Raw genomic sequence first — 144179 nt, 5'->3', positions numbered from 1 at the left:
GACACTGTTTGGTGAAACTGAATTGCTGAAGAGTTCATCTTGAAGACAGATTTTGCCTTTTTTGTCTCATCTTTAATTAAGGAATGTAGCACTGATCCAACTGAGAGTGGTAGACTTTAATTGCCGGGGAATCAGTTTTAATGTCAATGTACTGTATCTCATGGTGCAGTTTGCATGGTATTTTTCTAGGAATGGTCACCAACATGAGCTATCAGTGAGACTGCTCAAGCCCCTGCAGCGATCAACCTGTTTAAGCAATACAACTATTTAGTTATGATTAGGAAACAAGTGTGGTTTGGTTCCAAATAGCCACTAAAGAGGGGTTACATCAGCACAGAAGTTAAGTTACATAATGTCTATCCTGCATTTCTGGACATATCTATCTGCCCCAACCGTTTAATGTATGTTGCTTACTTACAAATTGGTTTAGGGTTGATTGTATGGGTTTGTATGTGCATTTCAGTGCATACACTTTTTAAAGTATACAATCAATGTATGAGAACAGTCAATACACAGTGTATATTACACACTCAGTGGACATTGATCTGATCCGGATTGGTAAGGTCACGGTTTTTTGTCATCATAAGCAATGCAAAACGTCAATCATGGCATCAGATTGCCTTACAAATAGATTGTGTTATTGCAGTGTTCAAATAAACTTGAATGCATTATACCATCATTATTTAGTGGGAATGCTGTTAACAGCATTCCCACTATCTGTTCTTCTACGCACAAAATTCTTTATTATTACGCCTGTTATTTTGGCCCTCTACTTCTCCCACATTCCACATCGCAGAAACTCCGTTCTAACATCAAAACTTTCAGCTCGGTCAGGAATCAATTGCTGTTACTTTTCTCATTCATAACTTTCATAATTCCCGAGATATAGCCCATAATTCATCACATTTTTTATATTTTAACTTTAACATTGCACAGCTCGTTAAGGCAGAGTGCGTGATGTCAGAGTTAGAGTGGAGGACAGTTTGAAATTCGCCTTCATATATTTTTTTTAAACCTGCCATAATTCCCAAACCCTACACTTCTGACACGTCATTTTTCATGACAAACGTAGGAAAACATCTCGTAGCTTGAAAAATGAAAAATAATTAAGCAAAATGCCTCTTGAGGGCATGAAGTGACAACAACTTTCAACATGTCTCCATTAAAGCCCATTGTAATTTCAGGCTGATATTTCCTCACAGCAGCAGCCGCACACCTTTTAGTTAATCTGCCAAAAAGGCCACATTATTGACCTGAAAGTACACAAAAAGCACACTTAAGATACTCAAGGTCCTTGACATGCTTCACGTTTTGAAATTTCACAGATATCTCTTATGGTTCTTCAACAAAACGTTCACATGTAAGAGGTTTATCTTACATGTGAACCTTTGATCTCTGGACGCCTCGTTAGCTCAAATATAAACACCTGTGTCATGGAACACGATGACGTCATAACTCCAACTGACATGCTCAGAGCAGCAGACTTCAGATAAAGGTTAACGGTCCTGCCCTCAACAGCTCTACGTCAATTATGGGGTGTCATCATATGCTGTTTCCATGGAAACGCATCCCTCGCCATAAAAGACGATGTCGTCCTCCGTTAACTCCTCTGAAAATGTTCAAAAATGGGTCAAACTTCACACGTGTGCTAACAGTCCAGCCGTAAAGACATTTACGGGACACTTTTGAGATGTCTTCAAATGCCGTTGCCTTGGTAACACAATGCTTGCCATGAAACACGGTTTTCTCATAACTTCAGTGAAAATACTCCAAACGGCCCAAAACTTCACAGGTTTGGTAACGATGCAGCCATCAACGCATCTAAGCGTATTATGGGGTGTCATCAAATGACGTTGCCATGGTGACAGATCACTCGCCATGAAACACGATGTCGCTGTAAGTCCAATGGACACGGTCCTATCGTCCCCCAATCTTCACTTGTATATCACCGGTCCATGCCTCAACAGCTCTACGCCAAATCTGAGATCTCACCATATGTTGTTTCTATGGAAACACATCCCTCGCCATAAAACACGATGTCGCTATAACTCCTATGAAAATGTTCAAAAAGTGCTAACATTTCACGTGTGCCAACAGTCCAGCCGTGACAACATCTACGTGAGAGTTTTGAGATTTCTTCAAATGCTGTTGCCATGGTAACACAAGGCTCGCCATGAAACACGTTTTTTTCATAACTTCAGTGAAAATGCTCCAAACGGCCCAAAACTTAACAGGTTTGGTAACGATGCAGCCATCCACACATCTAAGCGTATTATGGGATGTCATTAAATGCCGTTGGCATGGCGACAGATCATTCGCCATCAAGTTAGTTAAAACGTTTGCAGTTCAAATATTCTGCTGCTTTTCCAAGCCTTTTTACTTTATTGTCTTCTCTCATCACACATTCAAGCCCCCAGTGTTCATGTATCATTTCAATCTAAATTATTCACTTTCTTCTTACACATTACCTTTCAGCATAGCACTTTAGCGTCAGATTTTCAGCATAAAGCATTCCCACTAGCAATTTCTTCAGGAATTGCATTCTCTAGTTCATGTTGTCACTCCACTTAGTGTGTTAGTGTTTCTTTTAAATGTACTGTTTGTCACTTCTCTTCCTACTAACCTCAGTCTGGCATGTACTTATAATTACCACTAATTATGCCACCTACTGAAGCTGACATTGCCAAACAATGATTTTGTTTTATCCTCATACAGTAGTTGGTAATTGTGGACATTTGTCTATTGTGCTGTTACAACACTAAAGCAACGTTTGCAGTCAGGCATGCAAAAATAAACCTGACATGACTATTGTTCAGCCTGTAAATAGTGTCAGAAAATGTACAACTCAAAGTCATATTACGTAAAAGTTGCTCATAGTGCAGCATCACATGTATTTAGAGTCACTCTTTAAAAAACTGTTAGGGACTCGAAAGGAAAATAAAACTTTGAGTAATTTGGTTAATAATTATCGACATTTCTTCTTTAGTTTGCCTTTATTATGCTATTGTCTAGCAACATCAGTCAAACAAGTCATACAGTGAAATGTATACGGAATTTGTATTGTGCTTTTTAGGCATAATGGAGGAAATGAGGGAAAAATAAATACAACAATCTCTAAGGAGCATATGAGTTTGTATTCTTCATTATCGTTTGAAGCCATGTAAGGCGTCACTGGAGCTGGGATTTGTTCCCCTGGACGAACTATTTACCTCTGACTGCATTTATTTGTTTTTCTTAATTCTTTGCAAATTGGTGAATGTGTTGTCTTTCTTGTTATGAATGCTTCATCAAAGACGTGTTTAATTTACAAATGGAACCATATTCACCTCCAGGAAAACATAAATAGAAATGTATCAAAAAACACAATAGCTGTATGAAATAAAGTAATTAAAATGCAAATGCACTGGACACAGTCCCATCTTGTTCTTAATTGTCTTTTTGACAGTCTGTGTCTATGTGCAAATATTTGAAATCATTTTCGACGAGGTTATGGTCCCGAAGATGTGTTTTTACGAACACGTGCTCCCAGCCCTGTTAGTTATTACAGATTGTGCAGACTGTCCCTTGACAGACAAATTAATAACATGTAAGTGACATCTTTTTTTAAGAGACGTAACACTGGGGTAAGAATGTTGACGTGAATTCAAAGCTGAAAATGGAGGACACAGTCTCTGAATATTTAATGACCGTCACCCCATACTAATCAAATGATTAGATTTGTTTTTAATTGACACTGTATTTGCATAATGCTCTTCTCTTATGCAAGTTAGGGAATCTAGCGTATACATTTACAACATTCCTCAGAGCCAAGTTTAAACAGATGCAGACACCTGTGATTTACCTCTTCCAGCTCAAAACCCCCCCCCCCCCCCTTCCACGTACTGTTTACTGACGTGGTGTATCTAGATTCTGCAATAAATAGGTCCTTTCATTCAATTGCAAGGTGACACCATGAGATAGCACTTATTTTACGAAATCCAGTTGAAGTACACTGAGGAGTCCTTGGTCTTTCTGGTTATAATCAAGTGTTTACATGCAGTATATTGTTTTAGTAATATATTGGTAAACCCATCCTGGCTCTGACAATATTTAGCATTATGATGTATGTTCATATCCCGTATTGGTAGATTCATTATTGATTGATTGATTGAACTGGATCTGTGAAAGTTGTGGAATAAATAATAATACACCAGCCTTTACTGTATATTTTAACTCTAAATAATCTCTCTCTATCAAGAAAAACGCTGTAGCGCTTTCAGGCTCAAGGAAAGATTATGTGGGTTTTTAGCAGTTTATCGGCGGCTCCCTCTGAGTAGAACTCAGGAATATAGTGATCTAATATGATGATGGATAGATTTCACATTAGCACTACTCCCTTTTGGCAGCACCCAGAGAGGTATCCATTCACTCTCGGCTATGTGGGCGTAATTGTGATTGTACGTAACTATTCAATATGTCGTGCTTGGTCATAGTACGCTGGGGAGCAATTTGCTTTAATCAGTTTTCCACCAGGTCAGTTATTCCAGAAGCAATCACAAAACTCCAGACAATTTGACATTAAAGATAGTCATGGCGCTTCAAGTTCATTTCCTCGAGAAGCGATTAATATTTGTTTTCCATGATAATTACTCAGGCTGCAGCCTTGACCTGTATTTGTTTTTCAAGTAAGTGAGTGAGGAAAATCCACTTTCGCAAAAATAGGTTGTCGCAAAGATAGGTTGTTGCAAAAGGCTCATCATAGCTTTTCCTGCCAATTGTGAAAAGTCTTTCTGGCAAGAGATCCAGAACTGGGTGAGTGATTTTGTGTCATATATGTGTCTGAACGTACTGTCCGTGGATAGTTCGATTAGCTGATCCTCCTCTGTCACTGTCAGGCGTGTACCGTCTGCTGAATGGAAACAGTATCCATGTCTTGTCCCTGCGCCAGGAGTCAGCCTCAGAAAAGTAGTGCCCAAATTGTCCCTCGAGCGCCTCCAAATGCGCAAGAATTGCGCATGTTACGGGGGGCGAGAGCACAGCAGAATCTCCCAGCTCATCCAATGATGGAAACATGGAAAATATTTCCTCCCGATGCGCTCCCTCCATCTTTTGATTTTTTTTTAGAAAGCCTCCCATTTTGTCATACAGATGAATGGCATGTGTATTGGGGCCTTGCATTGAAATGTTCAGTTTGTTCAGCAAGATAGGCAAGTTTGGTGACCAAACATTGTCACTGAAAAGTGCAGCCAGCTCTGTGTGCTTTTGGAGAAGTAAAAACTCCTGAATAGACTTGCGCAATTCCAACACACGTGACAACACTGTTCCAAGTGAAAGCCATCGAACCTCGGAATGGTTCAGGTCTCCTTCAGCAGCACAGAGATTAGAGAAGAGACGCGTTTGCAATGCGCTCTTCTTGACTAGATTGACTACTTTCACTACCGAGTCCATGACATCTGCCAATTCAGCGCTCATATCTTTGGCAACAAGTGACTCCCTGTGTAGCATGCAGTGCGTCCAAATCACTTGCGGAGACACATCCCTTACAAGCGCGATTAGTCCACTTTTTAAACCAGCCATGGCTCTTGCACCGTCAGTGCACAGCGCAATACATTTTGTCCACGGAATGTCATTTTCTCTGAAAAAAATATCAATCACTTTGAAGATTTCAGAACTAGTTGTGCGTTGAGGGAGGCACTTACAAAACAAAAATTCTTCCTGCATTTCCTTATCATCGACAAAGCGCACAAACGCCAGAAGCTGGGCGTCCTTAGACTCGTCTAATTGTAATGCAAATGCATCTGCCAACCTCAGCTTCTCTATCAGTTGCACCCTCACATCAGATGCCATCTCGTCTATACAGGGAGCTATGGTTGTGTCCGACACTGGAATGGTTTTCAGTTTGTTAATGTCAATATCATTCCCATACATTGCTTTACACATATTGGTTGCTGAAGGCAATATTAAATCCTCTGCAAGTGTGTATGGCTGTTTCTTATGGGCAATCCGAAGAGCAATTTGATAAGAGCATTTCAAAGCTAGCTCACCAACTTTGGCTGATTTTCTGATCAATATCTGTTGACCTTGGAGGGATTTGAGGCTAGCTTGGAAGTATTCAACCGGTTTGTCTTTTAAGTGGCTGTGTGTTGTCTCCAAGTGACACTGCAGCTTTGATGGCTTCATAGATTCATTTGAAAGAACAGTAGAGCAAATGGCACACATTGGAAATGCAATGCCATCTGTCTCCATAAAGGTAAAACCAAACTTCAGATAATTATCTGCATATTTTCGGGTCTTCTCTCATTTGCGCTTACCCTTATTAGCTGCTACAGCAGCAGGTTCCGCCTCACCACTTGCATGTTCACTGGTGGTTTCTGAGGTGGATGGTATCTCTCTTGTGCTTGTGGATTTTTTTGGTCGAGTTACAAAACGATCAATTTTTATATATATATATATATAAAGGTATGGTCTTCTCAATAATATCGCAGCATGCATCCTTGTGTCTGGGTCCTTAGTAAACTGTGGACTGAATAGGCTCTCGGCCAATCACGGGGAACCTGACAGAGCTAGCGTGTGTCATGCGGCCTTGTGATTGGCACAGCAGCGATAGGGGCGGGTCCTCCCTTTTGTGTACAGGAGGCCTGGTGAGACAGGTCTGGGGTAGTCTCCTGCTGTGAGTGAACCGGCGCATAGCTTGAGATAGCTACTGTGTGTAGCTGAATGCGTGCATTGCTGACTGAAAGATAACGTCTTCTGCCTCCATTTCTCAGTTCACTACAACATGTTGGATTCATGTTAATGTGCATTTAAAGACATTTCAATTTGTGGGAAAAAAAATTGGAATTATTTTTTTTTTCTTAAGAAATATAAAATATTGTCTAATCAACCAAAGATTTTGCGACCCCCCTGCAGTACCTCCGCGGACACCCTGGGGTCGCGGACCCCCTGTTGAAGACCTCTAGATGCTCTAAACCATCTAGGGAGCTTGGAAAAGGCTTGGATAAAATATGAATGGTGAAAAAACATCCACCATCTTCTTGAGAATTTTGAAAACCATGGTATTGGACATTCAAGGACTCTTAATCATCATATATTCATGTTCTTGTCATTCAGGTTGTGCTTTCAGTTCCTTATTTCGCTAATGCTTTCCAAATCCTTTATTCCTCTCACTATTTAGGAAATGGATAGAAAACAGACAGGATCATCTCAGTTATTCATTGCCAAAGGAAATGTGTCTTCATAGCACCACAAAAGATAGACTGGTCAAGCTTTAGTGCTCAAAAGCAAAAACACAAAGCAAGATGACAACTTTGAAATACTGACAATAAGTGGGAGGAAAACGGGCTGATTAAATATCGACAGCAATCATGAGAAAGTTGGGAACAGGTGAGCAGGTGGGCGGAGGAGGTCAGGTGACTGGAACTGTAGGTGCAGCAGTAAGCATCTAGGTGTGGTGGTGGGCAGGAGAAATGTCAAAGGACATCTTCTGGACAGAATTGCTAAGACGTGGCAGCACAAATGTTGCTAGACAAATAATGTATGTATAAAGACTATTATATACAGCATTCGAGGTGTTATGGCAATCCGTATTACAGCGTATTTCTGGCTTATTCATTAAGATCACATGGTAAGCCATATGATGTGGTTGGGTCACACAGGTTTAGAGAGACAATGGCCATTTTGAATTATCAATAGATGTATTAATTTTGAGTGAGCTGATGCCGAGGTCATAGGAAGTGTGAGAGGCTACTCAGAGATAATACACTTAAGTCTTTGTTAGTTAATTACTCCTAAAGACGTCATGAGATGATGACTTTTCAACATATAACAGTACAGCTTTCAGAGAGAAAAACATGTGACGGTTGTGTGGTAGGCTGCATGATAAAATGTGTGTGTTCATTGCAGTGGCTATATATGCTGTATGATTGTTGCTACTGTTGGGGGACATTTCTGTGATTGGTTGCTGAGAAGCAAGTTCAAGATTCCCTATTGTTATTTGTTGTTGCGCAACTAAATAATATTTAATCTCAACCATGTTCTGTGTTTGTGTTGTATTGATCTCTCTCTGTGTTAACATGTAAGGTTGGTAAGCCATCAATTGCACTAACAGAGGTAGGGCCCTATTTATTTCCAAAAATTGCTCAGTGTTGCATTATGCCGATCAAGTTTGTGTAAAATTACCTGGAACTTCAACATTCCTAGGCTTCATTGAGCTAGCACACAAGCATCTCCTTTAACCTAATTTCCTGATTGCTTTGTCCTCACTGTTATTCACATGAATAGACAAAAACAACTCTGGATACAGCCAATAGTGAAATGTAGGTATAACTTCGCAATCTCATGGATTAAATAAGGTTTTTCTTTTTACTGCTAGTATTTGAAAACAAAAGTTTACCCAATGTAAGTCAACAAATATGTGTGGGTCTGATGATGTCTTGGGACAGGCTTGGATGTTGTTATTCCAAACCACAACCAACATGCATTAAACCCTTGTTTTGTCCCTTGGGGCATGGGGGGGAGGTACATATATTTAGTACAGTTTGTGTGAGTTCCTACTGGACCCAACATCTGTTCATTATTGATGTAATAGCTCAGAGAACAGAAAAAGGGTAGACCCATGAGCATGAGTCACATGGAACGTGAGAGATCAATATAAGTTTAATCAACTCACCAACGTTTAGTCGTTTTCAAATTTGACCTTGTTGAACTGACATATTGTATTGTGGAACCTGTGGAGAGCTGTAAGTGCTCTCCACTGGTTCCTCAATCAAAAATGACAGCTGTCCAAACCTGAAAATGACACAAATGGATTAGGAGCTTTATCTCTGTTCTCATCTGTTCTTTTTGTCCTCCTGACAATTGCAAGTACCATCTGTTGTGTTCAACTAAAATAAAGTCAAAAATAATCCTTGCTCAAGCACTTTCCTAGCAACCTAAAACAGTTGGTACCATGAATCTAACCTACAGTTTGCCTCTGCACTGTACCAGCTGGCAACAAACACAGCTCCTACCACCCCCAGTGTGTAGAGGATATCTGTATGCCTCAAAGCTGCTTCCCTTCAGTTCATAACTCAGGCTTTCCATTATGAATGTGTAGTCCCCCCTCAAAGCCAAATGTGACATTATACAACTCTTTCCGCAAGCATTGATCTTGAAAATCGTTGGGAGTTCCCCTTTGGGCAAACATGACAACATTTGCAACTTCAGCTTCTGAATGGTGAAGGTTTTGACTGTTGTCCAACAACAAAATATAAGAAGATATAGAGCTTTGGCCTGGGGAATGTTTCGCTATTGCTTGTATTTTATTTTTACATTTTATAGATCATATTATTCAAAACAAGTGAACCTAAAAAATCGTCATTAGTTGTAGCCTACAGTAAAATATAATTATGTATGCATCCGTGAGCATCTACAGGGCTGTTTGTCACAGCTTTTCTTTGCAAATTTGAGCCGTGTGTGTGTGTGTGTGTGTGTGTGTGTGTGTGTGTGTGTGTGTGTGTGTGTGTGTGTGTGTGTGTGTGTGTGTGTGTGTGTGTGTGTGTGTGTGTGTGTGTGTGTGTGTGTGTGTGTGTGTGTGTGTGTGTGTGTGTGTGTGTGTGTGTGTGTGTGTGTGTGTGTGTGTGTGTGTGTGTGTGTGTGTGTGTGTGTGTGTGTGTGTGTGTGTGTGTGTGTGTGTGTGTGTGTGTGTGTGTGTGTGTGTGTGTGTGTGTGTGTGTGGTCCTTGTTTACATCTGTTCCAGTGTGCTGGGTTCATTGTGAGTGAGCATTTATTCGATAAAGGCTTAGAGGGATTTGAGATGAATCTTGTTTCTTTGCTGCTTCCTGTTTGGTTTTTTGTTGAAAGCTGGAAGAGCTGTGCAACATTAAAATGATGTGTTGGGAGCTTTGTGTCTCTCATTTGACCCTTCCGCTGATTTATTTATGACTGTATATGACCCTATAGCTTTTCAGATTTAGAAAAATATGTATCAACAATCACTCCAAATTCTTTTGTCCTCAGATTTCAAAATTCAATCAAGTTCTGATCCTGATGCTTTCTGACAAAATGTAGTGGTTCTATTCCAATCTGCTCATACATGCCTCATACACAATAATGTCACCTTGCAATGAAAGCTTCAGTTTCAAGAAAACCCCTGTTTTTATCCCCCACACATATTCAAAATTACCCTTGGTCTTTGAGAAAACCAGACTCAATTACATAAACAGTAAAAGCTGAAAAAGAGCCAATTATTCACTTTTTTTAAATAAAAAAAGTATTCGTCAATGGATATTTTAATAATGTTCAATTGCAATCACTCACTGATCTCACACCTGAGTCGGAATTATGTGCAAAGACAGGTATCATAAAAACCCTATATTTTCCACTAGCGTTGCATTGTGAGGCCTTGCATGGAATGTCTAATGCTTGGAAGCAGTAAATGCTTGTGGAAATTAGTCTCCGTCAAGCAAATGGGCTACAATTCAGCGGAATTTGTCATGTAAGGATATGTAGGATTCCCAGCAGAGAGATAACATGCTGTACCTGTTTTCTGCCAGATTGATAGTTATAGACATAACGTTACATGATATCCTGATACTCCAGTTTATCTGATGCCAGCTTACGAATTATGGAGAACACTGGTGTCTCTATCAATATTCACTCTGTGTCCTGAACCGCTACCAAGTTTGCTGCTCTTTTTACATAAACCCACCAGAAATTGGTGCAAGTCTTGCATGCAAAACACAATGCTGGCTCGTATAATGGGGTGTCACTCTGCATAATGTCCACATTTCTGATGGATTTGCACTCATAATGGACTCTTAATTAATGCTTGTACGTTTTGAAAGGCGCCAGTTCCTTAGCAAATGATAAGGCTTTCTAACCAGCCCGCACTCGCTTTGTTGGAATCAATGGATGTGAACGCGATGATGGCGGCACTGATGATAACAGCTCTATTTAGATTCCTGTGTGTCTGTGCAGGCACCCGTCTGCATTACATCTATCTGTGGCATGGAAATATCCTGAAATGTGGGCTGAGAGCGTCATTTGTCTTAAGTGTCAAAGGCACTTGACATTACGGGTCCTCTGGCTCACATCTCAAAAAGAGGTTGATGGGAATCTGCCAGGAGAATAGGAGACATCTGAGACAGGGCTGATCTGTCAGAAGTCTCTTTTTCATGCAGTTTAAAAGTTACCCACGAAAAATACTTTCCGGGAACTTGAGACTACATGTCTGCATAATGAGCAGATGAACAGATTATTCACTGAGCATGATAGGCTTTGGACAATTTGATCCAAAGTGGTGGGATGGACGATTGCAAGAGGCACTTGATGATGGAAATGATTCTGTGTAATACTCTCTGCATACTTTCAGCGCCACATAATTTCCCGATGTGTCAGAATGGGTTTTAAGAAAATAAAAATTGGTGCAAATTGCAGTGAAGTACAGCCTTTCCCATTCACTCCCCTCTTGGTCAAAGCAATCTAGGAGAGAAACTTGCACCGCTGCTGTTTCTCATAAATGTCTCGCCAATGATTTATTTCCGTCAGATACCCATAACGTCACCATTCTGTCAAACTCATTCACTCTGATCAAGGAGCAATTTCAGCAGATATACCAGAAGGGCTTTTTTTTTATTTCGTTTTTGACATTTTCGCCAATATGTCTGACATGCAATATATGCAAATTGAACCTCTCTAATAAGCATCTTCTTTGGTTCAATTGGTCCAGATTCTTTTCCCCTCTCATCTGACAGTCTGCACGTCTAATTTTGGTCATGAAAATAGCCTTATTACTTTCTTGATAAGGGCATGCCTATTGAGATGTCACTATTCGGCTCTCGCGGTGCGGTCACCCCATCCATTCAATTTGGATTCAAAATATCACTTGCACATTTCCCGGGAGATTGTTACCTCTCCAAAGAATGTAGATGGATGCACACACACACGCACGCACGCACGCACACACGCACACACAACATTGAGCACCTCATCATTGTCAATTGGAATAAGACTTGAATGATGGATGGTTTTGCGATGTATTCAAGGCCAAATGGGAACGCTGAGTTATCTCACCCTAGCTCCTCCAATTTCTTGCTCTGTGCTCGGCCAGGAGGAGGAGGATGAATATGTGCTGTTGATATTTTCCTCATGTGGAGAAAAAACAACGGGTGGTGTCTGTGGAAGTCACTTTTGCCACCTGTGGAGGAAGAGGATCAAAGACGTAGCCGAGTCTTCTGCCCCTCGGGAGGTGCTGATTCCCCCCCCCACCCCATGCACAGTCTCTGCCCTCCCACAATGGGTTTCTTTTCCCCGAGAGGTTGAGAAATGAACGGCGCCAAGGCAGATCTGAGGAACTGTTACTGAGCAGCTGCACTGTGAAATTGATATTAATTGAAATTGATTATTCAATCTGGGACACATGGGTCATTCATTTCTAATCTATCCCCTCAATCAATAATGTATCCCTCTCTCTAAAGCACATTTTACAGCTTTTAGCTCTTGTTTATGAATCAAAATGATTACAATGATAGCATACCTTAATTACAGATGAGGCTTTCCTGCCTCGTCATTATTTAACAAAATGTCATGCCTCTGTTAAAAGAAAGAAAAAGTAATCACCCCAAAAGAAAAGAAGGATTAGGAGTAGGAGGGAAATCCTCATTTGAACTTTCTCTTTTGCATATAAATGTTTGCACTTTCTTAGATTCATAGTGATTCATTTTTATGCAAGTGACAAATGTGTTTTCTAATCTACTCGACGTGTCTGTATTTTTTTCATAGCGGAACTGGCTTGTTTTCATCAGGGCAGAGTTGGGAGGGGAAGACACAGTCCATGAGATGATATATATATAAGCCTGTCAGGTGATTTAACAAACCCTTTGGCAGCCGAGGTTTGGGTAGCAAGCTTTATCAGATTTTCTGACCTACAGACTCACCAAAACATCGTTCAGGTTAGCTCCGCTTTCTTTGTTATTTTTAGAATCTACACACAGCCATTTCCTATTGACCTCCAAAATGACGGCAGACACAGTTTCTGTGTCCCAGTTTTATTATATTTACCAATATGATAACAAATGTAATTTTGACTCTGACTTAATCAATATGTAAAATCTAAATGTAATGAACGAGGAACAGCTTACTTCTTTTCTAAAAAAAAAGACAAACCATTCAAGCATGTAAACAGAGTTGTCATGGAGATTGAAAAGTTGTGGTCACATTACGACAACACAATGAGGAACAAAACTCAGGGTTAGTGGGAATAAACCAAATGTTTTATTATTATCACACAAAGAAAACTTGGGTACGCAAAGACAGGGCCATGTGTCATAGTGTGGACACTGTGGAGGGGAAAGATGGAGAGAGACTGAAACCTCCCTTTATGCAGGCCTTGATTAGGGATCACCTGAGGGAGAGGCTGCACCTGCAGGGAGACAATCAGGGGGAGAGACACAAACAAACTGACACGTAACAGTAGCATGCTGGCCGACAGGTGCAAACACGCTACACCGGCCGAAAACTTTTCAATTTGAAGAAACACACTGGACCTTCAAAAATGTTGCAAATATAAAAACTGTGTCGAAACACATGCACATGTAGAAACATCTTCACCAACTTGACAACACACACGCAGCATTTAGACAACATTCACCATCTTGACGAAACTATAGGTTACTTACGTAACCCCAGGGCTCAGAGTAACATGAAGTGAGATGTCTCACTATGGGATGCGCCTCATCGCGGAGCAAACAGAAGCATCAATCTCATTACGCCAATCCTGATTGGCTGGTGATCTTGACGTCAACGTCAGGGGAAATCACCCCCTATAAGTAGCCTGCGCCACGACACATGCGTCATTCAAAATAAGCACCTCTTCTCGCTTCACCATAGCAAGGAGGGCCGTCTGGTGAGACATCTCATTTCATGTTACTCTGAGGCCTGGGGTTACGTAAGTAACCTATAGTTCTCATTCATAACACTCCGTTCGATGTCTCACTATGGGAAATTGTAGCTCCCGTATTGCCAGACGAGCTTATCTCGAAAATCACCAAACCAACCAGAACTCAACAGGTAGAGTTCTGACTCAACCAGGTGCCCAGCACTGCTTGAGTCACACCGGGAGCAGAACGCCCAGCCTGCTAAGAGGCGGACAAAAGTGAGTGGCGAGGACCAGCTCGCCGCTGCACCGATGTCTTGGATGGGAGACATCCTGGACAGAGCCCAGGATGCAGCCAGACCCTGAGTCTGCGAACTCTGACTCGTATGGGCCCCAAAGCAATAGCTTCCACAAGACAGTGGGAGAGCCGTTGCTTAGTAACAGGCTTGCCCTTACAAGGGTTAGCCCAGGACACCAGGTTGGTCATTATGTCATTATGACCAGTTGGTCATTATGACAAGTACCCCTGATCTGTCCATACAGGTGCGTAGCACGAACTGGACACAGCAAATCCCGCTGCTGTTCCCCGGAGGGACCCAGCGGCGGAGGAAATGTCTCAATGTCAATTGGGTACATGAACAGACAGTGCATGAAAACATTACTGGCTCGCCTGGCGGAAGCCAGGGCCAGTAACAGCACTATGTTAGAGAGACCTGGTGTAGGAATCTCTCGCACTCTGAATAGTGTTTATCACCCTATGAGGGAGTCTCACTGTATTCAGGTTGTACCACTCACGGGCCAGGCCCATAAGGCCAAGCGCTCTGGGTGTGGGTGAAAAATATCCCCCCCCGCCTGGGACAGTATGTCCCTGCGTAGTGGGAGCTGCCATGGCTGCCCGCACAGCAGCTGATAAATCTCCGCCAGCCAGTACATAGCGGGCCAGTGCGGAGCTATCAGGATAAGTGTGTGGCGTTGTTCCCTCACTCTGGCCAGAGTTTGGGGAATCAGAGCCAGGGGTGGGAACGCGTACAGAAGGCCCGAAGGCCAAACGTGTGCGAGTGCGTCCACGCCTAACGGTGCGTTTAAGTCGCGCATCGAAAAGAACAGCTGACATTGAGCATTTTCTTTTGATGCGAACAGGTCCACCGTGGCTCTAACATAACGCACCCACAGCTGGCTCACAATCCTTGGATGTAGAGTCCAGTCTGCATATAGTGGTGCACCTCTGGACAGTAGGTCAGCCCCGAGGTTCAACACACCCGGTACGTGCGTCGCTCTCAGGGAGAGGAGACGCCTGCTGCTCCATAAGATCAGTTTGCGTGCCAGCATGTGTAACTGGAGAGAACGCAAACCCCCTTGGCGGTTTATAGACGATATTGTAGTCATATTGTCTGTCCTCACGAGGACATGGTGTCCTCTGAGAAAAGGCAGGAAGCGTTTTAGGGTGAGGAACACCGCTAAAAGCTCTAGGTAATTTATGTGTGCCCGCTGGAGGTCTCTGCTCCAGAGACCCCTCACCGGACGGCCTTCATAAATACCTCCCCAACCTGTCAGACATGCGTCCGTGGTGACCACCCTTCGTGAAAGGACAGCACCCACAGGCACGCCCCGTAATAGAAAAGTCGGGTGCAGCCAGTGGCGCAGTGCTGTTACGCATTTCACAGTAACCATTACCCTCCGCGCGCCATGACGCGCGGGGTTTAGTTTTAAGGTGGCTACCCAGCGCTGAAACTCCCTCATGTGTAAGCGTCCTAGTCGTACGACCAGGATGGCTGACGCCATGAGCCCCATTAACCGCAGGCATGTTCTGAAGAGAACATGTTTGCGCAGCTGGAATTGAGCGAGACAAGCTCTGAAAGCTTTCACTCTTTCCGCTGACAAGCGAGCTGAAAAGGGCACCGAGTTCAGGCATAACCCCAGGAAGAGTATAGTCTGCGCGGGGCACAACATGCTCTTCTCTGTGTTTATCATGAAACCCAGGTTGAGCATGTGCTTTACGAGGACATTTGTCTGCGTAACAGCCTCCTGCTCCGACTGTGCGAGAAGCAGCCAGTCGTCCAGGTAGGTCGCCAAGCGAATACCCTGTTGTCTTAACGGGGCTATCGCGGCTTCCGTACATCGTACAAACACTCTTGGACTGAGAGACAGGCCGAAGGGAAGTACTCTGTATTCGTAACAGATCCCCTGAAATGCGAACCTCAGATATTTCCTGTGTGGATAATATACTGGGATGTGGAAATACGCATCTTTCAGGTCGACTGATGTAAACCAATCATCTTGTCGCACGAGACGCAGCAGAGATGTGTGAGTGAGCATTCTGAATTTGTATCTTTTTAGATATCTCTTCAGAACCCTCAAATCCAGTATTGGCCGAATTCTGTTCCCTCCTCGTTTGGGGACGAGGAAGTACTTGGAATAAAAGCCACTCTGACTCTGCTCGGCAGGTACAACGGATATAGCCCTCTTTTCTAGAAGTGAGAGGATCTCTCTCTCTAGAATATGGGCTGACTCTCCCTGGGCTTGTGAATACAAAATGCCCGAGAAACGAGGGGGGGTGACAGCGAATTGGAGTCTGTAACCCAGTGTTACTGTCTTGAAAACCCAAGCAGATGTTGTGAGCATCTTCCACTGTGTGCTCCTTAGAGCCATGTCACATCTCTTACCCTCTGATACTCTGTTTGTTGTGTTATGGGGCCCTCTAGTGTCTGAACACGGTGGTACCCCATTTCAACAGTCCCCACCGTCACTGCGCACGCGCGTGGCGGTGGCTTCACGGACCCGTCAATAATCCGTCTTTTGAAAGATGCCGTAGCTGCTCTTGAAAGGGGAAGGATTGGCGGGCTGTCCTTTACAGCTCTTGCCGGCACTGCGCATGCGCGTGACGGTAGTGCCCTTAAAGCCCCAACCGGCACTGCGCATGCGCGTGGCGGTGGTGCCTTCACAGACCCGTTTATTATCCGCCTTTTGAGAGAGGCCGTAGCTGCTCTCAGAAGGGGATTTGTAGTTAACGGACTGTTTATTGTTTTTCTTTTCATTTTTTTGAGCTGCGCCCTTGGCCGAAGCCTGGATGCGTCAGCGGAAAATGGTTTATTCAAACAATAAGGATGTGACATGTGTTTTATGCGGACTTGAGGATGGCGTTGAGGCATCTCTCGAGGCAGCGGGAACACGTTTCGAGCCGGGGAAGGAACTTCCAGCTCTGTCACAGAGGGGAAAAGGAGGGGCTGTCATGCCGCTCGCTTCTTCCTCCTCGACTGCTGGCCGAAATTCTGGGTTGGCTGCGCCTGGGCTGCAGCCGGAACCGGAGATTTTCTAGGCCAACTCGCCCTCGTCTCCTGCCTGGGCTGGGGTCTCGGGGCGGGCTGCGACCTCTGCTGACCTGGTACTTTAAACCCAGCAGGGTTCGGAGCAGCTTGGGCGAAGGGCCGCTGTTGCGGAGGCAGCGGCTGGACCCTTCGAGGGAGACAGAGGTGGAGGGCCTCGTCTTCCTTCTTTTTCGACTCGCACCTCCTCTGCATGGAAGCGTGAGCGGAGCCGAAAATCCCCTCGGGAACGATGGGCATATCAAGCACATCTTCCTTTTCCCGGTCCGGGAGGTTGGTGAGGTTGAGCCATCTAGCTCTTTCCTGCACCACCATGATCCCCATTACCTTGCCCGTGGCCTGGACGGCGCAGCGTTGGACACGGAGACAAATGTCTGTGACCGCGGCTATCTCGTCCAGAGTGGCCGGTCCAGAATTGCTCGACAGATCCTCACAGAGCTCCGCTTGGTACGCGGTTAGCATCGAGGAAACGTTCAGAGCTCTGGCGGACAATGCTGCAGCTTTGTAGGACCGTTCAGTCATGGTCGACTGGAATCGGTCCGTCTTCGCTGGCAGTGTGGGGTTCCTGCTTGGTGACGGGCCCATCCTCGGTAGGAGGTGGGCTGCCACCAGCGGTTTCATAGGCGGTATGTAGAGCAGGCCGAGCCTCTCCATACCGTCACAGTCAAGGCACCCTGGATTGGGGCCTTGTTGCTAAAGGGCCGGTCTCTCCACGAGACCGACACCTCATCCAACATCTCCGGGAAGACCGGGAGGAGTTGCCTCTTTGTCCTCGTTGTTTGGGAAAAATGTTTTCCCTCGTAACGGGACCTGGAGGTCTCCTTGGCCACTTCGGGCCATGGGATGGGTCTAGTCTGGCCGCAGCGCGCTGACACACGGCTTGCAGGTCCATGCTGAGACGGGGCGAAGCTGGTGTGCTATCGCCCGGGAGAGCAGCCATCGCTCCCGGCTTTGCAGCCTGAGCTGGTGACACGAAGACGTCGTCTTCTTGCTCGTCCAAATCAGACAGGAGGAACTCAGAGGCATCCTCTTCGTCCTCCATGTAATCCAATTCTAGGACATCCTCCGCGGGTGAAACCATGGTGAGGTCCAGCCGGGAGCCCCAGCTTGGTATAGCGTGGGGCCCCGTTCCCGGGTCCCGGCCTGATATGGCGCGGGAATCCGGTTCCGCGGCTGCCGCAGTTGATGAGCCCCAGACCGTGAAGGTGAGGGATTCAGTCTCTGCGGCGGACGCCCCCGTGTCTTGATTGCCAGCCGGCCAATCAGTGGACATGAGGGGATCCTGTCCCGACAGGCTAGCTTGTCGTGCTAACCGTCGGCGGAGGCTCTTTATGGTGAGGCGGGCACAATGCCCGCACGAGCCGGGGTGGTCAATAGCCTCCTGGGCGTGTTCCAGCCCGAGGCAGGACGAGCAGACCTGGTGTGAGTCTGTGCCTGATATCTTCTACCCGCAGCCGCAGAGCCGAGCCTCCGAGTCCCTGACTCCTCTGGTGTGAGGGAGAGAGGCGTCCATCTCGTTCGTGGAGAGGACCCGCTCTTAAAGGTACGTTGAGAAAAAGTGTTCCCAATCTGTCTTTTATCCGGAGAAAAAAAGGCAGTGTGGGTCTTTTTTCTCAAAGAATATTACCTGGTGTGGCAATATTCTTTAAATCCTTTTCCCCTCTGGGGAAGAGAAAATAAAAAACGTCCTCGCTACCATGATGTCGGCAGTGAGGGAAAAAACCACAAGCTAGCAACTGGTGTGTTGCTAACTTGAAAGTCAAAATCTTACCTTACTTCCAGAGGAAGAACGGCGATGTTGACTATAATACTAACTGCTGTGTTAGTATCATACTCTTCTGTAAGGCAGAATAGGGTAGCCGGCTAACGCCCGTCGACCGAAAATTAGCTTTGGTTCAGTCTGTGGACTGTTAAGCTAGCCCGGCTACCATTAGAGATGTGCTCTGAAGCGAGAAGAGGTGTTTGAATGACGCATGCGTCGTGGTGCAGGCTACTTATAGGGGGTGATTTCCCCTGACGTTGACGTCAAGATCACCAGCCAATCAGGATTGGCGTAATGAGATTGATGCTTCTGTTTGCTCCGCGATGAGGCGCATCCCATAGTGAGACATCGAACGGAGTGTTATGAATGATAACATGTCATGTCCCTTTGTCTTGTGCCTCCCTGTTTATATTTTTGAAAAGTCATTCTCCCTCTCGTTTCAGGTCACTGTGCTCGCCGCCCCTTTGTGTCTCCTGCGTTTGTGATTGTTTACCCCGCCCTGATTGATTCCACCTGTGCCCCTTACCTCCTCATGTGTATATATTGTCTTAGTCTCCACCTGTCCTGTGCCAGTTTGTCTCTTCTCATGACTCGAATTACCAGCGTATCCTCAAGCCTGTGCCATGTTTGTTATTTTTCTTCCAAAGCTCCATATGGAAGTATTTTAGTTGTTCCTCGAAAGAGTGATTTGTTGTACTCTACTGGGTGTTTCACAGTAACAAAACAGAGTACTTTATGTTTGCAATCCTCTGAGTTCACCCCTTGACACAAGGTATGCTCTCACCACTAACAACTTGGCTACAGACAATTAACACAGGCTTCTTCACGCAGAGTTGCTTGCCACAATGCAGCCTGATTGGGCGTTGATTATGTTTGTTGGTTCAACCCTAATTATCCCGGCAGTTTGGTACGCATCTCCTCCCTCTGATTGCTGACGCATGTCACCACAAGGTAGCATGGTGGATGTCAACAGCGACATTTCAAGTGCCACTAAGGCAATGATCATTTTCAAGCACTACAGGATTTGATTTTGAGTGTCATTGAATGGTGAGTTTTTTTTTCAACAAACACACACTTATTGCATTTTCATGAAGTTCCCTATTCTTGAATCATCATTCTGAAGGATGTTAACACCGGTTTGCCTCTGAAGTGATTAGATAAGTTATTTTCCATTTTGCACATAGGAAGTATCGTTGAGGAAGTATGTTGATTCACAAACATGCTTTAATTGTTGCATTTCAACCTGGGTTTATATTGTATTAAATTACGTAGAGTGTAGCAATTATGACACTGAATTAATATTAAGATAGATAGATAGATAGATGGATGGACATTATTTGATTTGATATAGCTGAGGGAAAAAAACAGTCAAATCAACATAAACAGAAGCTGATATCGTTACATGAAGTTAACATTTGTGATAATAGACCACAGGAACTCGATACGATTAAATAATAATCTCATTTGATCTTGTAATATGTTATTGATTTCTAGGCTTTTTCAATTAAACTCAGCCAGGGCAGGGATAGAAACTATCTTGTATCATAAAGAGACGATCAATGTGTGCCATTAACCTTGATGAGTCATAAACAAATAAACGTATCCATATGAATCATATTAGGCAGGAAGGCTTTGGAGCAAATTTATTTAAAGCTCATATTTGAGTGTGTTTCTATCTTCTGGTGTGTTTATCTTCAATGTTTTTCTTGCGTTTGAAGATTGATTGATTGATTTCTATTTTGGGTAAGAGAAACTGACATTGAAAGACATTGATGCTAAGTCAAGTAAGCAAATTAAAGCATAATGCACGGCTCGCCCCGTGGACCTAATTTTATAAAGAGAATACATGATTATACATACACTCATCAGTAACAAGGTTATTTTGACGTTATTACTGTCAAAATGTTCGATCAGTTCCCGATTTGAGCCGTTCTGATGATCAAGCCTAAACTGGTTATATTTTGTGTAAATTGGGTGAACTACTATTTGTCATTTTGACACGGTGGTGCAAAGCAGACATCAGCAACCTGTTCTAACTGCGTCACAGAACTAACAACTACATTGCGTGTGTCATGCTAGAGTCAGGTAACATGATGAAGATCACATTTAAGCAGTGGTGAAAGTAGGGAAGTTGTAAAAATGTGATGGTTTATAGAAGGAATGTGTTTTTTTTTTACTTTTTAACACCAGCCTAAATCTTTTGATGGCTTGCTGCACATGGGTGCTAGCTTTTAGGTGATGAACAGGTGGCGTTTAAAAGAAAATGCCGGGGGGGTATTCATTGATTGCAATCTGCCATGCAACTAAACCCTGCACACTGGTCCTTGAAATAAAAGATGTGATTACTCATCCCACCAGTGCTTTAGGAAACCCATCAGACAGTAGTGGCTGTGACATCAGTAATTGCGTTAATACTGTGTTAAGAAACTATCAAGAGTTGTTACCCTTTTATAGAAGGAGTACGTTGGTCTCCCTACCTTCAAGATACATTGTGTGTTAAGCCCAATTTAAATGACTATATTTGAAAGTTAGCATTATTAGTCTTACATTTGATTAGCTTTAAAGGTCACCTATTATGCAAAATCCACTTTTTCATGTCTTTTATACATAGAGTCGTGCAGTGACGCGTCCTAAAACCCGGAAGTAAGCTGCACATGCGTACCTTCTGGTTCCCTCGACAAAAAAGCAATGCAATTTCTCCATACGATTTTGGAAAATAGCTCGAAATAAGGTCTACCCTACTTTTATCATTTTCAAATAATAAATCTATCGATCATATATCATATAGATTTATGATTCGATATAAATATATTCTGAAAGTGTCGGGAAAAAAGATTCTCTCTCTTTTTGTCCTGATCCATTTATATAAAAATGTAAATGAGCTGATAAGATTTTGGCCACATTATGATGTCATAATGTTTTTTTGGCTTGTGTAACCATTAGCCAATCACCAACCAAGGTAACCCCCCCCCCCCCCCACACCTTATCACCTGAATCTCCTCCTGGAGCACCCTTGTGTTCTTTTTAACCAAATATCTCTCAGAGGGGCGTGGGGAGGGGCTCCTTATTTTCATCTAAAGTTACAGACAGAGAATCAGCACTTTTGAAACAGGGCTGAAACAGAGGGGTTTATGGGATGCTACAATTATCTGTTTGGTGTTTGGAGCCAAACACTTCAGAAACATGTTTGTATATATCTGAGACCTATAATATATTGATTCAAAACAGTATAATAGGGGAGCTTTAAGTCATTAAGTAATACTTATTCAAGCATCGCAGTACTCCATGGCCTCACTTATCCGGAAAAATAGTGCATGTCACACTTTACTCTGATAACACACAGACGCAGACATAGACTATAGTGCTGCGTATTTGTCAAATTTGACAAAAATCCAAATAATTCATACATGACCTTGTGCAGCGCCGGTGCTTCAGTCCTCTGATGAGTACATGTCACAGCAAAGGCTTGTCTAATAAGTGATGCATTGGAAAGCCTGGCCAGAGGATCCCTAAAGCAATTATTTTGTAATTGATGTAGCAACATAAAATGGCTCTCAGTGGGCCAGGCTGATTAGGTTGTTTTTTTTGTTGCCGTCTAGCTGCAAGCCTCTCACAAACAGTCACTCACCAGGTGGAATGACACCACACAGTCACATCCAATTATCCCATTAAGCCAGACCGCATTCTCGTGTGTCTCAGTGTGTCTTTCATGTCGTCTCTAAATGTCTGTTTGCAGTCCAGAAGGGTTTTCTTATTAATATTTAAGTCTGATTATGGGCTATCACTTGCGTTGATGCACATTGGTGAAAACAAACGCAGACAGAGTTGATTTCAGAGCATTGAATGCAATCTATAATTTATTGTTGTGAAAACGCCCAGAAACTATTTTTCTCTTCCTCTGTGCCCCCTTATTTTACTTCACAGCACTCGCAGACGTGTGGACTCTCAGGAGTCAATGCAAATGTCCTGATCCACGTACTCCGCTTACATATTATAATAAAGCAAGTACAGCATCATACATTATGAATTCAACATTGTGTTAGATTTCCATGCAGCTTCCCAGCAGTACTAAACCAATGCATACCGCACTGTGTGTAGCATACGCTTTAGTAATCTGGCATTAATGATAATGCTCTGAAACGAGCACACAGTGTGCTTTTGATGACTTGTGAGCAGCATTTCAAGTCAAGTAACTGTGTTTTGTTGTGCTGTTTCACCAGTGTTTATCATGGTGCCCTGTGTGATTTTTGAAGGAATATTTCCATAATAAAAGTAAAAGTGTTGTCCAAGCCAGTCCCTCTTCCTTCATGCTGTTTCCTTCCACTCTGTATGCTTTGACTTGCAAGGCCACACTTATCTTGTGTTTTCTAGGACACATCTTCTGTGACTTTAGAAAGAGAAATACATAAATAAAACTGAGTTGACATTGATGTTTTTTTTTTAAGTTTGCCTGGAGTTAAATGAGTTATTTGCAAATCGGTGTTGCCGTGCTGATGGTGGTGCTACAATATTTTTAATATGCTCATCTTAAAGTTCAAAATAAGGTAAAATAGCTTTAAAATGACAAGATACAACTTTCAATGCTGCTTATTTGTCAATGCATGAGGGATAGTCCAATAATACAACATATACTGTGGTGAAACACTTGAGAGATTTATACTTTACTTGAGCATTTACATTTTTGCTACTTTGTACTTCTACTCCACTACAACTCATAGGTAAATTGTGTACTTTTACTCCACTACATTTATTTAATACCTTTAGTTACTGTGCAGGTTTGGATTAATGATGTAAAATAAATCAACACAATTTATAAGCTTCTCTGCAGAAGAAAAAAAGTAATTCAAACTAGCTGCACCTTTAGTTTTGATAAACTCATTTGATAAATCTGCTTATTGAGTATTGTTGGTACTTTAGGTATATTTGAATGTTCATACTTGTTTTACCTGAGTAACATTTTGAATGCACGATTTTTACTTGTAACAAAGTATTCCTACACTCTGGTACTTCTACTTTTACTTGTGTACAAGATCTGTGTATTTCTTCGACCTCTGCATATACATCGTATAGATAATGACACACACATTTAAAAAATACTATATTATCTTTTAAAACTCGTACATTGATGGTTTTTCAGAATAATCATTTATTTTTACAATAACAAGGTTACATTTCCCAGATTTGTATAGCGTGTTTGCAATATGAACATTTGACGGTATACTATAACGAAAAATATATTCATAATTATTTATGATAGACATTTTGTAACATGCCAGCCAGTATATTTTACTTCTATCTTTTTTTAACTTCATTTTACCAATTAACATGCATTTTGTGATATTCCTCCTAAAACCTAGTATTGCCATGACTGCTTTATCTAGTAATCTATTTTATAATTAAAACAAGTTCACCCCAACCACCAAAACGTTTTTCCTTCATACTATCTCCCTCTTTCATTCTCTGCACATCCAACGTCGATGCGGCCTTCTTTCTAATGAATGGCATTCATCTGCTACCCTGAGTAATGTAATTTTACAATGCATCATAGCGGCTAATAAACTCAGGATTGATTTGTGCTTATACAAAAACACATCAGGCGGAAACCATCACATCAGTAATAAATTGATGCTGATCTGGTCCTGGGGACGGAGCAGCCAAATGCCAGGAGAATTTTATTTCTTTTTTCGTCTTCTCGGAGGCTCCTCAGTGGTGCCATCGATCTCGCTGCAGTAGAGCCTTTTGTTCTCTGGAGTAATAAAGCAGCGTATTGATTTATTGGCAGGCGACAGTTACCTTTTGCCTCCTCCTCCTGTTCTCTGTTTCGTTTCACTGTCGGGTCCCTGGGGAGGAAAAGTTTGGTCGGTATGGAAGCTGCACACTTTGCTTCAGTACATTGCCCGTCTATACTGACAGTGACATTCAAGCGCTCTGCGCAAGTACATTTAATTATTGAACCAGTGTTAGAAAGAAGTGTAAATATGTCTGTTGTTTTTCTGACTCAAATTTCAAAACAGGCCTTGTGATGATCTCCACTCTTGGATTAATGATCTCCTTGGGTTGTCAAAACAAGAGTGAGCATCTGTAATTGTGCAAAATGAAAGCAGAAATTAATGAAGTGACAGATGGGAGAGCAGAAGCAACCTGACTCAGCTAGATTTCAGTCTTACTAAAATACCAGAATGCCACAACCCTTTGTTTTTCTCAGCTTTCTTTAGTCAGAGTGATGACATGTTCTCCAAATGAACTCCCCTGCCCTGTCTGGCTTCCATCATTAAATGAGAGTTTCCCTAAGCATTGATTTAAGACTTCCAAGGTCACCATCAGAGTGCATTTTCTGCCGTTGGGTAATATTTCCCTTCAGGCTGACACAAAGCCCAATGAAAAACCCAAAGTAGCAGTAATCACAAACCGAGAATTGCATCGAGCAGGATTACAGTGAATCGGGTGGGCTTTTCTTGCCTTTGATACCTGATTGACTTCTAAAGGTCAGAGCTTCTCTAATCAAAGGTTGCCTCCTCACACCCACTCACACTGTCATAAGGAAAGCTGCATTGACATACTGTTGGAATAAAACATTACCATAATGCATTAATAACATCTGCAGGACAGATTTCTCTGGTAATTGCAATATGAGCAGGATGCTTTTAAAAAATCATAATTATGGGTACGCTACCATGGGATCTTGTTTTTCTGATGGAGAAGGACCACATATTGTAGGGAGGGCAGATTTGTTTTTCTGACTTCCATTTCCACTTCTCTTTGCAAAACACCATCTCTATCCCTAATTACTCTCTCTTTGCTGATGTCTAAAAAAAAGTGTTGGTTACGATAAGTATAATGTTTTAGTATTTTACTTGTGAGAGCAAGAATGTGCAATGCAAATGTATTCATATAGCACATTTTAAACCCGAAAGAATATTACACAGTAACACAATGAACGTATACTAAAAAAAAGATTAGTTTGCTGTTTTGTGGTTTATGCCATTCCTGTGCACGGAGATTCAACAATAGTTTGCCAACTAGCTGCAGAACACTGTTTGTTGGACATTTAATGACTTCAGAGTTGGAACAAAGTCACCACACACTCTCACAAGCAATCTGTCACTCACTCTTACTGACCTGCTCTTTTCATGGTTTGGTGAAGCAAACCACGTATAATTGACATGGCTGTGTTGAGGAAAAGACATTCTGACATTTGCTAACACATTCCGGCACTCGCACGTCTCATCAAAGTCTACTCATCCATGTACAGCCTTCTTCCAACGTAACTTTTGACATGACTTGATTGGAGGAACCGACACATTTATGTGATGATTTTTAACCTTCCCAGGTGTTTAATTTACCTTTGGTCTTCACTGTCTCTAAGGCACAGATTAGGGGCTTAATTTTCGACATAGTGTACAAAGGCATCAAAGGGTTTAATCAGTGAAAGAACTAAACATCCACGTGTGTGTATCTCATTAACAAATCAACAAGTAATCTTGAGACATTATCAGCTCGTAATTAAAGTTGTCCGATCATGCAAAATGCACCTTTTGATGTCTTGTATAAATAAATGTGTCCCCGGTGTGTCAGGGAACTCACAACGTGTCAGAAAATACAACCCTCTCTCTTTTCCTCCCTACCCACATCTCCAAAAGACGGGGGTACAACGGAGCTGATCCAGATTAACACTCAGAGCCAGAGGTTGCGCTAGACTTTTTCACTGCCCGTTGACGGACAGGATCGTGAAATGTCTGTCAAAATTCAGTATTACCCGTCGGCCTTTACACTCTGCTTTCAGATTTTTCCGTCATTGTTAAAAAAAATCCGTCAGACGGAAAATATTCGGTTAACGCGACCTCTGCTCAGAGCTGACCTGTATTGGAGCGAGTATGTGTAAAAAAGCAGGAAATAAAAAAAGGAACTCACCTTGTGGTAAACCCGCAAGAGAAAAAGCATTTGAGCTCCATGTTTGGAACATGATATGGCGTTTAATAATGGCAGCATTTAGCTGCATCTGAGCAGAGTTGACGGCCTTCTCGTCACAGACCTCACTGCTTGCCTTGCCATGCTCAAAAGGGGGCGGGGCCAGCAGAGAATCAGCCATTCTCTAACAGGGCTGAAATAGAGGGATATGAGGGATGTCTAAAATGCATGATCTGTTTGGTATTTTGAGCAAAACACAACATAGACATGTTTTTTATATATTTGTATATATCTGAGACCCATAATATATGCCTAAAAATAGCATGATAGGAGATATTTTAAATAAATGAGAAGAAAGACAATGAGTATGCCCATGACTGATATAACCTACTGCCGAACCATGCTGTTTACAGTTTATGTTCAGACCCTGTGTCCAAGGTCCTTTGTAAATGGACTGCTTTTAAACCTGCTAAGCCCCGAGCCTGTTTTTCAGGCTTGAGGCTCGAAAATGACATGCCCAGAACAAATGACTATATATTCACTTCTAAAAGGGGTACATTAATAATCTTTGTTCTCAAAGCAATGATAACCTGTGAGTTCAATGTAGAAAAGTCAGAATCAATATAGACTTTTTTATTTGAAAATTGAATAGTTTCCGTCCAAAAAAAAACATTACTTATAGTGAAAACCACCCTTGAATGATGGGATAGTAGCCAAAAACCTTTAGGAATCCAAAATATAAGTATAAGTACCTTGTATCAAGATTGATGCAAAACAAGTGAAATTTGACCTTTTTAGAGAGGTTTAGAAATATAAAACCATCTCTGGGTACATTTGGGTGTATTTGCCGTGTCTCTGGAACCCATTGGCCGATTCTGATGATTGACACCAGTTTTTAACCGTTAGAGCCAATAGAATCGAGGGGGGGGGGTCCCTAAATCCCCCTAAACATTACCATTGAGGAGTTAGAGTGATGCGCACGCAGTTTGCCCAAAACCGAAAGCTATGTTACACTCTAATGAAAAATAGGTTTATTGCCATAAAAGTTATGATGGATTATCAAGTGACACAGAGACATTGGAATAACTTTCAGCAGTGTTTATATGCGTTTTAATGCCGTTGAACAGAACTTTTGATCAGAAAAGGGCAAAGGTAAGACGTATTTGCCGTTTTGACCCCTTAAAATGAAGTTGTGTGTTGTCTTTCGTGGCTTTCGCTGCCGTGAGTTCTGGTCGCACAGTGATTATACTTATACCAATGGAATCTCAGCTTTAATATGATATCTAGTGCAGATAGCATGAAGTATAACATATTGCAACCGTGAGTTATGTGCTATGTGCGTTAGCACTCTTTCGCTTAGTGCTAATTCAGTGTTACCCTTGTGTTTCGTTTAGCTAAAAATGGTTAATATCGTCAGTTAGCTGAGTTTTTTCCCGTTAAGTGGGTATGACACATTAACCCAGCGTTTCTCAAAGTGTGGGGCGCGCCCCACTGGTGGGGCGCAGAGATGTGATAGGTGGGTCGCTAAAAAAAAAAGAAAAAATTCTAATTTTTTTTTACATTTTTTTTTCACATTTATTTATTATTTATACACTGGTGGCTTATCAAAACAACGACCCGCCCGGGGTGCAAAACGTATCAATGAAAAGCGACCCTCTACCACACAAAACAACACCTGTAGATAACCCAATTTGTGTTCTTTGAAATTGAAAAGGATATTGCATTGTGTTTGTTACTTTCGTTGCAGTTGTATGTCTTAAGTGTAATTTTGCATGCTTTTATTTTGAAGGCAAGTTTACGCTGTTGACAGTTGTTGTTGCTATGGAAACAAGAAACGTTTCACAGCGGGCGGAACTTGTCATAAAGTCCGCGATAATAAAGCCCACCCATTTAGAGGGAAGATATGATTGGTCAATTGTACTGTCATTTGACATTACTCTCGTTCAGTTACTATAGCTGGCCCAGCGCCATATAGATAGAAGAGTTACGACACCGGAAGTCCAAAAACGGTTATCGTCACGTGGTTCATGTAGACGAGTATCGTTCCCCGGAAGTTCATGGCGGGCAATGTGAATGCATTGATAACAGGAGATAGAACTACGATTAATTATTAGTGAATAAAGGTTTTGATTTGCAATATTTATACAACAAATCGATATGTGTATGTATTTACATCAATATGTTTTAAAAAATAAAATCGAATTTGCTAATATTAAGTGATAATATTAGGATTAGTGTGAACTAGTTTACAAGTTACTAACAGTGCCTTGTTAAAGAGCCTGTTGCTGTTTATTTATAGCTTTGAATTCTTTCAAACCAATATTATCTTCTTAAACTTGTATGGTAGTCAGGAGCATCACTTTCTAATGTGTATTGATACATTTAGAGGGAGGGGATCTAAAGTAATGCTTTACAATTCAGATTAGATTCATTTCTACCATTTTCTTAAATTCATGGTAGTTTCAGTAATCCCCTGGTAATTGAGGACACAAGTTATCTAAATGACTAATGTCATCTTTATGGCTTTCAGAAAGGACAGGAGACCGACAGGTGACTATCAAAGGACTAGCAGCAGCAGCAGGACTAGCAGCATATGATGATAATGATGATGTTAAATGTGTTGTTTTAGGAACATCCATTGCAAATACATGGAATTCAATAAACATTGAATAGCATATCATGCAGTTTGTCGGTGCCTTTTCCTCCGTGTTGTCCTGGTTTGCTGTGCTGCCTCCGAGTAGCCACCATGGTTTGATGTGCTGCCTGGGGATGCTCAAATCGCTCAGAGAAAGGAGTACGAATGTACGGCTTCCCCACTGACACCGAGCGGAGGAAAAAATGGCTGGCTCAAGTCAGCAGGAGCAATTTCACGACCAACAGCAACACAATATGTGATGTAATTATATACAAACACTGCATTTGCACTTTTTCATAAAACGAAAACCACACCATTGGGAAAGCTTAATGTTTTCTTTAATACAAACAAATAGGGAAAGGCTTGAAAAACACAGAGTTGAGACTCAGGGTGCAGGGTGAGGGTCTCAGTGCAGGTATTCAGGCTCCATTGAATCCCCCTCTGGTTCTTGTGCTGAAAGAGGGAGTAACAGACAGGAGAAAGGGTTATACACACACAGCACACCTATTGGACGGGAGATAAGGTGTTTACTTATATAAAACAGTAGTATTAAACGTACCTTGTGTTTTCACTCTCACTTAAGTGCCTCTCCCTTTGCCATCAATCCAAAATCAGCTGAGCTGCAACATTATACAGACAGGTAATAATCAACAGAATCACAAGGACACAATATGGCTCTGCTAAAAACACTCACTCTTACACGCACCAAAGTTATATTTATCTAATATTTAACTCCCTCCACCCCCGCATCCAATCCCGTTTAGAAGCCCCTCTTCTCTAATTCAACATGTTGGACGAAATTACATTAAGAGAACGGAATTTACCATTACAAGGCTGTTCAACGTGTGTTGCTAACTTGCTTCATCTGTTATCTGTAAACGTTCCCTAAATCTACTAATTTAGGGATAATCCACTGACATCCTTTAATACACATGTTCATTTGAATCAGATGTACTGATAATATCCGCAATATAAATCTTTAAACTTCTTCTTACCTTTAAAAGTCCATCACGAACGGTGTATTATGCTGCAACTCCACAGCTCTGCCAGCCTTGGCGCTAACTTCCGGGGAACGATTGAGAGGCTCCACGATCCGCCATTGCTGTAAAAAAGTGGTCCATTGGAGTGAACGGAGATGTCGTAACTCTTCTATTAAATAGCTCTGAGCTGGCCCTCTGTGAATTCATAGCTGGACGTCCAATCAGCTCCTGTCTTCACAGACTCGCAGAGAGGAGCTTCTTTCATTTAACCCTTCACATTCAAACAGAAACTGAATAGGCAGATTCAAAGGATCTATTTCTTTGGAAATGTTATTTTAAATACAATTTAATCAAGTTATTTTTGGTAAAACTATTGACAAATATTACTAAAAACATATTTAAAAGAAATATATAAAGAAAAATATAATTTGTTTTTAAATATTATTTTGTAGAATATCTTAGGCCCTCAGAGACAGGCTCGCCACTGGTAAAAATCTCTCATACACACGTGTGAAACGCTCTCACAGACACACACAACAGCGTTGCAGTCGGGAAGAAAAGCAATGTGGAGCGAGAGAGCGAGAGAGCAAGAGAGAGAGCACACCTTTATCTATTTAATAAAGTTGTACAAAATAAAGTAAGAAATCATTCCAATGTGTACTATAGGACAGTAAAAAGTTTAAAAGGGGAGTGATTAGTCAAATATGCATAAATAAAAAGAAATAATGCTAACTAGGTAACATAAGATAAGAATAAACAAGTTTAAATGATTTGTTGTGATCATATTCTAAAGATGTTTGGATTATTGAAAAGTATACAGCTCCCTTTCATCTGAGTGTTGAGAGCTGTATCCATAAATTCATGTTGGGCTCAAAGTAGGGCTGCTCGATTATGGCAAAAATCATAATCTCGATTATTTGGGTCAATAATTGATATCACGATTATTAAAAACGATTAACCATTTACTTTGAAAAACATCAATTTATTGAAGAAAATATTTTGAAAAGTATGTTTTTAACAGTTGATTACCCTGAACTTTAAGTGTAATTCAACTGAAAAACCTATTTAAAAAATAAATAAAATCGTTTTATTTCGATTATGTTGTTTTCATAATAGTTGCAAGCCAAAATCGTAATTGCGATTAAAATACGATTTAATTGAGCAGCCCTAGCTCAAAGTGCACCAGATTGATGCATTCAACTTCAACATTTAAAAAAAATCTTCCTGGGGGTGCATGCCCCCGGACCCTCGAGGATGTGACGTCCACCACCAAATAAAGCAGGTTAAAATAATTAAATTGCATACATTTTATATTAGTAAACACTGAAAACGGGTCCCACAGACCCAAACAGCACTCAAAGGTTAAAGGTAGCATATAATAATGTCAAAATGTGCTAAATATATACACTGCAAAAAAACAAAAAAGAGGAGTAAAAGTAGCTCACGACTTGTTTTATTTTTTGAAAGTAACCCTCATCCTAAAAAAAGTTGGCGACCCCGTTATAGAACGATACATTTGACCATTTTAAGCTTGGCCTACCATTTTATTGGAGCGATGAGGAACAGGTGGGGCTTGAAAAGGCCCACCTGTTCAAAGTGGGGAATGACAGAAAAAGTTTGAGAACCACTGCATTAACCTGTTAAGCACTGAGCCTGTTTTTCAGTTCTCAGGCTCGAAAATGACATTTCCAGAACAAATAACCATATATTCCCTTCTAAAAGGGGAAAATTAATAATGTTTTTTCTCAAAGTAATGATAAACCTGTGAGTTGGATGTAGAAGAGTCAGAATCAATATAGATGTTTTTTAATTTTAAAGAAAATTCAGATTGAACAAAAAACTGTAAATTATAGTGTCCGTCCAAAGATTCTTTTTTACTTATAGTGAAAACTAACTTGGATGATGGTAAGGTAGACTAAAAGCTTTAGGAATCCAAAGTACAACATATAATAAGTACCCATCAAGAATGATGCAAAACAAGTGACATTTGACCTTTTTTAGAGAGGTTTAGCAAAAATAACTCGGGTGGTCATGGCTGTTCTTACCGTTTCTCTGGAACCCATTGGTCGATTTTGGTGATTGACATCTCTTTTTAGAGCCAAAAGAATCAAGGGGGAATTTCCACATACACACATACCTTACCATTGAGAAATGAGAGCTATGCACACACAGTTTTGCATGAGAGCAAACCTATCTCTCGCTCTGACATCTGGAAACAGAAAAGCAGGTTTATTGCTTATGGATTATCAGAAATCATTTCAAAGGGACACAGACACATTGGATTAACCTTCAGCAGCGTTTTTATCGTTTTAATGCCATTGAAGACCACTTTTGACCAGACAACGACAAAGGTAAGCCATTTTGCCGTTTTTAGCTATCTAGCGCCACATGTTTTGATGTCTGTTCTTGTTAATATCTTTGCGAGTTCTTATCATGGAGTGATGATGTATGTACAGATGTAGCGCTTCGTTTCAGACGCCTACCCGGGCGGGTCCGTGATCTGCACGGGGTGGGCCCCTGCTGAAAAGGAAAACCCCCCCGCAGGACTTTAAACGCCCCCTTGATAAATACATTTAATTATAATGAAACCAGCAGCAATGGATCATGGATCCACCAGGGGGAGCCGTGAAAAGCTTCCACACTGGAACTCATGTGAAATAAACAGCTGATCTACAGGGATCTGATATAGCGGATATTTGTTAAGATCCATATATGTCACGGATAGGATCACATTCTGTGCTTAAGTAAGAGACATGTAATCATTTACTAAACATCACCATGTTTTTATTTAACAAAATAATGTGTAATTCACGTTGGCGTAAGTACAACACCATCGCTATGTTTTTAGATCAGGAAATGCATCCAGGGTCAAACAAACGATGTTCGATCGTGATCCTCGCGATCATTTAATGTATCATATGTTCGCGAGTTGAAATTAATGCACTACATTTAATCCACGTGAGTTTACAACAACGACAATAATCGCTTTGTTTTTATATCACATCCGACGCAGCGGCTCTCTACCGATCATCCTAATCTCACGGGCAAACAATAATATGTACAGTGTTAATAGTGTACTGTATTATTAGTGTCTAATATTACTGCTATAATAATCACACATTGAGTTGTTGAAATCAGACCGTCGTTTTTTTTAAACGCTCTGAATGAAACGGCAGCTCTCAGGTGATCAGCTGTGTGTTTACACAATAACATATGCATAGTAATTTAATACCTTCCAACACACATTGTAAGAACAGTTCTGTTTCATATTAGTGTTGAGAACCGTATCCACAAATCTACTAATTTTGCCCTCAGTGCACCAGATTGATGCATTTAACTTCAATTTAAATAAAAACATCTTCTGTTGTAACAACAATAACATTATAAATAGTAACATAGCATGGTATTGCACATGTACTGTAGCTTTGAGTGTTACTGGCCTGAGATTTTTTTATTACATGAATGAAGGTGACTGAGGCTTTTTAATATAAACTTTTCAGTGTCCCACATTTTGCACAGAACTGTCCCACATTAGGAAAACAGATTGTCTGAGACAACTTGGCACTAAGAGTACTAATATGTCTACCATATCTTGTATGAGTTTACTATCTGCATGTTCTCTTTTGGTTTGATTAGGACACATCCTGGGGATTTCAGAATGTTACTGGATTTTGATTTATTGTATCGGCTTCATGTCGCAATATATTCCCGAAGTCTGAAATGCAAAAATGTTCCACATTAGGGCAATTCACCCTTCATTTTGTTTATTTCTAACGAAATAAATGTGGTTTAATCCATCATGAAATTAATGTAGGCTATTTACTTAGTACATATCTGACATTAACGATTAACACACTGTTCATACTGCTCACAGGCTGATATCTAGTGTATTCATACCCCTCACTGTTTATTCATCATTCAATTCATTATATATTTTATTCTGTAGATTGTGAACATTACTTTTCACTTTACTGCTTGTTGCACCTGGTTAGAAGCTAAACTGCATTTCGTTGTCTCAGTACCTGTAATCTGTGCAATAACAATAAAGTTGAATCTAATCTTGAGCAGGAACTAATGTAGGCTATTTACTTAGTATGCCTACATATCTGACATGAACGATTAAACACGTTTGTGCATTCTTTATGAATGCAAACCGAGTCATTTCGTTTATTTTTAACGAAATAAATGTGATTTAATCCACATAATTTACTGTGTTAATTGTTTACTTAGTATTGTTTAACTTGAATGTTCTTCACTTTTTAAATGCCTCTGTGATGTGCTGCTACCCATTTCCCCTCGGGGACTAATAAACGAATACTATGACATTAACAATTAAACACATTTGTGCATTCTTTATGAATGCAAACCGAGTCAAGCCGACTCTAATAAACGAATACTATATATTGAACGTCTATTGAATGGCCTTTGTATGTATACAGTACAGTATAGCCCAACCATTTACACCTTCCTTTTTTCCCGTCAAGAGTTTGAATTGGAGAAAGGTAATCGGTGGTGCTTTTATAGCCTATTGCATAATAACTGTGTGATTTATATTGCTTTTCAAATGCATATGGCCACCCATTTACACGGCTCTTCCCGTCAAGAATATGAATAGAACTTAGTTAGATCACTTTACATTTCTGCGAATGAATTTTTAATCACACACGTCTCCCCATCCCGAAAATAAAAAGAGGAAACAATTTTCAAGTTCAGTTTTCACCATTTTATTTAAAATAACTGACAGTAACAGACACATGCTGTAGGCCTATCTGCTGCGTAAACCAGGACGAGCGATTTCGGGATCTGTTTTTCTGGGGCTCCTCAGTCTCTCGTTTACCCGGTTCCTGATCTTATGCCACTGGTCAATGTTCAGATTTGGGAACCGATTGGAAACATAAGACTCAATCTGTTGCTTCACATTGAGGGGAAGAGGCATTTTCCCATTGGTCCCAGTCCAGTTGGTTATTTTCACCATTCTCCCATATGTTACAAATGGCGTTATGGCCATGAACATATTAGCAGCATAGATCTCAGGGCGATGCTGTCCCTTAAAAAAGCTGTCCTGGTAAAAACTTTCCTCTCGTTCTGAGGAAACAGCCCTGGTGGGTTCATCAGGAGTGACCGCCGATACTGAGACAACGAAATGCAGTTTAGCTTCTAACCAGGAGCAACAAGCAGTAAAGTGAAAAGTAATGTTCACAATCTACAGAATAAAATATATAATTAATTGAATGATGAATAAACAGTGAGGGGTATGAATACACTAGATATCAGCCTGTGAGCAGTATGAACAGTGTGTATGAATATGCTAAGATATATAAAGTATGAAAACGGTAGGACCATACCGTTCTCCAGCCCCAACCCCCCCATGTTTCATATGTATGTTGGGGACCCTTTGTTTAAAACTAATTGGCCATCGGAATGTGTGGAGTCACATTCCACAGCTCTCCCCCCTCCTGTGATCCCCCGCACACAGAGAGAGAGGGAGATCGCTCTTCTGGAGTGAAGAGAGCTGAAATATTGATATTGCAAGTTAGAAACGTAAAATGCATTTTGACAGACACTTGGGGGAAATATGCTGCATTTTGAATGTCCGATAGTCCACCATTAACACCTTAGTCCGTCTCGTCTCATCAACGAAAACTAAATATACATGACATACTTTGATTTAGTAGATTTCGCATGAGAGCAAAAGGAGAATATCCGTGTGTAAGAGTGAAAATGTATGTATGTAAAATGAGAATATATGTGTGTAAGAGTGAAAATATGCTGCATTTTGAATGTCCGATTTTCCACCGGAAATATCAAACATTTAATAAAAGTGAAAAACAATGAACAAGAGTTAACGTATTCATCATAATTAATTATATTTATTTCGTTTGGATGTAGGTGATCTTCTACTATATGAACATTTTGGACCCAAAATCACAACATATATGTAAAAACAAATTTTGAAAATGATTTTATTTTTCACAACACAAACATACACAACGAAACCATTTAAAAGCTGGAAATATATACATGGGATGTGACTATGATAATGTGAAAGTTTGATTGAGGTAGCATGGGATTTCATTCTGATAAGGCAAAAGTGTTATTATAAATATAATACAAATATATATATATATACACATTATGTACAAAAATCTGTTTTTTCTGTCTTTATCTGTGCCACGCTTCAAAGCGGTTTCTGTCAACTACGACACAGAGGGCAACATCACAGATTCCTCCTCCTCCATGTCAAAAAACAAGCTTAAAGCTTGACTCACGTTCAGAGTTCTCTTCATCATAGTTGAGTCTTCAAAACTCTAAATATATCTAACTATATCTACATTTTCAATGTTTGTTTGTCACTTTACTTCAATCGCAGTCTCCCGCAGCCTCTCTTCGTCTCCCGCAGCCTGTCTTCGTATATCTTCGTCTCTCTCCATTTCCCGCCGTCTCTCTTCGGTTCCCGCCGTCTCTCTTCGGTTCCCGCCGTCCCTCTTCGTCTCTTTTCGTCTCGTTTCGTATCACTCCATTTACCTGATTACCTCACCCCTTCCTGGTAAATACATCCTGTTGAGCAGAATCTACAGTTTCCAGTATTTTCCGTTTCATAAAATGATAAAATACGGCGAAAATATTAAAATATGTGCTTCCATTATTCATACTTCTGAAATATATCTGTATTAACTTTATATCATCGTATGTCCGTGTTTATTGGGTATTTTTGCATGAAACAAAGACTGGCATATAGTTTCGAGCCAGTACTTTCGACAGAAATACACATATACATCCTGTTGAGCAGGATCTACAGTTTCCAGTATTTTCCGTTTCGTAAAATGATCAAATATGGCGAAGATATTCAAATATGTGCTTCCATATTTCATACTTTTGAAATGTATTAACTTTATATCACCGTGTTTACTGGGTCTTTTTGCATGAATCAAAGACTGGGATATACAGTAGTTTCAAGCCAGCACTTTCGACAGAAACACACGGCAATGTTGTCCGGACTGTTGTTTTTATGCGGCACCGGCTTGAACAGGTCATGTGATCTGATCACGCCGGCGTGACGGTCGACTCCAAAGGGTTAATATTAAATACATATAAGTATTTTTACAACTTGTATTTAGAAATACTCTGTTGTAATTATTGATGCATACATGTATTCATCCATTTAATGTGGCATCTGCTATAATGGGGTTAATGTATGATATTACTTAATAATACAATACATTATAATATATGATATGATAATTACATTTTAGTTTTATTCATTTCTTATTTCATAGTTTCTCATTATTATTATTATTTTTTATCGCTCATCTTATTTTTGATTTTATTAATCTGTGTGAATCTGTGCTGTCCTGTTTTTCACTCTCACCCTGTTGCTGTTTGAACTACTGAATTTCCCCACGGGATTAATAAAGGTCCATCTTATCTTATCTTAATGTATAAGTTGATTTACTTCAATCTACTGTACAATATTACAGGAAATATACTGCATAAAGCAAACTATATACTTTATTTGATCTAAAATATTGATGTTTCTACAACACCCATTGTGTATTTTGTGAATGAAGCGCCATCTCATGGTTAAATCCTGTAATTGAACAAATGGGGAAATTGGGCAACGCCCTCTAGCAATTTGGCAACACCCCCAGCCACTGGCATCCGCTGGGCTTTTGACTGGGACACACCCTTTTGAGTCTGATCTGGAGTGCTACATCTGTACCTATCAATTATGTGTCAGCTCACAATGCTAATCAATGGGTTGGTTGTGCAGTTAAGATAAGTAATAAGGGTGTTATGAGTGAGTTTCTGTGCAGTAATGCGTTAGCATTTTTTCCGCTCGTGGCTAAGGCAGAGCGTTAGCTTTGTGGGTATTAAAAAAAAGATCAGTTAGCTGAGTTTCTTCCCGTGGCATGGATATAAAACATTCATAGTTTATTGAATATTAAGATGCCCTCAGACGCTGTTTCCTGCAGATGACGCGTGGGGGGGTGTAGAACAGGTTAATAGGTTGTTAAATATTAAGAAGCCCTGAGACACAGTTTCGTGAATATTGTTGTGTTCGCCCACGGGGCAATCGGGCTTAACAGGTTAAAGTGTTGCCTCTGCTTGAATTTGTAATCTGCTGGTTTGGTAGACCTATTTCCCATATCAATTACATAACTAATTCCTATAAATGAAAAGGAATATTTTAAAATAAATAATTTATTGATACTCAAATCCTACCAAGCCAACTCCAGACTGGCGCATGGAAACATGGATATGGGATGTGTCGAGCCCAGTCTCACAAAAAAACGTGAAATAGAGACGTTGGTCGACAGGGCAAAACGTAGTATATTCACAAATAACCCTCTCAAGACGTGACATGGATACAATATTTTTGTCCTATTCATTTCTAATGACCAGTGCCTATGTCACGTGATCGCAAACTTTCCCAGTGAGAAAACAAACATGGCGGACACCCGATTAATCTTTAGTGGCAAATCCTAAATTGTAGGATAGTTTGCCCATTAAAATGCTTTTTCATTACATTTCTAGCTTTTACATTTAAGTTTATATTGTACTTTTAAAATCCACATACAGTGGATGTGTAGGATCTATAGTTTGATAGATATTACGAAGATTATTTGAGGCCCATGTTTTTTTTTACAAAATATTGTATCCATGTCACGTCTTGAGAGGGTTATTTGTGAATATACTACGTTGTGCCCTGTCGACCAACGTAGCTATTACACGTTTTTTGTGAGACTGTGTTGGATGTGTCACACACCAATGCAATCTGCTAGCAAAGTGTAAGAAATTAAAATCAATGTTTAATGACATAATTTAGTTTAAACATAATGTGAGCTTAAAGGTGGGGTAGATAATTTTGGAGAAACCAGCTCGAGTGCTCAAGAATTTGAAAATACACAACCGGAGAAAATATGCCACTTCTCCAACACACACGAACGCGTACATGACCATTGGGCAAGAGATAAGTTTGTGCACAGATGGAAGGCTGACAGGCAGTTAGGCCATCCAGTTATTTTAGCCGGGCCGGCTAAAAGTATTGGTCGTGCTTTTTACAGTACTACGGCTTCCACAGATGACATTTTTTCATGGATTTTTTGTCAAAGCACTTAAGATATTCATTGCTATCGGGATGATAAGAGCATTCCATGGAATATAAAAGCGTATCTCGAGCCGGTTTCTCACCTTTAAAAGTGTTTTATTCTGAAAACATTTCATTTCCGGTTAGCATTGGCTTGTGGCTAACGTTGTTGAAAAGCTTTATTGAAAGGCGTCTCCGTTGTTACAATGACGTAACTTCCGGTTTCACGCTATCAATGATTACGTTCCGTTAAAATGCATTAAATCAAAAGTCATAAATGAGTGTATGACGAGAAAAGGCGTGTGGAGTTATACAATGAACACACAACGTCTAAATCCTCTGATTTACGCGATATCGTACACAGAAGAACACAAGGAGGGAGGTTCCCCTTTTACGTCAAGAGCCGCCATTGAGAAGAGGAGCCAGGCATCAGATATAGACAGAGGTGACGAGATTTGCCTGCTCTCTCGTCTTCCCCCTTCCAACATGGCGCTGTGTTGCTGAATCGCTCTGTTTGTTTCAAAACCACGTTACTTAATTAAAGCACCCATTTGAACCTTTTCGAGACATTGTCTCTTATTTAACTTCCTCCTGGACGCAAGAACAACGAGCACAAATCAACAACAGCAAACAAGTGAACAACATTCACGTTGTCCAGGAAGAGAGGGAAAGGAAAGTATAAGTGTGTGTGTCAGCGAATTGTAATTACACAAAGCAATTTTGGAACCTAGGTGAAATACCTGTTTGGGGTAACCTGCTTTTAATGCAGGCCCACTCAATATTGATGGTGTTACTTTGTAGATAATACAATTAATTTGGCAAGATACAGTAGCAATGTTGTTGGACTTCAAAAGCAGTGATCCATGTTTTGGAAAGGGGTACATTTGCAGTTCTGCTATTGGGCTGCTTTCTAGGCTTGTTTTATTGGCCATTGAGCTGGTTTTGTCATACACACCTGGCAACTCTGTTACGCACGAACCCTCACACAAACCGATGTGATATTTTCAAGATGTTTCAATCACTGGTGGAAAAAAAAGAAACATGAATGCAAATATCTTGACTTAAAACTTTCATCAACAGAGGGTTATAAAGTTAGTTTTACTTCATGTTGTTCAGTCCGCCAACGCTTTCCCAGACTGGTATGGAGATCCAATTACAAGCCATAAACCCACACTAAAAGACAGTCTGGCGCTTACATGGCTAGTATGCTCGCTATCAAACTTGTACTCAACATTTAAATCGTGAAAAGCTCTGATCAGGTTCCGTGAGTGTTGACCTTTGTATCAAACTCATATTTTTATTAAACAGCTATGTGCAAAATACATTGCAGAGAGAGATCTTGTCAAACATTACCATTTCTCTCACTGGTCTTGAAAGTTTGAACAAATGGCCTACAATCCTGTCGTCTTCTCTGTGAACGTTTTCTTCGCTGTTCTTTTGCCATTTTGAGATTTAAATTTCCAGTGGAAGCTAAACAAAGTGTTTTAGCACACCACGTGACGTATCTGAACAAATCACATTGTCAGAAATTGACACCAGCCAATGAGATTTAGTTTTTTGATTTAAGACCCATTTGTACTTTCACGATTGGTTGCAAAGGAAATGACCATATTTGGATCCAATGAGAGTGTGCAGTAGTGATGTGTCGGTCGCGAACGAGCCAGCTCAAAGAGCCGTTTTTTGTTTAAGCAATCATACACGAGAGAGTACGCCTGTACTGGAGTACCAATAATACCAATTATTAGTACCAATAATGACGTTCAAGAACGGCCTCAAGTGTATGATTGCGATTCTATTACACAAACTATCATTGTAATCAACAATATCGTAAAATAATTTCATAATGTGGACTAATTTGCTCCCAAACCTACGCTTTTTGCTTGAGTTAATCTCCGTCAGAAAGTAGTTCCCATGGTAACGATACCAGATCAATCGAACACTCCTGCTACCCCGCTTACAGTTATTGATATAATTATAGTAAATAATATATTATTGAAAACAATTTATTGAAAACAATTCTTGAATTAAGCTATTTAAATATCTGAGTAATCACTGTGTGGGATTAGCGGAACAAATCAATCAGGCTGTCTATGGTGCTGAAACATTTTGGGTTCAGAATGAAGGTGGATGTTCATGCTGCCATTAAAAGTGCAATTCTTAAAACAGCTCTCCATGAACTCCATGCCAGACTTTTTTGCAGGTGTTGCTGTGGTGTTCACGGGTAGGACTACGTTATAGGAAGAGCTTTCCTCCAGTGGCCGTTTCATGGCGTGTCCCGGACCGGCAAAAAGCGCGTTGCTCCACGTTGTCTAGAGATGGAGCCCAGTAGCTGCGAAGCGATGACTCGTTTTTATGTCCGCTAACGGACATGATTTCTCTGGCCTCCAACCCTGCCTCCGCCAGCCGCTGTATGCCATACCATCCATCAATACTGAGGCCCCCCAACAAATCAAAATTAACTTTAAAATCTGACATTTTGTAGCTACCGATTTCAAACGAGAGACAATGTATAACAGTGTAACGGCTGTGTGTCGCTAAACGTCGCTATGGAAACCACACGATGTCGGCTCATGGAAGTAGTTTCGGTAGGCTAGTGGCGTGTGTAGGCCACTGGATACTTTGTGATTAGGCACGTTCTATTTGATCGTTGTTTGATCGTGGAATCAAACACGCCTATTGACCAATCAGAGAGCTTGCTCAAACCTATGTGTTATAGAATAAGTAATACAAGACAGAATGATATGATGATCTCCGCGCTACAGCTGCTCTGTGCATGCATGCAGTGACATGTAATATCCAAGGATTAGAGACTGTTGAATGCTCCTGCTTTGAGCATTGCAATACATTTATTTTTATTATGTTTTTTTATGATTAGAGACGGTTGGATGCTGCTGTTTTGAGCATTGCAATATATTTATTTTCACTATGTTATTTATTTATGATTATCCTTAGGCTCAGCAAAGATTTGATGTCAGCTGTTGCTGTCTTTTTTTCTATAGTTAATACTTAATAGTTACTCAAATATAGCCCTCCTGTTTACAGATAATTTTAAAATGTCCATACAGTATAGCCCCTTTTTTAAATGTCTATGCTTACGTTTTTATAGGTGTTGCTATCTGCTTTGTGTAGCGTGGTTCTACAAGCAAGTCAGTGCATTCATGGGGTGGTATCAGACAGTTACAAGGGTCTGTAAATGCAATGAAAACATTTGGCCACAGCAAATCATTTATATTCAACATGTAATTTTTACTTTTGAATACTTCAGTACAAAGGATGTATTGAATAATTTAAGTGATATGTGTACACATATAAATCATTAGTCAAAACAGGGCTACATTTGATTGAATTATAAAAGGTATAATATATGGTAAACTGAAGAGCCGGCTCATCTTGGTGAGCCGAGCCAAATTATCCGGCTCACCAAGAAGAGCCGGAATTCCCATCACTATTGTGCAGGAGAGACGGAGCTTTTGAACGATACCTCTGATTACATGGTGCAAACAGCGGTCACGGTACTTTACGCTTAGTTATTTTGGGGGTCATGGGCTGAAAAGTGGGAACCCCTGTTGTAGCTGACTTCTGCCTTTACTCACTTCCAATCTGCATTGTGTAGTAGCCTAAATCACTGTATTTGAGATGTCATATGTACTATAAATGATTGTCTTGCTCTGCCCAGGTTGCATCATTTCAATTATACACTAGTTTGCCTTTGGATAACAAGTAATGTTTAACTTAAACAAGGGCTGTTTTTTCTAAAAGATGGGCAGATTTAAAAAATATATAAGTTGTCTTTGAAAGGGATATAGGAGAAATGTAGGCTTGTGTCTCAGTTGATTAATCATTACTAATGGAGTAACATGGAGGCTAATCAGTTACCCCTCCAAGATCAGTGACAGCTTTAGATTGATGTTTACAGTGTATGCAACTACTTAATGACATTTTTAGAGAAAGCTAGCTAAATGAATGATGACAAATATTCCAACAGCTGGAATTTGTTATAACATGATGTTTTAATATCAATTTATCTACAAAATATTGACTTACACCACTGTATTCTTGTCTTCATGGAAAGTGCACTGTCACTAAAGCAAAAGAACATATAAAAGTTACAAACAAACAGACTTTACCATAACATGTCCATTCATTTGGCACTGGTAGTTGCAGTAGAAATGAGCAGAGTCATATTGAAACAGGATGGTTCAACTTTTTTGAATTGGAATTTGTAATGAAGAATTATTGTGTTAAAGAGTTTGTTCTTGTGCGTTTTCTCGGTGATCCACCTCATACTCATCATATAGCACTGAAAAAGGTTGCCACAAAACAGAAACCAAAACAACCCGATAAGTACAATCTTCAGCTGTCCACAGTCGGTTCTCTCCTGATTTACCCTACAGTTTGGTAATCCATAGAAAACACCCGTAAGCATCTCCACCCCACGGGCACTTCATATGTCCAGGAGTTCTCCTTGAGGCTGTGTACAGTCCCAACATCCCTCAAGTATCTGTTAACTGCATAACTTGGTGGTCTCGTAATCCATTGTGTTGGGCAGACGTGAGCTGAAAGCCTGTAAGGTGACATGGATGCGAACCACCTCGCTTGCAGTCATTTTGAGCCGGTGGCGCAGAAGACAAGCAAACAGGTCCAACCTCTGTTGACCAGGAGGGGACAGCCGGTTCACCCGGTCTCGAATTTCCATCAGCTGAAGCATGGCAGTGTCCTGGGACCCTTGGGTGTACGGGTAGTCCAGCTGCAAGATCAAGTCACGGATCGCATCCGGATCAAAGTGCATGCTGTAGCCAAAGACCTGGATGCTGTTGATCTTCATATAACCCAGGTTCCTAGCAGGATCTGTCACTTCTAACGGCTCGTAATATAAGCTGTCATTCACTCCAGTTTGAGTCTTTATCCTGCTCCGAAGGTAGATATGAATGGTTTCAAAGAATGTCTTCCACTTGTTGCCCAGTGTCAGAGTCCAGTTATAGCACTCGAAAGGCAGGTCCAACTTGGTGGCCTGCCAGTCTGGAAAATTGTTCTCATTGACAGGAATGTACCAGCTCTCTGAGTGGCTCCCTCCGAAGGGGTTGATGTAGAGGGTGAGGACAGGCTCCAGGGTACTGTTCTTTGTAAGGCAGATCTGGAGGGATACTCCCAGCAGCATGTGGACCATGTTGGACTTGTACTTGTTGCTCTTCAGCGTCAGCAGCATTCTCTTTCTCCACGATGGGTCAAACCAGCTGTTCAGTCGCATGTCATTGCTGATGAAGATTGCATGGACCTATCAGAGACAGACATGAAGACAGGATAGACTTACTTACTAAGCAGATTACAGAAAAAAACATGTTTTATGAAACTTTCGGAAAGGGTGTAGCAGGAGCCAAGTAAGAACCCCATTTTGTTGAGTCTTTTTTGGGCTTTCATGTTATGTCTGAGTTATTTGAATGGACACGTTCCAACTTGCAAAATGAACTTTAGTTGAAACACACTGAAGGTTTCTCAATTCTCTAATTTCGACTCCTCGGTCCTCCGGTAGTGACAAGGGGCCTCATTTATAAACGGTGCGTACGCACAAAAGATGGCGTACGTCAGTTTCTACGCACTGTTTGCGAATTATAAAAAACTAACTTGACGGGAAAATGTGCGGTCCTCCACACAAACTCTGCCCCATGTGTACGCACTAAGCACAAAGAGAGACGAGAAACTGCGACACCGTTGGCAGAAGGAAGAATGGAGAGAAATATGTGGAAATAATGCCATAAATAAAATGTTACCTCTCATGTATCATATATGAAGAATTCATTTGCAAACATTGATTAAAGCCAATCTTAAAATGATTAAACAAACGCCTGTTTGAGACTCCTCAGTGCACACAAAAACATAACTTGGAGAAATAAATAAATACGGAAATGTTATTGATCACACCTCGATTATATTCTCGACACAGGAGGTATGGAAGCTAAGAACACCACATGTGGTAAATTGTACAGCTAATATAACACAACACATTAGTTGTATTTCCTTTAACTGGTGGATTATGGTTATATAGTTGCTGATCGACAGCTGGCACACAAACCATCAAATACAAACAAATAATTCAGATCCAGTCGTCATGACTCCACTCCCGAGGGATTCCCCGGTAATTTCTTACAGTTTCTCATCATGGGGTGTCTCCTGTCCCCGGTACAAACACACTGCCTGATGAAGGTTAGGTTATGTGTATTTTTTTGTCATTAACCTTTTTCGGACCACTTATTTATTTATTTTGGTGACGATTCGACAGGCCTACATTACTCTCTTTATTTGTATACTTTAGTTTAGTAGATATCTACAAACAAAGAGTCGATATCTTTCTAAAACCATTTAGTGCTTCACATAATAAAATACACAACGGCCGTATCCTGATATATTATATGCTTTAGGAGCTGTAGGTGTGTGTGTGTTGTACAGTGTGTAGGTGTGTGTGTGCGTGCGTAGACGCGGCATGGTTTGGTGTCCTATGCTTACTTTTAATACTTGTAAATACAACTTTTGGCCCGTCATTTCATTTCCCCATTGTAGCGACCAGAGAGGGGGGGGGGATATATCCAGTCTCTAATAGTGTTGCATTATTATAAAAGCGCTCTCATACTTGTTTGAATCTGAATTGTATATATATATGTGTGTGTGTGTGTGTGTATATATGTCCGCATCTGTAGCCTGTTATTGTCTCATTATACCGCACTGTGAATGAATTCAAAGTAAATATATAGGTCATCATGAACACATCTGTCCATCAGACAGAGGGCTGCTGTGCCTCCTGTCATCATTAATGGACGTCTCTTTAAAATGACCGCTCAGAGGAGAGGATTTCTCATTTCTCTAACCGCCTGCTGCTTCCCTTCCTCCCTCCTCGGCTCCCCTCCTCGACTCCTCCGCTCGCATCTCCTGTGGGCGGGACTAAGACATGAGGATAGGAGTCGAGGAGGGGAATTAGAGAAATGAGAAACCTTCATTGAGAAATCAATATGTTTTTAAAATGCTCTGAGAAATAAAATACATACATCTATATTTGTACCTCTCATATTCCAACGTTTCAACTTAAAGCTCATGAACACACCAAAGCCAAAAGAATAGGAACATCTGAGGAGCATGTACATTTTGCACACTCAGTTCTTGTTTAGCCTTTGGTCTTCAATGCCATTGTGAAAGCAACAAAAAGCAATAATCTGCCAATTCCCAAATCAAGAATTACCCTTAAAGCTAACCTATTCTAATCAATGCACTACAAGCTGCCATGGATTTTCAGAACATCTAAAATGTATTTGAAAAGGTGGAAAAGTATGGGGAAACAATGAAGTTTCTCCAGAAAGGCAAGACTTTTTTAATGCTGAGTTGCTCACATAAGTGAATATATCCTGCCCAGGATACTGGTGTGAAAGAAAGCTCAGCTCATGCTGACTTGATTTAACAAAAGGCTAAAAGAACAATACCTCTAGCCTGCGGTCAGCTCTCTGCAGTAGGTAGCCCAGCTCCAAATCCTGGAGGTCCGTCTCAAATCCCAGGTAGTTCTCCGTAGAGTCAGCCACCATGGACCTGCAGGCCCCCTGCGTCAGGGCGAAGCCGGGGTTGCAGCTCCCACAGCGTGTGTGGTTGTCTGGTGCACAGGCAGCACAGGCCGAGCCTTCCCCAACGGAGCATGGCGGGGGCAGCTGACAGAGGCTGTGTTCATATCGGCAGCTGCAGCTGTGGAGCTCCTCAGAGAAAGCACCAAGCTGGTTGTTCTCTGAGCAATACAGGAGGGACTGTATATGACTCAGCCAGTATGACTGAGACCTGCACCATAGAAAACACAGGAGGAAAGAGGGAGGAAAAAGGGGAGTGTTATTGAACAGGGCTTATAGGTTGAGCTAGTTTAATAGGTTGCTGCTTTATTGGGTCCAGGAGACCTGTCGGGTGTGCAGACAGCTTGCTCATTAAAAAATAGAAAGCATCATCAGCATTATGTAAAGCATGCAGCTTGCCCCAGAGGATTCAAGTAAGCATGGTTTAGGTAAGGTCATAAGTGGATGTTTTTTACAACACAACACAACATTTAAACGTTGAACAAATTACTCATAATTGTATTGGTTAGTTGAAAGCAATAATATTAAGTTGAAATCAAAAAGAATAGGTTCAACTTGATGCTATTGTTTCAACTAACCGAATACAATTATGTGGAACCTGTTGACATAATACATTTAATACAAAACAATTCTGTGTAAGTTACATAAACATTACCTCAACAACTTTTACAATAATTAACTACATACATGTAGTACAATATGGTTTATAAGATTATATAGGACCTCCAATACTACTGGAATGTATTGTATACTGAAATGTCTGGCCAGACATTTCTGTTGACTACCAGTTTTTTGTTGCATTAAAAAGTGAAGGTTACACAAGCGGAGTTTGAAAAGGAACAGAAAGCGCAAGAGTATAGACAGAGAAAGTTGTCCTTGATCAATTTGTAACATAAATACTAGAAGCAGCTGTAGCCGCAGAGTAAATGACTCTCAGGCATGTAATTCCCTCATGTGGGCCCGAGTTTGATTCCCGTCTGTAGCACTTTCTTGACTGTTATTCCTTTATGCCTCTTATCCTCTTTGCCCCTCTGAAGAGAGGGAACACACTGTACATACCGCTGGCTTTCCTTTCAGAAAAAAAAGAACCCTCTTTCTGTGATGAGGGTGTATTGTGGTAAACTTTGTGCTAATCTTAAAATGTGTGCTGGATTACGGGGCTTCCTTCCATTGTATCCAAATCATATTGTGTGCTTGGCAGTTGGAAGCTAGTCTGAATTCAGAGAATCACTGATTTAAATATCAAAACCCCCTAATGGAAAAAGCGGTCATGGGAAATGATCCAGAAAGGCTCTTTCTTTCCATCACGCGCTACCTGTGGACAAGGCATTTAATCTCTGACAGCTTCAGCAGAGCAAAGCTGTCACCAAAACGAGACTGTGGCTGTATTGTTAGTTCCCCGGTGTACGTAGCCTTTGCCTACACTTCCTACAAACAGCTGCTGTAAATCACAGTGTCTTTGAACTCATGACACTTTTATAAGAATCTGGGTGTGACCCTAGATAACAAACTGTCCTTCACTGCAAACATCGCTGCTACAACCCGCTGCTGCAGATACACGCTTTACAACATCAGGAGGATGCGTCCCCAGCTGACCCAGAAAGCGACGCAGGTTCTGGTCCAGGCTCTCGTCATCTCACGCCTAGACTACTTCAACTCCCTCCTGGCTGGTCTACCTGCATGTGCCATCCGACCTCTGCAGCTCATCCAGAAGGCAGCGGCTCGTCTGGTCTTCAAGCTTCCTAAATTCTCCCACACCACGCCGCTCCTCCGCTGCCTTCACTGGCTTCCGGTAACTGCTAGAATCCACTTCAAGACAATGGTACTTGCGTGCCATGCTGCGAATGGATCTGGCCCTTCCTACATCCAGGACATGGTTAAACCGGACACCCCAGCACGTGCACTCCGCTCTGCATCAACCAAACGGCTCGCTGCACCATCGCTGCGAAGGGGACCCAAGTTCCCATCAGCAAAAACACGTGGGTTTGCTATCCTGGCTCCAAAATGGTGGAATGAGCTCCCATTGACATCAGGACAGCAGATAGCTTACACACCTTCCAGCGCAGACTGAAAACTCATCTCTTTCGACTCCACTTCGAGCGATATAACTATTAACAAAGCACTTATATACTAATAAAGGGCTGGCTTATCTAAAGCCAGTTGAGTAGCACTTGAAATGTTTTTGCTCTATGAAGCCTGATGTACTTATATGATTCTGTTTTATTCAAGTTTGTTGGTCGAACGCACTTATTGTAAGTCGCTTTGGATAAAAGCGTCAGCTGAATGCAATGTAATGTAATAAGAGGAAGTGATACTGAAAATAAATCAGCCAAGTGACTGTTTTTTGAATAAAACAACTCAGCCAAAGATTCAAAGGACACTCAATTTCTGTTTCTATCGATAAAATACAATTTAATAAAGGAAAAGATAAAAGGGACCTCCCTTAGGTTGGTGGAATTTCAAATACAAAATATTTGAATTCCTTGACAGAGTGCAAGGTTTCCTTGAAGTAATGTACAATTATTGGCCAGAAGTGTCTACACCAAAATATTACACCCACATGTTATAAATAACCATGCCATTCCCAATCCATTGAGAAAAATGATTTGGCTCTAAACAGCCTGCAGTTTGCTGGTTGTTCCTGGCTTTCACTATTTTGGAACATGGCAGGAATTTGCTCCTATTCAGCAACAAGAGCATCAATGAGGTACTATTCTAATGTTGGGCTATAGAGCCTGTTTTACAGTTGGTGATCCAGTTCATCTAAAATATATCTAACAAGTTTAAGATCATTTGAGCGGTAGTCAACTCCACACTGGGCAAACAATTCTTTATGAACCTAGCTGTTCACATTGTCATGTTCGAACAGTTAGAAAGACAGCAATGTCTAAAAACCACCACAATCACCAAAAACCACCACAATCATCCACAAACCAAATGGACATATGTGTGTTTCCGCCAGACCAGGGCTGAGAGGGCGGTCCTTTTTTCCTTTTCGTCATGAACAAGCTGGGCTAAACCTTATTTGTTTTTGTAAATAATATATTTTATTGTTTCTAATAATATTCATTCCTAATAACTTATATTGATCTTCTGTTGGAGGCAAAACAGTCAGTCAATCAGAAGCTTGAATCAAGCAAGACAAATCAAAGGAAGAACATACCAGTATGATATGCAATAATTACGCCTTCTGACAATTTTTCCTCAGTGTGAAATCATGTAATTGAAACAGTGTAAAGCTGCTAAGATGAAATTGGTCGGATCTACTCAATCCCTTGACAAGTTAATTAAAAAGCTATTCAACTTTCCCTTTTTCTGGTTTTGTTGTGAAATTATAATTGCACTCTTATAGTCAAAAAAAGAATTGAGAGGACTCTTCCAGTGAAGCATTGAACAACTTGGCATACATGCACAACATTGGCACCTTTTCTTGAAGCCTACACACAAGAAAGGCATTTTCTAAGCTGATTAAACCAAAAGTAGTGAAATCACTACATGAATGACAATATTCATCGTTATGCCTAATGGCAAAAGTTTGAGCACAAAGCGAGCTGTTCAGTGTTATCATTACCCGCCTAATAAAAGCCAAGCTGACTGCTGCTTCGACTGGCTTATTCGCTCATAATTGTCAGCGCGGAGAAAAAAGTAACCCCCAGGAAGCAAAATCAATCACATATCCCTCATCTATCTCAAGTGCCTCAAACAGGATTTTGAAATAAGAGTGAGGATTTTTTCGAGAGCTTCCATTTCTCTCCAAGGCAAAACTGACGAACACCCCATTCTCAATCTCTTTCTTCTGAGTAAGGATATATCTGTGAAGAGGGAAAAGAAAGGGAAAGCTTTATAGCTGCCATGGCGGTAATAACATAGATAAACACTACCTGGGCGATGGCGCTCCCAGTTATTTTCTTGCCAAGTGTTTGGAAATATCAGCTGCGTAGATCAGAGATTAATCTGTGTTGTGACAATGTGGCGGCTGCGAGAATAACACAGATCGGGACAGAGTAAACAAAGAAGAAGCGAGTAAACAAAGAAGAAGCGAAGAAACAGAGTTTCCGCCTCCTCTTTTTGCGGCCCTCAGATTAATTTATAAACAACGTAATTATTAAAAAAAAATTAATTAATTTAATCGAGTGGCCCATGGTGGTGGTGGGGTTATAGTATGGGCAGGCGTATGTAATGGACGACGAACACAGGCCACTCGATTCACAACATTACCCTACCCCTACCCCTAACCCTACCCCTACCACCAGATACTGCCTGGTTTTCGGACCCCCCAGACCCCCCCAATAAAGCAAAACTGCACGTTTCAGAGTGGCCTTTTATTGTGGCCATTCTAAGGCACACCTGTGCATAATCATGCTGTCTAATCAGCATCTTGATATGCCACACCTGTGAGGTGGGATGGATTATCTCGGCAAAGGAGAAGTGGTCACTATCACAGATTTGTTCAGATTTGTGAACAATATTTGAGAGAAATGGTTATTTTGTGTATATAGAAAATGTTTTAGATCTTTGAGTTCATCTCATGAAAAATGGGAGCAAAAACAAAAGTGTTGCATTTATATTTGTGTTCAGTGTAGTTGCATTGCACATAAGATGAGTGTTTCATTGCTCACCGTTCTCTCGGTAGGCGGACTTGGGGCTGGCGCTGACATCTTTTACTGAGACTGAAGAGCTTGAAGATGACTCTCTGGGCTCTACTGGAGAGGACTCGCATGCTGTTCTCCAGCTGCTCATAACGCCACTGGAACAAGTTGTCCAACGCCCACAAGTGTTGTATGCCTGACACATTCAGGAAATAGTTCTGCGGAAGCCTTGAGTAGAACGCCTTGAATTCATCTGTAACAACAAAAAAGACACATTTTACAAGGGGATATCTAATTGTTTTATTGGATGTTGACTTTCTCTTATGCAATATAAGGTATTTACATTATAAATGCTGATTCACTGGTACTTTATTAAACAGTATGAGTTGTGATATTTTACTTTTACATGCGCATAATGGAAACCTGATAAAACATATACTATATCTATGTTGCCTTACTGTTTTTTTTTCTGTCCTGTGTTTATATCTTTTTTTAATTTCTGTTCTTTCATATCATTTATGTCAATGATTATCATACAATGTGGTGTGCTTAAAAACCTTTAAAAGGACCACCTCAACGCTCAATTTATCTATGGACCAGTGCTCTTTTGATTGTGTAATGCAAAGGATGCAACATTCAGTTTGAGGCAATATATGCTTTGCTTCTCAGTTGCTTTTGAAGAGCCCTTTGAAATTCATCAGACCTTTGCAGGCTTTTCTATTTGGGCTTGACACGTAGATTTCACCTTGAATTCTGGTACAGCTTCTAGCAGGTGGTGCTTTTAAATTTAACTCAAACAATTTGACTATGGTCAGTAAAAATAAAAAATAAACCAAAAGCTTCCATAATGAATGATAAAAGACAATAGTGTCCACTTTAAAGCAGAGACAATTGAAATGGGACGTTTGTTCTTGTGACACAGGGTAACATTTATGTTTAAGTGTCATGAATAGAAAGACCATTATATGTTATTTTTTTAAATGCTGAATATAACCTCACTGATTGGTTGACAGATTACTAATGACAGTACGACTGAAGCTATTTGTAATACTGCGAGTGTGGCAATCATGAACGTTGTCCTATGTATCTCCATAAGGTTAACCTCCTTAATGTACTTTTCTCCTTTTACAACTGGCCAATGTGTTTATTATGTCAGAGACTTCTTTTTTATTTAAAATGAAAATTAAATATGATGCTTTTTGTCACTGATTATCTGCACTTATTGCTCCATAAATGGCACATAAACCAAGTCAATTATATTCATTCTGAATGCAAATGCCACATATTTTAACAATGAGTTACATAAAACCCTGAAAAACACTGCCATTTTTATTTTCACCTGTTTTGTCATTTGGTTCAAGGTTAACCAAACTAGTGTGGGAGTTTATATTTGAACTCCATCTTTTTCAATGGTCCTCCACTTCCTGGTATCTCCCTCTGCTGATAAATCAGCCGGCTAGAAGCATGTGATATCCCTCGCTGAAGGACACATCTATAACACTTGCGGGTGTCTGTATTCTGGGCACACTCCTGCCCTCTCTTCCCATCCAGCTATTAAAACATAAACTTTAAAAGTAATTGCATTTTTTTCCAAAGCTAAGTAGTGGAAAAAAAGACAGATATTTTGATTTCACCCAAGTAATAATCACCAAGGCAGAGCGACCTAGCACAGCAATAATAACCAAACATTAGACTAAGAGCTTCTGCCTAAACGTTGCTTCCCCCTGTGATATAAAAAGCTGGATGGGCAATACGTGGGTTTTATGACTGATTAATCTGCTCGAGACCTATTGGAAACTACCTGAGCCAGAAGCAATTCATTTATTTTATTTGTTTTATCCGTTTCTACAGTTCACTTCCTTCTATGCAAAAAGTTTTCCAGAACTAACAATTCACTACAGGGTAGTTCACCTATAAATCACAGAATGGGGAGGAAATATATATAGGAAGCTTACTCAGATTTAACGGTACAGATAAAAGCTTTGAATTCCTCATCACTCCCTCTCAAATGTATTTTTCCAAAGGTTTTTACTCCTGCATTTAGGATGAGGCATGCAACGTGAACAGAAGTACAAATCCATGATGGTCTTGCCTTTCTTACCTGACTCCTCAAACTCTTTATAGAGTATCCCCCATGTCTCTGTGATCCTTTCCAGGCTCTTTTCCATGGCTTGGATGTCCAAATAGGGACAGTTGCATTCTGGGAACTTGGGGTCACAATAGCACCAGCAGTCATTGTCCCTGCATACAAATTCACCCTCGCCGTTACAGGCTATGTAGCTGAGAGCAGCCTTCACAAAACCTTCTCTCAAGTAGTCAGGGAGGATCACCTGCAGGCCTGGGAAACCAAGGTTTACAATTGTCAAATATGTGAAGTGACATTTTCATGACAATATAATGCTGCCTGAACTAATGTACTTAACACAATCTCTTAATCTGTATGTTATGTTGGTAATCCAAAGTACATATTTCTCAGAATCATCTTTAATTACACAGGAAAGTGGTAAAAATTAGACAAACCTTGCAACTGGACTTTATTTTCAGGACTCTGAACCAGCACAGAGCTAACAGAGTCAAGGTTGTCATAGTTACTGCATCCAAGAGGACCTGTGCGGGTCTCCGTCACCTGGGCAACAACAAACAAAAAGCTCATCTGTAAAATGTTCTGGTTAAATGATACTACATTTTTAAAATGTTGTTTCTATACATCAGATTCAAAATAAGTTTGATGGGAAGAATATGCCTTGTGTAATGGCTTTCTGTGTTAGGTTGAATCACAGTGGTTTCTGCATAATAATATGTACTTGTGAATGTCAAACAGAAAACTGGAATAAAGATTGGTTTCCTTCTCTCGTTATTCTGCGAGAATGCTACACCTTTTTTTTTTTGTCTAGTCCATGATTGAAGTTGTTTCGATTCACCTTTTTTCCACAGAGCAATTCCAGCAAAGCATCCGTTTTCACTTCATTTGCAAGAAGAGATCTTATTTCAACGCTCTCCTTTTTCTTGCTTTGACACGGCAGAGAGCATCTAACTGATTCTCATTTTTCTCTCTTTGTGGTTCTAGGACACCATATTTTGTTCAGCAATTTGTCCTGGTCAGGCTTGTCAGAGGACAGTTGGTGTAAAGTGACGGATGGATGAGGTGAGACAATGAGGGTCAGTCGATCACTAACACAATCATAAAGGGCTGAAGGGCCTGGGTACTCAAATGATGCCTGTGTTGCATGCAGGGAAAACTGAGGCTTTTTAATGAAAACCCTAATCCAGAATAAAGGGGTTTGATAGAGGAATAATACATATCTTCTGTGAATGAGAAAAGGAAATGAAGATAATTTGAGTTCAATTCTTCAGCAATAATATGACTATCACATTATAAATCCCTTGTTTCCCTCATGGGGTTTTCTAATGCTGATATGAATGTGAGGAAATGAGAAACAACCCTGGGATTCAGACCACATGAATATTGATTCCTTATAAGGAATTATTTGATATGCCATATGGCAAAACGTTGACTGATGAGCAGAGCATTCAATTTCCGCTTTGCATAGCAGCTGCTATTCACTGTGGATACATTGTGGTATATTACAAATATGTAATAGGACATTATTGGCTACCTGTATCTTGGTACATGGCTGAGAGATTGAAGCAAATACTTGAACTGTTGCTAGATTTGTGCCAGGAGTATATTACCAACTAATTACTTGAGAGCAAAATACTCACAAATGATAAAACATTAAACATCTATTTGTTTAATTATAATTATTTATCCGGTATCCAACATATTGAGCACAAAAAGATTGTTTGCCAATAAAAGGCTAGTGCCATACTGACATATTGACATGTTAAGAAGTGGTTATAGTTAAACTTCAAGGACTGAGTGTCTGTCTAGTCAGTCGTACAAAAATTGAAGATCGATGGTCTGATACATTATTTCATGTGGGAATGTGAGTTATTACTAGGGTTGGGTATCGTTTGAATTTCCACGATTCCGATTCCGATTCTACTTTTCGATTCCGGTTCTTAACGGTTCTCGATTCCGATTCTTAGAGGGGCAGGGTAAAAAAATTATACATGCTTCTTCCACCAAAAAAATTACATTTATTCGAGAAACTTTTACACAGGTTAGTTTAAAGTAATATTCACATTAATCAGTCTGTTTATATTCACTGCTATGTAACTTTAACCTGAGAACCACTGAAGCTACAACAGTGCAACAGTCCAACTTTTAAAAACAGTTCTTGTTGAGAAAAACAAGCATATCTGCCTCTCAGGCATACCGGGAAGAAATGTTTGAACATTTTGAAGTAAAATGCTTCAATCTGGTGCACTTTAAGCAGAATTACTAGAGACTAGATCTAGGGGGTACAACTCTAAACACCCATATGAAAAAGATCGGTTTACATTTTAATAATTAAATAACAAATAGCCTACATGTAATGCATTTTATTTTTGTTGTTCATTCATATCTTATTTTACTATTTTATTTATGCATATTTTTTTATCTCTCCAGTTTAAAACGATATGTCTGGTTTACTGTCCTATAGTATACATTGGAATGATTTCAAACCTGTTTTATCCCAATTATAAAAGAGTGCCTTGGAAATATGCGTTTACATAAATTGTGACCAAACCGTTTGAGACCCACTGAGATAACTTAGACTAAAGTGAACTATCTAAACACTCAGAGTCCTTTACCTCACTGAGCTGAAGTTATCAGCCTCTCAGTCTGACTGGAGAGGACTCTCCCTCCACATCATTGTAGAAACATCTTCTTCTTCCTAGAGCAGCTAGCACCAGATGCTAATAACAACAGCGCCGGTTCCAGTGCACCCTCCCTTTCTCCCTCGCTCACGCGCACTTTGGCTGTGAGCTGCGGTTGCCAGATAAGCCAACATCCCCCATTTTCATCACTTGCAGCGCCCATCGTACAGGGCAAATGAAAAGTGTAACCGGGGTGAAAAGGGTGTTACATTTACTTAATTATGAATGTTGTTACATCAAGGCCGAAAATTAGGATGAGCACCAACAGTCAAAACATTTATTTTTTTCTCCCAGAGCTGTCAGCGCAGCGCCTCCACAGATCTGGCGCCCGAGGCGAACATTTATAATGCCAGTGCGACGGGCCGGCCCTGGTTTCAGGTTACACTGTAGGAAACGTAGATACAACGCTACATTTCCCGCCCCTCTGCAGTCATGCAGTAGGCTACGGAGAGCGGCGAGAAACATTTCCTCAGGAATCGAAAAGCGGAACCGAAATTCACATTTCTAAATGATACCGTTGGAATCGAAATGTTGGAACCGGTTCCGAACCGGAACCGGTTCTCGGTACCCAACCCTAGTTATTACATTTTCTTTCAGATTTTGGGTACATAATGAAATAACTTGTTTTGATTCCAACTACAATGCTAAACACGTGAGTGCAGCTCTGATTCCTGCCTAATATATGAACCTTTATATATACAGTCTATGATATTAACTAGGACACCCCAATGTTTATATATTAAGAAACACTTAAGCACCGGTGCATCTGTAATAAGGAGTTGCTGCCCACTGCCTAAAAGAGTTTTAGCTCTTGTTTGGTTTCTACCAGCACCTCAGTGAACTATCATGGGTAACACTTTATTTTGATAATCCATATTTAACACTCTATAAGTCATCAGTTGACATTTAGTAGCATGTCAACAGCGTATTAACCAATATTCAACCTTACTATCTGTATATTGTGTCAACAACTTCAAAATTGACAATCAACTACTCAAAATCAATCTGTCAGTTGAAAGTCAACAGGGTCATGTCGACTATCTGTTGATAATCTGGTGAGTCAAGATGTCAACTAAAGATTACATTAAGCATTAGTTGATGATCAACAGATAAGCAACTTTAGAGTTTAGTTGACTATCTGTTGATCGTCAACTAATCTAGAGTTGACTATCAGTATACTTTTAGTAGGCATTCTCCACTAAGCGTTTGAAGGCATGTGTTAGGACTATCCAATTAAAGTGAAAAACAGTTGAGAACAGTAGAAAGTCTATAACCTATCAACAGAACACATACATTCATCCACTAATTATATGCAACAGACATGGGAATAAAGCGAAATGTTTTGCACAACTGATCACAAACTTTATTTATTCATTATGTATGTAATGTTTGAGTTAGAAACACCTGTTCCTGTTTTATTTGACTAATATATAAGATAAATACAGAAGCCTAATGCATTCACTTGAGAAAAAAAGGTTTTTCACAAGAACTCACAATCTACAGATAGTAAGGTTGAATATCGGTTAATAACCTGTTGCAAAAAACATGTTGACAGTCAACAGACACTTTTTGTAAAATCTATAGATCAACACTTGAGATGTACCTTATATTCTACTGGCAGTTAGTGAAATGCATGTTAATTGTCTGTTGAAACAGTGTTGTTGAATGTGAACTGATGACTTGTAGAGTGTTAACTACAGTATGGACTATCAAAATAAAGTGTTACCCTATCATGTTTAAGATCTTAACATGTAATCAAAAGCTAGCTGCAATTCAGGTAGTGTGAATTTATCACAGCTTGTTTGGTAGAAATGGGGGGTTTCTTCACCCAAAATAAATGTTATTTACAGCGATGGGTCCCAAAACCAAAACAATGAGCTTCACTGGGCTCAAAAGCTGTAGATGTTGGTGATAATCACTGCCATTTGTGTCTGAAATGTAATACTGAGGCAGTGGTACACTACTTAAATAAAAGGTGTAAATGGTGTCCCTATATTCCGTAAAAAGGTGAAACTTAAAAAGGTTTAACTGATATAAAAGATTGTCAAGTCAGCCTTCTGTCTACTCTGTGATTGAGTCAGATCAACAACACAAACATGCTTTTATCAACTGTGAATAGAACACAATGCAATACTAATGTTTCCTCATTCAAGTCTATAGTCTTTGTCATTACTGTTCAGACAGACTGACAAATATGGCCTCAGTCAGATGGGGACATTGTCATCGATTTAGTCAAATACTCAAATCGTAACAAAACTGATCCCTGACGCTCTCGAACAAATGGGCTCATTACTCATTGTACAAACAAGCCGGCTTGATCCTAGACTTAGCTCTGCCCCGTGAATCTTTCACTAAATATCTATTAATATTTTCACTGTTTGTGTTTTATTTGATTCCTCTCTGTTTTATTATTTCATGTTGTGCGTGCTAAATTGCCACAACATTTTGGAGTAGTTGGCTTAAATATATGTGTGTGCTTAATGACTCTGTATGAAGTAGGAGCAGTTTGCATGGCAGGAAACATCCTTATTCACACACACACACACACACACACACTGTAAGGAGAGGGAGCGAATATCCACAACCAATCCCCAGCACACAACAATAGTAACAGGCTTTTCCTCCAAAATGAGCTTCAATTTCCCCTTTTGCGTGGAGACAGCAGGGGGGTCTCCGCCTCGCCAGCCCTCTGTTATTCATACCTAAACTTGTTCGATTACAAATTCATGCAGAAAAGTGCTTAGTTGTATCTGTTCCGCTGTTTGGCAGGTCAACGTCCTGTGCAAAGAAAAGCACATGTGTAGAGGAATGTATCGCTCCTCTGACTCGCTTTTTACCAGCGATGGAGGTGAATCTCTCCTCTTTCCACTTCCTACCTGTCAGTTACGCCAGATGAGTGCCTTTGGAGCATGAAAGCACACTCTCTTCTTCTCTTCCTCTCTGTAGCTACAGAAAAACCCTAATTCCCAAGAAATGAAACAGACAAAAGCATCTTTCTCGGCACCTCTGATGCGCCCACCTTAGCTGCAAATGAAAAACCCGACCCTCCCTGAACACAATGTTGTGTGAGGATGGAGCTTTGATATAAGTGCAGGAAGTCTGATTCATGTTCTGCTACAGCAGAGAAAGCTACATTGTACAAGCCTACTGCAGCTGTTTTTTCGAGGAATGAAAGAGACAGAAAGGAGGGTCATCCTTCGCTCCGTAGCCCTATTAACCCCATGCGGCCTGAAGGTGCACACCGGAGGCAGAAACCTGTCACAAGCTGTGTCTCACAAGATTCATTTATCTTCCCCCTCACCATATGTGCTCATCACGGAGTTTCCTCCAGACTTTATGTGCTCACGATGGGTGAACATTATATCTCATCACAAGAAGGCTGATAAAAAGCGTCATCTCCCATTTTATTTTTATCACCATAGTCATAATCGTTTTATAACAAGGAAATAATTTCCTTCTGGTGCATTTTTCTACTGTGCAAATTACACCTGAATGCAACAGACACATTTAAACTCTGAAATTGAAATTGTTTATATTGCGTTCACTCTTCATAGAGTTAAAAGATACACAAAGAGTCTAAATGTATTTCAAGACTCGCTTTATTTATTTGGTAGAGCAGTGTTCAATTATATTGATTTTACTGATTCTTGGCCTTCTTATTTGATATGAGGTTATTGTATATTGAACATTTTTATTTACCTATGCCCAGGAAGTTCTGTTTTTTCCCCGTTTTTTTCTGTCTCCTTGTCTATTAGCAAGATTATGGAAATGTGTCTATCCTGATTGTTATGAAACTGGATGAAATGTTGGCCAAGGGAAAACAAATAAATAAGGAAGCTGATGACATAGAGTATATAGTTACCCATTGCAGGCATAGGCATTTGTGCTCAATAGTTATAATTATTATAAAGAACTGGGAACATTTCTGTAACTGCAAACATGTTCTTTAAATGCTTTGAGCGATAAAACACATTTTCTTTGTAGCCTCTATGTTGTTTTCAATTTTCCAATAATCGTTCATGCTCATGTTCATCGCACTTCAAAGTCGGAAGAATGACTTTCCAACTTGGAAAATGGGACCATCCTACATTAGGAGCATTGAACGCACCATTGGCCTTGATGGAGGACTGCGCTCTGCGAATGCCTTTTTATTTTATAGTTAATATATATGTATTACCTGCTAGGTATTGCATTGCAATGTTATCACCAAAGATAAACACAAACAATGTCGCTACAATCTTTCTTTATTGATAATATGTCCATATAATTCCATGTTGAATGTGTTAAAGCCTTGCATCTACTGTATCATGGTCTCTACAGTTCCCTAGCCATCATATATTTTATTTGTAATGTATCTTATATAGTTCAGATATCCTGTAGTTTAGGATATAACAATATGTTGTAACACTTCCAGCTATGGTAATTTTGTTCTTCTTTCTTTCAAAGAAGGATTTCATATAAAGCTCTTCTGGGCAGCTTCCAATGTAAGCAGCTCCAGTTGGCAGTGAGAGGTACATCTTAAATCCTTAAAACCAGAAATCATACACTTTGATTTTGTAGATTTTCCTGTTCAGAATCAAAGCTGGTCTGCCGCTTTTTAACAAGGATAAAAAGAGGGACATGAGCAGAAGGTCTTATGTTTTTTTTTTAATACAATCTTGTTGTGAGTGCATTCAAGAGCATTTAAAAAAGTATATATTAGTCAATTAAACTCCAATGTAATTCGAACAATATTAATGGGCTTAATTATTTCTAAATGTTACCTTTTTAAGCTACCTTGCTTATTCAAAGTCTGTAAACACTGAGATTAGATTACTTTTGAGTCGGCTATATGTCTCCTGTAGATAAAGTAAATGGTATTTTAACTAAAACAAACCAAGTTTGGCTTGGTACTAGTTACATGACATGATTTGCAAAATCTCGCAACAGAGTGTAAAGCGGCTGGGATGAGGATCAGCACCTCCAAATCTGAGGCCATGGTTCTCAGCAGGAAACCGATGGACTGTCCACTCCAAGGAGTTCAAGTATCTCGGGGTCTTGTTCTCGAGTGAGGGAACAATGGAGCGTGAGATGGGCCGGAGAATCGGAGCAGCGGTACTGCAGTCGCTTTACCGCACCGTTGTGACGAAAAGAGAGCTGAGCCAGAGGAAAAAAAGCTCTCGGTCTACCGGGCCATTTTCGTTCCTACTCTCACCTATGGTCATGAAGGATGGGTCATGACCGAAAGATCGAGATCGCGGATACAAGCGGTCGAGATGGGTTTTCTCCGCAAGGGTGGCTGGCATCTCCCTTAGGGATAAGTTGAGAAGTCCAGTCATCCGGGAGGGACTCGGAGTTGAACCGCTCCTCCTTCACGTCGAAAAGAGCCAGTTGAGGTGGTTCGGGCACCTAGTAAGGATGCCACCTGGGCGCCTCCCTAGGGAGGTGTTCCAGGCACGTCCAGCTGGGAAGAGACCAAGGGGTAGACCTAGGACCAGGGGGAGGGATTATATCTCTTCGCTGGCCTGGGAGCGCCTTGGGATCCCCCAGTCAGAGCTGGTTGATGTGGCCAGGGAAAGGAAAGTTTGGGGCTCTCTGCTGGAACTGCTACCCCCGCGACCCGACCACGGATAAGAGGGAGAAGATGAATGGATGGATTTGCAAAATGTGTATGCAAAAAAAGTTTGTACAAATATGAAAGACATGGTAACAAAAGGATGTCAAACGTAAGTCAAACAGTTATCGACCAAGACACTCAGCCTCTTGAATCTTTACCATCTCAGCTTATTGACAATAAGAGATAGAGATACAAAGGCATTACCTTGATGGCAGTTGAGGCGATCTGGATGTGGTGCAGCTTGCGCAGAGTGCTCTCCCTGTCGATGAAGTAGGAGGCAGCCAGCTGGTGCAGAGCCTCCAGAGTCACAGTGGACGAGTTTCCGGAATAATTGCTCACCTCTGCTTTCTTACTCAGTTTCCTCTTGTCCACAAATATCGTTAAGGCCTCTTCTCCTGCACAGAAAACGTATGATTTCAAAAAATTGAGATTACAATTTGTAAAGTGACATAATATAGTGTTGCTAATGCAGGCTTCTCCATGGCTTAAGTGTGTTTCTCCTCCTACATAAAAACAAAGAGTTAGTGTCTTAAAGAGGCCCTATTATGCTCATGTTCAGGTTAATATTTGTGCTTCTACTGTGACATGTTTACATGCTTTAAAGTTCAAAAAGGGCTTTATTGTTCTCATACAGCCTGTACTGCAGCACCTCTCACCCTCTGTCCGAAGCCATAGACCAGTTTGCTCTGATTGGTTAGCTGCACAGCTCTGTTGTGATTGGTCCACTACTTACAGATGTGTTGGAGATGTACCGCCCATTAGCTTACCACCTACAATGTTTTGGAGCGCTAGCCAAGTGTAATGGAGGGATGTCACTATTTTACAGAATAAAAAAGTAGTAAACAAAGGAGTCCAATCAAGGCGTTTCAGGCAGGGGGGTAGTGTTTGGGAGAGAAACTCTCTCTGGAGGGAACTTTGGGATTCAAGCCTTTGCCGACCATGTACATGCACACAACATGTATAACACACAACAGGAAAACCTCAAAGAGACATAAGGCATCTTTAAGTGTTTTAGTGATTATTGGTAGTTGTTTTTATATGTTTGCCCTAAAAGCACTCATTGCTGAGATGTTTATGTGCTACACTTCCTACAAAATACAAATATGTCAATGAAAAAGCATTTAAACTGTGTCAGACATTTAATTATCAGTGTCTAAAGTTCAAGTGTCAGCATTTTTGCAATCTTTTCATTACTGCTAATGATACCTTACCTTTTAAGTGTTGAATGTATAAAGATTAAACTACAATATCATAACATTAACAACTGGGTCCTGCTTTGCTCCAGTATAATCTTATATACACACACACACACATATATACACACACACACACACACACACACACACACACACACACACACACACACACACACACACACACACACACACACACACACACACACACACACACACACTATATTCCAGGTGGTAAGAGCCATGGAGCAGCCATACAGGAGCCCCTGAAGCACTATGGATACTTGACCACAATTAGAATAAGCCACGTGACGTGACCCATCAGTAGCCTTAGATCACAGCAATCAGTCTAGGGGCCATGGTGCAGCACACACTCTTTGCTTGAGAGTCTACAAGACACTGCACGTCATATTCCTCATCATAATGCAGCGTTAATGCTATATGGCTATTTTTTCTGCCCACTGCCTCTCTTCCTCAGCTGCTGAAGGGCACCCTCTTGATATCAGAATCTATTTATTAATTTCATTAAGTCAATATGTTTCCGAACATAGAGGCTATCCATTGAGAACCACAGAGGCATATCTCTGGCAACAATCCAAGGCAAACTCCTCATTCTCCTCTCTTCATACCACTAAGTGCTGGCTGGCTGGGAGTGTGTGTGTGTGTGTGTGTGTGTGTGTGTGTGTGTGTGTGTGTGTGTGTGTGTGTGTGTGTGTGTGTGTGTGTGTGTGTGTGTGTGTGTGTGTGTGTGTGTGTGTGTGTGTGTGTGTGTGTGTGTGTGTGTGTGTGTGTGTGTGTGTGTGTGTGTGTGTGTGTGTGTGTGTGTGTGTGTGTGTGTGTGTGTGTGTGTGTCCTAGCATTACTATACTTGTGGGGACCTAAATCTGTTTACACAGTCACGTGTGGGGACTTGCCTCCCTTATGGGGACAAATTGGAGGTCCCCATGAGGGGAATCATTCATTTTAGGGTGAAGACTTGGTTAGCTCTCCCTGAAGAGCAATATATGTGCTGCCAGTGCCACGTTATGTTTCTATGATGAGTTATTCAGCTAGTTACTATGACTGAGTTTGGACATGTCAAGGCTATGTATATGAGACGCATTGGTTAGCATACTCTAAAAGCTTCTATAAACATAAAATGCAATCTCAGGTCATTCTGAAAATTACACATTTTCCCTCATTCTGGAATACTTTCTGATTTTACCTGGGTCCTATAAACTTCAGCTCAACCTTTATTTGCATAGCGTCTATATTGACTAAGCATGATTATCATCATTACATCCTTTTTACAGGGTTCCCATATCCAATCAAATCAGTTGAAACATTTCTAAATCAGCCAAAGACAGTTTCCAACAATTATTCTTAATTATCTACCTGGCTACAGATGATAAAATCTGCCAACGACGGTAACTATTGCATCAAGAATGGTAGTTGCTCATTAATGATGATAATGACACTTATAATGATAGGGCTGCTTCAGTCTTATTCTGCCTCAAATCAAATGCCTATTGTTCCAAGTATTAGTATGGTGTTTGACTGCCTGTTATTGGTAATTGTGAGCATTCATGTGAGCTAGAATGCAAGGCTTGAAATTAAAAAGTAAGCGGTGGATGGAACAGTGAAAAAACACATTGCTGGTGGAGTCAGTTTATTCCAAGGGTTCGATAAGTTACCATGAGAATATCTACTGTAACATTGTAACAAATCTATAATCAGAACAACAGATGCTTTGTTTACCTCCCAGTGTAGCTGACAACAGGAAGTGAGTCCCATACTTCCTGATCAGGTTGTCAGTGATCATCTGGGTGGTGGGCCTGCGGCCTAAAAGTCGAATGTTCCGGATAAATTCAGGAGTCAGAGGTAACGAAGACTCCAAGAAATCTCTCCTCTCCACTGCCAAATTGTTCACCTTCCATCTCCCAAACTCCCTGGAAAAAAACAACATGTTCAATATAGAGTTCGGTTTTGAGAGCTGCAATAATATGTACATCATTAAGTCTAAAAGTAACAAAACAACAAGTAATGTATACACCAACACAGCCTCACAATTACTTGTGCCAGCTTCTTCAATGTGAACTTTATTTGTCTAAAAAAGCAATTAATTTAACATAATCTTAAACTTAACATTTTGAGGATTTTTTTAGTGTAGTTTAATAATACAAAATTTAAGTCTTATTAAGAATATTCCTTGTGGCAGGGTTAACACAGTGGAGGTGAGTCTGCATGTCAAATTAAACTTCTTATTATCTATATAAGGACATCATGTAGGTCTATTTTTTAGCTGAAGCTGCATTTGTAAGTACAATAAATGGCTGGAAGAGAGAGACAGAGAAAAAAGGACATGGAAATAGTGTGTGAGAGAGACGCAAATGTAATTAACTATGTCACTCTGTGCTTTTTTGATGTAAGGAATCCCTCGACCACGCTGACACAGCCTGAACTAAAGCAAAGGCGAATTGACAGAGAAAGGAAAAGGACTACGACAAAATAGAGAAAGCCAGAAAAAAACAATAAAAATAACCTGGCATCATTTGAAACTAGAGGATATAATTCCTGAATAACTTGCTAGTGGGAATGCTTTATGCTGAAAAGCTGACGCTAAACTGCTATGCCGAAAAGTAATGGGAAATTAGAAAGTGAAGAATTTAGATTGAAATGATACATGAACACTGGGGGCTTGAATGTGTGATGAGAGACGAAAAGAAAGTAAAAAGGCTTGGAAAAGCAGCAGAATATTTGAACTGCAAACTTTTTAACTAACTTGATGGCGAATGATCTGTCGCCATGCCAACGGCATTTGATGACATCCCATAATACGCTTATATGCGTTGATGGCTGCATCGTTACCAAACCTGTGAAGTTTTGGGCCGTTTGGAGCATTTTCACTGAAGTTATGAGAAAACCGTGTTTCATGGTGAACATTGTGTTGCCATAGCAATGGCAATTGAAGAAATCCCAAAACGGTCCCGTAGATGTCTTCACGGCTCGACTGTTAGCACACATGTGAAGTTTGAGTACTTTTTGAACATTTTCATAGGAGTTAGAGCGACATCGTCTTTTATGGCGAGGGAATGCGTTTCCATGGAAACGGCATATGGTGAGATGTCAGATTTGACGTAGAACTGTTGAGGCATGGAGAGGTGATATACAGGTGAAGATTGTGGGACGACCGGACCGTGTCCATTGGAGCTACAGCGACATCGTGTTTAATGGCGAGGGATGCGTTTCCATCGCAACAGCCTATGGTGAGATCTCAGATTTGGTGTAAAGCTGATGAGGCATGGACCGGTGATATACAAGTGAAGTTTGGGGGACGATCGGACCGTGTCCATTGGAGTTGCAGCAACATTGTGTGTTATGGTGAGGGATGTGTTTCCATGGAAACGGCATATGAAGACAGCCCATAATTGACGTAGAGCTGTTGAGAGCAGGACCATTATCTGAAGTCTGCTGCTGTTTTATGGCGAGGGGTGCGTTGCCATAGTAACACCACATTACGTAACATCATATTTGATGTAGAGCTGTGTTAACCATTATCTGAAATCTGCCGCTCTGAGCATGTCAGTTGGAATTATGACATCATTGTGTTCCATGACACAGATGTTTATATTTGAGCTAACGACGTGTCCAGAGATCATAGGTTTCCATGGTGATGTGCAGTAATCAGTGGGAGGAGAGCATTTTCATTGTTCTGAATGAGAGATGAACCTCTTACATGTGAACGTTTTGTTGAAAAACCGTAACAGATATCGGTGAAATTTCAAAGCGTGAAGCATGTCAAGGAACTTGAGCATCTGAAGTGTACTTTTTTTGCGTACTTTCAGGTCAATAATGTGGCCTTTTTGGCAGATTAACTAAAAGGTGTGCGGCTGCTGTGGTGGGGAAAGATGAGGCTGCATTTACAATGGGGTTTAATGGAGACATGTTGAAAGTTTTTGTCACTTCATGCCCTCAAGAGGCATTTTGTTTAATTATTGTTTTCCTACGTTTGTCATGAAAAATTATGTCTCAGGAATGTAGGGTTTGGGAATTATGGCAGGTTTAAAAGAAAATGTGAAGGCAAAATTAAATCTGTCCTCCACTCTAGCTGGGACATCACGCACTCTAAAATCTGAAGAAGGCCTCTTTACCAAGGTCTGAACAATGTTTAATATCTCTGAAAGTATGAATCAGATTCAAAAGTTGTGTTACACGAATAATATCAGAAAGATCTGTAACATTTTTAAGTTGGAAGGAGGTTTCTGAGTGAAAGTATGAAGGAACAGTTGAAGTCGCATGAAGATTTTTCAAATCTGAAGAGTTTCTCCATTGACTTCCATGTTAAAAATGTGATGGATTATGGGATATATCTCTTGAATTATGAAGGTTATGAATGAGAAAAGTAATCGCCATCGATTCCCCCTTGAGCTGAACGTTTTTATGTTTGAACGGAGTTTCTGCGATGTGGAATGTGGGAGCAGAAGAGGCGCAAAATAACCCGGCGGAATAATAAATAATTTCGTGTGTCGAAGAACAAGTAGTTGGAATGCTGTATCAGCATTCCCACTAAACTATGATTGTCACCTGTGACATAAATATGTTCCTGCTACACAGCTGACAGATGTTTTGCCTAATAGCCCATCATGACAGAGATATACATCGGAATGGATAAAGTACAAGGTGGTACAAGAAATGGCCCCATTGCTTAAATGGAGAATGTCTTCTGTAAGAGAGATACAAAAATGTCATAAAAATGAAAGCAGTGCGAACAAAAGACTGTCAGCCTTTTGTTGCCTTTTCATGTTCTTCTCCTTCCTTCTGACAACTGACCTCAACCGTAAGTGCTGTGCTTGTATGAATCCATAATGCTTCATTGATTATAATATATCTGGAAATGTGCATATTTGATTGCCTGCATGACATATTTGATAGCTTTAAGATGAGAACAATGCTAGCATTAGGAAATGAGCTGAATTTTAACATTTCATTGTGTACCATAGGCAATATTGTCTACGTGCCTATCTCAAGTAAATGTGATTTTCTCCCTTTATGTACAAACTTGGCACATACATTATGAAAAGAAAGGCATTGGCCGCATAGAAAGCTGAACTCTAGCTAAACTTGAGGAAGCAAAGAATATGGATGTTCAATCCTAGACCCCTACACACATTCTCTCTATTATTATGTGTACAAGAATTGCCCAGGGAAAAGCTCTTTGGACTGATGTTACATTTCGAAGTGCTTTGACTACATACAAAGTTATTCTACTTAAAAAAACGTCAAGGTATTCATTGGAAACTTTCCCTGTGAAATGACCTTCACATATACTTGCGTGTACTGCTTGACTTACAGTGCCACACTTGGTTTAACAGAGAGAGCTTGCTATGAATTAAAAACCTGAATGTGTTTTGTTTGTCTGACATTTGGCAACAGTACACATTGTAGTCTCAGGGCATTGTGTTTTGAGGAAAAAGCTTTGCAAATCAAAGAAAGTAACTTATTGTTTTTGAATATCAATTCAAAGCAGTTCAGTTTACTGGAATAAAACATGCCAATATCCTTCTTTGTTGTTTGTATTCAGAACAAGGTTTCCCAAAGACATTTAAATGGTGAACCTCTAATAGTTTATTTTCATCATGTTGCATTTACGGCAGCTGGAATTTGAACACGAAATACATCGGGGACTAACGATAGCTGAGAGTACCCCATTTTATCATTTTATTTTTGATCGAAGACACTAATGACTGGAATGTTTTGGAGAAGCCCCATGAGTGTCAAGTTAATCACCAGAGGAGCAAAAGCAGAGATAAAACTAACTCAGCAACTTGTAAATGGAGGCTGAACTGTGATTACTGAAATGCTTGTTGCGATATATAAAAGACTGCGTATTAATATCTTTCTATCCACTGGTCATTAGTTTTCCATTTTTGGTCATTCACTTAATAATGTCAGAATTTAAATGTTATGAAGGCCCAAGTGGAAAAGATGAAAGATGACCAAAATGATTACGATTCACAATAACAACTCAGTGGGATAACAATGTTAATGTTGCAAATCGCATGGCCATCCAAACCGCAGTCTTCACCGAGAATTACAAATGCTTCAAGGAAAAAGGGATCAAATCTTTGCGTTCATATGAAAAGTTAAAACTTCTAGTTTGATCTAGTGGCACTGCAGTACAAGTCAGGATCACCAAAGTCAGTATGTTTAATCCTCTAGTGACCATGTGTCTGTAAAGAAATCAACCAATAGTTGGAGGCATGTGGCGCAGTGGATAGAGCGTTGGTGTTCGGATTAAGGGAGCACAGGTTCAAACCCCACTGCAGTCAGCATGTCCCTGGGCAAGACACTTCACCCTAAAATTGCTCCTGTGGGGATTGCCCACGTAAGTCGCTTTGGATAAAAACGTCTAAGAAGTAACATGTAATGTAATATAGTTGTTGAGATGAAATGGACTGTTTTTATATAGTGCTATATCAAGTCTTTAAGTCCCCTCAGAGCACTTTATATTAACAAGTAATCATTCACCCATTCACACCCCATTCATATACTGTAGAGCAGGGGTGGCCAACCGGCGGCTCTCGAGCTGCATGCGGCTCTTTGCCCAGTTTCATGCGGCTCTTCAGTTCATATCGAATTCTATATGTGTGGGGGAGAGACACGGACTCCTGACAGTTAAACCTGATATTTAGTAGTTCTGTTAAGTATTGAATGCTGATAATTCTGACGTAATTTGGCCGGTCAAAGTTGTTTGGGCTCGGATAGAATCGCTCCGTTACTTTTGTCCCGTGTTACTTTCGTCCCGGCTCTCCCTACGTGTGTATGTGTGGTGTCAGGTGTCAGTTTGAGAGGATGACAGCGCGTCTAATTTTGATGTGGCCCAAAAGCCAATCACAATAATACCTGCGATGCAGTGAACCAATCACCTTTGAGGGGGGAAAACCTATCGTTGATTAAACACTATCTGACCATGAACTGAGTTTGATCCTAAAATGTCAGGGAAGAAATGCACAGCTAAGCGAAAATATGAAGACGAACATAGGACGTTTTTAGTAGAGTGGGAGAGTTCATGTTTTTTTATCGAACGCAATTGCAAGCCATGTTGCCGTGTATGCCAGACAGCATTAACCCATTTCAAGGCTTCAAATCTTCAGCGCCATTTCACCTCACTCCATGCTAACATCAACCAGGACTCCCCAAAAGTTATGGAACTTCACAAGCAGAAGATAAACACCTTGAAAAGTCAGGCAGAAAAGCAGACAGTTTTTTTTTTAAATAACGAAGCACTTTTATACGGAGCCCTGGAGGGTTCATTGAGAGAAAAATAAATAAAACGTGGCCACGCTTTAGTAACTCGTGCGCACGAGTTACTAAAGCGTGCGCACGAGTTAATAAAGCATGGCCTCGTTTTATTTAAATTGAGGGATTCCTGTCCGTGACTCACAGAATCTGCTGCTGCCCACAGCTGTTTTATAGAAGGAAAACATCCTTCACTTTATGAAATCTCTGTGGCACCAGTGGCCTGTACTACGAAGCAGGATTTGCTATTTACACTATTCATTCATGAAGTATGACGCTGCGCTGTCCGCATGCGTCTCCATGTTTGTGATTGGTCAAATGTTGGTAACCCCGTCCCTTTCACGTGAACGTACTCTCAGCCGGACAGAGAAACCCTGGTTGATTTGCTGAGTTAATAACCAGCTTCGTAGGACCGCTTAGCGACATCGCGTTTGTTAGGGTTAGTTAAGCCGGGTAAATCAAACATATCCAGGGTCTGTTGAACTGGCTTCGTCGTACAGGGCACTGGAGGCAGTAATGTGTAACCCAGCAGAATCTGAGAAGAGCAGCACCAGCTGCAAAGAGCGGTGCCTTTTACTGTTTACTTCACTGCGTTGCCCTTCATTAGAACCGCTGGATAGAGATCGAGGCTGCTACGTTTAACCACACACACCTCTACACACATCGAACTACCAGAGTATTCCCCCTCGTTTTATGAAGGATATGTCCTGTCACCGGGGCGTATGCTGTGTGTGTGTGGGTGTGCTCAGCTCCACTCTGTGTGTGCGTGTTCGGTGTGTTTGTGTGTGTCCGACACCCCCGGCACAGTAATTTACACAAATCTGGTTCTCCATAGTTATATGTGTATTCCCAAGTGAAAGAAATTCGTTTAATCTTAATCTCGATGTGTAGTCCTGCCGGAGTGCACCGGAACGAACGATACTATCATAAACAAATGCCCACACACACACAAAACGAGGCCACGCTTTAGTAACTCGTGCGCACGCTTTAGTAACTCGTGCGCACGAGTTACTAAAGCGTGCGCACGAGTTACTAAAGCGTGGCCACGTTTTATTTATTTTTCTCTCTGTGAACCCTCCAGGGGCCTATACTACGAACCTGGTTCAACCTAACCTGGATATGTTTGAGTTAGCCGGTTGGCCTAATCCAAAACATACGCGCTCTCGCTAAACTGTACTACGACGCTGGTTATCAAGTGGATCGCTCAAGCCAGCCGTGTCCTATCTAGTTAGGTGCGCGTTCACATGAAAGGGGTGGTATTTGGAGCATTCGACCAATCACAAACATGGAGAAGCGTACTGACAGCACAGCGTCATACTTCCTGAATGAAAAGTGAACTTTAATACTAGTCAAAAATGAAGAAGTTAAACTTTAAACATCCATGACTTAAACACTTTATCCAGGATAAAAGCCACATAGCTGCACCTGCAAGGTGAATACAGCTGGTAACAGAAAAAGTGTTTGAATGCGTACATCAACAGGTTTATGATATCACTGCCCCGTCTAAAACACGATCTGACTTCAATTACATTTGTCTCGAGTGTTTCGTCAACTTATGTGTTGCTTAAAATAATACTTCTGCATACAGTATGTGTCACTGTGAGTGTTGCACGGCCAGATACGGCTCAGGAGATATATGATACATTATGAAGTGATATGCCGCGGACTGTACTTAATGTACTCTGATCCGGTTACTTATGTTGTGGCCGATATTTAAGTAAGCTTTCTTAACGCTAATGTTATAACAGTCAGATTGCTCTGAAGATGGAGGTGATATTCTATTCATGTTCACGTTCACACAGTCGGTGATTTTTGCCGGCCGTCTTTCCTGCGACGGCAGTTTTTCTGTATTTCCTTTCTCCTGTAATATGACTTGATCGCTTTAAACTCCGCACACTGAGCTCTGATTGGTCAGCAGGCGGTGCTTTCACTGAGTTGAGCTCTTAGCCTGCAACCTAACCTGGTCCCGACCAGGTTAGCTGCTTAGCATATATTACCATGGAGATCTAGCCTGCTAAAAAGAGAACCAGCTTCGGATGACCGGAAAGCCGGAGTTTTCCCTGAATTTAGCCGGCTAAGCGAAAATCCTGCTTCGCAGTATACCCCCCAGGGCTCCGTACTTTTAAAGTAAGATAAAAAAGTAAAATAAAAAACGTTTTCAATTTTGCTTACTGAGAGTTTGTGTGCGAGTGCACACAATGTTCATTGTTATGTTAACTGGCCTCTGAATACTGGTAGGAGAGGTTTGATTCCATTTCTGTCAATATTATGGTGTATGACATTTACAATAAATCTGTCTGAGCAGAGCTATGTGTGTCAGGGTTCTTACGGTCATTAAAAACCGTGCCACGGTTCGTCACGTGATCGTGCTACACCAATTGGGTAGCTGCATATTGTCAACAGAAGTGAAAGATGGCCGCCTACATGGTTGCGCTAAACCAGACCAAATGGATCCTAACCAGTGCTGTATGCTTGTTTTATGTCATGTTTTGTCATATGTCTTAATACATCACTAAGTCCGAGGTATTTGCGTTATATACACGGTATTTGTGAGAGGTTTTACTATCTGGGAACAGAGTGGACCATCGAATCAACATTGACTAGCAGCGTTTATCAGCCAACTCCAGCTACAAACAATTTCCCCACGGGAATTAATAAAGTATATCAAACTCAAATTTATCAAACTATCATTCCTGGACTACCATGTTCGCATCGCTAGGTTCATTGGCTGAGCTCGTGGATTATTCCATTAGACTGAGGACTTTTTGTCTGTCTGTTGTTACCCTGTACACGTTAAATGCACTCTTAAAATGACTTAATTTCATACATAGCTGCGTCCAAGAAGAAGGTTAACTTGTTACGTTAAGTAATTTAGATCAATAAAAAGCAGTACTTCCAGGCTGAAGACTTTTCTTTTTGTCGCTGCTTTTAATTGAACTATTCATATCTTAGACTGCACTGTAACTTTTATCCATGTATTTTTTCTTTTAATGTTTATTTTATTAGCTTTTCTTTTTAATGACCGATTTTAAATGCCATTTTCTTAATGTCTTTGATTTTTTGTAAAGCACTTTGAATTGCCTTGTGTTGAAAAGTGCTATATAAATAAACTGTGTGAGAGAGAGGGGAGGAAGAAAGTAATGGAGCACAGAGAAAGGCTGAGAACAAAAGAGAGAAGGAGGTGGGGGTGCACGCACATCTGTGACTGTGTGTTTGATGTGGCTCTTTGCAGTAACATAGTAACATTTTTGGCTCTTAACCTCTGACTGGTTGGCCACGCCTGCTGTTGAGCAATGTTCCGCTTGCTCAAGGATGCTCACATTAACAAACATTCACTATTGGCAATGCCATCTGGGAGCAACTCTGAGTTTTGTATGTTGCCCCAGGAAACATCAAAATGTTGACTGCAGGGGCTGGGATCGAACGCACAACATTTCGATTGACAGTCAACCCCTCCTCACCCATAGTCGCCCAGTGCATGGTAAGTGTTCATTCCTATCACTAGAGCTCTGCCAAGAGCATGGCTAAAAATGCAATATTTCCAATGAAAAAAGTTCAAAAATGTGATGTACCTACAACACACTGTGAGGGAGCCACATGGGAATCATAAATTGTTGAACAGAAGTGATACAATAGTCATTCATACTGTGAAGGCCCTTGCTTTTGTTTCTTCAAATATGTCCTGCTAACAGATGCACCTAACCTTTTATTGTGAGGTCTTCCAGACAGAAAGTGCACATGTACCCAGGAAGCTGTTTTGCCTGGTCATTTAACTCAATGCCTCTCAAAGTAAAATTCAATGAACTCATTTAGATGAAAGTGCTTCCACTTGCCCCAAGGAGACAAAGTTACGGCTCATACTCTGACCACTGCTAACCTGCTGTCATAACAAGTTGGATAAAATAACCGTGGGCTGAACTCCTTGTGACTTAAGCAGAACAAGATAACAAATGCAAGGTCGAAACTGTTTTTTTAGAATAACATTTTCTCTCAGAAGTGAGCATTCAGTTTAGGACTTCTGGGTCTGTATCACTGCTTTGCGCTTAAAGGCAATACAATATGAAGATGTCATTTTAAAGGTGACACCATTTATTTATACTTATCAATTACATTTTAACAACAAATAGATCAATTCCACGACTACTGGACAGAGCTTAAGATTGTGATACAGTCTCCTTAAACCTAATTGTAAGAAAACTTGTGTCGAATAAAGTTTCCAAAGCTATTCATAATCTAATTTCCTAGGTTGCTTGCTAATGTTTCCAGGGAAAAGCACTTAGTCAAATCTGACATACATAGAGTATTTGTCACTAATCTACAATGATTGCTGCTCAATGAACACATATTGAATGTTAAAAGGATGCTAATCATGTTATATATGCAGGCAACAAAATACTTTAACCTGGAGCTACATTTCATTTCTCGGTTAGTTCACAAATTCTCTCTTGTTTTTTTTGTTATGGACTTTAATATAATACCTACTTAATTAAAGAGACGTAAATTAAAAGTCTCAGCACATAATACAAACATTGCTCTTTAAAATTCTGTGTGGCCAACTGATACAGAAGATAAATGTCATGACCTCCAAGGAGAGACACTAAAAGAGACTCCATTTCAATATTAATGATGACATTCACATTTTCTCCACAACCTTTGCTAACACATTATGCCACCTGAGTCCTGCCCATTACCTTTTCCTTTCTTATGTTCACAATGTATTGTTATCGTTGTCATATGTTATATATGCGTTTAAAAGTATGAATATTTGCAGTTGTTTTTTTATGAATACAGTCAATGGATGGATTTATCGGTAAAGCCTGCATGGCTTATCGGCAAGTTCTTCATGAAATGTTTTTTAAGCAAAGCAAGTGATCTCTTTCAACAGCTTAACCACAGTCATCAGAGTAAGAATAAAGGCAGTTTTATAATGTGTTGATAAGTATTGGTTCAAATCAGGATGCAGACGGAACATTTGCTCAACAAATAAGAAAACCCACCCACAGAGAAAAAAACCTGTTTCGCCATCTGTAACAAGGACTAATACATCTGTCTTTGCTAAATGAAAACACTGTTTGAAAACCATAACTAGCTTTGAAGACTATAACTAGCTTTGATGATCAAAACATAAGACTGTGATATTAAGCCATGGCCAAGATTGCATTTATATTTTCAAACACTTTCCCTCCATCGCAAATCTGCATAGCAATGAATGTATAAAGAGACATTTATGAAGTCGCAGGCAGATATCTCAGATGTAATTATAACTTATCAGTTGTGATTACTTTGAAATGTCTCGAAGAGGCTCAATGAACAGTGCCAATTATTTACTTCATGCCTGGCACTGCCCCCGATTTACTCACATAATCACGCATATATGAGATGAAAGAAACAGGAGGCAACAGGGAAAAAATGCTCGTTTTATATATCATTTGAAGGGCTCCATTCTTATTCGTTTTTAGAAATAACCCAAACATTTTCTTGGTAAATGTTAAAACCAACAAAGGAGCCACCTAAACATAAACATGATTGATGTCATGACTTAGGCTATGTTTTTGTCAGATTACATAATGTGACAAGAAAAGAAACATTCACAAATGCATTGTTCTATCAGTCAAATGTTGCACTTGTTCTCTCTCCAAAGTGAAACCTTGACTGCGATAATCAGAGTGGCTTGAACAACCTTCCTTGCTTATGATGGATGAAGGGAGTGTGGCCTTTTGAAAGGGTATATATCACATTAAACCAGGAGTAATGAGGAAATCTCAAACAACCAGATGTTTGAATGATACACAATGTAAATCCCTGTGCCCACAGAAGTTAGAAGAAGCTGAAGGCAAAGATTTCAACGCACATCGATTTACATTTATCTTATACGTCATCACAAACAGAGGAAACTAATTCACACAAGATTAAGCAGAAACTGTAGGCAGAGAGTGGGAAGTAAACATAATGATGTTAAATGGATATGTGGTAGCCGTTGACCTTTTTGCTGATGCTGTGGTATTCAGACAAAGCCTTTGACTGATCTCTTAGTCAGATAAATGTAGTGTAGCTATTAATCTTCACCTCATTTCATGCCATACAAATAAATGACCTCTTCAAATGGAACACTGTGCCTCACCACTATTTCAAAGCTGCAGCATGTTCTGTATAGGGAACAGGAATACACAAGGAGGGAGCGCAAAGGAGAGAGGTCGGGGGAGGTGGGGTAAGAGAACAGGTATAGGAAGAGTATTCCCAAATCCCCGCTGTCGTTCGTTTCTTCAGTTATCGCTGGCTGTGATAAGCTAGCCCCGTCTTATCTTAAACCCCCGATAGGCCAAATGGTTCGTCCTGAAGGAGAGAGGGGACAATTAAATGGGTTTCACCACGAAGTTGACTTTAGGGGCTGCAATCCTCCCTAGAACTAGCAAAGTCATTATTATTATCAATGTTGTTGCTCCCTTTCGCCGAGGTACATCAGTTTCATCAGTTTAACACTTTGGATGCTATCAGTCAAGTTGGTTTTAGTTATTGACTTTTCTCTACATTCAAAGAGAACCCATTTATGTTGGCTGTTTTCCTATGTTTGTGGAAAGTAACATAGTATATTCGAGCTCCAAAATATGCTTGTCATTCACTCAGAATGTCAACTCACTCATCAGAATAAATTCTTAGAATTTAAAACCCAAAAAGAACAAAACGTTTTGGCCAGTGGCTCCTCACAAAAATGTGTACGATATCACTGAGTTGTTAGCAAGTATTACAGACATCACAAAGTTATATTTGATTATTATATATTTTAATTTATAACTTTAACACCTGAATCTCCTCCTCGAGCACCATTTTGTTTTTTTTAACCAAGTATCTCGCGCAGGGGCTCCTTATTTTCATCTAAACTAAAAGACAGAGAATCAGCACTTTGGAAACAGGGCTGAAACAGAGGGGATTATGGGATGCTACACTTAATGATCTGTTTGTTATTTCAAGCCAAACACTTCAGAGACATGTTTTGTATATATCTGAGACCTATAATATATTTATGAAATACAGTATAATAGGGGACCTTTAATGACAACATTATAACTACAACAGTTAGTGTATGCATTAATTCATCAGCTCAAATGCCACAGTATGAGGTTAGGGTTAGCCATTATTCTACAGTAAGAAGCACTTTTACTGTTTGGTACTTCAAACATATGTAGCAGAAAATACTCAAGTATGATTTTAAAGCCTTAACTATTATTTTAGTATTGTTAGCTTGATGTACTGCTGCAGTCCTCATTCATAACACTCCGTTCGATGTCTCACTATGGGATGCACCTCATCGCGGAGCAAACAGAAGCATCAATCTCATTACGCCAATCCTGATTGGCTGGTGATCTTGACGTCAGCGTCAGGGAATTCACCCCCTATAAGTAGCTTGCGCCACAACGCATGCGTCATTCAAACACCTCTTCTCGCTTCAGAGCACATCTCTATAGTAGCCGGACAAGCTTAACGGTCCACAGACTGAACCCAAATATAACCATTTCGGTCGACGGTCGCTCGCCGGCTACTCCTTCTGCTTTGCAGGAAGATGGTAATACTAATGCCAGTTAGTATTGAAATCGACCTCGCCCTTCTCTTCCCCGGAAAGTAAGGTAGGTCTGATTTTTTCAAGCTAGCAACACACCTGTTGCTACAACCCAGTCTCACGGCATTTCGTGTTCACCAACACGATTTTTAATCTATTGATTCGTGTTTACCAACACGATTTGCCCCTTTTTTTTTCGTGTTGCACAGCACGATTTTAAAAGCAATGTATTTCTACTGCCTGCAGCACGTCTTTTTCTCCGGTCGGGTCGTGGGAGACCAGAAGCTGTGTGGTTCATAAAAACATGTTCTTACTCAATATCAAGCCACAATTATTGCTTTCATTTTAAATCGTATAATTTCGGGCTTTTGTTGCCGTCTGTTAGGAAAATAAATGGGGCTCAGACAATAAATGGGGCTCAGAGCCTCAGAATACGGAAATCTGTATTTTTAAATATTTTTTTCCTTCCAATTCGTTATTGTTTTCAAAATAACACACTGTTATTTACTCACCAATAACACACAATTATCCTTGCTTTTATTTATTGGTTTAATTCCATAATCTCGGGCTTCTTTGGCGTCCGCCAGGAACTGAATTTCAAAATAAAAATAACCGGAAATAACCATTTCAAACAGCTGTGTGAAATGGAACGAAACCACGCCAGACTATCCAAAACTGGAATTGAACGCCCCCCCAGAACTACACATGCTGGCTATTGTGTTTCGCAAAATGTTCTATGGGACGTCTCTACTGAACGTTTTCGTTTGTCCCACAATTAGAAGTTGCCAGTATTAAACACATTGGTGTTATCAAATGTAAAACATATGATTAATAAATGGGTGAAAATCGCTTGTGTCCATAATGCGCAGCATTAATATATACCCACATGACAGCTCATTGTTACTTTGTAATTCTACTCCACTACAATTCAGAGGTTAACCTGGTATTTTTACTCCACTGCATTTATTTGAGTTACTTTGCAGATTCTGATTATGTGAAATATAAACAACCCTTAAATCAGACTTTAGTTACACGTGACCTGAGTAAAATTCAGGTAAGGTGATTGTCAAGTGCCAACAATCAGGAGAGATATTTGATAGTTGGTGCTTGAGAAGACTAAACATGTATCTGCAATTGACATGAATGGAAACGAGTAATAAAGTATATTCATTACTCGTTATTCTCTACTAATAGTTAATTAAAGACTGTATATTATGGCTATTTTGTACATCCCTTTCAAGATTTTCAAAGGTTTATTGACATATCATATACACAACTACGGTGTAGTTATGCAATGAATGAAACACTTGGGTCACAGGTTCCTCAACAGTGCATTACAAGACATCTATCAATATGTGTGTACCTCCACCATTAAACATATTCATATTCTGCACATTTCTTATTCTATCTACATACATAAGAGTATCATTCATATGTATAAATCAGTTAAAATAAGTGCTTCAACATAGTTAACATTGCAGGAAAGCAATATATTAGACGTTAAGTACTTTGTCAGGCTTAATATTTATCTGTAGATAGATGCCCCCAAAGTTTTTTTCTTATTTAAAAGAAGACCTTAATCTGTTATTTAATGTTTAAATAAAGGTTAATTCGTTTTTCTGTGTTGCACCTCCTCCTATTAATATCTTTGTACATCCTGCACTAAACTGTTTTATTGTAGAGATCACTTATAGTATCTTCTTGATTTTTTATATTCCATATTTCTATCACAGACCTTCTACTTTCCCCCTATAAAAGTATGTACTCTTCATATTTTAATTCAAATATTAAAATAATATTTGATGAAAAAAATATTAAGAGTCCATCATTGTTTTTATGTGTTATATTATAACACATACAAACAATAATTCAATAACGTGCTTTAACCACTAGGCGGTGCACAAAAGGTACACACCTATAATAACTTTGTATTATTAGTGTAGGACACGTTTTATTCATGCTTTCACATAATTTTACAGCATATTGCTATACTATTTCAGAGTCAGTATTTACATTCTTACATTCAAAGAAAATCAGTAATATCTTTAAAAACTACAGTCCTTTTATATCAGCTGTGCACCGTTATGGTGTAAATATAACCTATAATTAATAATCTGTGAATTAGATCAAATGTAAAAGTCAGCCGAATTAGTGTTGATACTGCAAGGAGACGTATTGTGTGAAGAGAAATTGAAGATGTTGTTTAATTGTTGAATATATTTATGATCCACGTCAAGTATTCAGTTTCGGCGGCATTTTCTCAATTTTTCCAAAGTTCTTCTCATCAGGGCTCATCAAGAACAACGGCAGATCTGTAATATACAATGCCGAACCGTGTATTACAATGCCGTTATGTGATGACTTTCAAAGAGAAAAGCAAGAACACTCGGAATTAAGTATTATTTTATTCTTTTAAAATGTTTTCCGGATTTCATATCATATAAACACCAAATCCCAGCATGCATTGCGGCTAAAACATCCAATAAACGAGCTTAAAACCATAGCTGAGGATCTTGGGTAATCTCTCGAAATGCCTACATCTGTTTCCGGTTATTTTTATTTTGAAATTCAGTTCCTGACGGACGCCAAAAAAGCCAGAGATTATGGAATTAAACCAATAAATAAAAGCAAGGATAATTGAGTGTTATTGGTGAGTAAATAACAGTGTGTTATTTTGAAAAGAATAACAAACTAGAAGGAAAAAAAGATTTAAAAAATACAGATTTCAGTATCCTGAGGCTCTGAGCCCCATTTATTTTCCTCACAGACGGCAACAAAAGTCCGAGATTATACGATTTAAAATAAAAGCAATAACTGTGGCTTGATATTGAGTAAGAACATGCTTTTATGAACCACACAGCTTCCGGTCTTCCTCGACCCGACCGGAGAAAAAGACGTGCTGCAGGCAGTAGAAATACATTGCTTTTAAAATCGTGCTGTGCAACACGAAAAAAAGGGGCAAATCGTGTTGGTGAACACGAATCAATAGATTAAAAATCGTGTTGGTGAACACGAAATGCCGTGAGACTGGGTTGGTTGCTAGCTAGCTTCCCCTTACTACCGTCACCACGGTAGCGAGGACGCTTTTCTTTTTCTCTCTCAAGGAGGAGAAAAGGATTAGAAGTATATTGACACACCAGTCAATATTCTTTGAGAACAAAGGACCCACACCGTCCCTTTTTCTCCGGATTAAGGACGGGTTGGTAACACTTTTCTCTCAACGACGTACCTGTTACGAGCAGGTCCTCTCCACGCCATGAGGCGAACAAGATGGACGCCTCTCCCCCTCACACCAGAGGCGTCAGGGACTCGGAGCCTCGGTCATGCGGCTGCGGGTTGAAGATAGCAGGCACAGACTCACACCAGGTCTGCTCGTCCTACCTCGGGCTGGAACACGCCCAGGAAGCTATCTACAACCCCGGCTTGTGCGGGCATTGTGCCCGTTTCACCCGAAAGAGCCTCCACCGACGGCTAGCACACCAAGCTAGCTTGTTGGAACAGGACTCCCTCATGTCCACTGATTCGCCGTTTGGCAATCAAGACACGGGGGCGTCCGCCGCAGAGACTGAGCCCCTCACTGTGTCGGTCTGGGGCTCACTAACAGCGGCAGCTGCGGAACCGGGATCCCACGCCTTGTCAGGCCGGGACCCGGTGGCGGCAATAGACGTGGGAACGGAGCCCCATGCCTCACCAGGCGGGAGCTCCCGGCGAGACCTCACCATGGTCTCGCCCGCGGAGGCTCGGCCTGCTCCGCATACTGCTGATGGAACTGCTGGTGGCAGCCCACCTCCTACCGAGGATGGGCCCGTCACCAAGCAGGAACCCCACGCTGCCAGCGAAGGTGGACCGTTTCCAGTCGACCATGACTGAACGGTCCTACAGAGCAGCAGCGTTGTCCGCCAGGGCTCTGAACGTTTCCTCACTGCTAACCGCATACCAAGCGGAGCTCTGTGAGCCTTCGCAGAGGCAGCCCTTCGTCCAAGCTGCCCCGAACCCTGCTCGGTTCAAAATACCGAAAACGCAGAGGTCGCAGTCCGCCCCGAGTCCCCAGCCCAGGCAGGGGACGAGGGCGAGCTGGCCTAGAACATCTCTGGTTCCGGCTGCAGCCCAGGCGCAGCCAACCCAGAATTTCGGCCAGCCGTCGAGGAAGAAGAAGCGAGCGGCGTGACAGCCCCTCCTTCTCCCCTCTGTGACAGAGCTGGAAGTCTACGGTTCCCCAGCTCTAAATGTGTTCCCGCCGCCTCGAGAGATGCCTCAACACCATCCTCAAGTCTGCATAAACACATGTCACACACTTATTGATTTTTCTGTCATAAAACATTTTCCGCTGACGCATCCAGGCTTCGAGCCAAGGGCGCAGCTCGAAAAAATGAAAAAAAAAACAATAAACAGTCCGTCAACTGTTCCCCTTCTGAGAGCAGCTACGGCCTCTCTCAAAGGGGGGACAATTGACGGTTCTGTAAAGGCACCACCGTCACACGCATGCGCAGTGCCGGCTGGGGCCGTAAAGGCACCACGTCACGCGCATGCGCAGTGCCGGCTGGGGTCGTAAAGGCACCACCGTCACACGCATGCGCAGTGCCGGCTGGAGCTGTAAAGGCACCACCGTCACGCTCATGGGCAGTGCCGGCTGGGATCGTGAAGGCACCACCGTCACGCGCATGCGCAGTGCCGGCTGGAGCTGTAAAGGCACCACCGTCACGCGCATGCGCAGTGCCGGCTGGGGTTGTGAAGGCACCACCGCCACACGCATGCGCTGGGGATTGTCAAAATGGGGCACCACAGTGCTCAGACACTGGAGGGCCCCATAACACAACAAATAGAGACTCAGAGGGGAAGAGACGTGACATCTCAGCTGGCTCTAAGGAGCATACAGCGGGAGATAATCACGACATCTACTTGGGTTTCTCAAGACAGTTACACAGAGCTACAGACTCCAAGTCACCGTCACCCCCCCTCGCTTCTCGGGCATTCTGCATTCGCAGGCCCGAGGAGAGTCAGCCCATATTCTGGAGAGAGAGATTTTCTCACTCCTAGAAAAGAGGGCTATATCTATTGTACCCGCCGAGCAGAGTCAGGGCGGCTTCTATTCCAAGTACTTCCTCGTTCCCTAACGGGGAGGGAACGGAATTCGGCCAGTACTTGATGTGAGGGCTCTGAACAAATATCTAAAAAGATATAAGTTCAGAATGCTCACTCACACATCTCTGCTACGGCTCGTGCGACAAAACGACTGGTTTACATCAGTCGACCTGAAAGATGCGTATTTTCACATCCCAGTATATTACCCACACAAGAAATATCTGAGTTTCGCATTTCAGGGGATCTGTTATGAATACAGAGTACTCCCCTTCGGTCTGTCTCTCAGTCCAAGGGTGTTCGTACGATGTACGGAAGCCGCGATAGCCCCGTTAAGAAAACAGGGTATTCGCCTGGCGACCTACCTGGACGACTGGCTGCTTCTCGCACAGTCGGAGCAGGAGGCTGTTACGCAGACAAATGTCCTCGTAAAGCACCTGCTCAACCTGGGTTTCATAATAAATACAGAGAAGAGCATGTTGTGCCCCGCGCAGACTATTCTCTTCCTGGGTTTACGCCTGAACTCGGTGCACTTTTCAGCTCGCTTGTCAGCGGAAAGAGTGAAAGCTTTCAGAGCTTGTCTTGCTCTTTTCCAGCTGCGCAAACATGTTCTCTTCAGATCATGCCTGCGATTGCTGGGGCTCATGGCGTCAGCCATCCTGGTCGTACGACTGGGACGCTTACACATGAGGGAGTTTCAGCGCTGGGTGGCCGCCCTAAAACTAAACCCCGCGCGCCATGGCGTGCGGAGAGTGATGGTTACTGTGAAATGCGTAATGGCACTGCGCCACTGGCTGCACCCGACTTCTCTAGTACGAGGTTTGCCTATGGGCGCTGTCCTTTCACGGAAAGTGATCACCACGGACGCATGTCTGACAGGTTGGGGAGGTATTTATGAAGGTCGCCCGGTGAGGGGTCTCTGGAGCAGAGACCTCCAGCGGGCGCACATAAATTATCTGGAGCTTTTAGCGGTGTTTCTCACCCTAAGACGCTTTCTGCCTTTCCCCAGGGGACATCACGTCCTCGTGAGGACAGACAATACGACCACAATATCGTATATTAACCGCCAAGGGGGTTTGCGTTCTCTCCAGTTACACACACTGGCGCGCAAACTTATCCTATGGAGCGGTAGACGTCTCCTCTCTCTGAGAGCGACGCACGTACCGGGAGTGATGAACCTCGGGGCAGATCTACTCTCCAGAGGTACACCACTTTATGCAGACTGGACTGTACATCCAAGGATTGTGAGCCAGCTGTGGGTGCGTTACGGCAGAGCCGCGGTGGATCTGTTCGCATCGACAACGCTCAGTGTCAGCTGTTCTTTTCGATGCATGATCTAAATGCACCGTTAGGCGTGGATGCACTCGCGCACGATTGGCCCCCGGGCCTTCTGTACGCGTTCCCACCCCTGGCTCTGATACCTCCAACTCTGGCCAGAGTAAGAGAGCAACGCCACACACTTATCCTGATAGCTCCGCACTGGCCAGCTATGTACTGGCTAGCGGAGATATATCAGCTGATGTGCGGGCAGCCATGGCAGCTCCCACTACGCAGGGACATTCTGTCCCAAGCGGGGGGGGCGATCTTTCACCCACACCCAGAGCGCTTGGCTCTATGGGCCTGGCCCGTGAGTGGTACAATCTGAATACAGTGTGACATGAAGCTGACCCTGGCAGCTGCAAAGCGAGCCAGTGGCACTCATGCGCTATCTGTACAGTCTTCAGGCACTCGGTTCGCCCCAGGGCAAACAGAGTGTGGTTGAATCCCAACCCTGCCTTTATTTTAAGGCGGTTGGTTCAGGTACCATATTTGACATTGAGGCATCCTCCCCGCCACTGTATTCCTCCGGGGAACAGCGGCCGGATTTGTCGTGTCCAGCCCGTGCTTTACGCACGTACATGGACAGATCAGGGGTGCTTCGTCATAATGACCAAGCCCCTTGTGTCCTGGGCTATCCCTTATAAGAGCACACCTGTTACTAAGCAACGGCTCTCCCACTGTTTGTGGAAACAATTGCTGTGCGGCCCATACGAGTCAGAGTTCGCAGGCACCCTCGGGTCCGCAAGCTCTTTTGACTCAGGGTCTGGCTGCATCCTGGGCTCTGTCCAGGATGTCTCCCATCCAAGACATTGGTGCAAGCGGCGAGCTGGTCCTCGCCGCTCACTTTTGTCCGTCTTTTAACAGTCTGGACGTTCCACTCCCAGTTTGACTCAAGCATTGCAGGTTGAGTCGGAGCCCTACCTGTTAAAGTTCTGGTCGGTTTGGTGATTTTCGAGATAAGCTCGTCTGGCAATACGGGAGCTACAATTTCCCATAGTGAGACATCGAACGGAGTGTTATGAATGAGAACTATAGGTTACTTACGTAACCCCAGACTTCAGAGTAACATGAAGTGAGATGTCTCACCAGACGGCCCTCCTTGCTATGGTGAAGCGAGAAGAGGTGCTTATTTTGAATGACGCATGCGTTGTGGCGCAAGCTACTTATAGGGGGTGAATTCCCTGACGCTGACGTCAAGATCACCAGCCAATCAGGATTGGCGTAATGAGATTGATGCTTCTGTTTGCTCCGCGATGAGGCGCATCCCATAGTGAGACATCTCACTTCATGTTACTCTGAGTCCTGGGGTTACGTAAGTAACCTATAGTTATTTAATTAAAGGTTATAAATACTGTTATTTGACTATTCACATGTATTGGCTGGCATGTGGCCTAACCGTTAAACAGTTAAATAATATTCAATGAGTATAATGATTTTCACTTTAAAATAATATTAATATTTTGATCTTGTTCCATTAAAAACAATCCAAATGCAATATGTTCAGAACGTGGCCAGATGCACATTAACAATCCTGCCTTAACCCTGGTGAATACTGCTGCTTTCCCCTTGGCAATGTTTCCTGTGGACAGGTGGCCGAGGCGGAAGGCCCACATTGGGTTTGCACCGCAAGCAATGAGAATGTGCTGCAGTGAATCCCCAAACAAACACAGACACAAAAAAATTAACCCTCTTTTCTTTTTTTGCTTCAGAGGACTTGTTAAAAATCCTTTCAAATTCAATCAGTGAGAAAGGCGGGAAATTAAGTAGAGGGTTAACGTGGTGTGAATTCATTACCCCATCGTTGCTGAGGTAGCTCAAGAACTGTAACCCCGAAGCATCGATTCTGGTGATTCATCTTCTTCTGTCATTGAGAATTTATTAGGATTTAGCAGAGATCTTGGCTACACACGAGGAAGACCAGACCAGAAAATAACATTGTCACTTTCAATCACCTCCGCCCTCTATTCTGCACAGTGAGGTGCCTCTTAACCAACGATGGACATTCAAAAATGATTATTTACAACAAACACAAGCTTAAGATGTCCATTGTTGCTATTGTTCTATCGGAGCAATTTCTTATGACACTTATTGATGTACATTCCTCAAAAAGACAATGTATAATAGCAGCTACTCAGCGCTAAACTGCTGAGACAATGAGGTGTTAGCACGTCCACCTTTGTATCTTCGTAAGACAACTGTATTTTCGAACATAATGTGGCTCTTGTAACCATTACAGCTGTTATATACATTTGTTTTTAAATCTAAGCTGCTGTCCCCCGACACAAATCCAAGCACCTGTGTTTTTAAATAAAAAAAATCTTTATCTTAATCCTTATATCACTAATGCGATACAGTTTATGTGAATATTATAAGCACTCAGGAAGCAATTTCTCATATAATCACAAATCTTGACACTGATTCACTCACTATTAAGCAGTAACTATAGGCAGAGTGTGGGAATTGAACGTAATGATGTAAAATGGAAATATATTAGTTGCTGACTATTTTAGATCGTTGCAATAAGTCATTCGTATTAACCCTCCTGTTGTCTTTGGGTCAAATCTGACCGATTCACTACTTTCATTAATCATAACTTTTTTGTTTTACATTCGATTGCATTAAGGCTTTATGAAATCCTTCACAGTAGACATTTGAACATATCAAATTGCTGATTACCACTTTCATTGAATTTTGGATGATGTAGTCAACTCTGTAACACCAATGGTGTTCCCGGTTGCTTCGCGCTTGCTCCACTAGCACCCCCGGTCGACGTTCGCGACACAGAGGGCCTCATCACATAACTTTGCGTGGGGCCACAAGTTGGCCAGGGGCGTCCCTGCATACACTAGATGTGTTTTCCCCCCTTATGTACCCATCCTCCCATGTGAATCTCACACGGCACCAGAGGTCGCGTTAACCGGATATTTTTTTTTAACAATGACGGAAAAATCTGAAAGCCGTCCATCATTTTGATGGATTAGAACAAACTCAGAACAGCGCCACAGTTTCCTTGCAGCAGCTAGGCTCTGGTGTTATGCCGTGTTATGCATGCCCGCCCAAAAGGAAATTATACAGTTTCCAAACCTAACTTTGCCGAACAGAACTGTGAGTATTTGCTTTACGCTGTGCGCAATCCCGCGAGGTGCAATGGGCATGCATAACAAGGCGCTAACAGTCCCCCATTGACAGTTCACGAGCGTGCCCCCCCCCCCCCCGGCAGAGTTGTGTACAGGCCGACGGGTAATAATGGATTTTAACGGAAATGTTACGATCCTGCCCGCCCAGCGAAAAAGTCTAGCGCAACCTCTGCACGGCACACACACAGAACAATTTGATACATTTCCCGCTCTTATATGCCCATCCTCCCACATGGATCACACCTGGTACACGCAATACATGTTCAGTGTCTATTCTTTGTATATTTACTGCAGTTTTTCATGTATACCAGTAGTCTGATACAATATTTACAGTTTGAAAGGGTGTTAAATTAAATTTGGTGACGATTAATGTTTTTTGTGTTAATGTAATAGCAATTCTGAGACCCACAGGGCCGTTTACGATCCCAAATATCACGTTGTGTTCAAAGCGTCAGAGTGTTTCAGACAGAGACATGCCGTTCTTTTTTCCTGTTAAACTACAGAAACGGCAATAAACAACTACAGAAACGGTAATAAACGACTAAACAACGTACAAGTTTTTCATTGAGAGGCGTTTACTTATTTCGGTGAAACGAATGTGCGTAACGTTTTAAAAGATGCGGATAATCTCACCTTGTTTCTGGTGCATAGATTATCGTTTTCTGTTTATTTATAGATCTATTCTCATCCACCATCTTTGTTTGTGACATAAAGAGTGTAAGAGTCACGTTTCTGAATCGGACACTATGAATGGATGCAGTCACAGCCAATCGGAGTCTGATTCAGAGAGTTGCCTGTCAGTTCCGTTGTTATGTGTACTGAAATAAGAGCCGGTATAATTCCACGCGCGAAAACAAAATAAAAGTTGGAATATGTTCTTTTAGTGTTTTGAAAGTAAACTGAGGTATGGCAAAGAAGTGTACTACAGCTGAGACTTTGGAGCTGATTTTTCAAGGGGACAATGTTGATGAAAATGCAGACGAATCTGCTCAGCATGCCATGTGTGATTGTGGACATGATCATGTGTACTCTTCAAAATTGGCAGGACAAAAAAATGACAATTCCTCGGAAAAAAAACACCCATGGACACTGCCCAAAATAATAGGCATAACTAATGAATAGAATAAGTTAGAATCTTCTAATCAGTTCTGATACAATGATAATAAATATGTGCAATTTTCTGTTTTGAAAGTTTCTTTCAATGTTATGGTCAGCAGTTATTTTTAATGAAATAAGTAAAAAATTCAAGCTCCTCTTTTTATTTTTTATTTATGGGCAAATATCCCCTATTATAGTGTATATAAGTCTCTAATGAGTGACATATCATTAGCTGAGGTTTTGCTGATTTCCGGGATGTGTAAAACTTGATTATATACTGCAAAGAAATGACACTTTATAAGGCAAAACACAAACATATACAAAAACGGAAATGTCCTATGTGGGTCTCAGAGGGTTACAACATGACCAGTCAAATTTGACCGCAAACACCAAAGTAAGGGGGAAAAACGAACACAACAGGAGGGTTAAGGGTCTACAGCAGTGTTTCTCAAACTTTTTCATACCAAGGACCACTTAACCAATAAAAAAAGCACTCGCGGACCACCTAACTCCACAAATATCAAAAAACACATCGTTTTTCTAGAACAGATTACAAATCGCCTGAAAATGGTACAAACAAGTGTTTGATGAAGGGGTTGCGTAGGGCTATATCATGCGATCGAAAGGGAAACTATAGGTTACTTACGTAATCCCAGTTCTCGGAGTAACATGAAGTGAGATGTCTCACTATGGGATGCGCCTCATCGCGGAGCAAACAGAAGCATCAATCTCATTACGCCAATCCTGATTGGCTGTGATCTTGACGTCAGCGTCAGGGGAAATCACCCCCTATAAGTAGCTTGCGCCACAACGCATGTGTCATTCAAAATAAGCACCTCTTCTCGCTTCACCATAGCAAGGAGGGCCGTCTGGTGAGACATCTCACTTCATGTTACTCTGAGACTGGGATTACGTAAGTAACCTATAGTTCTCATTCATAACACTCCGTTCGATGTCTCACTATGGGATATTGTAGCTCCCGTATTGCCAGACGAGCTTATCTCGAAAATCACCGATCAACCAGAATTTAACAGGTAGAGTCCCGACTCAACAAGGTGCCCAGCACTGCTCGGGCCACGCTTGGAGCGGAGACGTCTAGCCTGTAAAAGCGGACAAAAGTGAGCGACGAGGACCAGCTCGCCGCTGCACAGATGTCTTGGATGGAAACACCCTTGAACAAAGCCCAGGATGTAGCCAGGCCCCGAGTCGAGTGAGCCCGCAGACCAAATTCTGACTCGTATAAGCCAAAGCAATTGCCTCCACAATCCAGTGTGAGAGCCGTTGCTTAGTAACAGGCTTGCCCTTGTGAGGGTTAGCCCAGGACACGAAGAGTTGGTCATTAAGACGAAGCTCCTTTGATCTGTCCATATATGTGTGTAAAGCCCGGACTGGACACAACAGATCCTGCTGCTGCTCCCCGGAGGAAACCAGCGGCGGAGGAAATGCCTCAATGTCAATTGGGGTACACGAACCAACCACCTTTGGTGTAAAGGCAGGATTGGGCTTCAACAACACTCTCGTTTGCCCTGGGGCGAACTGAGTGCATGAGGGATGTACAGACAGTGCATGAATATCGCTGACCCGCTTGGCGGATGCCAGGGCCAGTAACAGCACTGTCTTGAGTGACAGATGTTTCATGTCAGCTCCTTCCAGGGGTTCAAATGGGGTCATTCTGAGCCCATTTAAAACCACTGCCAGGTCCCATAAGGGAACCAGCGACCTGTAGACTGGGAGGAGCCTGCGAGCTCCCTTCATAAAACGGCAAACCAAAGGATGTTGGCTAGCCGTCTTACCCTCAAAGCCTACGTGGCATGCAGCAATAGCAGCCAGGTACACCTTGATCGTGGAGAAAGCTCTGTGTTTATCGATCAAGTCCTGTAGAAATGATAAAATCACCCCGACAAGACATTGAAAAGAGATGTGTCCTTCTTGAAGGCACCACTCCTCAAACACCCTCCACTTACAGTCGTAAAGAAACCTGGTGGAGGAAGCTCTCGCACTCTGAATAGTGTTTATCACCTTCTGAGGGAGTCCCACTGTATTCAGATTGTACCACTCACGGGTCAGGCCCATTATAGTGCCCCGCGCTCTGGGCGTGGGTGAAGGATCGCCCCCCCCCGCCTGAGACAATCTGTCCCTGCGTGGTGGGGGCTGCTATGGCTGCCCGTACAACAGCTGATATATCTCCGCCAGCCCGTACGTTGCGGGCTAGGGCGGAAACATCAGAGTAAGTGTGTGGCGTTGCTCCTTCACTCTGGCCAGAGTTGGGGGTAACAGAGCCAGGGGTGGGAACGCGGACAGAGGACCCGGAGGTTAATCGTGTACGAGTGCGTCTCTGCCTAACAGTGCGTTTAAATCGTGCATTAAAGAGAACAGCTGTCATTGAGCATTTTTACTTTATGCGAACAAATTTGACGCGGCTCCGCCGTAACGCACCCACAGCGGACTCACGATCCTTGTATGTGGAGTCCAGTCTGCATAGAGTGGTGCACCTCTGGACAGTAGTTCTGTCCCGAGGTGCATCACTCCCGGTACCTGTGTCGCTCTCAGAGAGAGGAGACGTCTGCCGCTCCAAGGGACCAGTTTGTGTGCCAGAGTGTGTGACTGGAGACAACGCAACCTCCCCTGGCGGTTCATACGATATCGTGTCTGTCCTCACGAGGACATGGTGTCCTCTGAGAGAAGGCAGGAAGCGTTTTAGGGTGGGGAACACCGCTAAAAGCTCCGGGTAGTTTACGTGTGCCCGCTGGAGGTCTCTGCTCTAGGGACCTCTCACCGGGCGACCTTCGTAAATACCTGTCAGCCTGTCTGACATGCGTCCGTGGTGACCACCTTCCATGAAAGGACAGCACCCGTAGGCGCGTCCCGCACTAGAAAAGTCGGGTGTAGTGCCACTACGCATTACATAATAACCAATACTCTTCAGTTTCAGTTCAGTTTTATTATGAGACCCATGTTGAGCGGGTGGTTTACGAGGACATTTGTCTGCGTAATCTGACTCTGCTCGGCGGGCATTATAGATAAAACCCTTCTTTCTAGGACAGAGAGAACCTCTCTCTCCAGAATATGGGTTGACTCTCTCTGGGCTTGTGAAAACAGATAAAGTGTAACTGTTTTGAGAAGCCCAGGCAGATGTCGTGAGTATCTCCTGCTGTATGCTCCGAGCCAGCTGAGATGTCACGCTTACGGCTCCAGCCGGCACTGGGCATGCGCGTGACGGTGGTGCCTTTACAGCTCCAGCCGGCACAGCGCATGCGCGTGGCGGTGGTGCCTTCACGACCCCAGCCGGCAATGCGCATGCGCGTGACGGTGGTGCCTTCACAGCCCCAGCCGGCACTGCGCATGCGTGTGACGGTGGTGCCTTTACAGCTCCAGCCGGCACAGCGCATGCGCGTGGCGGTGGTGACTTCACGACCCCAGCCGGCAATGCGCGTGACGGTGGTGCCCTTAAAGCCCCAGCCGGCACTGCGCGTGCGCATGGCGGTGGTGCCTTCACAGACCCGTCAATAATCCGCCTTTTGAGAGATGCCGTAGCTGCTCTCAAAAGGGGAAGAATTTGGCGGGCTGTTTATTGGTTTTATTGATTTTATTTTCATTTTTTTGAGCTGCGCCCTCGGCCTGAAGCCTGGATGCGTCAGCGGCAAATGTTTTATGACAGAGGAATCAATCAACATGTGACATGTGTTTGTGCGGACTTGAGGATGGTGTTTAGGCATCTCTCGAGGCGGCGGGAACACATTCATGGAGGGGAGAAGGAGGGGCTGTCACGCCGCTCGCTTCCTCTTCCTCGACTGCTGGCCGGAATTCTGGAGGCAAATGTCCGTGACCGCTGCCGTCTCGTCCAGAGTGGCTGCTCCCGGGCTACCCGACAGGTCCTCGCAGAGCTCCGCTTGGTAGGCGGTTAGCAGCGAGGACACGTTCAGGGCCCTGGCGGACAGCGCTGCAGCTTTATAGGACTTTTCAGTCATTGTGGACTGAAAGTGGTCCGCCTTTGCTGGCAGCGTGGGGTTCCTGCTCGGTGAGCAGTGGTTCCATGGGCAGTATGCGGAGCAGGCCGAGCCGGCCGAGCCTCTCCATTCCATTGCAGTCCAGGGAGGAGGCACCCTGGATTGGGACCTTGTTGCTGAAGGGCCGGTCTCTCCACGAGACCGACACTTCATCCAACATTTCTGGAAAAACCGGGAGGAGTTGCCTCCCTTTGCCCGCTGTTTGGGGAAGATGCTTCCCCTCGTAGCGGGACCTGGAGGTCTCCTTGGCCATTTCAGGCCACGGAATCCGTTCCCGCGTGTCTTGTCGTCACCGGGTCCCGGCCTGCCAGGGCGTGGGATTCCGGTTCTGAGGCCCTCGCTGATAGTGAGCCCCAGACCGACACGGAGAGGGGTTCGCTCTCTGTGGCGGACGCCCCCGTGTCTTAACTGCCGGCCGGCGGGCTAGCTTGTCTCGCTAGCCGTCGGCGGAGGCTCTTGACTGTGAAGCGGACACAATGTCCGCATGAGCCGGGGTTGTCGATAGCGCCTCGGGCGTGTTCCAGCCCGAGGCAGGACGAACAGAGCTGGTGTGTGTCTGTGCCCGAGATCTTCAACCCACAGCCGCAGAGTCGAGCCACCGAGTCCCTGACTCCTCTGGTGTGAGGGAGAGGGGCGTCCATCTTTGTCGCCTCGCGGCGTGGAGAGGGCCCGCTCTCGACAGGTGGGACGGGAAAAAAGGTATTACCACCTTGTCCTTAATACGGAGAAAAAAGGACGGTGTGGGTCTTTTATTCCCGGAGAATACTGACTGGTGTGGCAGTATGCTCCTCTTTTAAATCCTTTTCCCCCCGTGAGGAAGAGAAAAGAAAAACTTCCTCGCTACCGTGGTGTCGGTAGAGAGGGAGTGAGCTAGCAACAGGTGTGCTGCTAGCTTGAAAAAATCGGACCTACCTTACTTTCTCGTAGAGAAGGGCGAGGTCGATTTTAAGTACTAACGGCGTTAGTACTACCGTCTTCCTGCGAAGCAGAAGGAGTAGCCGGCTTGCGCCCGTCGACCGAAATGGTATTTTGGGTTCAGTCTGTGGACAGTGAAGCTTGCCCGGCTACTGTAGAGATGTGCTCTGAATCGAGAAGAGGTGTTTGAATGACGCATGCGTTGTGGCGCAAGCTACTTATAGGGGGTGATTTCCCCTGACGCTGACGTCAAGATCACCAGCCAATCAGGATTGGCGTAATGAGATTGATGCTTCTGTTTGCTCCGCGATGAGGCGCATCCCATAGTGAGACATCGAACGGAGTGTTATGAATGAGAACTTAACCTCGCTCCGTTGCAGAGATATACCCACGAGTCTTTACACTGGCTTCCTGTGTGTCAAAGAATAGATTTAAAAATACTGCTGCTGGTTTATAAAGCACTGAATGGTTTAGGCCCAAAATACATTACTGACCTCCTGCTAAACTATGAACCATCCAGATCTCTCAGGTCTTCAGGGACTGGTCAGCTTTCTGTCCCCAGAGTCAGAACTAAACATGGTAAAGCAGCGTTCAGTTATTATGCTCCAAATATCTGGAACAAACTCCCAGAAACCTGCAGGTCCGCTGCAACTCTGATTACTTTTAAATCCAGGCTGAAGACTTTTCTTTTTGTCGCTGCTTTTATTTGAACTATTCATATCTTAAACTGCACTGTAACTTTTATCCATGTACTTTTTCTTGTAATGTTTAATTGAACTATTTATATTTTAGACTGCACTGTAACTTTTATCCATGTATTTTTTACTTAATGTTTATTTGATTAGCTTTTCTTTTTTAATGCTTAATGTCTTTCATTTTTTTTTTTTTGTAAAGCACTTTGAATTGCCTTGCGTTGAAAAGTGCTCTATAAATAAACTTGCCTTGCCTTGCCTTCAAATAAGAAATGTTACCAATATACTCACGGACCACTAGGGGCGCTCACGGACCACACTTTGAGAAGCACTGGTCTACAGTCATGCTAGCAGCTCTTTAAGGGTGTTCATAAGCAAAGCCATGCTTGTACGTGCTAGCCTGCTGGTATTATCCCAATAGCAATGCTACTGTAACATGCTACTGTTTAGCATGACTTTTACCATGTTTACCATATAAGTGTAAGGGACTATCAAAGTTATTTAATCTTACAAAGGGGAAGTTTAAACAAATAAACCCTAACCACAGATCACAACCTCATTGGGGAGCTATAGAGCAGGTCATGTGATCACCAAAGTCAGTAGGAGTTATGCTTTAAAGACCCCGTGAAGTGTGTGCCTGTGCATTATCTGTTATGCTAATACATATAGTAATGACCAAAATTGTCCATTGAAACCCATATCAAAAGATGTTGTAATAGCAACTAATTTGATGAGTTTTGAATTTGCTGCCGTGAAATCCGCAGTTGACCTCCGCCTTCGTGGGCGTGGCTTGCGATCTACTGCGTGACGTCACGAGATGGTCGCCTCCGAAGTGTTTACATTCATCACAGTGTATTGTTTCTCTGTTTCAAAGTCGAATTTATCAAAGTTTTTGAGCGAGTCTTTTACTGGAAAGTGTGTCTGAGTCGACTGGAAGTGATTGCCAATCGAGAAAACCTGACAATGGAGGCGACAGTGAAGAAAAAGGGAGGAAAAACACACGGGAAGCAATGCATTGCCGCTGACTGTAGTAATGTCAAGTCTGCCGAAGTGGCGATGTTTCTGTTCCCAAAAGATGAAGGTGAGTCTGGCTGGTGTCATTGTTTCGTAGATTCGTTGATTGTTCATGACAAATAAAGGCCACTGGTCGATTCGATTCGAGAGAGAGAAAGAGAGACTGAGAGAGTTACAGGGTTGTTGTTAGCATCTAGTGCTAGCTCGGAGCTAACGGAGATTAGCTGTTTCAAGAGGGAGAGTCCTCTCCTGTTGGACTGAGAGAGATAATGTCAGCTCAGGGAGGTAAAGGACTCTGAGTGATTAGATTGTAAACTGTAGCCTAAGTTATCTCAGTTGGTTTGGTCATCTATGTAAACAAATATTTCCATCTATGTTAGTTGTATAAAATAGGTTAAGAAATCCTTCCAATGTTTTTTGATTATTGAAATATATGTTTGATATGAGTGTTGAGAGCTGTATCCATAAATCTCTTAATGTTGCCCTCAAAGTGCACCAGATTGATGCCTTTAACTTCAATTTAAAGAAAAACATCTTCCCGGGTGAGGGTGTGAGGTCATCACAAATAAAACAGGTTCACATGGATAGGATACTAGATAAGTGTGCACACTCATTATGTACATTACACATTTTTCTTGGATTTGTTAACACTATAGTCCCTAATATATTTGTAGAAAGGCAGGAAATGGAATTAAATCGAGAAAAACTGTCAAAATCAATCATTTCTCTCACACTTGTATCACTTTCCAAAGTCTCCGCCATGTTTACAATCACAACTGGGCCCATCTTGTGACGTCACCGCCGCTATCGTCTGCAACTTCCGGTAGGCTCAGACGGCCGTTATTATTAAAACATTTTTTTTCATTTTTCATAATGAATTAATCAATAATTAAAATTATTTTAGCCATGAACAGGCACAATGATATGTAAGGAATGAAACTGCCATTTCATTTTGGCGCAAAAAAATGCACTTCACTGGCACTTTAAGGACCATGCATATATACATATTTAATGGAAATGAAATTCTACTTGATATTGGTTGAGATATTTCAGTCTGAAAATGGTAGACAGACATATGGACTGACTCCGCTATCTTTCACTGCATTAGTGTGGCCAAGAACCTGAATCGAGGATAAAAAGGAAATCACGATGAGGCTTCCCTCTATTAACATTGGAGTTGTGGCCGCTTGACACACTTTCATCCTCATTATTGAATTGAGTGAGGAAAGCATAACTAGAGAGAAATAGTAAGTTGTATACGGAGTAAGAACTTAAGCAAAACCTTTTCAACTAATTGTGCTGATTCAAGGGGAAAGGTTTAATGTGTCTCTTTGGACTTTAATAATTGAATATTTAGTTTCCCTATTCTTAATAGTGGCTGAGGAAAAGTGTCCTTAGCACAAACAACTATTGTTTAATACGGTTTCCTCAAATACCACATGGAGCAAAGCAAAGTTGCCAAATCCTCTGAGGGAATTTTAGGAGAGGAGACAAAGAACATCAATGAGAGTAGCAGAGGGATGTTGAGAAGCAGCGCTGAGGGAGTCTGCTATAAAACACTCACCTCAAAGCTCTTCAGAGCACCTGCACACTCCCCTGTGGTTTAGGAAATCTGCTGTTGTTCATCTAACTTGAAGTGTCTCTTAAATCAGACAGGAAGCAGCTTTCTTTTGATCAAGTGAAACACAAAGCTAGACTTGTCCCACATGCTCAGTTTTCAGAATAAACTAATTGCAGATCATTATCCGTCGTATTTAAAAAAATCATTGTGTGTCGAGATGCTTGTTGACACTATTGTTGTTTACTTGTTTCTAACAACCCTTGGGTTATTTCCATCATTAGTTTTAATTGAGTGTTTATGATAATTTTAGAATCTGTCTAGAAAGCATTTTCAGCTACAATTATATGAGAGTTTTAACTCAATGGATTTCTTTAATTCCTTTTGTGTTTGACCTAAAGGAATATCCCACACAATGTATGGAACAACAATCGTTTTTTTAACAATGAATTTTGAATTGAAGTATCGATATCTGTCTATAATCAAAGGATACATAATCACATCATTTCGATTCATTGCATTTACAAAAGTGAACAACAGGTATTAAAGAACACTTGAAAGTAGTGATTAAAACCATACAATTGTCAGTAAAATGTTTTACTGATGTATTATTTGATTGTATAGGGGTCTATTATTTTCTTATAGACTTCTTTACAATTAGATTTATTCTTGCAATAAGTGAAGTCGCCCCCTGGTGCTTCATTGCAATGCAAGCTTAAAGCTGCCTGAGCCTGAGCCATTATCAGACCTGTAGGTTGCCACTTGTAGTGAAGAAGTTAACATTAGCAATGGCTGCTGGCATCCTAATATGACCAATGCAGTTTGTGCTTATCCTTAAAACCAAGTATCAACTGTTTGTTCATGTTACACTACTTTGCAGCTCTAATACGTTTGACACACTTTCCCTTACAGCTGCTTAAATCATTGATGCATTGAAAGGTTTGTCCTTTTCTGTGAAACCCAAGAACAAAAACATAATTCTGCTTTCATTCATATGCAGGCTGAGATGTGAGCGTCCTCTATGTGTTTGTACATGTGTTTTAGGGGCGTGATTTTGAAATGTTACGACCTCCAACACAAAGCAGGAGTATAGCTATGAAGTTTGGCCATCTTGGAAGGATATTGAAGGGGGCCAACTCTCTTTAATAAAATATCCCACACTGAATATTGTATGAGCCAGCTCCAGGTGTAGGCTCCCAAAATCATCATCACCACATTTCACTCTCCCAACACATCCACTGAAAGAGAGCTATTATGTGCCAAAGCAGAAAAAAACAAAAGCTTACCCACAGCTGTATCTCTTCTGTCTTTGTCAGATTTTTTTCTAAAAATCGAATGGGACTGAATCCAAGTGAATACAATTTAGGAAGATGTACAGGCTATTTACTTTTTAGGTTAGTTTTTCATTTTAATATCATCGCTATTAATCAATGCCGCATTGTGGTGATCTAGAGAGCCTCAAACACAGCCTTGCAGCTGACAGAAACCTCTCGGGGGATTCTGTGATAATGCAGAGTAATAAGTACTAAGAGCTCACTAATCACTTGGCCACATGATAAGACCATTAATCTTGCCGCCCATGCAGCTCAGCTCCGAAAGGATCTCTGCTTTTTTAGCCAGAGAGCGAAATATTAAAAAGCTTTAATGCGGCAACCGATCACTGAAGTCATAAAGCATGCTTGCACAGATCCATAGATGTCAGGAACCCATGTCTGTCTATTTCCAGGAGCCTGGACAACATCCTGCTAAATGACGACGGATATGATTCATGACACTATCCCTGCTAATTTGGAAGCATGCCGATACCTTGGACTGTGTTGCTGTCATGACAAATCATCATTGTTTTCCGCTGCTAATCAACATATTTCATTTGACCACCTGATCAGGTGAGTCCCTGAGGGTTTGCAAGACAGCTGAAAGTAATCTACAGCCAGCAACATTACATATCCGTCCCAGCATGTCCCAGATGATGTGAACACAGACTGTGGGAAAGATTTTCAGCATGACAGCACAGGCCAAATAATGCCGTCTGCCTACTGAATAGCCATGAATAGTGTTTTTCATATTTTCCACTGTTGTGCATCAAATATGCAGCTGTATTGCATTTTGATGTTACAGAAAAAGAAAGGAAAAGCAATGTACCGTTAATAAAAGCCTTCTGCAGCTTTGGATCTACTGTCAGTCTACAGTAGTGTTCAGTTGTTAGGATAAAATGCCCTTGGATTGACCTTGTCTTCCATTTTATAAGTTTCTAAACTGTTTTACAGCAGATGTACACACCTAAGTTAATTCAACCAAGACAAATGAAAGTTCACTCCCTTCCCTCTTCGTCTCTATAATTGTATTCAACTTCACCTGATTTAACTGCGATGCATTTCATTGCAAGCAATTTGGTTTCCACTAGACTGCTTTAATAAGGGTTAGGTAGGGACATGTTCAGGGTGGGGTTCATATTAATTATGAGGACCTCTCTTAATTTATATTTTGTCTGAACACTCACAAACAGCTGGGTGTTGATTGGATTGTGGTACTACATTCATTTATTTAAAAACATCCAGATATGTCTTTCAATGTCCTAAAAAGATACTGAATCATTGGATTTATATTTGCAAACCCTATGTACTGAATACATACTGTATACCCCCCCAAATATATATTGGAGGTACACAGCCTTTGGGCAGCTATAGTTGTTATCAGTTAACTGGGTCATGGCTGAGCTTACTGCATTTAAAGGAATAGTTTCAACTTTTGTGAAATATACCAATTGTATGCCCGATCAGACAAAGCGCATATTAGCATCCTTGGGAAGCTTAATGTTATTGTTTGTAAAGAGAGAAGTCATGCTTGCTGCTTTTGTGATGTGTTGTTGTTGCAGCAGCAATATATAGCTCAATGTTGTATGATTTAACTGGTACATTTTATCAGTTTGCGATGGAAATGTCAGTCGTTAGAAAATGTATGCAGTCCTCAAGTAGCCTATTACTTGTTCATTTTATGCTAAACATGGCTGAGCAAGCTAGCTCACACACCTAGACTAGATTTAAAGGGGGCCTATCATGCAAAATTAACTTTGTGATGTCTTTTATACATAAATATGTGTCCCCAGTGTGTCAGGGATTAAAAACAGGCGACGACAAGCGGATACAGATTTGCTGCCGATATGACGTTATATCGGCGTCGGACCCACAGAAAGTTGCTATCAGAAACAATGCCTGACATGTTTTGGACGTAATCTCGTCTTTGTTTACATTAGCAAGCCACGCTAACACTCAGAGCTAACCTGTACTGTAGAGCACATGTGTTTAAAAAGCAGGAAATAAAAAAAGGAACTCACCTTGTGATAAACCCGCAAGAGAAAAAGCATTTGAGCTCCATACTGTTTCAGAAATTATCTTTGATGTGGTTTAAAACAGGATGGCGTTTTATCACAGCAGAAATTAACTTTATCTCAGGTAGAATTCTGATCAGGCATTAGCTCCATCTCTTCTTTTTGTTTCTTTTAAACCTACATTAAGGACCCAAAATCTGCGTTTCTCTAACAGGGCTGCAAAAGCGTGCTACAGTATGAGGCATGGCTACAATGGGTGATCTGTTTGGTATTTTAAGCAAATATATATATAATAAATCAAATTAGAAGTAGGGTCATTTTGTCATACACTTCTATACAAGAAGTACAAGAATTAGAAAGAATGCAAGCTTTAAACACTACTGAATTGGCTTCCTCTTGCAAACCCGCAGGTTGCCGCTAGGAGTGAAGAATGTAATGTTAGCAGAAGCTGCTGGCATCTTAATATGAATACTGCAGTTGTTGCTAATCCGTAAAATCAACAAACAACTGGCAAGCACGAAGGTTGCACTTCCTCTTGCCATTTGTTTTACCGGCCTCATGACTCATGTTGCCGAACTCCATGTTGACTGTTACCTTTGTGCCTGTCATTAAGGACAAAGTGGGCAAGGGAGCTTGAATAATTATAGACCAATTGCTCTAGCCAGTGTGTTCCTGTAAAGAATTGTGTTGGATAGATTATGTTCTTACTTATGTACCTCAGATAACCAGTTTGGCTTCAAGGCTAAGCATGGAAGCTATGCTTTGAAGGAAATGGTAGAAACATATAGAAGACAGAATTCCACTGTTCTGATTGGTTTCATTGATGCCTCTAAGGCTTTTGACCGAGATAACCATCATGAACTGTTTTTAAAATTGAGACAAAGGGGTGTGCCCAACAGTATAATTAGGATCCTGGCTTATTGGTATGCCAACCAGAGCATGCGGATACAATGGGGGAATGCAGTCTCTGCGCCATTTGGTGTTGGTAATGGAGTCCGCCAGGGGGGCTCCTCTCACCATGCCTTTTTAATATCTATATGAATGATCTATCAGATGATTTAAGTGTCTGTAAAACAGGATGTGTGATTAGTAATGTGATTGTAAACCGATGATCTGGCTATTGTTTCTACTAGCAGTGCTGGATTTCAACAGTTGCTAAATGTATGTTCTCATTATGGAGTCAAATTTGATGTTAAATTCAATGCTAAGAAGAGCGCTGTAATGATCTGCTCAGTAAAAGGGGATAAGAACCTTGGTTTTCCAACATTCTATCTATCAAGACAGGTGCTGTCTGTTTGCTATAACACTAAGTATCTGGGACACATCATCACAGATGAAATGGCTGATGATGATGACATGTATAGACAGCGGCGTGTCTTATATACACAAGCTAACATGTTGGCTAGACAATTCTCTTGGTGTTCAGATAAGGTTAAGGTGAACCTCTTTAGAGCTTATTGCACTCCTCTCTATACTGCCCCCTTGTGGGTCAAGTATAAGAAGGCGAGCCTCCGGAAGCTCCAGGTTGCTTATAATGATTGTTTGCGTATGCTTAGAAAACCAAGGTGGTGCAGTGCAAGTGAAATGCACGAGTCAACACGTTCCATGCTCTCTTGAGAAATCGGACAAATTCATCTGTCGATTGAATGTTTCTCATAACGCTGTCATTATGCTGCTTTCAAATCCGTGTCTCTATACGATACCAGTGGAAACATTGGTATAACTGCCTTTTTTAATTTATATTTAAGTGCGTATGTCTTTTAATAATGGACCAAGAGTCTCTTCAATAAAAGCTGATGATGATTATGCATGTGGCAGTTTTTACACACAGACGATCTTTCTAAGGACAACCATGGTGACAGTTTGATGTGGCTGCTGGGAGATGTGTCATGCATATACAAGGAGCAGTGATATAATAGGAGTTTAAAGTGGCCCTTCATCCTGCTGTCACGACTCACCTGTATATCTTGTATCTGGTGGAGAAGCCTTGCCGGTTCTTTTCCACAAAGTCAATGTACTCCGGGGAGTGGTGGAAAGGCCCTTTATCAGACAGGAGCCAGTCCAGGGGGCCCCCGGGCTTGTCATTGGGGAGGCTGGCTGTCGCTCCTGCTGCTGTTACTGAAGACCGTAGACACACCCAGCAGTGAAGGCTCAGGCTGAGGACGCCCCATAGAGCCATCAGAGAGGGAGGGAGCGAAGGAGGGGTGGTGATGGTGGAGGGGAGGAGGGCCGGTGTTCAGCAGCCAAAGCCACTTGTCGTTAGTTGGCTCCTCCACTGGGATGACCGGGGGACCTGCATCACCTCTACGCCCCCCGAACACCTACACACAGAGACAAAGGTTAGGATAAGTATACAGAAAAACACCCTCTTAAAAAATAAAAAGCCACAGAGAAAGATAAAATGTACAATATTTCCAACTTTAGCAGCAGCATGATGTGCAGCTAGTTGTATGAATTGTTATTTATTTGAAAAAATATATTCCAAAGACATGTGATATCAGCCGGTCATTTCTAACATTGTTGATAAGGAATTGATCATTTTACTAGTGACTCAAGAAGAAACCTCTTCAACTGCTTAAATGCTGCTGCTTTTCTCGGTTATTACATATTTTGTATTTAATACTTTAATTATAGGCAGTTTTTATTAATGGAACCAAACGCAGTATGTGAATCCGACACTTTACAATTCACTTTTAAATATCAAATTGACATTTTCAAAAATGTCATCTTTTTTGATTGTGACCATGCAAAAAAATACAGAGCTATGTTTTCATATTAGCATGTCATGCACTTGTCTAATAATTTAGAGCAAATTGGGTCTTGATCAAAGAGCAAAGTCTTCCAAAAGCATTTGTTGCGTTTACATAACCAAGCAGTTTTTTTTGGATTCACAGCATTAACCACATTTGCTGGTATTTGTATGTTGATGTGTGCTGTCTGTAGAATTCTCAGTGTGACAGAGACTATGTAATGGTGTTGCATGCGTGTTACTGTTGTGTGTTCATGCCCAGGGACTGCAAATGGACCGGCAGAAATCACATTTATTTATTTTTATTAATGCTTGCTTTTACAGGGTCTATCTTGAAAAATAATCATAATAATGTTTATTAATGTGACTGTGTTAAGTTGCAAATGAGACTGGGGTCTTACAGTATATGTCACACAAATTGTTAAATATGCAGACATGACGCACAAAATGTCCTTTAAAGTGGCTTGCTAAAGTATTCAAACCCCTTCCCATAACTCAGGCTTATGCACAACCTCACTGTTTTTTGATCACTCAAAGTGCTTGAATTGGGGAACCTATTGTTCACAATCCAGCCACATTCACAGGCAATGACCAAACATAGCAAAAGTGGATTCCTGGAAACTGTATTGTAGAAAATGATGTTAATCTGGATGAAAGTAGGAGCAATGCAAGAGATCTGACTCAATATCATGACAAATCGATATTTCTTGATTTTCTTTTTCCTACCTTTTATTTATTTGTTTAAAAATACAAACTCATATTGTTACAAAAACTAAAACAACAACATGCCTAAGATTGAAAAAAAAATAATATATATATATAATAGGACAGAGCCTTTTCTGCATGACAACACAGACCAACTATTGCAGTGTGCCTAATATAACCATGAATAGTCTTTTCTCATTTTGTCCACTGTGTGCACTCATATCAAATATACATTTACGAATGTCTAGCATTCTCTTATATTCTCTCGATGTTACACTTTAAAAATGTCACAAGGAAAGAAAAAACCTCTTCAGCTACGAACCCCAGTGTTAACATAACCCTCATCACTGATAGATAAAACGCCCTTGCAATGACCTTGTCCTCAGGTTCAATCTGTTCATAAACCACATAATATAACAGATTTATATTTACAAGTTTTTCCAGCCTCGACAGATGAAAGTTCACTCCCTTTTTTTCCTGGTCTCTATCATTTAATCTGAATTCACCAGATTTAATGGAAATGAATTTGATTGCATGCAAGCAATATCATTTCCAATAAAGTGCTTTAATAAGGGCCACGTCGTAGCATATTTTAGGTGGGCTTAAGGTTGCTCGTTTCACGTCAATTATAAAGGCCCCCCTCTCTAAAAAACAAAGAGTGGAATTATTGTACTGTGGAACATGATGTAGAACCGAATAACACCGCCAACAATGTGAGAAATCAATGAGTTCAATGCCCCAGGGCATGCTGGGAGACTTCCCAACAGTCAAACATTGGGTTACTGCAATATCAATCAATATAAGCTAACACCATCTGCTTCACTCCTCCATTTTCGTTTTAAAACGAAACATTTAACATTTTATGAGAAAAAAGTAAAAGAAAATTATTTTTGACATTTTATAAAACTGAAGATGATTTGTAAAATAATTAAATCAAAGATTAATCCAAAATAAAATAAACTGTCCGACAAAAATAAAATTGGTTTTCTCAAGGGCTGCTGGTGAAATGAGTCATCAAATAAATCCAAGCACTTTAAATGCGCTGTGATGTGCTCTGAATCAATCTTTCTTCTTTGAGGAAAGAACACTTTAACACTTTTGCTATGATTCATCACTTCCATCCTTCCCTCCTACCACAATAACTTTATTTTGGTAAAAGGGGAATATTTGTACATACCGGTGATCAATAATGAAAAACATAGCTGTTGCAGTCATACTTTGTGATTAAATAGTTTTGCCTCTAAGTGTGAATTCATTCCGTTAAGTCTAATTGCTGTGCAGCTGTTTTGAAAATTGTACTCATCTTCCTTTAACACTTGCTTTTCTCTAACAAGCAACAAAAGTTGTACCTCAAATGCAAACATGTTTAAGTAAAGTACTCATGCACACACACACTCACCCAGTCAAACTTGTGTTGGTGATTGCTGTGTTTTATCCAACTAGCTGCTGTACAGACTGCTGTCCAGGGCTTACAATTGTCTCCATCACCATCTTGAGACCTGTCAATCATCTCCCCCTGCTGTTACACACTCCTCGTGTGTGTGTGTGTGTGTGTGTGTGTGTGTGTGTGTGTGTGTGTGTGTGTGTGTGTGTGTGTGTGTGTGTGTGTGTGTGTGTGTGTGTGTGTGTGTGTGTGTGTGTGTGTGTGTGTGTGTGTGTGTGTGTGTGTGTGTGTGTGTGTGTGTGTGTGTGTGGAGGGTTCGAGTCCCATTACAGTATTCTGATGACAATCTGTCAAGTTAACTCAGCCATATGACCATGTGTGTGGGTGTGTGTGCACATGTGCGTTTCAGAAATCATTACTCTCAGAAAACACAGCAGACAGAATGGGATGAGGGCACAACAGCCGGAGGTGGATAGAGAGAGATTTAAAATGTAACAATAAAAACAATATTACATTCCTCTTGCATGCTTGAATCATCGATAATTGCCTATTTTTGTGGACGCATATCATATTTTTAAATAACACCTGATGAGCTGTCATTTTAGAAATCAATTCCAGGCCGATATTGCTGTCATTGCTCCCAGGACTCGGCCTGCCTGACCTCGGTGTATGTGCCTGTGTGTGTGTACACATACACTATCATTGGGTTTTAGCTATTATGATAATAGGATTTCATTGGCAATAGAGCGCTGCAGGAATGAGTCCAAGATCACGGCAATTAGTTAACATTTTAACATGTCGTTTTTTTTTATTGGGTTTGAGTCGATATTTAAATATCCTGATTGACAAGTTGTAGCGTTACCACAAAGTTTGTGGAGTCACCAACAACTTCATTGTGACTGTGTTTGCATGATCTTTGTGAATCGGAATGTTTTTAGCAATGAGGCTATTGCATAGAAGAGGGCCAATGTTTGGACCAGAGTATGCATATACATTTTTTTCTACAGGTGAGTGTATTTTCGATAAGTATCGTTTCATTTAAAAATGATTTGAGTCATGAATAACAGTTAAAAAACCTTGGACTTAAATTACAACGCAACTTCATTGCAACATTTCAGTAAGATGTTCAGATATGTTATGCTCGTAGCAGATAATTTAGCCCCACACCATTAGCCTCAAGCAAAGATGAAGAGTGGGCTACACTCTGTGCATCAAACATAGAAATTGCCTCAAGTGATGTTACAGTAGTTGAATGCTAATTCATCAGACTGAAGCTTCCTGTGGAGTCACAAAAGGCTTTACTTAATTTCAACCTATTTTTGTACATATGCAGTAGTACTCTCAAACACCTGTCAACACTCTAAACACATCAGACTTTGGTTCGATTGATATTTGTGTAATAGGACAAGGAAAAGGACAGGAAAGTGGTAGTGCATAGTGATGTTACGTATTGCGCCGAGGCTTCGGAGCGTGTGTCGAGTAATCCCCGAAGCTTTTTGTGAAGCATGTATCGAGGCTTGTATCGTTTTGGGCCAGTGACGTCATCGATGACAAATGAAGCCTCGCTGCCTGTCGATACCACGTGACTGCTTCAGGAAGCGATTCAGATCGGTTGAACCACAACGCTCATATCCATGGATGTATAATAAGAAGAACCATATTACCCCTCCTGTACCTGGGCCCGGTGGAATTAAGAGAGCATAAATAAATGTAGGAATAAAAACATGAAAAAATACAGGAATAAATATGGTCCAGTGTTGTCAGGGAGCTTTAGTGTGTGTACTGTGGCTCAGCTGGAAAGCAGTTGACTCATGACGGCAGGGTCCCTGGTTCAATGACTGAACAATACGTATTTGTTGTTGTTTATAAAAGCTAGAGCTAAATTAGATAATGTAGTTAATAAATGTATTCTTTGATATGGTTTAGCCTTTCTCAGGCTACAACATGCTTAAGTTTACGAACATTATTAAGGAATACAAATCCCTCTTTGCAATGTTTACCAGCCTCCTTAGGCTTTTCAATCACAATCATTCAACTGGAATAAAAACTATATTGTTAACATGAAATGATTTAATGTTCGTTGTTTAGAGTTATTCTAAGGCTTTACTCAATGGGAACTCGGTATGAGATAGAGCACACTGTTGATATGTCCAATCTGCCTGTTTTACACACTTTGACCAACAGGGGGGTTTGTGTTCAAATGAAGCCCATGATGAAGCCTCATGAGATGAACCCTTTTGCGAACCAATTGGCTGGAAAGCTTCATAAGGCTTCATCTCACCATCACTAGTAGTGCAGCAATCACGACAGAGGCAGTGTTCAAATCCAAAAAAAGGCTTTATTGCTATTAAACTCAAAAATACCTTCCAAGAACAAAGGCTAACGTAGCCGTGCCGCTAACCGACTTACCTAAACATTTCCTTACACTGGGAGCCTCCTGCTCCCTCCATGTGCCACACACAACTTTGTCTCCCTTGAGGGAGTGATTACGACCAGGTGTGAGGGTCTCCACACCTGCTCCCAATACTGCTAATTGGGAGAGGGTGGAGCCACCTGTTGGGAATGTAGGTGCATCCCACTACCCTGCCTCTCAGCCCCTTACATTTGATTAAGTCTTAAATTAAGTCTTATGGTTTTAAATCCTAAGTAAATCAAGTGTCAGAGCCCTCAAGTCCGAATCAACCTTCAGTATGTTTTGAAACATTATTTACTGACCACACATCTCACACACATTTTGTTTCAACCAACATACACTTTGCTTGAAGTTCTACACATGTGTCAGGTTGGACAACACTTTGGATAACAAGTGTTAGAGGTAGGAGCCGCTACTCTTTATTTATCTAATATATCATATTCCAATTACTTATATAGACTCTCCTTGCACTATTTATATTCAATTGTATTTGTATTTACTTGCACTATTGTATCTGTTTTATTCTGTTGCACTGCTGGAGGAGCCTGTGACCTAATATTTGCATTGACATATCTGCACTGTCGCCATGTACAAATGACAATAAAAGCCTTGAATCTTGAACCTACAAGCTCCCTTGCTCCTGTACCAAAACAGAAATGGGCTGATGTCAAAACGTTTGTTTCTTTGGTGCAAACATAACATAATACATCATTTTGCTTAATAGTTCTCACTCTTAGCTCCAAAGGTATTTTACCATTTGCTTGGTTTTCCCCCTTGGTCTGGATTCCAGTTTTAAAGATTACATGTTTGCAAACGGGCAGCAAATTGACCAGAAGGCCAATGATCATAATTAAAGATAACTATCACACATTATATCATTTTATATCCCAACTGTCCACAAAACCGGTGCCAGGCTTTGATGGTCCAACATGTCAATGCAGCCAAAAGAATAATTGGCACAATGATTGCAATGTGTTTCCCCATCTGAATAATAAAAGTCTCCAGTTCGAAGTCTCCATAGCATGCTACTGAAAGTAAAATAAGAACGGGGATAAAGATACCCAATACTAAAACGGAGCGTATTATCACCAATTCTGTATTAACTTATTTTGTTGTTGATGCCTTTAAGCTGTGAAAGAATCCTACGGCAATGTTTTGTTCTCGTTCCAGCGGTGTTGAATAGTTTATTCGCACAGAAGAGGAGCTGTCTTTTCCGGGTTTTCTGTTATCTTCTGCCATGCTCAATGTTCCAGCATCACACTTAGCTCTCTATACCTACAGCAGCGGAGGGCCACACAGACAGCAGAATCAGACTGTGTGTGGTTTGACAACGTCTGACTTTAGGGTTGCGTCTTACTCAACAAAGGAGGTTATGCTTTTGGCTCATTTGGTCTGTTTGTCTGCGAGTAGGATTACGGAAAGACTATAGACCCAATTGTCCCGAAACTTGGTGGAAGGGTGAAGCACGGACCGTGGAATAACCTATTTCTGTAGCAGATACAACACGTTTGCTATATACGAATGAAGTGTCATTTAGGTTAACATTGTGAAATAGCGCCTTTGTGCTGCTTTTTTGTGGTTTCGGAATAATCAAAAAGCTGGGAGAGAATTCATGTGAACGCCCCCTTAATTTTGAACAACTTAAAAAACAGTGTTGTTAACGCTCTGAGCGATGAAGCACTAACCATCGTCTTTGTAGCATGCATGTTGTTTCCAATGTACGACTTTAATCTCTTGAACACACACAAACGGAATGGGGACCTTCCAAGGAGCACATGAATGCATTCTTGGCAGAGCGCCATTATAGTTATCTTCAAGCATCCTATTTGAGATTAGCTGTATGATGATGTGTAATGTGACAATGTCTACACTGCCATAAACTTGGCCTCAAAACAGCTACAAGTGCATGCTTTGTTAGGTGAGTCTGAAAATTACCCTTCGTCTTCACCGTGACTCAATATATTATAGGTGAAACACTGCCTTGACTCACAAAGTGCATGTTTTGTATGAAGTGACCTATCTCTAAGGGGTGTGCATAGTGTGTTAATAGACAAATATATCACAGAGGTCACATTCAAAGACTCTTTAATCCTATCATCCTACAGGCAGCTGTCCAAAAAGCTGATGCAGGACTCTCTGTTCCCTGTTGCTCGCGTGCTCCCTTTTCCTTCCTCTCACTCTCTTTGTGTCTTTGGTTATTTGTCTCTCCATCCCCAAACAACACACTCCATTCCTTCTCTGCATTCTCAAATACCTCTAAAACCCGATATTGACTCATATCCTCTGTTATTTTTTCACCCACTTGAAATGACATGTCTGTAAACATTGGTTGTTTTCAAGCAGGTCTGTGCCAGTCTTATAATCACATTATCACCCAAACAAAGCTCTCCACTAAGCCTTTGTAATATACTGCCTAGAAGAGATCAGATAAATGCCATTTTCACTTACAAGTGCATTATGTCACACATCCCACCTAATACAATCACCGCTTTTCATCAAACAATGTTAGAGAATGCTTCTCCTTTAGGCAGAAAAAAAAGAAACAATGTTGGGTGATTCAACAAGAAAGAATTTTCATTTCAAACAGGAGACAAGCACCCGGGCTGCAGTGTATCCACTCGAATATGATTTTGAACAACGTGGGCCACCAATAACCCGGGGCTGTTTGGAGCCTCTGTATGAAATGAAATCTCTGTTTGTTCCTGTGATGTCCTCTCAATGGAATTGTGAGGAGAGTGCAAATGATGGGGGAATAGATTTTCCCACACATGAATGTAATGAGGACTTTGGTCTCTGAACAGGCAAATGCCAGGAATAATATCTTTCAGAGGCAGGATGTGGCATCCTACAACAGCCTTTTACCAATTACCCATGTAGATTTGAGCTTTTAACTGACTGTTTTGTTTTCTAATGTTTTCATAACCTCGCCAGATATGCTCTCGCAGCACCAAGGTAATCATAACGGTAAGTTAAAATGAAAAACAGTATGAGCTGTCAGAAGCATTTTTTCTGCTTTTGGAAACATCCGTTAACAGGCCCTCAAGGTTTAGAAATGGCTCTCTGGCGAAATAAACATTCAGCTTGTGGCCTCCTTGCAAAATCGCCTCTGCCTTGTCATGTGACGCACTATTTTTCCTGCATAAAAAATGGCTGAAACATTTGCAGAGGAAATGTATAGTATACCCCTTCTTAGAATGGAAAGGAAGCAAATATTTGCAATGTATCTCTCAAATGACACCAATGTCAAGGACCTGTGTGTTTCTGCAGGAAATGAATATCTGTTTCAAAGTGTTTTATGTTCTGTCAGAACGGTCAAGAAAGGAGGGTTTTAAACAAATGGCCGTTTTGAGTGAAGCACAGCCAACACTGGATCAAACGCTACAACATTTTTAAGCCCACTGCCCCTCATAATGACGACTGTGATGACTCTGTCATCTGTAATCTCTTGTCGTTACAATGGCAGAGAAAGAGAGTTTAGTTTCCCAGTATTTTTTCTTCCTTTTGGCATTTATATTTGAAAAAAAAAATGATTGGATATGGAATGATTTTAAAATATTATTTTAATTTTAAGGTTTTGTAATTTTATGTTGTGCCTCTATATGTCTCCATGCTTTAATGTTCAAAAGGTCTCTACTTCTTCTCATACTGCCTGTGCTGCAGTACCTCTTTTCACCCTCTGTCTGAAACCAGTCTGCTCTGATTGGTTAGCTGGCCGGCTCTTTTGTGATTGATCAATCGCGTAGAGATGTACCACCCCTTAGCCTATCACGAACAATGTGTTGTAGCACCAGCCAATAGATACACGAGTGTTACATGGTGATGACACTATGTCGCGGCATTAACACGAAGGAGTCCAATCGAGGAGTTTTAGGTAGGGAAGGAGTGTGTGAGAAACTGTCTCTGGTATTAACAATGGGATTTAAGCCTTTGCAGACCATTTACATGCACTAAAACAATTGAACACACTACAGGGAGAGGAAAACCCCATAAAGCATGATAGGGCCTCTTCCACCAAGGACATGCTATTTGCTCGTTGAACTGGTATGACCCAAAAATAGAGATAACCTCAGTCAATAAATTCAATCAAGAAACCAAATTGAAAATGGAAAAAACTGGAGTACGTGTTGGAAGACAACCACTCAAGCAAAAAGGAAAACATGCTCATAACATTCTCATATATTGAAATGTACTTGCCTAAGGCATAATGTTTAGAAAAGTCAACAAAACGATGAGAGTGAGTCATTTTTCATTTTGAGCACTACTGGTGGTTACATTAAGGTACGATGTACACAGTGTGGGTCTGGCACGTCCTGCGGCTATTTGGAACCTCTGTGTGGAATCACATCTCTCTTTGTATTTCCACTTTTCCTGTACCATTACATACATTAAAAAACATCCATATTGGAGTTGACATATTGTAAATGTGCAAATGTGTCATTTTGGTGAAATACATAATTTAAAAAAAGCCATGGTGGGTGATATTATTGACGTTATTCAAGAACTGATGTGATGGAGTCGCAGACTTTGAGAGCTTAATTAAATGAAATGGCCAGTCTTGCCACTTTGAGTTAATATCTCAATTGATTTTGACAAAGAGAACAAGCTCACTTATTTGCCTTTCCCACCAATCTGTGATTTTTTAGATGAATAGATTATCTGTCTTCACAAGACTTGGGAGCACTTCTTCCAGGCAGCACTTCCTGTAACTTTGTGCGGCTGCCAGAATCCCATCTTCCCTGCAGAGTTATAGGTCTAGCTACTAAATGCAGTGTTGGATCCTGAATCTCCCCCTTTCTTTTGGAGCATACTGTCCAGTAAGCTTGATGAGATGTGGGAACCCCCGAGCGTAATCTTTTTTTCGAGCATTTCAGCAGCCGTTTTCATTGGAGAGCGGGACAAAGCAGAGCATTCATTCCCCAAACATCTGCTCTCTTTAGGGATGACGGAGCCGTATCGGTCACCTACCTGAACCTCGTGTGTGTAGATGTATGTATGTGTGTTTTTGCAATGTGTGTTCATATCCAGTACTGAAACACTCGCCAAAGCAGATCCTCTTAGTTGGCACTCCATGTATGCAAATTGAAATGAGTCTCTTTTTGTGATACCTCACACTTTGAACACATTTGAAGGGAGAAAAGAGATGGAGTGTAGGCGCATGCTTTGCAGAGGGTGGAGGGGGCTTGATTAAAACATTTCATTATAATTTTTCCATCAGTATCCGCTTTGTCATTTTTCTGCTAGCCAACCCTGAAATCATCCTCAAAGTGGGGAAACAGGAACTGATAAACTTTACATCTTCCCCTCCGTGCTGACTAATGAGGTTTTTGGCCCTAATTAACCCAGTTATCTTCTCCTCCAACGACTGTCAACAATACCTCTCAAACTGGCGCCAGCGGTAAAACACAGCCTTTGTGAAATTATAATATATGACTGCCAGTTGCACTCATCCGGCTGTCTTACAAGCAAATACAAAGGATGAGCTCCCGTCGTGTCCTCGAAAAAAAAACACATCAAAGCAAAACATGTTGCATTGTAAAGCGCAGCTACAAACAATCACGAACACACATGTACAGATCTACAAATGGGCGTATAAAAGTGTCAGACATGAAAACTCAAAGTGATAGCAGATATTGCTTTGCTTTTTTGTTTTGCTCAAACGTTTGTGAAGGAATTTTTCCGTGAACTGCTGGATTAACTGTTTAACCTCCTAGATATGTTGTAGCTCTAAATTAGGGATTGAAAAAAAAAATTAAACATGACCCACCAAAAAACCCAACATAAAGCAATAAGATTTGACACTAGAACTGTCAGAGATTTTTTTATACCTAAAACCGCCACCGGGGTCAAATTGACCCGTTATTAGAATGCATTGATTTTCAAGGCAAACATATTGCTTTAAAAATAAAAATGGTCCTGTGTTATAGGTGTTTTGACAAGCAATGTTGTTAAATTGTTTAGTTTATAACGCTACAACATAGCGTTTCGTGAGGCGGTTGTCGTTGTTGGGTGAAAAGCAAACAGCTGTTTGCTGCGGAGCGCAGCGCGAGCAGTCTCCCGTGAGCGGGAGCGCGCTCCTTCACTACAGACTGTCGCTATCAATATATCTATCTATCTCTCTCTCTCTCTCTCTCAATCTATAAGGAACCACAGTAGACAAAAGGCGTTGCTATAGCAACACGTCATGTTTGTTTACACGCAAAATCAATAGCGCGAAAAGGGGTGGGGTCAATATGACCCGCTGGGCGGAAATAGGTATAAATGGCAATTTTTTGGGCGATTTCTTCAATCTGACTTCATATTGACAATTTTTAACAACATAGGGTGCTACATAACACACTTTCAGGAAAAGTCACGGACTGGGACTCTTTAATATTTTATTGAAAAAAAGTTACATACAATAAAAAACAGCTCTGGGTCAAATTGACCCGATTGGCAGTTCTAGTGTTAAAAAAAGAAAAGAAAATGTAAACACCGTAAAGTCTGACTTAAATTATCTTGATTTGCATTTTAGCTTCACTATTATATATCTCTTATAATCCATTTTGTATGTAAATTAGTTTAGTGGTGCCACACAACCAGGGGCGGACTGGCCATCGGGAATACCGGGAGTTTTCCCGGTGGGCCGGTGCTGTGTGTGGGCCGGAGGGCCAAAAAAAAAAAATCCTACCGGCCCACATTTGTAAGTGTTCCGGCCACTCCCTTTTATTTTTTTGCTTACCTAAATCCTACCGGCCCACATTTGTAAGTGTTCCGGGCCCAGCCCAGCCCAGTGGGGTGTGGCCAGGGTTGGGTTGTAACGGAATACATGTAACGGCGTTACGTAATCAGAATACAAAAATCAAGTAACTGTATTCAGCTCGCGTTACATTTGAAAAACGAGTAATCTGATTACAGTTACTTTCGTAAACCTGAAGTGAATACATTTTGGATTACTTATTGGAATTATTGGTGCAAAGATTTCCTCACAACATGTAATATTCATTACTAAAGGTACAGCCTTGTCTGGTTTCTTGCTCAAGGGCACCACGGCAGGGCAGGAGATGAACTGGGACCTCTCCAAGTAGAAGTCCACACTCCAAATAGGTCTGGTCGGGGACTTGAACCGGCGACCCTACGGCTCACAGTCCAAGCCCCTTCTGACTGCCATAGATTTAGTCGCTAATTTTGCTCTCAAAATGGACCAGATTGATGCATTTAACTTCGACATTTAAAAAAAAAAATCTTCCCGGGGGAGCTTACCCCCGGACCCCCCTAGAGGAGGTGAGGTCCACCACCTGCCCACACCCCCTGTTAAATTGTCTCACCCACATTGAGGATGCTTCGTACGTCGCCCATGTTTTATTCCATGTGTCAAGTCAGGCAAATTGGGTCAAAATATTATTGCATCAATGATCTGTTAACATTAAAATCACTAAATATATGTCGTAACTATTTTTGCTCTAGGCAACTCAAGGGCTCAGGTAATGTGATTACTATATGAATAATTGTCCAAAATAACATTAAAGGCATAGGGTTTTTTGTTAAGTAACATACTTTCGTCGCCGGCCAGCCGATACATGCCGCGCATTAAGTGGGCCTGTCTGTCAATTAATCCTCGGGCCACTTTTTCCCCCCAGTCCGCCCCTGTACACAACAAAGAACAAATGTATTTGCTTTGGTTATTTACATGGGCTGCTGTTATAATGATGCAGAATCATTTATGGAGATTGTATATTTAGAGATATTATTAATAAGAAGAGCACACAAACTGAAACAGCCTAATTGTTTTGGGTCTGTGAACCCCAGGGCTGCATATTTAATAATTAATTATTATTGAAGAATGTATTAAATTAGTTTTTTTTTTCATCTGACATAATCTAACCCAAAGTATAACAATTTATTGTAGTGTTTTCAATATCTTTGCCACAAACTGTGCTTCCACATTTGTAAAGAGACTGTCCTCCATGAAACACAACGTTTTCAACAAGTGCCCCAAAATGACATGTCTTTACCAAAGCCTAGTCCTTAAGAACACTGTATTTTTTGTTCTAACGAAAGCTTTTTCTATGCATGTTGGCCTTTTTTCTACAACCGAGCAGAGTTTTAGGTCACTGAAAACTGATTTGTAAAACACTAGGGTCGATATTTTTGAGAAACTTCACTTTCAATCTTTTCGTGTAGACAAGGAAGGACATTTTAATGTGATAATTTGTGCTAAAAAGGACATGGCCAATATGGTGATGTTACTAACCTTGTTAATATGATGTGTTTATGTTTAAAACATAGATGTAGAGTCATTTTTCAAGTATATATTTTTTAACAAAGGCCCCAGAATGTTCTACATTTCCCCTAATACAATATCCTGACGACACAGACCTCAAACCAGTTTTAAATGTTACTTGTATGTGTGTCCTAACCTGTACACTGGCCATGACAGCAATTCAATTGTGTTTTTGCATGTTTATGGACATGATTTCTTCTTTTTTCGTGGACAAGACTTTATTTAAAGCGTAAATGGGGACAAAACTTGTTTTAAAAAATACCCCTTTAAGTGGACTATGCCTGTAACCATTTAGCAGCTGTAAATATATAGGACAGGAACAAAGGAGAGAGTAGGATAACATTGCTATACAGTGTCAAAGTCTGCGGAGTGAGGCGTTGACACTTTGGAGTTATTTTAACCCTTGATATACTACTATCTGTCCCCAAACCTAACCAAGACGTTTTTGTGTCTTAACCAAAAACCCATTGTCACATTGTAAATCAGATTTGTTTTTAGATTGATTTGTAACAGTCAAGGCAACTGATAAAAAAATATTTCATTAACAGAATACAAAATCCACCATTTCGTTATTACGGATTACATCTTGTGTTATTGGCTATTCATCAGTAGTTATATATTCCTTTTTGTTTGCAATAGAATAATAAACTCCAAAAACAAACATAACAGAAATCCAAATAGACACATTTGGGACCTGGGAGAAGCAGAAATATGCGAAAAAAATAACCGCCAACATCAATCACAGTTATGGAGCATATGAAAATCCATTGTATCTACTGTAACCTTGTTATACAGCAGGAGTCTCAAAGAACAAACAGCTTTCTGTAGCTGGCTTCTGAAACATGCCATCCATTCATGTTAATAAGCAATTCTCAAAAAATGAGTAAACGTCATGAAATATCAAGCTGTTTGAACATTGATTAAACAAGAATAAGCAAAGCTCCGAGGTTATCTGCCTGTTAGTCAGTTTGCTGGGGTTTGGTTGTTACTGCTAGACAGAAATACAAATTGTCTAAAATTGCTGTGTTCTAAATTCAATCGAAGCAGTTGATCAACATTTAAACCAGGTAGCAGTAGACCTGGCCAGCGTGTGCCACACATACACCAGTAATTTGTTATAGTGTGTCATTCTTTTCTAGGATCAGAAACTGACCTAACATCAGAAACGACTTTTGTAAGATCCCATTCGATTTTTCAACCAATATTCACAAAGACATGCATTTTAACATTGCATCTTATTACAAATGGGAAAGGCAGTCATTTTTGGGGGTTTTATTTGGCAAACAATCTATATAATGTAAGGTTTAAGAACATGTCTCAATAGAAGGAGAGGAAAATGTTGCAAATAGTTTAGAATGCTGTTAACCCTAGCTAAAGGCTCAGGATTGTGGCTAGTGTAGCTTGATGTTTATGTAGCCAGCTTGAGCCTTAAAATGACAGAATGTGAAAACAGAAGGGTCATTTTTATATAACTTAAACATTTTAACAACAGGTCTTAAAGTATATGCAAAGCTATTGTATATGCATGTACTTGTTTAGGGTGACCAACTGTTTATTTTCCACCAAAACAGGCATTTATCCTATCTGTGATCTAAACCAAATGTAACGTAAAGTGATCCCACTATGTGTTGTTGGAATCTTTTAGGAAATAGTTTGATGATTATAAGGATAGATTTGTGAATAGCAACTACATTTGACCTGAATTTGTGACATTACATTTTAATCTCGTCCCTTGACTGCAGGGACGAGAACATTTATTCCATCCATTTGTTTGCCTTTTTCAGAAAACTGCTTACTCAAGCGTCAAGGAGCATAAGGAATAAATCACATCTGAAATCCCATTTTATCCATCAACCAATATTTACAACAACAAAAAGATGGAGAAACTACCCAGAAGACATCTCCAAGGCCCAGCATGGAAACAGACCAGGCCAACAAATCCGTTCTCTCACAGATGCAGGATTGTATTTTGGCTGGAATGAAGCACTATCCTGATGAAAAACCAAAGCAAATGGACCTTTTTTTAATACGGCGACAATTAATTATGGAAGACGGCTTGCAATGAAGCCAGCCACCTCACACTCTGCAATCAACATTCCCATCATCACGCAAATAGGAAAAAAATTATGCTAAATATAATAACAAAAAGCTAACTCCCATGAATCAATTCTATACAAACCTTGATATTTGATTGTCAATATAACTAGGCAAGTACAGACAGAACGTGTGTGTGTGTGTGTGTGTGTGTGTGTGTGTGTGTGTGTGTGTGTGTGTGTGTGTGTATGTGTGTGTGTGTGTGTGTGTGTGTGTGTGTGTGTGTGTGTGTGTGTGTGTGTATCTCAGAATGTATGTGCGTGTTAATCTTTTCCTTGATAACTGTGGCAGCAATAGGAGATTAATTATTAATTATAGAGTCAATCAATGACTCAGCTGGCGGTCCATATGTGTGTACATGTGAGGCTTTTAACACGTTGAAATCAAGTGTGCAATTTCCAATCGTCAAGGGTGTTGTTGCAAATCATTTGAAGCTATTGTACATTTTCGAGCTGAAAGCAAACAGGGGAAAAGTCACCTTAATAATTGCTACCCAGACTGTAAAACTTCTGGCTTGCACGTGTTTTATATGGGCTGCATATCATCGAGTGAGCAAACAGAGACTAAGGCTTCTATACATCTCAGTAAAACATAAATAGATCTATTCGGCTGGTGGCCTTTCACACACAGGGACAAAGGTTGCAATGCATTCCTTTTGCACTTGTCTCTCTGGATTTTTTTTTAGCTTCTGTCTTCTACTGGAACATTGGCCAAATACAACATGATTCTGGTCTATTCTTACTTCACTTCCTTTAGGAGATTTAGAAAGCATGCAATCTATTAAGGCTGTTATTTTCACGTCATCTTGTCTCAAATTTGTACGTTGAAAATACACCCTTCAACATTTCCTTTGTAAGGCAGCTTTAAACTGCTCCCCCCTTTATTTGGTGTTCGGTCAGTTTTAACTGCTCCAAAAACCATTAATCATCACTAAATTGTATTTAACACCCGTTCAAGCTATACACACTGTCTTAGACTACTGGTTTACAGTTGCTGTCACTGCAGTGAATAAGCAAAAAATAGACACTGAAAATGAATCCCAAAATTAACATGGTTGTCGATTTGTTGGTGTGAACTATCTGATGGATGAATATAATCTAGGCTGGTTTACTCATTCAATTCCTATGGTTCATTTTTTTGACCAGGAAAAACACAGGTATTACAAAGATGAAGTGCTGATCAGCAATTGTATAAATATTATGTTGAAATGCCTACAGTGGAGTCATAAGTCCTTGAGGCAATCAAATCTAAAACACAATATTTGTGATTGATGACAGTAGTAAATTGGTCAGATTTGACTCAAACATGACAGGAGTGTTGAAGATTTGTTTTGTGGCGATAACATGACATAACGAGGGAGATATTTGATGTACATTTACGTACTGATTCATTTTAGTCAAGCTTTTAGTTCGTCCTTGGTTATGATAGTTGAATTGCTGATGCTAGCCTGTTTTAGTGAAAAGAAGTACTCACTTCAAACATAATGAAATTGAGTACATTACTTTTTGTGCCTCACTGCAAATGTGCAGCAAGAGAAAGGAAGTGTCTCTCTGTGCTTTTACAGCATTATGTTCACTGTCTACATTCAATTACCAGTGACGTCGGAGCGAAGTTCCGTTTAATGCAACAGTCCGACTTCATCTGACATCTTTTACTTTAACACCCTTGTCAGTCTCAAACCGCCCAATGATAAAAAGGTCGGTCCACTTTTACAGACATTCTCCCTTTTTTGCCTTTTTCTCATCTTGTCTTCTCAACCCACTCTTTTCCATCGGCTCAGATTAAAGTCAAACTGGTCTGTTTGCTCATTATCATAAAATAATGGGATGTGGAGATTGAGCAGATCCTGGCAAGACTTGACCCCAAATACCACCAAAACCTGCTTAGTCAGTAATTTCTTCTTTTCATGCCAAGTTCTTTACTTTCTACCCCTTATCTTCTTATCTCAGACTTTTTACCTGTCTTTACCTCCCACTTCCTTCCTTGCAAACATAGGTTATGATCGCATATATTTCCATGTAATTTCACGCAGAAAAGGCCCTCTTCATTATATCAAACACTGATTAGCTTTCTTACATCCCACCCACCCCTTACCGAAAGCAATAGAGAACCATTAACTCCACAGAGTATTTCCATTCCCTTGTGATGTGTTTACAGTGGCTGTGGGTGGGGGGTGGCAGATTTCCTTTTGTTTTCCCTCCTCTCCCATTCTCTCCCAGCCATCACACCTACGGATGATGCCTCATCCAGTGATATCAGGCACCCAACACTTAACAGTAAGAACAAGGAGCCCTGTCAGGCGTGTAATTCCTCCTGTTGGCATTAGTCTAGAAGCCTATAGATGGCTCTCTGCTCAGTCACAGTTGCCGTGTTAAAGTGTTTTTCAAGCACAATTTGACTCCTTTTCAAGTGTGTGCTCATCAGAGACATCTGTTTTTTATCAGCGACAAGCAAATCCACAAGCAACCTGAAAGGAAAGCACACACGAAAAAACCTCAAGCCTGAAATGGACATGCCAACAATGGGAAAATTGAGAAATGTGTTAAGTGGGTGAGTTCTTCCTTTTTTGTGGGGCAATTAGAGGAGAGAAATCTCTCTTTTCATAGGAGGAGACAGTGTGCCTTTCAGGCCTAGACACGGTCGGGTTCACCAGTCTCCCAGGATAGATGAGGACAGCACTGAACAGTGGCCCTGTTGTGGCCCTATACAAACTCTAAGAATCTGGCACTTCTGCCTAACACTGGCAAGTGGCAATGCGAATAACAACGGTGATTCACATATTTTTCCCCCCATAAAGCTTTGCTACAAGACCACCTTCTTGCAACTGGAGTGGGTTTCTCCCTGGCTCAATATAAAGTTATGTTTAAATAACACTTATGCCAGCCTACCCTTGGGCCAATATGATTGCATTTAAAATGTTATTTGTTTTTTTCAAGGGCATTTGGCAGATAATCAGAGCATCCACCGACAGTCCCACAAGGCTGCCCTGACTCATGTCCCCTATTCCAGGGTTACTGCTTGAGGCTGAAATGTATAATTATGAAATCACTGAGACTTTTTATTTTTTTTAGCAAGCGAGCTGGGTTTTGTGTACCTCCCTGGTGCTTGGCAAACGGTGCTGCGTGCACACATCAGTGTTAGAGATCTGATCCTACAGGCAAGGATGCCAATACACCCTAAGGAATATAGATTAGATATGTTTGTTGGGAAAGGCAGATAGAGGGTGGCTGTATTGGTAAGGGGTGGGGGGGGGGGGAGTGGAGAAGTGAGGCAAGGAGGGAGGAAGGGCGGAGATGAGTCTGATTGTGCTCATGTATGTACTGACAAGGCATGAAAATCAATATGGTATATGCTTTTCCTGAAAGCAGCTGGAGATGGTTTGTTTATATGCATGAGTCATGGTCGTGTGTGTGTGTGTGTGTGTGTGTGTGTGTGTGTGTGTGTGTGTGTGTGTGTGTGTGTGTGTGTGTGTGTGTGTGTGTGTGTGTGTGTGTGTGTGTGTGTACTTGTATTATGGTCAAGCCTCAGAAAGCAATACATGTACAACAGCACAGCAGATGTGTATCCAGGTCGAGCACACTGTTGTGTTATTTTCCAGAAAAGAAACAAAACACATTTGCAGAAAATATCCACAGGTAGGTGATGTATATGTATTTTATATGTTATATATTCATACATCCAAATTCGATACAATAAAATGCATGATGTCAACAACTCACCGCGGTTTGGAACAGCAGGTAAAGTTCAACTCAGTATTTCCCATTCTCTTGCTGAATCTCGGTGGATCTCAACTGCCGATATTGTAAACTCATGTCACAGTTTATGAGGATTCAACATCAACTCCGCGGAGAGAGGCAACAAACAGCACTCCAAAAAACACTAGTACACACTCAGGGATCCCGAGCAGAGGGAACAGTGATCGGTGCTGAAGGCTGCTCCAGAGCAATCCGTCGCACCGGCGAGAAACTTTGACTTTCGCTTGGGGGGTGAAAAGTCGTCTTATCCCAGTGTAATTCAGTTCCTGGAAGCAGAGGCTTTGACCTTTCTGGGGGATAATGACTTTACAAAATGAAATCATCCAGCAGGAGATGTAGTCAAGAGGAGAGACGAGGAGAGAGACGAGGAGAGAGAGGAGGAGGAGGAGGAGGAGGAGGAGGAGGAGGAGGAGGAGGAGGAGGAGGAGGAGGAGGAGGAGGAGGAGGAGGAGGAGGAGGAAGAGGAGGAAGAGGAGGAGAGAGACTCAAGGAGCGCAAAGGGGCTGTCGGTTACAGGACTAAAAAGACGCGTCTGCGCATTTGTTTCAGCCAAATACCGGCGGGGTCCAGCCTCGGACATATGCGACGGAATGCAGCTAGCAGGACGCAGAAAGACACCCCATGAAGACTGTTAAATATCCCGTTATGAATTCACCCCCAGCGGCGTTTTTCTCCCCAACTTGTCCCGCCTACTGCGCATCGCTGTGTGGAGGAGCGCAGGAGCTATGGAAGCTGGAGGTACGCGCCCCAGCAGGGTATAACAGGCATGGACGCCTGAGCTCTCTGTGTTCCCTCTCTCTCACTCAGTCACATGTTTAAGACACAAGTAACCCTCTGTACTAGCCGCCAAAGGAGTATAGACTAACGTGGGCGACGTGGGGAGAATTCTAACAAGTTAACAGTCTCTCCTTTTCACTTTAAATTAAAAGCGCGGGTGCGCACTAAGCGAAATGGCACTCTTATCATTAACTGTATGCCCCAGTATAGTTCTTGTCGCAGTTATTTATAACAGGAGCAATGGGAGTTATTGAATATCCTAATACTGCTCTGCTGGTCCGGTTAAAAAAAGCGCCCTCCTGAGAGGATAACAACATTTAAGTCCTGATCTGTGAGAGCTGTCACATTAGACAAAGAGGAGCGAAGGTGCTGAGCATAATGCTTAATCCTCTTTTGGTTTTGTCTTGTGGAGCATGTCTATGCATGAGCCATGAGTCATTAAGTGGCACTACAAATGCTGCTCTGCTAAAAGCCCCATGCAGCAGACAGGTTACTAAGTGAACGAATACGCTGACATTTTCATAATGACTATGGCAGCACACATTATAGTGCTGTTAAACTGTATGCTAATGCTACTTGGATCAATTCATATTTCATAGATCCAAACTAGTGCAAGAGAAGGGGTTGAACTCAAAACAGACACATTTCTTAGATTTTTGCTTTTAAAATGTACATTTTATTTCAGTTTATTTTATTTACTCTAATATATATATATATATATATATATATATATATATATATATATTTGTTAATCAAATGCAATCACCTTTTGGCTTTTCGGAAACACTGATCAACATTTACCAACTTTCTCTGACATTTTGTTCAACAAATTATCAATGAGAGTTAGTAATTGACAGATTAATAACCATACAAATAATTGATGTTCAATCCAATATCCTGAGATTTTATAGAACAATTGATCAGTTAATTAAGAAAATAAGACTTGAATCCCCCTTATAGCCTATACGTTTTATAATGTTTTCATATGCAGATATCACATTATCTCATGTGTGCAGGATGACCAAGTGCATTGTGATAAGTGTGTGTAGGGAACACCTGTCCAATGTACCAAATGATGAAATTCAAATGATATTTTGTTGTGATTAGTGTTTTCATGTGGACAAATGCAGGCTTGTTGTACATACTGGAACTGTTGAGACATGTATCTAATGTGAAGTATTGGGGTGCTGCATCAGTACACTGTGGGTGGTGTCCATAGCCCATTTGTTAATTCTATATTCTTCCAGGGCTACATAAAAGACACTATATCTACCCAGAAACAGCATCAATTAATCTGTGGAAGCAATCAGGTCGTGGAATTCTACAGGCACAGCAGCCTCAGTGTGGTGCTAATTAACCCAGTTCCCCGTGCATTTCAGTGTCCATTTAGTATGCTGTGCTGTCCTGAAGCTGTCCGTGCTCTGAAGTTGATTTATGACGCGTCCCAGCAGAGATTTGTGCCAGATTCGGTGTGACAAAGACTCCGTTCTATATTCCTAACTGTCAATTCTGATCAAGATGTTGGCACCAAAAACATCTTGTTGAGAAAGTGTCATTCATTTAACCGTTTCCTTAAGTGTATTCATCCATCCGCGTGCAGCTTTAGAGAAACAACAGCGCTGTTCCCATCCCATTCCATGTATCATTCTTGTTAAAGCTTTCCAGTTCTGCGATTGTTGTTGTCGGTGATAATCGTGTGGACAGGGGTGATGTCCGTGGTGCTGAATAACCATCAACAAGCTGTTTGGAACATCTGGGATCATCAAGGTTTAACTTTTTGATTAAAAACTGTTCAAATGGAGCTTTGGATGAGTGATGTTAAGTGTTTATCCATGCCTTATCAAGAGTGCTCTCCTTACATAACAGCAAACAAAACATGATAATTACCAACCACTTAATATGATTGTGTTTTGTTTGACGAAAAACTCCCCCAGTCAACACTTTAACAACGGAAATACCTTTATCTCTTCACATTTCCTTTTCTTCTTGGCCACAACCCGCTAAGAACTGTAATTCCATTAATTTAACCATTAACCATTAATGACAGCCATTAGCATATTAATGAGCGATGTTCATGAAACGGATCTCCATCATGTCTGGTGGAACTGGAGCAACCCAGTGGATTTGCCGCTGCAGCGCCTGTGATGAGCTAGGCTGTGTAACTGATTTACACCTTAAGCACAGACTCATTGGGGACTTGGGAGTGCTACAGAGAGCGTCACATTTATTTGAGCCCTGTGACTTGTCTGGATGGGTGCAGAACATGTTCCACCAATAGGAAGGCTGTTATGTGAAACATTTTGACTTTCTTCGTTTCCTTAATGCGGCAAAGATGAGTTCACGTCCATGTCAAAGATGAGTAATGTCTGATTCAGACAAATAACCTTTCAGTGGTCGAGGCAGTTTGGTTTTGCTTGTTTATTTTTACATTTCTGACAATACTTATGCACACAACGGGATTTGCATTTTCTCCCCATTCTGTTCTCCATCTTAGGGGATCTCATAACGTCGCAGGATGCCTGACAGTCAGGCTCCATCGGACTCTTAAGGCAATTCCTCCCCAGTCACACACAAGCTGAACCCCTCTATAATTTGACCTTAGCCGTCTCCAATACCCCGCCGGCTGCAATGGAGGACAGTTGATTCAGATAGCTCCATTCCGCTGGGCCTGTGAAATGCATTTAGGTCTGTTCAACTAAAGGCCCATTCATTTTGGCTCCATTTCACCGTCTATCATTTCCCCAAGAACACCATCAGACCGGCAGTTATCTATTCTATATTTAAAGCAGCCAGGATTATTTGGTGCAGGGGATGAATATACCTCATACAGATTACCTCAAGCTATCTTGTGTTACCTTCCATCTATTGCCGCACTACAGATTCAGTATTAGAATATAAGCCGGCGCCTGCGGTATCATACCCTGTTTGTTATGCTGTATGCTTATCACAGCTTACCCAGGACAAAAGGTTCACCAACAGAAGGAAGTTTTAAAAAGCTCAGAGGCAAAATGTTACTTTACATTTGTTGTCTGATCACAGAGCACATTCTGCTACAACACCTCTTGACTTTTTGAAAAGTTGAGCAGCAATCTCCATTATTCATAAAAATCTCAAGAAGAAGCCCATTGACACGGCTTCTTACTGGGCGCTGAATTAAACGTAATGGTGTTCAGAGTTAGTTTTAATCTACTGGTTCTGCTCATATCATAACCAGTTCCTAAATCACCCTGCTGTTGTTCCTAAATCACGTTGTACTCATAATACCATTAAGAATAACATCACTTTGTGTAATGGTGAATACGAGGCTTCGTGATGACCCTGATGAGAGAAGGAATTAAGTTGATACCACAGGAAGTGTTATAAAAGGTGAGATAACCTTGTTTTGGGCTGAAAGCAGCGACGGTAATACTGCGATAGTCATCAGTGATTTCATTCAAGATATGTATCATGGTATGACAGCTTCAGTGCTTAACAGTGTGTCTGCTAATTCGGTGGGATTTCAGGATTGATAAAGCAACTGTGGAGGGGGATGAGGAAGGTAAGCTGCTTTGTTTACACTTGAGTAAACACGGATCACATTTGCAATATCAGTGCTATTCTTCACATATGATGCCATATAACTCCAGGCTTAGAGGGCTTTAGTAAAGTTTTAACTGGAATGCAAATGTTCTTTCTGCGGTTGGAGAAGAAACAAAAATAAGTTGTTTGCACAAATCCCTGGACAGACTGAAAGAAAAATGATTTAACAGTTAAAGTACCCTTAGGTGATGCACTGAACTTCTAACCATCTCTGTTAAGCTGTTCATTGGCCAACAAAACAGCAATGTAATAAACATGTGACGAAGAATTCCCACTGCAAACGCTCCCTTGTTGCTGCTGCAATGTATTATTTTTCAAATGTCTAGTTGAAAACTTACAAAAATAATTGTGATCTGTAGCCCAGTGTCTATGCTTCTTTGTTGTTACACATTTCAAAACGGCAGATATTATCAGTCAGTCCTCTTCCAGGAAAATAAATGGGTTATTGAGAGGCGAGATATGGATAGACCTGTGTTCATGTATACTTTGAGTATGTGTAGGGAGGGAGGAAGCCTATCATTGAAACCCACTGAACAGATAGGTTGGAGATTTATCAGAAATGATATAGTGAATGAGAAGGCTTCTCCATTACCCATCCATCACAGATGATGTATTGCAAATAAACTACTAGGCAGCAAGAAGCTCTTGCTGAGGGGCTGACCTCCTTGATGAAAACAACAACTCCCCCATGGCCATCCCCGTATACACTGCCTCCTCTTTTCAATATAACAGCAGAGCTTGTCTTTGTACGAGGGAACTCATATCAACACTACTTGTTGGGGGGTGGTGTGTGTGCACTGACCGAAAACAAGAAAAACACACAATTTGTCTCCAGACACGGGTAGGAAAGCCCCCACTCCTCAACATCAGCGCTCAAAGGTGAAGTCAGAAGGCTATTGTCACACCGTGCAGCTGGAGTGCGTCTTCACTACCTTGCACCTGATTTATTCGACATTGATGGTGATAAATAGACTGTTGCTGAGCCTGCATTTTGTGTTTTGATGTAAATGTTTGACGACCGTGAGTCTGAGAAAATCTGTCCCAAGCTGTTTTGTATTTCAGTGTGAAGTAAACAGACATTTTCAACCTACACGATGTGACTCATCTTTCAAGAGCTGCACAAGACATGACCCTCAGCAATAACATTGCATGGTAATATCCTGACCATAACAGTCTCGTTTTAATAGCAATGTTCTACTTAAGATTTTCGCCCACAGTCCTGATTGCACTCCTTTGAATATTGGGTTGACCATCAGCAGACACTTTATATTACATTTCCTTTTATACTGTACATGCAATGCCTAATGCATGCATTAAAGTTAATGAGCCAATTTATACACTTTTTAAAACAATTTTAATGTCCATGCATTAAAGAAATATAGCCTATAGCTTAGGGTTTCCAATAAAAGGTAATATCCTGTATATTGTTTTTCAGCAGGGATCTGGAAAGGATTCAGACGGCCTTTTTTGTTTCCCATGAAGAAAATATAGAGGTACACACACTTCAGCCAAAAGCATTTTTAATCACTTCTGAAACATGTTTACATTTTAAGAAATGTTAATCTTATTACTAGCAGTGGTATTATTAATGATTGACTGTTGTACCAACTCTGTCTCTTAGAAATATAACTAATTTCTAACAGAATTTGTAGGAAACAATACTGAATACATATTTTGTTTTCCTATTAGCTGTTCCTAGCAACTTAAGCATAATTTAACACTTTTAAGTTTGTTTAATGCACTCACAGTATTTAGTTAAGGTAATGGACTGATCCTTGGCCTGGTTTTATACAGTAAAACACTTGAGTAACTTAAAAGTTTGAAACATTACATTACATTATTACATTACATTGCATTTAGCTGACGCTTTTATCCAAAGCGACTTACAATAAGTACATTCGACCAGGAAGACACAACCTTGAAGAAAACAGAATCATATAAGAACATCAGGTTTCAAAGAGCCAATCGTTTCAAGTGCTACTCAACTGGCTTTAGATAAGCCAGTCCTTTATTAGTATATAAGTGCTCTGTTAGCAGTTCTTTGTTAGTCATTCTATCGCTCGAAGTGGAGTCGAAAGAGATGAGTTTTCAGTCTGCGCCGGAAGGTGTGTAAGCTTTCTGCGGTCCTGATTTCAATGGGGAGCTCATTCCACCATTTTGGAGCCAGGATAGCAAACCCACGTGTTTTTGCTGATGGGAACTGGGGTCCCCCTCGCAGCGAGGGTGCAGCAGCGTAGTGCACGTGCTGGGGTGTACGGTTTAACCATGTCCTGGATGTAGGAAGGGCCAGATCCATTCGCAGCATGGTACGCAAGTACCAGTGTCTTGAAGTGGATTCTAGCAGTTACCGGAAGCCAGTGGAGGGAGCGGAGGAGCGGGGTGGTGTGGGAACATTTTGGAAGGTTGAAGACCAGACGAGCCGCTGCATTCTGAATGAGCTGCAGAGGTCGGATGGCACATGCAGGTAGACCAGCCAGGAGGGAGTTGCAGTAGTCTAGGCGTGAGGTGACGAGAGCCTGGACCAGAACCTGCGTCGATTTCTGGGTCAGCTGGGGGCGTATCTTCCTGATGTTGAAAAGCGTGTATCTGCAGCAGCGGGTTGTAGCAGCGATGTTTGCAGTAAACGACAGGTTGTTATCTAGGATCACACCCAGATTCCTTGCAGTCTGAGTCGGGGAAACAACAGAGGGGCCGATGTTGATAGTTAGGTCAAGAGAGGGACAATCTTTTCCCGGAAGGAAAAGCACTTTTTGTTTTGTCAAGGTTGAGCTTGAGATGATGAGCGGACATCCACTGAGAGATGTCAGCTAAACAAGCAGAGATGCGTGCGACAACCTGGGTCTCTGAGGGGGAAAGGACAGAATTAATTGGGTGTCGTCAGCGTAGCAGTGGTATGAAAAACCATGCGGGCTAATGACAGATCCGAGCGAGTTTGTGTACAGGGAGAAGAGGAGAGGACCAAGAACAGAGCCCTGAGGGACCCCTGTAGTTAATTGACAAGGGTCGGACTCAGACCCTCTCCAAGTAACCCTGTAGGTGCGGTCTTTGAGGTATGAGGTGAGGAGGGAAAGTGCAGAGCCTGAAACTCCGCAAAATAAACATGAAGTATTATTTTGATATGAACAGTTGTTGCCTAAAATCACCTGCTATGCATACACAAGTCCCTAATAATACATATTTCCTAGGTATACCCAGCCCAATCATTGGCCCTGATCAACTTCCAAGCTTGTGAACATTATCCCTTCAGCAATTTTGAAATAGTATCACCACATAATAGGGAAAACAGATTATTATTATTATTATATTGCATATCAACATTATTTCGAGAAGACAGATTTGGGGTGTGCCCATGTCACCTATGAAATATTCATTCTGAAGTCTTCAGAGAGAACTAGGAGGTTGTGGCTCAGTGGTTAGTGCGCTGATCTTCAGATCACAGGGATACATGGTTCGAAATCCTGCTGCAGTCAAACATTCCGCTGTGTCCTTGGACAAGACACTTCACCCCAAATTCTTCCTGGGGATTGCACACAGTATTGAATGTATGTAAGTCGCTTTGGATAAAAGCATCCAACAAGTGACATGTCATGTAATGTAATGTAATCCATCTATCACAATGTGGCCACGCCCTAAAGCATACTCTGTTTTTGTCAATGTATTTATAGGAAGGAAAGGAACCATTATTTACAAAATAAACAATGCTTAAACTATCCTTTGGGATGCCAACCACCTCTGGTAAATGTGGTAAAAAGGTAACATTTTTGTTGGGAGAAATCAGGCAATTTTCTCGTAGACTTCGATACATTCAAACTTCTTTGTGAGATCAGTGGAGTCACACCCTTTTGGTTTAACCCTTATGTTGTGTTCGGGTCTCCCGTGACCCATTTCAAGTTAAAATGATATAATAACTACGCTCTAGTTTTTTTTTATTGGAAGAAGGCTTCATGATATCCTCCACAACAGCTATATAAACACTACAAAACTGATTTTGACAATTGTAGCCAAGTCTGAAGGTCTCTAAAAAAAAAAGTGTATCATTTGGTGTTGCAGAATTGTTTTGGGTGACTCAAGGTCAAATGTGGCCCACAGCTTTGGAACACAACACAAGGGTTAAGGCACTCGAGCACTAGTTTTACTCCTCAGACACTGAGGTCGTCGCCTGGTGTCCATGTGCTGCTCGTTGCTTTTACTTGACATTTTTTCAATAAGACACAGAGCAAAAGGACGCTGCCCAAGGGAGATGTGGCAGATATGGTATTTTCAAAAGGTCATACAGAATAGCAGAAAAGAAAGTACACGTTCAACCATCTTGCCTGATTTCAGTTTACTTATTCACTATTATTCGGCCAATGTCAATTTAAAGAGAGGAACGACAGTGTGGTGTTGGGATCTAGTTCTGCCTGGGTGGTGAAAAAGGACAGAATAATGATATCATGTTTCTTTGTTATCAGTTCCTGAGAGATTAGATGTTGCTCCCTTTAAGAATAACTTCCGTTAGATTGTATCTGGCATCTAAAATACATCTATGGCATTTCATCCCAGCACCACTTTATAATTTAGGCTTGGGGGGTGGGTTTCTACATTTTAAAGAAATAAAAAAATATTACTGCAACTGCGCAGTGTTAGCAAATGTAATGATTTTCTTGTCATTTTCCCCTTTGTGTATTCTTCTTATCCAACTTTTTTTATTTCAGCTTGAACAGAGCAAACAGATGACACAATAATGAGTGGAAGACAGATACATTCCCAGCATGTGGTTTGCAGAGGATTGAGTGTTGAAAGAAGAGGACAAGTAAAGGCTTGTGAAGTGACCCGGTCCGCATTACCCCTGTCACTATCTGTATTTCCCAGCTTGGCCTGAAAGATCTTTGCTGACAGAGATAATACAGAGAAAGAAAGACTGTTTTGTGACAGCGTTAGGAAAAGCAGAGGAGTGGGGAAAAGGACAGAAGGGGGGAAAGTGCAAGACTCAGTGAAAGGTGTCGCACCATTAAAATTAAATTTACGACTGGTTTCAGACAAATCTGTAAGCTCTGTGGCTGTAGGCAGAGTTGCTTGGGCATTTGGAGGACATTACAAATTGGCACCCTACTTCTCAGGACTATAGTGAATCATTTATTACACCTACCTCTACTTAAGCTGTCGAAGCAGTGATGGCTTTGGCACTGTGTTGTCCACAGTTAATTTATCAGGGAGGAGCTGGCGGGTGCGCTGTCTGCCCAGTTGGGTGTTGATTCTTCCTCCGTCGAAATAAAAAAATATCTGGCTTTCTTTTTTTCAGTGAATCGAAGGCAGAAGATGCCACAGAAACTAGTTATGGAAGGCTTTTATATGGGTATTGATTCGAAAAATCCATATCATAATGTGCATAATTCTGCTGGGAGTCGTAACCATGTCAACAGTTATGCTTAAGGTAGGTTTTAATACATAAAACAGTCAGTAGCACATCACTAGGTGAAAATGAGGGAAAGAGAAAAATGAGACTGCTGGACAATAGGTGTGAGTATAGGTTGAATTACCTTTGTGCTATAACTTTATGTGATGAAGAGCATTATTCTATTTTACAAAAGGGATTTTTTAAGTAGGCTATCTAAAAAGCAGCAGGGAGATCTCAACATTTGCTCTTATGGATGTATTATGTGGACCATGAGCCCTGAATAAACACACACATTACATAAAACCTTGCTATCCGCATTGAAGTATTACTAAACCCACCACTTCCCACATTATGCAGAGAAACTGATTTCTTTTTTAGGCATTACCATAATACCCTCCCGTTTGCCCAAATTAATTACTTCAATTAGAGCGGAGCTTAGCAAAATGGATTTGCTTCTTTTGGCCATAGAGCAAAAAGAAGTTCTCCCTATTTGAATTCACTCACGGAAACCTTAAAAAAGAAAAAACACATTAGGGTGTAGCGTAGGTTTTGTCCCTGAACGAACAAATTAAACTTTTTAGACTCACAGAAACAGAGGGATAGCCCGGTGACCTAGCTACTGCATTTTACAAAGGAAAAATAATAAATCAATTCACTTTCAACAAAATGTCTGTATTTTTGTTAACTCCAAATAATAAATAAGTACATCAAACAAACATACTCATGTCACAGACCATTTACCAGATAAACTTAACTCCAATACATACAAACAAATAAGCCAAGTTAACTCACAAAACATCAATAAATCCTGGGGATTGACTATGAGTGAGTGTGGGGGAGGGGAGAAGTCTTTTGTCACTCAGTTTAGGAGTGTATTTCAGGGGATAAGGATGTGTGAAAGTAAAGTTCAGCTTTTCCAGTTGTGTGTGTGTGTGTGTGTGTGTGTGCGTGTGTGTACGTACTTATATTATGGTCAAGCCTCAGAAAGCAATACATGTACAACAGCACAGCAGATGTGTATCCAGGTCGAGCACACTGTTGTGTTATTTTCCAGAAAAGAAACAAAACACATTTGCAGAAAATATCCACAGGTAGGTGATGTATATGTATTTTATATGTTATATATTCATACATCCAAATTCGATACAATAAAATGCATGATGTCAACAACTCACCGCGGTTTGGAACAGCAGGTAAAGTTCAACTCAGTATTTCCCATTCTCTTGCTGAATCTCAACTGCCGATATTGTAAACTCATGTCACAGTTTATGAGGATTCAACATCAACTCCGCGGAGAGAGGCAAAAAACAGCACTCCAAAAAACACTAGTACACACTCAGGGATCCCGAGCAGAGGGAACAGTGATCGGTGCTGAAGGCTGCTCCAGAGCAATCCGTCGCACCGGCGAGAAACTTTGACTTTCGCTTGGGGGGTGGAAAGTCGTCTTATCCCAGTGTAATTCAGTTCCTGGAAGCAGAGGCTTTGACCTTTGTGCTAGAGGAGGATCAATTATATTGGTGTAGTGAGAACCACTTATCTGAGGGTGACAGGCCAGAATAGCTCACTGGATTGCAGGGTTAACTTGGAAGGGGAAAGTTGAATGTTTCCCCAACTGCTCCTGGGTTCAGTGGCAAAAACTCCCAAAAAATAACCTGATTCAGCTGATGAAGTCCTCAAGAATCCACTTTTCTCCTTGTTCGATTCCGACTTCCTCTTGCTTCTTTCTCCCTCTTTCGAATGACATGCTGTCCTCCTTTTAACAGCACACAGGTGCCATCATTCTCTTGATTGTTTCCTCCATCTTCTCTCAGGGGTGCTTGATTAGCCACTCCCCTTTTTATCAGGGAATCTGTAGGAGTGGGTTTACTTTCTCCCTGTCCTGTTACAAGGGTAACCGTACTTTAAAACGTATTTAAGTAATCTTATTAAATGGCAGGTATGGGCTGCAAGCTAGTAATTGTGTTTTTGTGTTAGACACAGATTATTATTAATTAGTGATTTATTCTTACTTCTCATGTCATGCAATGAATCTTTGCAAGTGCATATAATTAGATCATGTCAGGCGTCCACTCTTCACCATGTTAACAAAATCTTCAGCAGCCATTCATTGTGATGCAGTCACATTTAAAAATGGTTCTCCTTTTTCCTGCAGACAGCTGTGAACAGCCCGCCAATTCTTCCCCTTTTGAGAGCAGCTACGGCATCTCTCAAAAGGCGGATTACTGACGGGTCTGTGAAGGCACCACCGCCACGCGCAGTGCCGGTTGGGGTCGTTCAAGCGCTTAATACGACCTATAATTACGTTTTAAAATTGTCGGCCTCTAGTGCTCCCGTTCAATGCAAACGTTACAGAGGGTTGTTTATTCACAAATAACCCTCTCTGTAAAATCCTAAATTGTAGGATAGTTTGGCCATTAAAACGCTTTATGATTAGATTTCTAGCGAGAAGTATATATTTTACTTTTAGAATCCACGTCCAGTCGATATGTAGGATCTATAGTTTGATAGATATTACGAAGATGATTTGAGGTTTCGTCAGGACAACGTGTATATGCGGCAAGCTTCCATGTAAAGTTACAGGTTGAAAACAGTATTTCCGGTCTCGCCGTTTTCATAATAAAACCAATGATCAAATGATTTAACAGTGATATCTGCACTACTAATCCACTAAAAAACATCAGTTTATCCTAGTTAATTATACGACATTGATTGGTTTACATTCTGTACAATGCTTTTGTGTTTTTCCCATAGGTTTTTCTCTTTCGATTCTGAGAGACACATTTCTGTTTTCAGAGGTTTTGATAGGCTAAAATCACGCCGCAATGCACGTCGGGATATGGTGTTTATGTGATATGAAATCGGAAAACATTAAAAAAATAATAATAATACTTTATTCCGAGTGTTCTTGCTTTTCTCTTTGAAAGTCATCACATAACGGCATTGCAATACACGGTTCGGCTGCATTACATATTACATATCTGCCCTAGATATGTATTTATAGAGCCCTGATCAGAAGACCTTTTGACAAACTGGAAGAGATGCCGCCAAAACTGAATACGTGACGTGGACCATAAATATATCAACAATTAAACAACATCTTCCATTTATTTTCACACAATACGTCTCCTTGCAGTATCAACACTAATTCGGCTGACTTTTATATTTGATCCAATTGGTAGATAGTCTGTATTTACACCATAACGGTGCACAGCTGATAGAAAGGGACTTTTTTGTAGTTTTTAAAGATATTACTGATTTTCTGAACTACCTTTCCAACTCCTCATGCAGTTGACTGTTACAGGTCTATACAAGTTCATGGTACAATGCATAAGCTTCACATTGAGAGACTGAAACTGTATTTTCCTTTAACGTTCTGTTTTAATTTCACAATAAAGTTTATAGTCATATTATGTATGATATTATTATGTTTTATTAACTAGACCACTGGTCTAAACCGCACCTCCTAGTGGTTAAAGCACGTTATTGAATTTAGTTGTAGAATAAGTTATATTTGATGAAAACATTTAAATATTAAGAGTAGCCTACATACAAAATAGGGGTCAATGATAGAAATATAGAATGGAAAATATCAAGAAGATACTGTAGTGATCTCTACAATAAAACAGTTTAGTGCGGGACGTCCAAAGATATTAACAGGAGGATGTGCAAAACAGACAAACTGATAAGGCTGAATTTTACTCAGGTGTAACTAAAGTCTGATTTAAGGGTTGTTTATATTTCACATCATTAATCAGAATCTGCAAAGTAACAAAAATAAATGTAGTAGAGTACAAATACCAGGTTAACCTCTGCATTGTAGTGGAGTAGAACAAAGTAGTACATGCTGCTGTAACAAAAACATTTCCCAACTTGGGATCAATAAAGTATCTTAACTTAAGATGATCGATGGCTACTGCCATATTTGCTAAATGTGCATCTGAACCTTGACAAGTGCATGTTTCAGGCTTATCAATTAACAACAGGAGGGGTCACAGACATAAGACCAGCTGTTAAATCAAGCTCTTCTGACCTTAGCTGTCATGTGGTATTAATGCTGCCCATTATGGACACAAGCAATTTTCACCCATGTATTAATTATATGTTTTAAATTTGATAACACCAATGTGTTTCGTATCCCCTAAACCTCCAGGGATGTATACAGTTTAATACTGGCAACTTCTAATTGTGGGAAATACGAAAACGTCTTTTAAAACTACATTTCCCAGTAGAGACGTGCCATAGAACATGTTGCGAAACACACAATAGCCAGCAAGTGTAATTCTGGGGGGGAGGGCCGGGCTGGACCCGTCCAAGTCCAGTTTTGGATAGTCTAGCGTGGTTCCATTCCATTTCAAAGAGCTGTTTGACAGCGTAACCTTGTCGCACTGCCACTCCAATATCCAATCACAGAGCTTGAGGGCTAATCACGGGGTTTGTAAAGCAAGGCGGATGTTGTAGTCCCAAACGATAGCTGGGGATTCTGGGTAGTGTAGTGTCTTCGGAAACTCTGTAGTGGCTAAACTCTGAAAAAACTATTTGTTTCTCTGAATCGAAGGTTAAAAACACAAAAGCATTGTACACAATTTAAACCAATCAATATTGTGTAATTAACAAGGATAAACTGATGTTTTTAGTGGATGAGTAATGGAGATATCACAGTGTAATCTTTTGACAGTGTGGGGAATACTTCCGGTTTTATTATGAAAACTTCGAGACCGGAAATACTGTTTTCACCCACGCTAACTTTACATGGAAGTTGCCCCATATACAGTACACGTTCTCCTGGCGAGACCTCAAATCATCTTCGTATATCTATCAAACTGTAGATCCTACACATCCACTGGACGTAGATTATAAAATTACAATATACACTTCTCGCTAGAAATCTAATAAAAAAGCATTTTAATGGCCAAACTATTCCACAATTTAGGATTTTCCAGAGAGGGTTATTTGTGAATAAACGACCCTCTGGTGCGTTTGCAATCGACAGGAGCATGTTGTTTCTTACACGACCACTAGAGGTGCTACACTTTAAAACGTGCCTCTGGGTCGTATTTAGCTGCTGAACAATCGACCTATATGGTCGTTTTTTGTAGGAGGACAGGCTGGTCACACGCATGCGCAGTGCCGGCTGGAGCTGTGAAGGCACCACCGTCACACGCATGCGCAGTGCCGGCTGGAGCTGTAAGGGCACCACCGTCACACGCATGCGCAGTGCCGGCTGGAGCCGTAAACGTGACATTTCAGCTGGCTCTAAGGAGCATACAGCAGGAGATACTGTTAGAAATTAAAATCAATGTTTTATGGCATAATGTACCTTAAACATACAGTCAGTTTAAATGCTATTTTATACTGGAAAAAACCGGAAGTTCTCAATACCAAGCTTTTATTCTGAAAATCCTTCATGACGACATCCGGGACTACCGCCCATTAGTATCATTAAAGTGGCTATTGACACCGTTAACATGTATTACATATAAAGTTATGAAAGAGATAAGGAGGAGAAAAGGCATGTGGAAGTAAGCAATGAATGTAAAATGTCGAAATCCTCTGTTTAACGCGATATCGGACACAGGAGAACGAGGGGGGAAGTCCCCTACGTCACTACAGCTTCCAGAGAGGAGGAGCGAACAGCCAAAGCGGGAAGGACGAATGAGGTCTTGTAAGGTCTCTTCTGCACGGCCATCACAGGGAGAGGAAGCTGCAGACTTTCTCTCCTGTCGGACAATATCCTGTTTGTAACATTACCACGCTTTTTATTAATTAAAGTACCAATTTGAAACAATCTCAGAGACTCCATTTAGTCTCATTTTGAAGCTTCTCTCCTGGACGCTAGAATAACCACACATAGATAACAATTGGCGACCCAGATGATGTGATTCTAGTTGGACCGGGAGAGACTATACAGCCGGCTGTTGCCTGGGACAGCTGGCAATCATTCGACACACAAGAGGTCTCAAACAATCGGTTAGAAGAAACCTGTTAAGTCAAATTCTTCAATAGTTTATGCAGGACAATCTTAGGACTGTGTGTTGGACTGCTACTTCCGGTTCCTGAAAATAGCTGGGCAATTAATGTTAAAACAACCACATTTAAAACGACAACAATCATATAACACGAGGCGTTGCTTTGTCACAAGCAGGGTGAGTTCAAATTACTTATTTTTCTTATATCTAACCCTGCATGCTATTCGTTTGTCTGTTATTACATGTCGGCAAGAGGCTAATCGCTCCAATAGTGTTCTTTGTTACGTTTTAAGTTAACGTGAATGGTTTGAGGCTATTTAGCAGTCGGGACTGCTTGAGACAAAGAACACAATCACAGTGGAAGCTGAGAATATTGGAGTGAGTGTTTGTGTTAAAGACAGTGTGAGGTTGTTTTTCTTTTTAAAAGTCCTTTGTGTGATGAGGGCAATCATTTCAAAATGTGTTTCTTGTTATGTTTTAAGTTAACGTGAATGGTTTGAGGCCATTAAACAGTGGAGACTGTTTGAGACAAGAACACAGTTGAGTGAGTGTTTTAATTACAGTGTGAGGCTTTCTTATAAAAAAGTCCTTTTCTGGGAAAAGGCCTGAAAAGTTTGAAACTTTCAGTGGTTGTTTTTTCTGTTTTCAAACAGACATTGCGTGTGGATTACGACGAGAAGTGCGACATTCGTGCGTTAGATAGACGATATTCTGCTGATTGTGTTTGATTTGCGTCTTACTTTGTCCCATTATAGCGTGTTTAAACAGAGGAGATAACCATACTGGCTCTTAAAGTCAAAAAAATTACGTGCATGGGTTGAGAGCTATGACGTAAGGGTATGAGGCCCATTTATGAAATGTTATTTTAAACTGCAGTGTTGCTTTGTGTTGAATTGTGAACTCCGCTGTGAGAGCCACGAGGTGTTTTCAAATCCCTTTGTTCTTCAGGTCAAAGGTTGAAAAAAGTTGCCAGCATGTTTACAATGAACCACACGGCAGTCGCCATTTCGTGAAATGCTAATTGAAAGTACTCTGTTTGTTTTTACCCAGTCCTACTCAGGGCTCGCAATTAACGATGTCCCGATGTCCCGGGGACCATAACAATTCCTACTGGGACACAAATCTATTTTGTCTGGGACTATTTCGGGACAGTGAAAAGAAAATTAAAAGTAAACTTCAAAATGGGTGTTATTTGAGTCATTGGGCTGTCAAATCATAGAATGCATTCTACGTCATCCACTCTGCTGCTGACTGCTGCTAGACTCGCGCTAATGCAACGGTCAAGACTTTAAAAAAAGAAGAAAGAAATGCTGAGGTGGTTGAATAAACAGCCCCCTGATGCAAGCCCCAATTCTGCCGACTCCCGAAACAAAAACATCCCAACTCCTGGTCATGATGCATCGTCTTCCACTGTGGTAAGTTTGTTGTCTTAAGTGTCAATGTTAGCTAGCGCTAACTAACGCTAGCAACCGAAGTGTCAAGTGTGCCTTACAATGCATACAAACGTCCTAAAATGCGGTGTCATGTTCTTCTGAAGTTTGTGAAAATGATGTGATATACAGTTGATCAGAATAAGAGGTGTAGCCGATCATTTTTGTATTTTATTTGTCAGCCAGTCAGTGACCAGGCTAGAATCTTTAGCTGCAAAAATGTAACGGCCCGTCCACACAGCGGCGTGCGTTGACGCTTGCCGGCGGGCGTGTCTGACACTCGACCAACAACCAATCAAATGAATCTCCCGCCCCAGACACACAAGCACGTGGTTTGATTGGCTAGAGCTTGTACTGGCATATGATTAGATTGGCTGACGCCTCCGTCGAGGCGTCAAAAGTTGAACATTGCTCAACTTTTGAAGCCAGCAACGCCAGCAACGCTCCACGTCGCTTCCCAAAATGCAGTTCGGCTAAAAGTGACGTCACCCCATTCAAAGTGAATGGGCAGAAGCGTTGGAAGCTTCAACGCACGCCGCTGTGTGGACGGGCCGTAAGGCATTTAGCTAATCATTTAGCTTTTCATCTGTTTTTAGTGTTTTAGTTTTTTTGGGTCAAGAACGTCAGTCAGATTGGGTGACGATTAGAAAGGGGGTCGCAAGGTAATTTTAGTTTGTCAATCAACTCTCGTATGAGAATAATGTGTCATGTTAAGAGAGAGTAATGTTAATGTTCCAGTTGTTTTTGTGCCTGGGGGGGGGGGGGGGTGAATGAGTGAGAGCAAGATGATTGACAGATAGAAGATCAATTTATATTCCTATAGTACTACTGACTTGTGAGGATAACTTGTAATTAGAACTGAATACAGATACATTTATTAAACTGTATTATGGAACTTCTGTTTTTTTATTATCATTCATACCACTTTTATTGCCAAATAGAGGGTTCTGATCATAAAACACAGAGACCATACAGCCATACCATATTGAATTGAAAAATACAAATCAGAATTCTTCAATGTTGACATGACAATGATAAATTAGTCTGGATATTGAGAAACAATAGAAAAACATGTCTTAAAACAACTCTCTTCCCTTCTACTCTAGGAGAGGCAACAGATCAGACTAATATTCATATGTTTAAAATAATAAGTATTTTAAACTTACATGGTGGACCAGAGTGTTGATTAAGTGACAAAAAAGTATCAAATTATATGTATTCTGCATAATTGGGGGGGCGACGATACAAATTTAAATTTGGGACACTGCTGCTCCCCACACAGGATGCTGCAAGTACCAGAATATCTTCCCACACAATTTCGGCAACAGCAAACACCTGCATATCCTCCTACCCAAGTACAGCCGCAAGCATAGGCATACACTCCCATACAGCATCAACAAAAGGGAAAATGGAGAGGAGAGCCACGATCAAGACGAAGAACAGATGAAGGCTGCTACAAATGTGGTCAGCTGACACATTGGTCCAGAGAGTGTCCACAGAACATTGCACCAAACAACGGCCCTCCATGCAGTTACCCCGGGGAGGTTTCCATGAAGACAACGGAGGCAGGGGGTCCCAGAGATGTCAAAGACTTACAGGGGTGCCAAACATGACCCAAATGCCACTAACACCCTGGTATCAACTACAACAATGAGGAAGCTCATTGCTCATCATATTTTTGTAATTATGAGAAGGAAAGAGATTACGAGTGATGTTGTTCCCCTACACAGAAAACTATTGTGTCCACACAGCTAGTGAGGTCAAGACGATGGGTTTCCACCCAAAAATATGAAAACGGAAACCTAGTACTCGCCTAAGACGGAGGATCCTTACCTCCTGTTTACACCGACTGCAGTTCAAGGGGCGGCGATACACCTGATGTGGAGCTGTTGAGACCTAAAAAACAGAAACTCGATTCTGCTGTGGTGAAGTCTGGCTACAAAGGGAGGTGTCCGAATGGGTCGCTTGTCTCAAACCAGTGAAGAAGTCAACAAGAACCCAGCAGAACTAGAGAGTGACTGTTAGCGGGAGAACAGTGACGGAGCAACAGAGACTGGCCCAACATTTTCCAGCCAGTACATAGATAGACCCCGTCAGAAGACCGGGGCTGTGTTTAAAGGGGAACTTCATTTATTGTTAGTGGAAGTGTAGTTTTTTAGTAAAAAATTATGTGATTTTTGGAGTCAGATTACATTATTCTCATAAACAACATTTTATAATCGGTCTGAAGGATCTGTTTTAAGGCAATGAGCTGCAGATTAAATAACATAACACTGATTGAGAGCTTGGATGAAGAAGTTGTAGGGTTTTTACAACAGTTTCAAGAATCAGTTTTTATTTATTTATTCTTGAGTAGCTTTACTGATTTATAATGTAGTGCGTAAAGCAATATCTCATTTTGAGTGAGGGGCACCAGCCCTTCATGCATGTCACCCTCTGTGAGAATAGTTCGTATTTTCCCTCTAGTTTGGAGAAATATTATTTTATCATATGTTTGTTCAGCAGTATCAAACAATCTTCTAATCCTAGAATTATTGAGACGCATTAGCGACACCAGGGGTATTGTTTTTCGCAGCAACAATGATGCATAATACCAGGACAAAAGCCATTCCTGAAACAAGTAAACAATTGTTTGTGCTAAATGGCAGATTTGAGTGAATATGTTTTTATACCATCAGAAAACGATACATCATACGATATTTTTTGTACACCTTATGGGTACACGAAGAAGTTATATTTATTTAATGCAATGTTATGGGTTTTACATGTCCTGTTCATAATAGGGTAATCATTGCAATATTAATTGAGCATGTTATGCTCAAAGGAGGGAGTATCATGATTATACAGATATGTTGATTTCAGTGACGTTGTAGTTAATAAATAATAACGTGTAGTTAATAATAGGTCTAATAACGACAAAAGGTATGTCAAAGCTTGGGCCTTCTCCAAGGAGGGAGTGGTCCAGTTTTGGATATTAGACGAATAGAAGTGATGAATATGTCAGAACTCTGAGTAATATTATCCAAGTTTTTTCTACACAGGCTAGCAAAGCTACAGAGATACCAGACGAGACACCAGAAGAGACTCCTGTTCGGCCAGTTGATTGGGTGAGGGTGAAAGTTCACAAAAGACAGTGAGCTGATCCCGGTGGACGGAACAGTGAGAAGTTGTAATGAACTTCACACGCGCTCCGGTTTAAAGGTAAAGAAAAAGGAGCAAATTGACACCACCTCACACATTGTCACCCTTCACTGGCAACTTCCAGAACATTATTGGGAGTTAGGACTGATTTGGCAGAGCTGGAACAAAACAATAAATATAAATAAGATAAAGATAGAATCAGCTCAAGACAAATTGTCTATAGATTTTTATAGATTGTACACTAAAGTGAAAACCTTTTTGTTTTACATCTGAAAAAGAGTCCAATTTTCGTATACGTTATTATAGTACTCATTTAAATTCTGTAACTGACACAACCATGGACAAAATAGAGATGATGTCAAGAACAAAGCCAAACCAATTGTGGGGTCCCCTAGGGATAAGAGTCAGGATAGCATTGTTGATTGTGCTCATTACACTTGGCACCTTTTTGGTTGGATGGGGAGTACAATATCAAGTAAGACATGGATCCATTAGTCCACTCATAGATAATGCCCACATCACTAACAAAACTCCAGCTGTGTTTCAGAGAGTTTCACTTATCCCCAGAGCCAAAAGATCAGCTGAGCCACAAGAGGAGGGTTTAGAAATACTCGGTCCCAAAGGTGAGGCGGTTACAATCAAGATGATTCACCCCCATATATGCAGTTCTTGTATAAAATGATGAGATGGGTTTAAGTGATTGGGATATGTAAGTGATGGGGATTTACAGATTAGGGGAATCTCCAAATATACTGGATCCATGTTTTAGTCTGTACCAGAAACACCCCCCGTTAAGTTTATGGACAACCGACCGGTGACCTGAGCACAATTATTGAAAATGATTACAGTAGAAACAGGCTACTAACCCACAAGTACAGCAGAACGTACAAACTCTATGAACAAAATTCCCCAGCAGATTGTGGCGACATTGCAGATATGTCCAGTCACAAAAGTTACTTATGTTCTAAATAACGGTGAGATTTAAAGTGATGGAGAAAATATGGGGACGTTATTTTATAGTGTGTGAACAACAAGTCCTCCAACTCATACGACCAAATGGGTCGATTGTTTAAGCCCTTATTACGACCAAATATGTCGTTTGTTCAAGCGCTTAATACAACCTATAATTACGTTTTAAAATTGTCGGCCTCTAGTGCTCCCGTTCAATGCAAACGTTACAGAGGGTTGTTTATTCACAAATAACCCTCTCTGTAAAATCCTAAATTGTAGGATAGTTTGGCCATTAAAACGCTTTATGATTAGATTTCTAGCGAGAAGTATATATTGTACTTTTAGAATCCACGTCCAGTCGATATGTAGGATCTATAGTTTGATAGATATTACGAAGATGATTTGAGGTTTCGTCAGGACAACGTGTATATGCGGCAAGCTTCCATGTAAAGTTACGGGTTGAAAACAGTATTTCCGGTCTCGCCGTTTTCATAATAAAACTAATGATCAAATAATTTAACAGTGATATCTGCACTACTCATCCACTAAAAAACATCAGTTTATCCTAGTTAATTATACGACATAGATTGGTTTAAATTCTGTACAATGCTTTTGTGTTTTTCCCATAGGTTTTTCTCTTTCGATTCTGAGAGACACATTTCTGTTTTCAGAGGTTTTGATAGGCTAAAATCACGCCACAATGCACGTCGGGATATGGTGTTTATGTGATATGAAATCGGAAAACATTAAAAAAATAATAATACTTTATTCCGAGTGTTCTTGCTTTTCTCTTTGAAAGTCATGACATAACGGCATTGCAATACACGGTTCGGCTGCATTAAATATTACATATCTGCCCTAGATATGTATTTATAGAGCCCTGATCAGAAGACCTTTTGACAAACTGGAAGAGACGCCGCCAAAACTGAATACGTGACGTGGACCATAAATATATCAACAATTAAACAACATCTTCCATTTCTTTTCACACAATAAGTCTCCTTGCAGTATCAACACTAATTCGGCTGACTTTTATATTTGATCCAATTGGTAGATAGTCTGTACTTACACCATAACGGTGCACAGCTGATAGAAAGGGACTTTTTTGTAGTTTTTAAAGATATTACTGATTTTCTGAACTACCTTTCCAACTCCTCATGCAGTTGACTGTTACAGGTCTATACAAGTTCATGGTACAATGCATAAGCTTCACATCGAGAGACTGAAACTGTATTTTCCTTTAACGTTCTGTTTTAATTTCACAATAAAGTTTATAGTCATATTATGTACGATATTATTATGTGTTATTAACTAGACCACTGGTCTAAACCGCACCTCCTAGTGGTTAA

At 41.1% G+C, this 144179-nt stretch overlaps 1 protein-coding gene across 1 annotated transcript; it reads right to left on the bottom strand.

Moving 5' to 3' along the window:
• Positions 1–43576: 43576 nt before the first annotated feature.
• On the bottom strand, positions 43577–121963 carry LOC117445073 (BMP/retinoic acid-inducible neural-specific protein 3-like). Its single transcript, XM_034080474.1, has 9 exons — positions 121574–121963; positions 102208–102570; positions 65006–65196; positions 62280–62470; positions 54236–54341; positions 53817–54053; positions 51746–51968; positions 46995–47337; positions 43577–44803 (listed from the first exon to the last, which is right to left on the bottom strand). Exons 2-9 carry the CDS (start codon positions 102426–102428, stop codon positions 44033–44035), a joined length of 2283 nt encoding a protein of 760 aa, XP_033936365.1. The 5' UTR covers positions 102429–102570; positions 121574–121963; the 3' UTR covers positions 43577–44032.
• Positions 121964–144179: the final 22216 nt, after the last annotated feature.

This window comes from Pseudochaenichthys georgianus, chromosome 4, assembly GCF_902827115.2.
Source record: "Pseudochaenichthys georgianus chromosome 4, fPseGeo1.2, whole genome shotgun sequence".
NCBI lineage: Eukaryota > Metazoa > Chordata > Actinopteri > Perciformes > Channichthyidae > Pseudochaenichthys > Pseudochaenichthys georgianus.
This window is presented reverse-complemented; position numbering and strand designations above follow the sequence as displayed.

Coding starts and splice junctions, on each gene's coding strand:
- LOC117445073 (XM_034080474.1), bottom strand. CDS start 102,428: ATGGCTCTATGGGGCGTCCTCAGCCTGAGCCTTCACTGCTGGGTGTGT. Junction 65,197..102,207: donor ACCAGATACAAGATATACAG/GTGAGTCGTGAC, acceptor GTTTTTTTCCAG/GGAGTTTGGGAGATGGAAGG. Junction 47,338..51,745: donor GTCCGCCTACCGAGAGAACG/GTGAGCAATGAA, acceptor TCTATGGTGCAG/GTCTCAGTCATACTGGCTGA.